At 41.5% G+C, this 138,960-nt stretch overlaps 4 protein-coding genes across 5 annotated transcripts; 2 read left to right on the top strand and 2 right to left on the bottom strand.

Annotated features, from left to right (window-relative positions):
* The first annotated feature begins 7,742 nt into the window (after window positions 1-7,742).
* Window positions 7,743-23,217, top strand: st7l (suppression of tumorigenicity 7 like). Its single transcript, XM_018703870.2, has 16 exons — window positions 7,743-7,889; window positions 9,157-9,339; window positions 9,771-9,853; window positions 10,569-10,728; window positions 10,813-10,867; window positions 10,969-11,084; window positions 11,301-11,379; window positions 11,501-11,589; window positions 11,938-12,038; window positions 12,150-12,264; window positions 12,347-12,419; window positions 12,574-12,676; window positions 18,403-18,553; window positions 18,871-18,963; window positions 19,087-19,226; window positions 21,224-23,217. Exons 2-16 carry the CDS (start codon window positions 9,171-9,173, stop codon window positions 21,317-21,319), a joined length of 1,623 nt encoding a protein of 540 aa, XP_018559386.1. The 5' UTR covers window positions 7,743-7,889; window positions 9,157-9,170; the 3' UTR covers window positions 21,320-23,217.
* A 4,851-nt stretch (window positions 23,218-28,068) lies between these two features.
* LOC108902118 (protein Wnt-2b-A) lies at window positions 28,069-36,863 on the bottom strand. The gene is made up of 5 exons (XM_018703861.2): window positions 36,158-36,863; window positions 33,251-33,471; window positions 32,140-32,414; window positions 31,586-31,850; window positions 28,069-29,309 (listed from the first exon to the last, which is right to left on the bottom strand). The coding sequence occupies exons 1-5, from the start codon at window positions 36,319-36,321 to the stop codon at window positions 29,080-29,082; spliced, it is 1,155 nt and encodes a 384-aa protein (XP_018559377.1). The 5' UTR covers window positions 36,322-36,863; the 3' UTR covers window positions 28,069-29,079.
* Window positions 36,864-41,356: 4,493 nt separating this feature from the next.
* On the bottom strand, window positions 41,357-53,849 carry cttnbp2nla (CTTNBP2 N-terminal like a). 2 transcript variants are annotated; one of them, XM_051074466.1, is made up of 7 exons: window positions 53,443-53,849; window positions 50,757-50,861; window positions 44,832-45,077; window positions 43,778-43,885; window positions 43,502-43,690; window positions 43,208-43,378; window positions 41,357-43,089 (listed from the first exon to the last, which is right to left on the bottom strand). In XM_051074466.1, the coding sequence occupies exons 1-7, from the start codon at window positions 53,479-53,481 to the stop codon at window positions 42,148-42,150; spliced, it is 1,800 nt and encodes a 599-aa protein (XP_050930423.1). In that variant the 5' UTR covers window positions 53,482-53,849; the 3' UTR covers window positions 41,357-42,147. The 2 variants fall into 2 exon arrangements, with proteins under 2 accessions (XP_050930423.1, XP_018559376.1); XM_018703860.2 differs by having other exon boundaries at window positions 44,844-45,077.
* A 14,604-nt stretch (window positions 53,850-68,453) lies between these two features.
* On the top strand, window positions 68,454-135,510 carry LOC108902116 (potassium voltage-gated channel subfamily D member 3). The gene is made up of 7 exons (XM_018703859.2): window positions 68,454-68,896; window positions 69,821-70,992; window positions 118,586-118,748; window positions 126,334-126,435; window positions 130,784-130,876; window positions 131,562-131,821; window positions 132,539-135,510. Exons 2-7 carry the CDS (start codon window positions 69,890-69,892, stop codon window positions 132,774-132,776), a joined length of 1,959 nt encoding a protein of 652 aa, XP_018559375.1. The 5' UTR covers window positions 68,454-68,896; window positions 69,821-69,889; the 3' UTR covers window positions 132,777-135,510.
* Window positions 135,511-138,960: the final 3,450 nt, after the last annotated feature.

The following is a 138,960-nucleotide window of genomic DNA, read 5'->3' as shown; positions in this document are numbered from 1 at the left end:
TGTCAGATCAGAAATTCCTGAAAAGTTGATCAGAAAAGGAAAGAGACCTGCATGAGGAAACATTTGATCAATATACATCTATTATAAACTACAGCAGGAGACCTTTGAAAATCTCTGTATATACAATCTGTGTGTGTGTGTGTGTGTGTGTGTGTGTGTTAGAGAACAGCCTCTCTTATTGTAAATCTCCAGGACATTGCACAGATCTCTTAGGCAGCCAAAGCCAGTCATCTTCATTCACTTGCAATATACATCTGCCTTTGGTCTGAATATGGCTGTCAGTCCTGTAAAGACCATCACAATAGAACACACTCATTAGTATTGTGTTGCACTGTGCTTCAGCATCAAGCGCCTACCACCCTTGACTAATTTTCTGTTTGTATCAAGAAACAAAAGCTCTCTAAATCCCCCTGTGGGCTGCGGAGTGGCTTTACTGCACATCAAACTATGCTAATTACCTTTTGCATGATTAATTGGACCAATTAGAATTAGTAGAGGAAGAAAATGATTCTTGGCAAGGTGCGAAACATTAATTAGTCATAAAAAACGTTTATTAGTGTTCAAATTTAATCTCACAGAACACAATGGGATTAAGAGGAAAAGACAGTTAATATGTGGCGTGTTCAATCACTCTCAGCTGCAGATGGAATAATGAGTGTCACCGCTTACACTGTGCTCCGTCACACACACACACACACACACACACAGCCTCACCCCCCCATACACACACCAGTTACTGTACTGTTAGAAAACACCCATCTTCATCCATCATACAAAGTGGCAGTTGTAACACAAACATTCCAGCTCTGATTGATGAGTTAAGACCATACAAACGACTTATACACAGTAATCCCGTCTAAGATTTATGGCCTGAAGGCGATGCATCACAAATTTGCAATAACAAAATCAACAACAGCAGCAGCAGCAGCAGCAGCAGCTAATGGCGATTTAGCTGCGGCAGCATTTATAATAGTATGGTATGGCGTCTGTAATAACAACGTTGCATTACACCAGTTTATACAGTGAATCTGCAGCATGGAAAAATGACAGCCGCAGGGCAGCTGCTTATGATGGTGAAAAACCAGAAAGGTACCGTATGGGCAGTGAGGAGCGTGTGGGTGTTTTCTCACATTTTGCGCATATCATGCAATAAAATAACACAGGGAGTGGCTTCACATCACACTGAACAGAACCCTGTAAAACAGAACTGTGCACACGTGTTACATAAACGTGGCTGGTCTGAGGACATCACAGCACCATGTCACAGTGTTACAGGTGAAGTGTGTGTCAGTAAATGACACTTTTCTTTTCTTGATGTTTAACAAAGTCTGATCACAATGTGTTGTAATCCCCTCTCTCTCTCTCTCTATGTCTCTCTCTCTCTCTCTCTATGTCTCTCTCTCTCTCTCTCTGTCTCTCTCTCTTTCTCGGGTGAAGCAGCAAACAAGTAATAAAAAACTGAAACTTAGAGGTGAAATATGAAACTTTAAAAAAATCACACTTCAGTGTCTTTCCACATTCTAAACACAATCTCACAAAGCAGCTGCTTCAGTAATGAGAGCGTCTGCTGCTTAGAACCATAATATGTTTATCAGAAGAGTTTCAGTGTGGCTTTGTCACTTTTTGACTGAATCACAGAGAGAAAATGTCCCTGTATTGATGAGGTTACTGTGTTTTGGCAGTTATATGTGTATGTGTGTGTGTGTGTGTGTGTGTGTGTTGTACATGTGCAACTGAAAACACTACAAATGTATGAACCTACAAACCAGTTTGTTTTAATGTGGACACTGCTGACTCTGCTGGTTTGGGGACGACGCACTGTAAAATATTTATCAGTGTCCATGCATCTTTTATGATTGGTTTAATGTAAACATATTGGTTTTAGTAATTCCTTCTTAAGTTAACTAAAAGATTCAAATTTTCATTTTCAGATTTATTTAGGAACCTGATTTGAAACCTGATTTCTTCTTCTGTAAAGTCGTGTGACTTCAAATGTAAAACTGAGTGGAGTTAACGTCACCAAGCTCATTAAATGCAGTTTCTAAAAGAAAGATGATGAGCCTGCATGGTTGGAGGGTCAGACCTCACTGAAGACCTTCTCTCTTTTAATCTAAAGAGGTGACTGAAGAAATGATAATGATTGTTTGGTCTGATGCTAACTGAGATGGAGTTTGTACTCGACACACAGAAACCTCATGTTTCGTTGTATCAGCTCTGCTGCAAGTGAGTGCAAAGTAAATAGCTGTTTCTCTACGTAAATAACCTGCTGTTTTGAATCAGTGTGACAGAGCCAGTGGTGTAATTAACACAAGCCCAGTTCAGAGTTTTCAGAGCAACAGACCCGACTGGTCAAATGTTACTCGGAAAGAAGAAATCACAGGTGTAGTTTCCAGCAAATCAGCCCTAAAATCTCACTCCTTCCTCTGTTTTATGTGACTTTTATGAAAATCTTTTGAGCAGAAGTGATATAGAAGAGCAATAATGTCCAGCACTAATTTAATACCTTATTACCATAAGCCTGGTGCAATGCATGCATAATAAATTGTTGTATCTTTTACACGGCTCAGGCATATGGTTGCGAGACCGGATTCTCTTCAAACTGCACCAAATTTGCATGATAGGATGTGAGAGTTGGATGGATTTGGGGATTATATGAAACACAGCTTCCATTTCCAGTTCATTGTACTAAGGAGAGGTATCACATTTACACAGATGGGGAGGAATTTGGAAATGCACAGCTTCTGTGAATCTCAGAATGTGTAGAGAAGAAAAATCACTTCAAAGACAGAATCTATACTGGGCTTTTTATTCTTTACTCCAAAACATAGGAAATGTTTTTTTATTCAGCAGTGTGCTGAAATGGGCTGCAGCTTTCTGCAGCTCAGAGGGAGCTGATCAATGTTGTTAGTAGTCTTTAAGCCACATGGTCACAGTCTCACAATGTGTTTCATGGGAGGTTCTAGAGACCCTGCCAGGACAATCATTAGTCTGTTGTATGGTTAGATCATTCTGGAGGTCAGAGCAGGGAACGTATTACTGCACGGTTGACTGGCTCCAGCCTGACAGTCCATCTAACTGTAGCCTGACACTGCAGTGGGCACTTTATGCACTGCATACGAACAGATGGCAGATAAAACTTCATCTCTCTCAGGAAGTCAGATGTTCCAGTTCTTTGTGTCGAAACATTTGAATGCAATTTAACTTCATTGTATTTCTACTTTGTCTTCTTCAATCACCTTTTCCAATTATATAACTGTATTATTTGACTGTTTACTCAGGTTAGGTTGCATAATATATTCTGCTTTCATGCTGTCAGTCATCTGCCTTGAAGAAGTCTGAAGCACTGATTACCTTCTTCTTGGATTAAAAAAGCAGCCTGATTGTCAGTCATCGTTGTCTGTGCTTTCAGACGACAATGTGGAATATTTTTATTGCACCAAGACTCAATTAACTCACAGACACTTCACACAGATATTATCGTTGTACTAGAAGAGCGTGATCTTTACTTTGCCCCAGTTTTTAGTTTCATGTAAAAAAGACTCCCACGAATATCAAAGGTAAGCTCTCTCCCTCCTGCTGTCAGCTCGAATCTGTTCGTCCCTGATGTCTGATTCAGTATTCAACCACAAATACCAGTGGCCAGGTAACGATGATTCGTAGTGACGTCAGGGACAGCAGAGTCTCCGTGTTAATCAGCAGCGTTTTCTCCAGGTGACACTAACGTGTCTCGTTTCGCTGTAAAAGGTCAGGCACACAGCAGTGGAACTAGCTGTGGTTCAATTTCGGTGTTTTGTTTTCAGTCAGTGTCCAACGGCCTTTTTCTGATACAGTCTGCTGTGCTGACAGTGGAGGGACTGTGTTTTAAATACGACGACTAACTTTATCTCAAAAAATCATCGCTGGTATGAGAATCTGTGGCGTATTATTCTCTGTGTTCTTCTGTCTTTGTTATGTTGTTTTTGTCTATGGAAGCCTACAGAACACATGAGGTTTCAACGAACAATGCCACATTAAGAAAGATCATGATGTCGACATATACAACTGTTCCTTTTAACGACATCTTCAGTCCAAAGTTTATCTCATTCTGGATTCAAACTTGTTACTGTACAACACGTTCACTGGAATAATTGAATCAGTTTAAGTCAAATAGTTTGAGTGATAAATGATTCTTTTGAGTTATTTGACTAGCTGATGTCAGTATCTGGTCAATTATCAATAATATGTAACTCATTATTAGATTATTAACACAGTGAAAACAGGAAATACAGAGATGTATGAGTTAGCTTTGTTTTGTCAGCATTAGACCTGTTCAGCCAAAAAAGTGATTTTCTCTTACGCTGGTTCAGAATGAGCTCATTTTGTTCTGTGGGAAAAAACATTAAAAAAAAAAAATCATGTCAGTTATTTAGTTTTCATTATTGTAGTTTCATTTCTCGTCTCTTTTACTCACCATATGCAGTGGGGGTGGGGGGGTTGGTCTCTTAAATTACTGTTGGTAAAGGCCACACACACCCGCCAAAATCATCAAATTTCAAATTCTACATAGGGTGCTAGGTTTACATAAAGAATGTAGCAGAGCCACTGAGCAGTCAGAAACCATGCAGCAGTGTAAATCATGTCAAGCACATCTAAATATTCAAAACTCACTTGTAAATTCAAGGTTGTTTTCTCCTGCTTTTTTCCATTGAGACTGAACATGCGACTATGGTGCACAGCAGCAGAGTGTGTCTCATTCTCTGTCTGTGTCACTCTGTTTCATGTTTTATAATTGTATACTTCAAGGCCAATCTAAAGCACAAAGCCCTCTAAAATTAGCCTGACTATGAGTCATCTTTGAAAGCGTCCCATAAAGGTTACATGATTCTCAACAGCAGTGACTGCAATCAAGGCCTGTTGACTGTGATGGGGGACTTAAACCACAGAGACCCGAGTGCTGTCTTGTTCTTTCACATGCTTTCAGTCAAACCTCATCAGGTTGTGTGAATGGACTGGGAGGCACGTTGAGTGAAATGTTGATGGTTTAAACTGAAGGTTTGTGAGTCAGTGAATTGTTGTATGGTGTTATTGTTGTGATCATGAGGAAACAGTCATTGTGTTGTTCTGCTTTAATATCTCAGCGGCTGCTGAATGGACATCTGTGACATTTTGTACATTAAAGAGTGAACCCTGCTGACCTCAGTCATCCCAGCTATCACAGCAGTTACAGCAGGAATAACCTCTAATTAAAGAATAATGATAAGGTATACGAGGGAAACATCAACAGTCACAGACTGACAGGGAAAGATTCGAGATGGAAATAATTCATGTTCATTGTGTGTGACATTTGTACAGTAATTCACACATCTGAGGATAAAAATATGTCTGTATCTTGCGCTTGATTTGCTTATTGCTGTTTTGACCATACTTTTGTTTCTGCTCAGATTATGGATTAGGACTTTTCATTATGGACCCACATCTGTCTCCTCAACATTGTCAAGCAAAACAACTATCCTACTGAGTTCAGATAATAGGACGGTTAAAAAAAAAGAAAAAAGAAAACACTGGGAAAGAAAAGAAAGAATGTGAACAAAGTGTCTCAACTTGTGATGACGTCAGACTTGTCCTCTCGCAGCACAAACACAAGCAGCCTTATTAACATTAAAAAGGCCGGATTTGCTCTGTCTGTGGCAGCTCCAGTTTCTGGTGCACAAAGACTTTCATAACTCTTGTTGTTGGCCGTTACACATTATTTAACACCTCTCTAAAAGTACAGTAACACCTTCCAAGCTCCTGCAGCTATTGACACGGCAGCTGTTCACTCACAATACCTGCGGTTTTTGTCTGTGCACCTCACCTTTTATTTTATTGTTATAAAAATGATGTTCTTGCAGCAGAGGGGAGTGGAAAAAAGACCCTGACTGCATGAAGGTAATTCGTATGTATTATTCATCTCTGCCTCTTCCACTTATACTTACAGTTGGCTGCAGTTGTATACAATGAACAAGCCAGTGTACACGCTGGAGGAGAAGCCGCTGCTGTTCATGCTGTTACTCCATGTTTTGTGTTTTCATATATGTTACCAGCATTTACACTGATAACACACAGTTCTGGTGGATTGCATTGCATTCCTTTACATTAAAGTGGATATCTCTGCAGAGGTGATAATGTAGGATGATTAAAAAGGTAAAAAGAGGTGTTATTCTGTAAGAGGAGAACATATCCATCAACAGGCAAATGTAAAGTGTTACATAATATGTATCTTCCTTGCTGCTGTTTGAATGGTGGAGATCCTCTCTCTGCCTCAGCATGGTTTGTAAATTAGTCATTATGGTAGTTATGAAACAACATGTCCATTTGTCCTCATAGATTTTCAGAGAAAAGGGTTGAAATTTTGGTCTCTGGGTCTGTGTGGAGGGAGGAAGTCATTTTTCTGTGGCAACATTGCACATTTTCTGAAAATGAAGTGTTTTGAGAGAAATGAGTTGTTGAGGGAGAGTCCCTTCATGGAGACAAGTAATATAAACTCACTGAGAGAAAGCAGTGTGGGAGACAAGAACCAGTTTCATAAAGTTTTCCATCAGGGCAGGGACCACCAAATGCTGAGCTGACAAACGACCAGTCAGACAGCATGTACATTTTCAGAGCACTACAGTATTCAAAGCACACTTTATTACTCATTAAAATTACATTATAACCAAACTTCTGCTCAGATCAAACTAAAATCTTTCACTGACATCAAGAAGGCACAATTAAAAATTTAATGTGAAGTAATGAAAATGTGTCAATAGCCTGAAATGCCCTAAAATATTCTAACATGTTTTTATATATTTTTAGTCTTATACAGTAAGTCCTCATTTGTTTAAACAGCTGGCTTTGTGAACAATATGATCAACAGAACGCCGGGTATTTTAAACCCTTAAAACGCAGCCTCTTAAGTAATAATGAGAGTGAGAAATGCAGTGCATTTAAGTGAAAACCCTGATTAATTATGTATGATTAGAGGACTCTTAAAAGCTTTGGGGAGAGAAAAAGAAAGAAACTACATAAACAGAACATGAAGTCCAGAACGGCTGGATGGATCCCAGACGTGAAATTGTAAATGAACCTTAAGTGTACAGGTGACTGCAGAATGATGAGTGATATTGCTTCTGCGTGGCTGGACACTGGCTGACCGTTTGTGTACAGGTCATGTCACATTTTGTGCTGAGGTACCATCCATTGTTCCCAATTTTTATATGAGTGTTGTGCTGTATATTCACAGTTTACTGTTGATAAAGGTTAGCTTTTATCTGCAGTGCCAGATAAGATTTTAACAAATGATTTTTAAATGAAGGTGCATTAAAATGCAGAACAGAACATGCAGGAATTCAGCAGATGTCCTTGTCTCTTCATCTATATTTTATTTGACTTCTGTTGATATTTAACCAATATAAGTGGTGCAGTGTGAATGCAGGAAAAGATAACACTGTTATCTTTGTATATTCTTGGAAGGCACATGTATGTTTTATCAACGAATGAGTCACTGAGCAGAGGTCATTTGGAAATATCCTCTCAGCTGGCGATACATTCAGACATACAGGTCAGGGTGTTCACTCCGGATAACTTCTACAAACCTGTCTTGTTCCTCTTCCACTCCTTTTTTATTCCTCTTTCTCCCCCACTCTTCCTCCCTGTCAGCAGCATCATGCATGTTTTCACCTCTAAAGTGATTGTACCTGATTTATATGACAGGCCTTTAACCCTGCGTGTGCTTGTCCATCAGCATCAGGCAGAAAAACACCCAAGGGCATGTGTGAGCAGGACCAAATCTGGCTCTCTGTCATTCAGTGGCTGTAACCTCCAACTAGAACACACTCCAACAAATCACATTTATTCCTGCACTGTTAGGAGATGTGAGTCAGTCACAGAAGGTGAGGAGTGCTGAGGGTGGTGTGCACCCAAAAAATATACTTTCTCCTTATCTGTCAACAGTCTTATTGAATTGTTTATTTTTGAACAAATTATATTCATCTGTGGGTGTGTAGATCATGGTAACAGAAAACTCTGCACATACAATGACTGGCAGTTTGATCAAAGCTAAAGAGTTGGCTCCAGCTCTCAGCCTTAAATAAAGCCTGAGAAAGTTGCTCAGTAATTAATTCAAACTGATGTACATTTACCATCCTGAAAATATAATATAATATATATTATATTATATATATAATAGAATATTGTAATGAATTCTGAGACTAAACACAACTGAACGTTGTCTCCACCTGCAGTCGGTGGATGGAAAAAGAAGTGAATGGTTTTATGGATGTAATGGCGCCACCTACTGGCCATAGATAATACTACATGTTACAACAGGCAGAGAAATGATCTGTTTCTGTCTGCAGGAGATGATGAATGCCCCCAAATATCCCCAACAGCTCACATCTATCCGAGTCTGTAGTTTACTTCAGGTCAATATCTATCATTACTATTATATTAAGTAATGATGAAATAAATTCATAATTTATTAATTGATTGACAGAAATTTAATTGTCAAAAATGGGATAATCAGTTATTTCTTGGTCAGTGAATTAACATCACTGATCCCAGCTTCTCAGATGTGAGGATTTGGCTTTATTCTCTTTTTAAAAAATGTTTTTAATCTGAATATTTTTGGTGCATTTAGACTCAATATAAACACTATAACACTGTAATAGACACTGTAATGGGCATTTTAGTCTAAGATTTTACTAAATAAACCTTCACTTGACAAATCAGAAAGTAACTATCAACAGTGTACTTATTTTCTGGAGCCCTAATGTGGAGCAGAGAGGTGGAGGAAGCACTCATAATTAAGCAATAAGAAAATACAGCTGCTGCTATCATGTTTTTATTTAGTTATTTATTTTCGATTAATCGTGCATAAAGCATCTGTCTTTTCACATGTTCATTTTTTTGTCCTTTAGACTTCTCAGTCCAGTCTAATGCCTCCAAACGTTGATATAAAACCGATTAATTTTAATGTTTATACTTTATTAGATTTATTTCAGGACATAACAACAGTAAAATGAAATGATAATGATTAAAATAGAGATAATAATATTAACAGAAGTCTTGTTATTGTTTTTGTAGCCTCCGGAAATGATTTTTTTGTCGCGATTTCAAAATAGAGGTCTGAACGTGGTCACGTGACTCCTCTGTTTACAGACATCCGGAGAAACATGGAGGACACTACTGGCAGTAATCCTCAGTCTCTTGGATTTACAGAGAAATTAAAGTCTTGGCTGTCTTGGTCATGGACTTACGTGTGCTTCATTTGGTTCGGCATGGTGCTCATCATGATATACGTTCTGTGGAGCCCGCTGAAACTGCAGGAAACTCTTACCTCAGGTGAATTAATGCAGCTGCTAGCTAGCTATTGTTAGCCTCCGGGTATGTAGCTTTAGCTGGCAGCAAGCGGGGCTGTTGGTGGTTTGACAGCTCGTTTTCTGAGTGACTGAGGCGCAGACAGAGGAGACTTTCGGCTTAGATTGAAGTCCAGTATTTAGACACCCAGTGTCAGGGACTAGTTGCATCATTTTCTATCAGTAGCGTTCACCGCTTGTTGTAAAGATGCAGCTTTTTATTGATGTGTTTTAAAGTTTGTTCCTGTGGATGTGAGATACTCTGCTATACACAAACAAAGATCAGTATTTTGTCTGTTCGTGCTGCAGCTGTTGTCAGTCATTTTCTGTTACATGTGTTAGAGCTACAGCAGAAACTTCTGTCAGCTCTGGCTGAACTGATGACACTAACCTGACTGACTGTTTCTCTCCTTTCAGCCTCAGTGTTTTTAAATACACTGACTCCTAAATTCTATGTTGCTCTCACTGGAACCTCCTCTCTCATCTCTGGACTCATCCTCGTGAGTTATGACTTTAATTATTGTATTTTTTCCCCCTTTGGCTACACAGATTTGTCTAACACCGACTGCTGATGTCTCATATTAGCTTTGTAATGTATTTTTACATAGAAGAAGGACTGTGGATTTTCTCCTCCATCACTAACATTGAAATTGATGTGGGAATGAATCTCTTTATGGTCAGCATTAACAGGAGGAATGGCTACAGAAAGCAGTGTTAACAAGGGCACCTGACTCTTGTTGTTATCCATTAATAGACACATCTTTCAGGACAGTGTCCTAAAGTCTGACTCACACTCAGGAATCCAGGTCTAGTTCTAGAGGAGCATTGTTATTAAATGTAAAGCCAGAATGGAAATGTATTGTAGTGTGCCCAGGGACATCAGTACCAGTCCTTTGTCCAGTGCAGTGGGCTTTAGCCTTTACTGGGTGAGAAGAATTTGAATGAATTTGATTCATTCAGGTTCAATAAACAAACAGGAGTGCTCTAATGCTGGCAAGGCCATCAAGATTCAGGCAAGACAGATGAGCTCAGATAACAACATGTATGAGGTGGACTGATTTCTTTCTCTTTATGGCAGTTTCTGGGGTTGCATGGCAGAAAAAACTCAGAAACCACTGGTCTAGTGATTTCACAGTGACTGCCACTAAAGGATAACTGAATAAATGTTGTCTTATTGTGTACGTTTTGTGGTCACCATGTGTGTTCTCACCACAGATATTTGAGTGGTGGTATTTCCGTAAATACGGGACCTCGTTCATTGAACAAGTGTCAGTGAGTCACCTGCGTCCTCTCCTGGGAGGAGTGGAGAGCAGCTCCACAACTGGTCTGTTCTCCTCGGTGAATGGGGAGGCAGAGCCGAGACCCAGTGTCTCAGGTAAACGTGTGAATCATACAAACCATTACAGCAATGTTATTAATAATACTGCTGGCATTAATAACAGTAGCTTCCTTTTTCTAGAGTGTAAGGTCTGGAGGAACCCTCTGAATCTGTTCAGAGGAGCAGAGTACAACAGGTATGATTCAGATATTCAGCTGTTTAGGATGCATATGATCGTACTTACTTGGTGGATGGATTGATTCACAGAATTTTTTTATTTTCCTTGTTTGACTGCAGATACACCTGGGTAACAGGGAAGGAACCTCTAACATACTATGATATGAACCTGTCTGCTCAAGACCATCAGACCTTCTTCACAGGAGACACTCAGCAGTTAAAGCCTGAAGATGCCGGTGAGTTGTAATAAAATGCATGCAACAGAAAACAGAGAGATGTGATGATTACATGATCCACCAGACAAGCAAAAAGCTTTGGTTCTTTTCTTTTGTTCATATCAAACTGATTTGTTTTTTGTTGCAGAGCTTTTGACTTGGGGACATACAGGTGAATATATGTGAGGAGTGTGAGGTCGCATGTATAATAAGCCTGAGTTCATCGTCTCATTACAGTGATGCAGAAAGCCTGGAGAGAGAGAAATCCTCAAGCCAGGATCAGAGCAGCTTACCAGGCCATAGAGATGAACCATGAGTGAGTCCTGCTCTCACACAGTGACACATTATCTCCTGTCTGTAAATGTAAATGTAGCTGTTGTAATGCAGTTTAAATGTGAGTTTTTTTAAGGAAAATATAATGAGGATTTGCTGTACAGATGTGCTGCAGCCTATGTGCTCCTAGCAGAGGAAGAAGCCACAACCATCACAGAAGCTGAACGCCTCTTCAAAAAAGCTCTTAGTATTGGTAAGGATGGACTTGAATATACAGGAAGTACAATTAACAGAAGGTAGTTAACTAGTTTGAGTAACTACACCCAGTTTAAATCCTACTTACACAACGTGCTCTGCCACAACTACACAGTGACTGAAGTGACACTTCACATCACAGGTAAGTGTGGTTATGAGTAGAACAGACCACATACTGTTTATCCACTCCCACCTGTGGTGATTCATGTAATCACAAGTGCAGCATTACATCAGTTCTTTTCCTCCACACAAGATCACAACATGAGGCCTGGTTCTCATTTTATCAGTGTTATTCATGTTTTAACGTGTTTAGTTTTTTTAAATATCTCATGTTTGTTATCCACAGCTGGAAAAGATATCAACTTACTGGTGTACATTAAACGCAGACTGGCGATGTGTGCACGCAAACTGGGACGGATTAAAGAAGCTGTGAAAATGATGAGAGATGTGAGTTTCTATCAAAAATAATCTCACAAAAATACAGCTACTGTATCTAAAATAATGGGAGAACAGTTGCACCCACACAGTGTTACTGTATGATGTTTTATGTGTTTGCAGTTAATGAAGGAGTTCCCACTGCTGGGGATGTTAAATATACATGAAAACCTCTTGGAGGCACTTCTAGAGCTTCAGGCATACGCTGATGTCCAAGCAGTCCTCGCCAAATATGACGGTGAGACTCTGTCATTAAATTTGCCCTGAAAATGGACTGAATGGCTTATGTCACATGACCCCACTTTATTCTGTTACTGCAGACATCAGCTTGCCAAAATCAGCCACTATATGCTACACATCTGCATTGCTGAAAGCACGGGCTGTGTCAGATAAGTACGTTCACCTCTGATTCATAAGGTTTTAAATAGCTGTTAGTTGTGAATTTTGTCGTCTGATTAAACATCTGTATCTCTATGGTGTGTTTGGCTGCAGTAACGGTAGAACTCTGTGAGCAGCTGCAGTCTTTCATATGAGGTGTGTCACACAGGTTCTCCCCAGAGGCAGCATCCAGGCGGGGACTAAGCACAGCAGAGATGAACGCTGTGGAGGCCATACACAGAGCTGTGGAGTTCAACCCACACGTGCCAAAGGTCAGATTAGATTAATGAGTGAGCGTGTAAAACCCACTGATCATTGGGATGTGATGTTATAAACTTAAATAAACCTGACTTTTTTACATGTGGCATTAAAATGAGGATCAGGATTAAATCTCCACGTTATTCACAGAATAATCTCAACACCATTAGACTTTATCCACCACCTGAAATGTTTCACCTGTCCCTCCATGTCCACAAACCAGGCTCACATGACTGCTGTGTGTAAAGGTCACACACAGAGCAGGTAAACAGCTGTGTCAGCAGCTACAGGTGGGCTAATGTTCTCTCTGGACATGCTGTATACTGGCTCACCTGCAGGTGTCAGTGCAGGTTATTATACAGTAGCTCTCAACTCATTTTGTCACACCTGTGTAGATTAGAAATCCTGGTGTGAATGTGCTTTTGCTGATTCTTTGTCTATAGTAGTGATTTGGATCGATTTATATTGTTAGTGATTTTAAATGAAACACAACTTCAGATGTGTATTTGCCCTTATCGTGTGACCACTACAGTATGTTTTGGATCATGTGCATTTCGTGTTTTTACAGGTAGTTTGGTTTTAACTTTTAGATCCTCAGAGTAACTGTTGATATAAAGTAGAACAGATATGTTGGTAGACAGTAATGTGTAGTAGAGTGCAGCTCTATGTTCGTCTGAACCAGGGCACACATGGGACTACAGTGATATCTCTCTGGCCTTTCTCATCAGTTCCCACAGGATTAGATGTCACACACTCACATGCACACACAGAGTCATACACAAGCAGTTGCAGCTTGGTTTTGTCTTAGCTCAGGCTTTGTAGTGTGGTGTTGTTTCATCTGGTGGACTCCAGAGAAAGAGAACCGGTGTGTTTGTGTGTGTGGAGGGGGGCAGACATCAGCCAGCACTTTGATCCAGCCTTTGATTTTAAAGTGAGGGCCCTCATCTTCAGTGTCTTTCCAACTGCTCCCTCCCTATCCTGCCCAGAGGCAGCCGTCCTCTCCCCTCTCATCACGTACCCTCATCCTGTTTCTTATCCTCTCATGTTCCCTCATCCCCTCTCATCCCCTGTTTGCAGCCAGAGCCACTGCCAGCTTCATCAGAATGGAAGTCATTTAGAGCAAATGAACAGTGAATTAACACTGAAACTTACATTTATAACATATTTTTCACCTGTGATTATTGTTAAACTCGAACATCTGATACTCACTCAGGCCTCAAAGCAGAGTTGTGTTGAGTTTTTTTGGATATGAAGATGTACCTCTGTGAGGAAAGAGGAGCCATGTTGCTTTGTGTTGTCTGACATGTCTGAGTGATGAGTGCACCTGTGACTCTGGACTGTTTCTATTAGTTTCACAAATAGTGTAGAGAGTTGAGCATGCTGTGGTAGAGTTTGTTGCATTCATTGAGCAATTATGTGACATAAAAATGTCTAAAACTGTGACAAAATCACATATTGATTTGACCTGAAAGTGATGTCTAGTTTAACTGCACCAGTTTTGAATGTGACCTAATGAGCAGCATAAACATTAGTTATTATGTTCTGTATCTGTATTATCTGGTGGGAGATCAGAGGTGTGTTGCTGTAAATAAGTCATATCAGACAGATAGCAGGAGGAGTAGAGCAGCACCAGTGGCAGTCATGGCCCACAGTTTATAAAAACAGGCTTGTAAACAGAGGTTTGCCAGTTTCATCTCCATATCTGCAGGATGAGGAAAAGTAAAAGAGCAGCGTATGCCACTCCCTCAAGAGTTTCCCTTGAGAAACATATAATTGTGGAGGTTCTGCGCTGAACTCTGAACCACAAACCTGCGAGTGAAGCCAGAGGAAAAGTCAGGGGATTACCAAAGTCAGTGCTGCTTCACCTGGAAAACATAAAGGTCTGCACCACATTTTGTGCCAATTAAAGGCGTTGATATTTGAGACGATATTTCTCAGAACAAATACTAATTTAGATAAAAAGTCAGGATCGTCAAGGTCAGTATGATTCATCCTCTCAGTGCTGTGGATATCTGTGTGGAATGTCAGTCCATCCAGTTGTTGTTGAGATATTTCAGTGGTTGAATTGACTCGACATGTTGACATTGTCGTCCTTAGAGCTGTGCAGCTAGCATGGTTAATAAAAACTACCCACCAGCCCCTGCTCTCCCTGAACAGGTGGATTAATAAAGGAACATTGTTAGGTCAAGCATTAAGTGTGTGGGTGTGTTATCAAGCATGCCAAGGAGCTTATATATGAATATCATGCTAGACTACATCACATGAGCTCATTCAAACTGCTCACACACACACACACACACACACACACACAGGCTTCAGTCCCACAGCTGTTTCAGCACACACCATTCTCCTCCCTCATGACCTCTTTCCCCTTTTTCCTCACCAGCTCTCCGTCTTACCCCTGTTTCCCTCCTTTTCCCGTCTGCTCACTTCTGTTTTCCTCTCCTCCTCATCTTCTTGTCCCTCTCTATTAATCCTCCTCTCCTCCACCTCCACCCTTTTCTCCATCTGTCTGTCCACTCCAATCAGCTTCCATACCAGCCCCTGGTTAAGGAACTTGACAGTTTGCCGGATGCTTGTACAGCTGATCAAGTGTTCCTGCTACCTGAATCAGTTTTACATTTACATTTACCACCACTTTGCTCATTTCAGAGCAGCCGGGGCGACCAGATCCCATCTACCCTGCTAGTTTACTCCACTTTGGAGGGCAGTTTCTCATCTCACCCCATTCTGGTTGACATGGTCTCATCTAGATCGCCTGTCAAGACTCAGGAATGTGGACCTTTTCTTAGTTTACCTCTGAAATTGGCTTTTTGGTTTGTGAATTGAGACAGAGTAGCAGACCTGGGTTTGTTGTGAATTAAGATTGATGAGGTTTGATTCAGAGGAGGTAAAGGGGGTTAGGACAAATGTTGTTTGTTCTCTGCCCCTCTCCTTCCCCTCAGCAGAGGCTGGAGTAGCTGGTAGCAGCGTTTACTGACTGTGAAATTCTTAATCTTTGTTTGTATTCCTTAAGCCCAACACCTGTGTGTCTTTATGCTCTTTCACCATAAAAGTTTGTCCAACCCTCATGGAGCAGCTACAAGGCTGATGTCATTGTTGCCTGTGTGTCCCATTGTGAGAGGCAAAGTGCTGCAGATTAGAATCAGAAGGCAGCTTATGAGTTATGCTCTGGGCTTATGACTGGCCAGGGATAAAAGGAGAACACATGAAACTCAATCCCTTCATCAAAGAGGCGACAGGGAGCAGAGAAACAGACCGGAGAACGAGAGAGGGAGGGAGGCCAGCGCAGAGGACTGAGGTGTCACCGGGTCTAATGCTGTGGCATGTGAGGAAGGACAGCTGAGCGGCCGGTCTCTCTAAATGGTTAATCTTTAAACACAGAGGACCCAGACCTACATGGGTGCCACACTCTGTCCTCTCATTATCAGAGACAGGCTGATATGGAGGTAGAGCTGTGTGTAAAACTAAAACCTTCACATGTATCTGTAAAATCTCCAGGTCCAAACTGGCTCCCTGAATAAATGTTATTTAAGCAGTTACAGTAACTGTTTTGTCTTCTACAACCAAGAAGCTATGGTTTGTTACTGAGCAACACTGGTGCTGAGGAGGAGCAGACGATGGTGAAAGATTTGTGCACAGAAATGGTGAAGAAGATGGAGGCAGACAGTCAGGTGTCTTTGCTGGAGTAGAGAGACGGATTAATTCAGACAGGATAAAAGAGGAAGGCAAACAAGCAGCTTCTGGTTGTCTCTCACTGCCGATCCTTGTAATGACGACGGAGAGTGTTAGGATGGAAAGAGAGGAGGGTAGAAGACGGGACGGTCTGCTGTCATGGTTGACTGAAGAGGAGAAGGCAGGTGAGGTGGAGTTCCTCACCTGTTGCCTGTAGCTGCCAGCAGTTACTCATGAGCGTGAGAGGGAGGCACAGGCGATGGAGCAAATGGATTTAGCATATAGAAACATTAAATACTGTATCTGATGAATACGGCTCTGGTGTTGCAGGAAGGTAAAGCAGAGTCATGGTTTGAGCCTGATGAGGAGGAGATTGTAAACTGTAGTTCAACTTCTTTTCTCACATGATCATATATTGTATTTTTATTTTGTGTTGTGTGTGTGAATGAATTGTCTGAGTGTATTTTGGTTTGCAAAGCCCTTTGAGGGCCGAATGAAGGGACAGGCTGAGCAGTGAAGAGAGAGGCAGAAGATGCTGAGTTATTGCACACTGGTGGTGAAGCAGGTTTGTGTGAGGACAGTGAGAGACAGGTGTGGCAGATACCAGTCCAGGTACTGGGACATTAGATCCAGGCTTGTTGTCCAGTGAGGAGTGTGACGGACAGCTGGGAAACAGGATGAGCCAGGTTGAAGAGCCTGGGCAGGCTGTGATCACGGGGCGAGACTGGAGACAGAGGGTAAGGCAGGGGGAGATGGGTGAAGCAGCATGGTCTGGCTGGATGGATGGATGGATGGATGGCTGAGCCTGTGACCATGGAAGGGATTAGACAGGATTAGCTGTGGGGTAACCTTCCCAAAGTGTCAGTCTGAGATCCAGAGCGCTGTGAAGCCGGCCGCCTGGGAATCCAGCCCAGGGGGCCCCAACCCTGCACATGTTTGTTTAACACAGACTCTGCACACTGGCACACAGACATAAATCACACAGAGTGGCAGGTCATCTCAGTCACTGCGTCATATGACTTATCCACTGACAAAGCAAGGCCTCGTTCAAAAATGCACAACACTGAGAAGCAGCACACAATAACCTGACGGTGATATTTCTGGATGTTTGGTCCGGGTTATGTCAGAGAGCAGACCTGTTCTATAGGCTGTATCTCTGGGATGTGGGCCTTTGTCAGCACAGTGAACCAACTGACTCACTGGGACAAACTTACACAGTAGGGAGGGAGGGGCGTGGTGAGAGGGGGATGTTACACATTCATGGAATGAATGTACTGTACTGTAACAATAACACACACAGAGCTTTGGAAAGCTTTTCCCTCCCACCTTGAACAATTGCAAAATAAGGCTCTCAACAAATACCTCACATGAGGAAAATATGTTTTCAGTCTGCAGGGAGTTAGCCAGAGGGAATTGCACAATAGGATAGAGTAAGTGAAGTACTGACTGAAAAAAACAAGTAGAAAACGTGAATGAAGCTATTAAAGCTGCACGAAGGGATTTGTGACCACAAGGGGGCAGCATCTTTAAAACCAAACTCACATCAGCACAGTTTAGGTTCAGGTCTCAGCAAACAAAGACCTACTTCACACAGATCACAAATAAATCCTCTTTCTTAGCACCTGTCGAACGTCACAATGTAAATACTCATGAGTGTTGTAGTTGTGGTTTGGTTGACGTGCACTGATACACAGCTACAATCTTAAAACAAGTTGCTTGCTAAATGTTTAATTTTAGCACTGTGGGTGATTGTGAGAGTCACTGGGATTTAACAGTTTAGAAATATACTCAACTAAGTAAAATACTTGACAACGAATGATATCTCCATCTGACTGAGCTGATTTCATACATTGTGTGTAAACATTGTGGGTTTATGCACAGATACACAGACCTTGGTTCACTCTCAAAATAGTTGAGCCACTGCTCGTTGTCACAGTTCTGGATAACAGTGTAAAGTGCAGCTATGCCAGGCATCTGTGCTGTGCTGTGCTGTGCCAAGTTGAAAAGGCAAATGAAATCTGGATACTGAGGAGAGTCTTGTGTTTCTTCCTCTTCCTCTCTGCAGTACTTATTAGAGATGAAGAGCCTGATCCTGCCTCCAGAGCACATCTTGAAGAGGGGCGACAGCGAGGCAGTGGCATACGCTTTCTTTCACCTGCAGCACTGGAAGAGGGCAGAGGGAGCCTTAAACTTACTACACTGCACCTGGGAGGGCAGTACGTATCACTTCTGTTGTCCCCCATATAAACTTTCACTTGAACAACCAGTCTAAAAGTATCTTCTTTGTTAGCTGCTCCTCATTTTTTAATTGTTGTGTCATAGGTTTTGTATGGACAACACCCCCACAGATCCTCTATTTCTCCTTAAACAGGGATGAGATCATTCCTCACACAAGAGTGTTAATGTCATTACATTTTATTAGGATGTCCATATCCTGCCATTCTGTGTAATATCAGCTGTTAAACAGATTATTGTACCTGTAGATTAAAATATCAGTCATGTTATTTAAAGTGGTGTTTGTGTTTGTTTACAGCCTTCAGGATAATTCCATACCCACTGGAGAAGGGTCACCTGTTTTACCCTTACCCAGGATGCACAGAAACAGCAGACAGGGAACTACTGCCCTGTGAGTACAGTCACCTTGACTGACTCGTGGTCCAGGATTGTGTCTCTGTCCCTGTTTCAGGGATTTATTTATCTATTGATTCACTTTGTCTCGCTCTCTCTTTCTTTCCCGTCTTCGCTGCAGCTTTCCACGAGGTGTCTGTGTACCCAAAGAAAGAGCTTCCCTTCTTCATCCTCTTCACAGCAGGCCTTTGCTCCTTCACTGCCATACTGGCCATGCTCACACATCAGTTCCCAGAGCTCATGGGTGTCTTTGCCAAAGCAGTAAGTCCACTGAACATCTCAGACGTTGTTATTTTGAATTGTTAGATGTCATTTTTTTTTATCATGAAACCAGTGTAATCAGATGTGAGTGTGGGTTGGCTAACCGCTTATATCTTTGGTGTATCTCTGATTCAGTCTTTTTTCCTAGTTGTGTTTTAAATGCACGTTGTATGTAACCTGAACCTTTTAACCCCTGTGGTAATTGCTGCTTCCATCACTGTCAGTAACACTGGAGGCTCATGGGAGTCGTAGGCCTGTTAAGTCAGTGTTTCCCGCCAAAACAAGCTGTAGTCCAACTTAAACTATCAGTAACCACAGCTGAACAGTGCAACCTTATCACCACAGAAAACACATCAGTGTAACTCACAGCCTTAAAGATTTAGAAACTTAAAATGCATGACTTCCTTTTACTGTTTATTTATTATAGAAGTGTTGTGTTATCTGTTTCAGCCAGTTTGGCAAACTCTTAACTTTGGCTAATCCTTTGTGTATGGTCATCCTGTTTATTAGAGCCTGCCTTTACAGAGACTCAGAGACGCAAAAACAAGAGCACAGAGAACATCTAGTGCTCTTCCCTGTTGTTATGGGAAAGACTGGGAACAGATAGGATTTTTACAGCAGGGCAGAGCCTGGTTTGTGTAACGTTCAGATCGAGAGCGTGAAAACCATCGAGGGAGGAACACAGAGGTCCTCACTCACTGCAGAGGAAAAACACATTTCTCTGAATCTACTGCTGCTCAGAGCAGGACAACACTTTATTTACAGATACCAGACATGTAGGGTATAGTAGGTGAATATGTTTCATATATTAAATGGGATTAGAGAGCACTTGATGTGCACTGGTCTGGCCAGGATGATACGGCCTCTAATGAGACTATTAAAGTGTCAAGTGTATCAAACACACCTCAAGTAGTTTCAGTGAGAAGCTGTATTGTAATATTTCAGAGGACATGTTACTGTTACCAACAAACCTAAATCACTAACATGTGGATTTTAAATGTTCTATTATACACATACCTACTGTAATATATCCTAGATCCTGAGCTTAGATCTGAGTTATTATTTCTGCTGGTAATCATGAAAACTGGAGTGATTCAGTTTAGAGTATAAAGAGAGTTTTTCAGTTCTGTTCTGTTCACAGCAGAAAAAAGGCAAATATTAACAAGTCAACATGAATAATGCCATAGTATGTGGTTAAATGCATTTAGTTCATCTGACTTTCAGTTTGTCAGTGTTTGAATCAGATGTGTAATGGCTGTAAAGTGCAGCTATATGAGAATCATATTTCATTTTTCTTATTATTATTACAGTATATCTACATCCTGCCAGTTTTAAGGGATGATGAGAATTCTGGTTGTGAATTATAGCCTTTTACTCAAACAATAGTTATTTAACTCATTATATTTATTGATTCATTCATTTCTCTGGTCAAAGTACTGTTTCTAAAGTCAAGAATAAACTGTCACACTCAGTAATTGTACAGGTTTATTTACTTTTTATCACTGTTTAGAAACAGAAAGTGAAAGAGGGAGTGTGATTGAGCTGATGTATAAAAGTGTGTTAACACGGAAATCATGAATAATATAAAGTTTATCCCCAAAACTGGATAAATATACTGAGCTGTCAGCAGTGTTTAAAGAATGAAAATATAAGGATGATGCAGCTTTGGCTTTCTCCTCCCGGAAGCTTCCGGATTACATGTAGAAATGTGTTCAGCTGTGAACTGTCCTGCTGCAACTCAGAATGATGCTGCACAGTAAATAATAATTTGCATCTAAACTACGTAACGTATGTATGTAACGACTTTTTTTTCCAGAAAACAACAAAAGGCTGAGGAGTCAAATTTGTCAGAGTTAAAAATTGAAAATAATTGAAAGAAATGTTCATAATTTTAGTAAATAAGGAAATGTTTTACCTGAGGCTTTGAGACAGAGTATAAACTATGACTATAACTTTATGTTCGACTGACGGCTCATTCTGCTTTCTCTCCCTCTCAGTTCTTCAGCACACTCTTTGCACCCCTGGGTTTCTTCGCAGACAAGATGGAAAGCTTCATGCCGTCCAGTTTTTGGCACCAGCTGACTCGGATCTGACCCCATCTCACACACACACACACACACACTCACGACGCACACAGACACACACATATACACACATATACACACCAATACCACTCCAAACCCTCAGACAAAAAGTGTTTGCTCTCCTGTCTTCAGCATTACTGTCCACTTGCTGCACTGTTACTGATTATGTTGGCTGAGGTTGTATCAACACGGCAATACCGCTCTGAAGATGCTCTCCCACACTGCTCCAGCAGCCAGAGTTTTTCCAAGAACACATTCAGAGGGTGCCGTTTGCAACAAATTCACAGGGGCATTCATTTGTCATCATGTTAACATGGGGCAATTAAAAAAGGGTCAGTATCCCACAAAGCCTGGCTTTGAATTTGGTACAAAAATCGAATCAGAAATTTATCCGAGGCACTCGTCTGTTTACTCACAATTATTTATTAAATCATGAATAAGCTAAAACTGAGTGTTTACAGTCTGTGGGGTATTTAGGATGGGAACTATACCAACCCCTCTGCGCCCCGCAGACATCCAGCGGGGCAGATTTAAAAGTCTGTGAGACCTCCTAAAAACAGAGCTGTGATTTACTGCCCTGGAGTGGCTGCAGTGTATACAACACCTCTGCAGTTCAGCAGTTGTTACCATGCCACGACACCTCAGCACTATATCACTGAGGCAACCGCTGCCCCCGCAACATCGAAATGTAAATGGGATCATCGCTGGTCACAGCACAGCCTCTCATGGCATCAGTCATTTCCTCTGATTGCGCTACAGACTGTTATGAGTCAGTGAGTTGGTCAACTGGCAAACAGAAAATTACAGAGGCTCCAGTTACAGCAGACAAACTGAGAACACCACAGTAAGTGTAACAGATAGCTGTAGTACATAGGACTGCAGTAATTCTAAATATTAAACCCTCAGTAGCTCTCGTAATGCACTTTGAATATTCAGTTACAGATATGATGAGCAGCGTTTAGAGATGCTGAGTAAAATGAACAAACATACAAAGTGAGAGTCATTTTACTTCACATGTTCAAAGTCTGTCATGTGTTGACTCTGCTGTAACCTGGCTGATTGGTTCTAATATTTTTACTCTATGGAAGATTTGCTCTTCTCTGTTTTCAAACTAAATAGGCTGAGACACCAGAATCATGTTGTGTGTAAAGTATAATGTAAAAACTGAATCTGATAACAACGTCACTGAAACAAATGTGCTTGTTATGAAACTGTAATAAGACCTGTAAATGTAATTTACTGTGTCCATATACTCCACCACAGAGATAAAGACTGTTAAGAACGTAACATTTAAGGTTTATTTAAAAACAAACATCTATATTGATGTATAGTAATATTGTGATGTCACATTATCCCAACAGTTTATTCCATACATGAACAGGTTTTATTACATTTCTAAACCATTTAACATGTTTGTTTTAGTTTGTCAAGTTCTTTTACTTGATAGTTGTTAGATTCTCAGCAGCTGTAACACAACAGTACAGCTCATGGCTCAGGATGAACTGTGATCATTCTGACATCTCCTCACTCCATGTACGATTACACAAAACAAATGTGCTAATAAAGTGCCTTTTTAGTAACATCCCACTAACTAAACACACCAGTGTGGTATTTACTTTACCCACAGTATTGATTTCTAACACAGTCATTCAGTGTCTGATGTAATGGCACATACAGCACATGTGCAGATTTGGAGTATATTGGTGAAAATACTGATCTGATCTGTTCAGTTTAGTATTTCACTCTGGCCTGTAATATTTGTCTGTTTGAATCACTGACTGTATTTTATGGTATTTAAGGTGAAATGTTTGAGTCCATGCTGAAGACAGGAGAATGTCTGAACAACTGTCAGTACCCCTGGATGAGTTTAAAAGTAAAACTCACAATAAAGTACTCTTTCGGTCTGACTTTTGCTTTTGTTTGGTTCTGGAAGTTCTCAGTTTCATTGTTTTAGAAATGCAACAGGCCAGGACAGGATGAACAGGACTGTAAAACTGGAGCAGTTTCTCCAGGTGTGTGTGGAGAGATAATCACTGAACCTGACTATTTTCAGCATAAGTGAGAGATATAAATACTGTACTTTTGTCATTCCCCTCTTCTTCTAAAATCCCCTCTGTATTGACAGGGAGTCGGTGTCTTGTTCAAGGACAAACTACTCACTCACCCATCGAGCTGCTGCTGCTCCCGGACTATATAAAGCTGAGAGCCATCATGCCCATCATTATGATTACACCACTCCGCCATCAGCAGATGGTTTACTCGGCAGTGAACCATTGGTGCCATAATCATACTCCATACACTCATGCTTAAGTAGCGAACAGCAGTAATGAAAATCGCTGTCGAGTGCTGTTGACGAGTGCTCAAGTGTTTGCTCTCAGTGTCAGAGTGGGGTTCATGCAGCATGTTGAAACTTGTGTTGTTCACCGACCTCCACGACAGAGCGCTTCAAAGTCAGAGTCACAGAGTGAAGAATACAGAAAAGAGAGAGTAAACTCGACAGCAACAGATATGTCAACAAGACATTTATAACATTTATAACCCTAGTCAGTACAGTTAGTAAGAAAAATAAAATGAAGATCCAGGGTTTATTGTGTGGGAAAGTCTCCAAGATGGCAGGTGATGTCCATTGTCCTACAAACCCTCCTCCTGACATTAAATAAGAGTTTTATGTGTTAATATCCTGCTGCCAGCCCAGTAAGCTCACCAGTATGAATAAACTCTTGTGCGTCAAATGTGTCCCTGAAGGTCTCACACAGCTGGAGTTGGACTGAAGTCTCCTGCACATCTGCCTCTGGTTCTAAATGAACACACTGATCACATGGTCAGGTCTGTTATGTCTATCAATGGGTCTGATAAAGAGCTGTGTGGTGTGGTTATGTGGACATGCAGATTATGTGTAATGTAAGATTATATATTTCATTTGTTGTTGGGTTCAGTCCATTCTTATCAGATAAGTTAATAATAACCAGGTGACATTAAACTACAGTGACTGGGCCTTTGTTCTCATTAGCTGTCCATTATACCTGAAACTCAGAGAGAAGCTCATCAAACTGGAGTAATCTGAGATGTTCCAGGGAAAAAGGTGTATTATCTTAATCAAAAATAAATGAATAAGTAAATAAATAAATGTAAATGGGGTGACATTATTTGAAGTGCTAAACTGTCATGTGACATAAGCTCGTGGCTGAAACACATAAAATTCAATTTAAAGGGGCTTTATCGGAAAGGGAAAGAGACATTAAAGGCTAAAAACAGTGTGAAAAAAACCAAAACATAAAAATACATCAAGTGAAAAAAAAACTTAAAATGGAAAAATGTAAACACGAATTTAAAAAATATACATACAAATAAGTGAGAACTATATAACTCCTGCATCAATATATCGTGCTGGTCTTCATGGTGTAGATATTTAACGCACCCTCCGAGGAAAGGCGGGGTATTTAACCCGGTAGTGCCCGGCCCTCTGGTTCGCCCACCTGTTCGCCATGTTAGCTTGTTGCTAGGCAGCAGGTTAGCTGATTTCTGTTTCCCTGCAGCGCGAACCGCCGCTAATGTAACATTTAATGAAGAAGCTAACAGGCTAACAGCCCCAGCCTGCTAACAGGAGAGTGATGCTGAACAGGAAGCTTCATGAACCTGCTCTGATGCCGGAGGACAGGATATTCATCTATCAGCCGTGGGACACGGACGCCATTTCAAACCGGAAGCTGTTTTCCTGCCTTGGTATCAGCCTCGAGGACCAGGTGTTGACTCTTCCCAGAGGTTTGATTCTCCACTGAGACTGCTCCACCCTGACAAGGTGAGTGCTTTACAGCCTTTAATGCTCTCCACTCATGTTTGTGTGTCTGCTGCTGCTGTTGTTGCTGTTAAAGCTGCTGATGTTGCTTCACTGCTGTTTGGCTCATGAACACCGACCTGCTGTTAACCTCTGCTCCAATGTTACCTTCAGGGACCGTCTCTAGTTGTCTGTGGTGTTGTTACTCCCTCTTGGTGAAACACTAACACTCATGCTGAGTGTTCTGGGCTGAAGTGGTTTTGTGGCAGGTTTTGGTTGGTGCTGTAAACAGGGATTCATAGATGAGTGTAAAGTTTCATGTTGGCTTCATGGAGGTTTTTGTGCACGCAGTCTTTTCATATTGTTTCTGTGTAAGTGGTCATACAGCAGCAGACTGGTGCCTGTGACCCTGTACTATAGACCATAATGAATTGGATTAATTTAAGGGTCGTGCATTTGTTCCTTTAACATCCACTGTGCATCACCAGCTGTGTGCTCTGAGAAAGACACTGAGTCTGAGTAAGCTCATTTATTGTATGTCACTTGGGTTATGCTATAAAAATATATAATTTACAGTGTATTATCTTTAGTCAGTGGGAGTCTTTCCCTTTGTCAGTGCTATAGAAACATGCTGTATGTGAGATTTATGTGGATTTGGGAATGATGTCACTTGGCAAGGATGATAAATACGCTGCACTATAGCAGCTATAGTCAAGTCCGATTGCATGTACACATAAAGCTCTTAATTACTGCTGATAGGGTCACGAGGGGCCATCTTCTATTCCAAGAAAAACAGTGAAACCATTGGGGCATTGTGCCAGAGATTTTCAACACTTTTCCTAAATAGTCTTGAGAGCAACAGTTTCACAATGTATACATATCAGCATATTTCCCATATTGCTGTACATCATAGATATTAATCATATGATTGGATGGGGTGCAGTGTTTGGGGCTGGAGGACTAGTCAGATGAGTTTAGGGACAAAACTAAACATGTTTAGTGTGAAACTGACGCAACACTGAATTGTTTTTGACTCATTACAGTTTGTAAGCAGGGATTACAACATTTCTCTCTGGGTTCCCTGAATGTGAAACATCCATGTGGACCACACTGTTAGTCTCTCCCCCTGGGCCAATTTTAGCTCTGACATGTTGTTAAATCGAGATGCCCATTTGATATCACTATGATGGCAGAGAATGCCTGCGATGCCACTCCTGTTATTTTTACAGACTTCAACTGGATCACACATTGTGGGGGGACAAAGCAGCGTGGATACTATGACAGATTTAAAGATCAGCAAAGTATTATGACTCTACCTCGTGTGTACAGCAAGTCATTATGTTCTGCACTGATTTAAATGCACTTTATAGATATTTTATAATGTATTTTTTGTTGCTGTCCAAGCTCAGCATCTGCCAGTTCAGTCAATCGGGGCTAAAGCATAGGAAACATATAAGCCTGAAGAGAACAGAAGACCTCTAATGAAAGTGACAGAGAGTGGATCAACAAGGTTTAATATAGAACGAGGAAGGTATTTTGGGACCTGCATTTCCAAGGTGAAAATACCTCATAGACAGTAACACACACCAGGACACTGTTGTACCAAATACTGACCAACAAAAAGATAGACTGAAGATGTAAAGATGTGGCCTTAGTCTTAATTAAACGGTCACAAGGTTCCTGTAACAGATAAAAATGTTTTTTGTTGGCTGAAATGTAAGTAGAGTACATCTGAAAATTGAAATCTTTTTCACTCTCTCTCAATCAATCCAAATCAATAGTACAGATCACTGCAGGCTCAGTGGTTTCCACTGTGGATTTAGGCTTTAAAGGTTAAATTTCATAATGGACTGAAACCGTCATTGTTGTGCTTTATAACTCAGCAGAACCAAGGAAAACTGAATTTTTGAGGCCCAGGTCGGCCCCCCCGTGTGTGAACAGCTCTCACCTTTCTAATCTCTAAGAAAAACACAGCCACAGACTCTTCATTTACATTCAAAACAGGCTCTTTTGTTTGCAATTAACTTTTGACTTGTGAACGTTTGACATGGTGTGTCATTTGGCCTTGTTCAAAGCACTTTACTTTGGCTCTCCTCCTCATTACGTGGACTTGAAACAATTTGTTGACTTTCAGCATCCACAGCTTGTTGTCAGATTCATTTAGATCTATAAACTCCTCTGAGGGTTCTGTCTCCAATGGCCTAACATGATGTCTGGCTGCATTACCAGATGTTGAAAAGTCAAATTCAGGGTCCGTAGCTACTTCACTGCTCTTTTTGCAACGTCTTGGCCCGGTTTCACAAAATACTTCACTTCTCACAAAGCAGTCAGAGCCAACAAATATGTGCACAAAGGACTGAAAACACAGTTGCATAAGATTGCATTGTAAAAGTGTTCTGTCACAATATGATGACAGAAGAAACCGGCTGTGCTGGCCTTTGTAATGAAGACCCAGCGATGAGAAACGCTTCACTTACAGCCTTAAGATACAGGAGTATAATGACAGATGTGGAAATGGCCACAGGACCTCACAGAGCTCTAATAATCAGAGACGACTTCTACTGTTCACTTCAGTTGGGATGCGTGAAAATGTTTCAGCATACAACTGTTTTGTGATGCTATATTTAAGGATAATCGCTAACAGAACGTTCAGATCAAAAACAGCCCTGCTTTAGAAGAAACTAGGAGTTGTGTTGGGGGAGGTGCTATTTCAGAAAGGCCAGTTTGTCGTGTACGTCTGTGAGTTTGAGGGCTTATCAGGTGCATCACAGGAATTTACAACTTTGGGATATTGTCACGTCAAAAATCATTTTACCCTCGCGTATGACGGTCATTGGGTCAACAGTGAATTGTGGCATTCATGTCACAAAGCCATCTACATCACATACGGTGAACACTGTGTACCACACCTGGACATGGACCTAATGAAAAGGTTATCTTATGTACCATGCATGTATCAGGCACGGTTTGAAAACTACTGTCGTGCAGTTTACTCTTCTTCTCTGTTTATTGGAAGATCGTAAACCCAACTGAGTACATACAGCTTCCTTCTTTATCAGAGTGTTGTCTGTCTGAACAGCTGCTTGAAGGTCTCAGTAAAAATGGAAACAAAGACAAAGAACCAGAGGTAGAAATGAAAGTTTTCCATAAGGCAACACAAGCAGAATGTGTTAAACCAGTTAGACATTCAAATATGTGGGATACTGTGCGAAAACAGAGAAAACAGTCCACAGTCCAGGCAAAGCTTCATTTTTCCTGTTCATGTCCTTTTTCTTCTGACAACCTCCAGAAAAAAGAAAACTCCAGCTCTGCAGCATGTACAGCACGCTGCCACTTTAACTCCGAGTACCTGCTTGTTCTCCTGCTTCTGGTTCCTTTGGCTTCACAGTGTGATTATCTGGCCATAATCAAGAAAGAACTTTTTGTTAGTTTGTTAGACTTGCATTAATTAGAAGCAAACAGTCTTTTGTATTTTAAATGGTTTGTTGCAGTACCATACAATGGTTAAATGATACGGTGTCAGTGTTTGTACAATATCTCAAAGATGTCTCCATCTTTCTCTCTTCTTTCTTATTTCTGTTTCTCTCTATTGTTATGATCATCAGTTTGAGCTGAGCCATGTGCTCACACAGTCTCTACATACTGTAAAACAACCACACATTACCTCATACTGTATCTCTGCCTCAGGGGTGCATTTACACCAGAATAATATAATATTCAGCCATTTTGTATCAAAGATTCAAAATTTGTTTTTAAAAAAGCTCAACAAATTGTTCTTAGAAACACACACATTAAAGCAACACACAATCAGTAACTGGGCCTAATTTCCAGTTTAGCATCATCCAATAAAGGTCTTTGAAGTCTCTGCTTCAGGAAGTGTCAAAGGATCATAAGCCGGAGGTATTACAGTTAAGAGATCCCAGGTATATATCTCCTAATAAAATGCACAGAGGTTAATGAGTCAGCGGTGACTGTGATTGGTCAGATCTCCTCGTTAGGTCACGTCCAGCCAGTCAGGTCGCTTGTGGGGCTTGCAGGTGTGAACATCCACAACGTCCTCGCAGTCTTTGCACTCCACTGCGCAGCACCACTTGAACTTGCACTCACACTTGGTGACGCGTTTGACTCGCATCGTGTCGTAGCCCCGCCCACAGCACATGACCTCACAGCCGTCGGTGCCTCGCGACGACTTGTTGCACACTCTGCCCGCTGTGCCCAAGGAGCCTGTAAGGAGACGAAGAGTCACATGGTGTTAGTTAACAATCCATTTAAAGACTCCACCTGAATCCTTTGATTAAAATGAATGCTAATATATGCTAATGCTAATCTAATTTCTAATCTAATTTCAAAAACATACACTGTCTGTTTGTGTGTTGCTTTAATGTGTGTGTTTCTAAGAACAATTTGTTGAGCTTTTTTAAAAACAAATTTTGAATCTTTAATACAAAATGGCTGAATATTATATTATTTTCCTCAAAACTTAGATTAGAGGTTTGTGTAGGACGTGAAGTGTAGAGAATAAATGAATATAATAATGAAATATTCTGATTTGTTATTATTATTAAAACGTGCTGTCAAATGTTGAGTAAATCGCTAAAAGGCTTTTTTAGCAGCATAGCTCTAGGGATTACAGTGCCAGTCTTTGGGTTCTGACCCCCTTGACATGACACATACAGTAGATATCTGATGTATTGCTAACGTAAGAATATACAGACATGTAACAATCTATAGGAAGAACCTAAAAGATTAGTGGAGAAACAGGAACATCCATATGTCATATGCTATGGCCTACACAGTCACCAGATCTCGACCCAGTTGAACACCTGTGGTGTTCAGTCCTTCCAGTAGAGTTTCAGAGGCTTGTAGAATCAGTGCTACGGTGCATTGAAGCTGTTCTGGTAGTTTGTAGTGTCCAACACTTTACTAAGACCCATTATGTTGGTTTGTCCTTTAATTTGTCACCTGTCTGTATGTCAGCTTTAAAGGAATAAGAGCTCACTATTGTTTTTTAAGTAGGAATGACATGTACCTTCTCTGTTGCAAACACAGTAACTCTATATGCGTGGTTACCTGCTGGTTGTGTGAGTCACATATCAGCTCAACTTAGTTACATTCTGGAAAACCTCCCGTGAAGACATAGCTGTCCAGGACAGCAGATGTTGGCAGCTGACCACTGCCGAACACCAGTGGAGATTTTCATGAAAACTGAAACTAGTGAAATATCTGTTTTCCCACACTCCTCAGCAGGGTTTAGGCTTTCAGACACAGTGACAGAATAGTCTCAGACCCAAACACAAAGGTGTCCATGTACTCAGGTGTAAAATCTGAGCCTAAGATCAGATGCCTCGTCTAATAACAGAGCATCCCTGAACTAAAGAGAAAAGGATAAGAGGAGATATTCCCCTCAGGCTTTAGGGAGTGGAGCTTAATACTGACCAAAGGAGGGATTTGAAAAATAAGCCAGCATGTATCCTTAGGCTATGAATTCCTATACAATGGAGATTAGTGGTGAGGAGGGTCATAAGCTCCTTTTTAAGATCATTTTTTAACAAGGAAGGACAGCCTTTCCTTTTAGCAAACACACCTTCATCAGCCCTCTGCTGTCGACCTGCAGCCAGGCTAACAGCAGGGATGAGTGGGAGAATCTGTTCAAGTTAGTACCATCATGTCTCCTGCACATATCCACTATGATATCTTACCTAACCTATTAACAGTGAGTTAGTGAGCTCCTTCACGCTCTGTTGAAGGGGCAGGGTTGGAGGAGAGAGACAGAGCTTAACAAGGCAAAGCAAACACTAGGTATTAAAGGAGATGTTAAAGGTCAAATCATTGAACTTTAAGCTGTGGAGGAATGCAGGCCTTCAGTGGGTGAGTCTCTGATTCTCTTAGATTTTACAAAACTGACATGATGGGACCCACCATCTGTTTGTCTTGTCCTGTAACAATATGACTCCAAATGAAAACTAGAAATTTGATGATGCTACCTGAATAAAATGTGAGTACATGTCTTACTTCTGAAAAAATTCACATACCATAAAACTGTTTTAATGAAAGCTGTTCATGAGGTTTGAAACCAAGAAATCAGGTTGATAAGATTCTTTTTAAGGGTCACAAACCAATTACTGATTAACTATAATGTATTGAGGAGTCTAGAAAACTCAAAAGTAGAGCCTGAGTGATAAACCACTGGCTGATTACTACACAGTTTGTCCACCAGAGAAGTGTCTTATTCAGTACCTAATGATTCCTTTGTTTGTGTTATAGATTTATGTAGAAAAATTAAAACTAGCTAATATATTTACAAGTTTTTAAGCTCTTAAATATCAAATATCTTGTGTAGTGTGGATAAATACTAAAAGGGTGCACAGGAAATTTTTTTGTGTGGTGAACTGACCCTTTAAGAAAGAATGTGTTCCTCATCATAATGCAGAGTTCCAGCCTCCCATCATTTTTCTGTATTTCATGCCCCTGTGTTTTGTTTATGTGCACTCCTCACTCACCTGCTGCCCGGTCCATGAGGCAGTAATCTGGCGAGTTCTCCACATATACCAACTCATTCTTGGTGCTTCCCTTGAAGTCCCTGTCGGCCACCATGAAGCCCGTCCCGTCCTGGTTCATGGTCACCTCGATGGCTGTGTTGTACTTCTTGCGGAGGTAGTCTCCAGTTCGCCTGAAGTCAGACATAGCCTGCCAACAGGTTCTCAGAGAACAGGAGCCACTGACCCCGTGACACTTGCACTCCAGCTTCATAAAGCGCTTCACTGCCTAGAGCAGAGGTCAAAGGTGACAGGGTGTTAAGCCTATGATGTTGCCCGTGGCACGATGTAGGTGTGATCATACGTGTTTGCATGGCTGTTCGCTAAATATTCTTCACTCCTACTACATTTTACTATTTTACTTTTTCTAAACAACCCAACTCTGAAACGTTGAACCTAAAACTAAATCCATTGACAAAAAGCAAGCAAGCTCATTTAGAAAATAACTGGCGATTGATTTTTAGAAACTTTTAGAGTGGTGCTAAACCTCAGCTGTTAACATCAAAACTCCTGCTCACCATCCGACCACACCGGTTGTTGTGCAGGTTCATCAGCGCTCGAGCGTCTTTCACCATCCCCTCCCGAGCGTCCACGAAGGCCTTGGCGAACCTTATGCCGTATTTGATGTTATCACTGCATCCGCCCCAATCAAAGTTGCCCTTGTTGTCGCTGTCTCGCCCGCGCTTGCTGTCGCAGTTGCAGATATTAAGCTCTCCCTGACTGCAGGCCCTGGTGATGGCGTAGACCACTCCAGCCGAGGAGATGGCGTAGACGAACGCTGCCTCTCGGCTGCCTGGGTGCACAGACGTGAGAAGAGTTTCAGTTATATCAGATAACAGATTGTTGTTGGAAAAAGAAGAGATCTTTACTACTACTTTTATTTGATCCTTTTAATCGGCTGTAAATGCTGTCAAACACCACAACACAACTGGTTTGGTTTCTATTTTGGGTAAGAGTCAAACTGTTCTTTTGTGTTACTGCGCAGTAAAGCAGCCTTTCTCCAATATATTCCAGACAGCAGGAGCACAGAAATCAGTCCATTTATGGAGGATTGTCCAGACAGAGGTAACAACATATCAGCCATAACATCACAGTCCAGCCGACTCTCCTTTCACCTTTTAATTTGCACAGATGGCAGCTTTCTCAGTCACTGGGCTGTGTTTTCATTTCAGACAAGAGGAGATTTTGGGGGTTATTTGGTCTGGCTTTCCCACCCACCTCCTGTCCTCATTCCTGCTCACGCAACGAAGCAGAACACAGGCGATATGTCAGGGAGTAAAGCTTTGTCTGGCTGCCAGAAACATCTACCCAAATATTTACATCTCCTATTACTGTTTATACATCACCAGTGTGGATCTCTCGATCTGCTACTTGTTTTCGGAGAACATCCACTTTCCCAATCTTCCCTCATTCCGGAAAGGTTAAAACAAAAACCACAGCACTTTCTCTTTCTGTATTCTAGGGCAAAGTTAATTTAAAAAGACACCTATTAATTCTGTGCTTATCTGGTACAAGCGGAGACATTTACGAGGATGATTAACTCAAGTGTCATGGACATAAACAACCACAGTCACGCACATACAGAGAGCCACACAGATAGAAATCCCAGTTGCACATGTGCAGACTCACTTCGCAGCATCACCCTGCCAAACACGGTGTGGTCCCGGTCCAGCGTGCTGCAGTTCCAGCGGTGGTGTCTGAACTGGTGCTGGCACTCTCTGATCCACTCCTTGGCTCCCTCCCCGATGGACTGCATCAGGTCTGGGTGCCGCTGGCAGAGCTGCCGCTGCTTGTTCACCAGGCCGGGAATGTTGTCGCAGATCACCCGAGCTCCCAGCGCTCCGATGTACCTGACGACAAAGATTCAACAAACAGTGCTGATCATGATGAGTTAAAGGGGCAGTTTAACAGTGTCTTTCACACTAAAACAACATGTAAAGGTTGTTTGAGTCATTGTCAGGGGCCCACTCTGTAGGTCTGAGAAAATAACCCTTGATGATCTCAGCTTATGTGGCATTCAAATTATGTCAGCACAATGGAAACAATGGGAAACTCCAGCATTAAAGCAGAAGTCATGTGAAATGAACTGGATCAGTTGTATTAGTGTTAATGTTCAGTTTTGTTTAGGGTTCGCTGTCAGCAGTAACGGCTGTGCTGCTGTTTTGCCACTGGTTTGATGGCTCTTCTCTGGTAACGATTCCCGATATCTCTGATTCAACATCATGAGTCAGAGTTTCAGATGCTTGTAATTACGGTCTGAATGATATGACGTGAACGCAGCTTTCAAGAATTTATAACAGAAAGTCTGTTGCAAAGTGGGGAAACTGAGTCTGAAGGATGTGGGTGTTTACCAGGCAGAGATGGTCAAACAGAAGATGTTATAGATTCATTATGATGAGATGCATCATGGGAGTTTGATGCATCCTATCAGTGTATCTCAGCTGGTGCTGCTTCGATTTTATGACCATTATACTGAAAACTGTAATACTAAATCATCAGAGTGCCCTTTCAAAAGGACATTTGGGGCAATATGCTTATTCTAGAGCTTACTGCTTAAAATGCATCAAATAGCCATTTTAGTGTGTTGTGCACCGTTGTGTCTTGGTCGGGGCTGTTTGTCCAGAAACTGTTTGAAACTCCAGATCATCACTGTCCCAGTGATTCATGACTTTAACACCTCGCTTTTTGTTTGGATTAAACCAACATCATGCAGATGAGGGAGCTAATGTTGCTGGCAGGTGGATTTTGTTCCATTTGGACAGAGTCAAACTACTGTCTCCTTCATTTTCCAGTCTTTGTGCTAAGCTACATTAGCTAGCTGTTGGTGGTAGCTTCATATTTTATACAGTTAACACAATAAGCTAATAAGCATTTCTGAGTTGAGTCTAGATTACTGGCTATTGCTCATTTTTCTTTGCGTCCATATCCGTCTTCTACTTGAGACTCGGACATTCAGGATGTAGAGGAGATTATTAAATTCCTCACGTTCAGTGAAAAGCACCTCTTTCCCTGTGACAGACCCTTTGCTTCCTGCTCTATTCAGACATAATCCCTGACTTTGTAGAAACTCTTTAATAGGCGGATCACATGCTGGTCGTATTGTGACCCTGGGGGGCCTCTTATCAGCGGGACACGATGACAGTCATCTACAGTACAAGTGACCACTCAGACTCCCAGCCTCACAGATCAACCATATGATGGTGCAGACCCCTCCCTCCCCCCTCCCTCCCTCTCTAAGCCTGCACGCTCCACTCTCCATCCGGATATCATTATAGTCCCTAATCGCAGCCACATTTGTGTCGCCTGGCCACCGAGACAGAAACAGACGTAGCAGGCAGTTTCCACTCCCGTTATGGCTGTCCCAGTCCCGTTCTAACTGCCACTATCTGCCTGAGCAGTAAAGCAGAGCAGAAGCACTACTCATGTTTATTGTGTGTTGTACACACCAGCTGTGCCAAAAGACCCCTGGCTGTCTCCAAGAGGACACACAGAGACAGAGAGAGAGAGGGAAGCAAGACACATGGCGCTCATCTAAATTATCGCAACAGTTAAAAATAGGCCCTAACATTACAAACCAGGATTAAATAAGTATTAATCATCTGGACACAAAGCTTCCAAGCCTCTCCTGCTCTGAGGCTCTCTTCCTTTCTCTGGAATTTCTCAGCAGTTTAATCAGAGTTTATTCATAATGTATTTGCATAAGACAGCAGAGGGATTACACAATGGCAAATAGGATAACATATGCTTTTGGCTCTCTTGGGAAATTAACATTCATAACATTATTTACAAAGGGTGCGTTTTTAATCTAAATCCATCTGTAAAACAAAGGCTAATTGAATTATGTTGAATTATGGCTCTGCATCCAATAACAGAGATAGGTTCACTGTGGTTGGTTAAATATAAAGTGCTTCAAAGACATTTCTAAGTGTGACCTGACACACAAGAATTATTTCAGGTGGGTGGGATAAAGGGGGGTGTTAACTGTCCCTCCTGAATGTCTCCTTTTTTTGTTTTTTTTACCCTCTGGGCGTTTAAAACCTCAAGAGAAATCATCAAGGGGCATTTATTCATGCACCAGCGCCTGCACCTGCCACTTAACTCTGGGCAAAGATGGATGGATAGGGGAGACCCCCCCCCAGCACCATTAATCTTCATAAACACATGACACACACTGGAGCTGCTGAACATCTCACTTTGCATTGATGTAAAAAAAATAACATCAGCACATCAGAAAGTTCCAGTACACCTGGTGAAGTAAGATGAGACATTTTCTAAACTATGGGTGTGTTAGATGTTGTTTTTCATAAGATCAGCTTCTATCTTTCTACCTGGATAAATGATTCCAATTCAATTTATAGAGTCACGTTGTGGCACAAAAATCATGGCATGTGTAGAAGAGTATACTTGAATAAATGAAACAGAAGGAAACTGATCAGAAGTTTTGCAGGTTGCATCTGAGACTTGACTTTTACTTTATAGATGTTAAGTTCATGCTGACTGCAGTTAAAACAAATGCTCCTCAGATCTCTCACTCACCACCATGATGAATCCACTCTTGGTGTAAAAATGAGCAGGAGCAGAATAAAAACGAAGCAGCTGTTAGAGATGGGTTTGGAGTGATGCTGTGTTTTTGTCCCATGTCTGATCCCCATAGCCCTGCTGCTGTCTGATCCGGCTCGAGATTTCATCAGACAAAACATGTTTTCTTCCTCTCATGTGTTGGCAAAGGCTCCAAAATCAGGTGTGAAAGTCCTTTCCGACTGTCTTCCGTCCATCATTGGGGAACAGAAAAAACTTCCCGATGAGGAAAAGTGGTCTTAAACTCCATCAGTTAGCCGCAGTTAGTTCAATAATACCGTGCAGACTCTGTGTCAGTGCATCCATAATCTTCACTGGATTTAACGAGTGAGCTGAATGAGTCCTCCGTCTCAGTCAAGTATCAGCAGTGGACTGTTGCGCATCAGAGTCACTGCTGCTGCAGGAAGTTGAAATGTACAAAATAAGACAGAGGTGAAAGTTTTAACAGTCGCTTAAATCGGAGGAGTCGGGTGGAACAAGTTTTTCCGCGGATGGGACCGACGCTGCGCGCACCTTTCCCCCTGAAGCCGGAATAAAGATGCGCCCCAGAAACGCGCAGCGCTGCGCTCCGGTGCGTCAGCTGTCTGTGACTCGACCCCCACCTCCCCCTTTGTCAGAAAATTACAGATAGCGGTATGTGGACGTACAGACAGCAGGACAGGAGGTGTATATATTTAGTCTGATGGAAAGTAATCCCTGCCTGTGATGTCTGCCAGTTTCAAATCAACACGTTTTACCGCTTCACAGCAACAGCTACAGTAATGTTCCTTTAACAGTGAGAGGATGAGGGAACGTCTGTCTGCACTTTACTATCATATATTATAGAGCTGTGACAAATAATTGATTAATCCATCAGCAGAAAAACATTTAGCAACTGTTTTGATAATCACTTTATTGTTTTTGTCTTTTTTCTGCAAACGTCAAATATTTGCTGCTTTTCTTGATGGTTGAAGACGTCACTTTGGCCTCTGGCCAATAATATGACATTTTTCACTATTTCCTGGTATTTTAAGAACAGAATAATTCATCAGTTTGATCAAAAAACACCTGGCAGATTAGTCAGTAATGAGCTCTAATACTGTATGTACTGTTTATCTAATAGCTCTGTGCAGTTATGATTCCCAGGGACTTGATGCCTTTGTTATACTTTACAGAAAAATCTCTTTCAGAAACTTTAGAAACATTTTAGGACTGAACCAAAAAGCCCTTCTGCAGCCACTGTGTTCAATAACTCATGTGTTCACAAATACTGTTAATGTATTAATCTGAATGAAAACACTTTACATGATGTTCCTCTTTATTTATCAGCATTACTGGACCACACAAAATAAAAAGTGGGCAGGTAGGTCACGGCTGTTGTTCGTCTGTGTCAGAGAGTTTTGCTCGGGAAACTCCAGTTATGAAGTGGTCAAGCTTTGGTGCTTGGACATATAATTAAACAGGAGCCTGGTGTCTCCATAGAGATGGTTTAATCCTTTCCAGGGGGCATTTCAGACATTGTTTCATACATCTGCTGCTTCAGTGTGATTGGTCTCAGTCCAGTGCCTCTGCAGAACGAAACCCAGGAAACATCATGAAACGCTCATAACAGCTGATTTATATGAGTTTAACTGATTATGATTCAGTTTCATGATGACAAACACAAACTAGTTTCATCAAGTATCTGTCTCATCTGAGCAGTCAAGTTTATTTATATGGACCAAAACCACAAAGCTGTCTGAAAGGGCTTTACACCCTCCATCCTCAGACCCTCAGTTTAGATAAGAAAAACCTGTTCAAAGAGCAGACCGTCCAGGACAAACAGTCACATTAACAAAGAGGATAGAAGCAACAGCAGTAAAATGACAGAATGGCAGTATTAGGTAAATAAATGTTGAGCAGACACTAAAACAGGTGGAACCTGGGCCACTATTCACAGAGGCAGACGTTAGGCTGAATATCAAAGATTTCTGTTCTCAGGAACATTTTTCCACTGGAAAATGATTAATATGTTTTGAAAAAGTTGCCTTTATGCCCAGTGACTCTGGGTGGGAGAGTAAATATCTCGCTCCCAGCTCCAAGCACTTGAACCTCTCCTGTCTTGCTGCTGGAGTGCATGTTTGTAGTTCAGCTCGTATCAACAGACCCGATCCAGAAACAGGTTTGTCTCATCGAGCCAATGTGGAAACATCTGACCCACCGCAAGGACATCTCTGGCTCGTGTCCCTGCGACTTGAGCGAGTCACCCGGCGCTGCTCTTGTCCAGCAGGTAGAGAGAGACGCTGGTGCAGGAGAGAGTGAGAGGTCATTTTAATCAGTGTAAATCCAGGGGTGTTAGTTAGAGACCTAAGTAAAGGTCAGTAACAATGCAGCTGCCTGGAAATACCACAGTGCAGACAGTGAGTGTGGTAGCGTGTGTGTGAATGTAAACTGTTTGACATCTGGGAGTTTAGAGGCTTTTTCCAAATTGCACATTGTCTTATCAGGAAATAGTTGGTTTCTGTCCGTTTGTCTTCAGTGTTATGTATAAATGAGTGCACGTGTGTACTTTTAGATTAAAATGCTTTAGGCTTCAAACCTGTATCTTTACCCCTCCTACACTCAGCCCAGCTGTTTGTCCTTCAGTTATGTCATATCTGGATTTGGAGCGACACTCGGATCCTCATTACATGTGACCCTGTCTTTCTTTACCCTGGGACAAGCTATGGATTTTACAGTGACAACTCTATAACAAATTGCTTTACAGGGAGCAGGTGATGGCGGCGATAACACTCGTCGTCCGGCCCTCCCTCTCCTGCTGTCTCGCTTTGAGCCAGCTCCAGCTGTGGTCTTTAAGAGGCTCAGTGTGGGGGTCTGAGCTCCTATTCCAGGCCTGTCTCATGGCCTGGGCTAAATTTGGACAGAGAAAAGAGGACAAGAGGGAAGAAAAGAAAGAGAGAGCAGCAGTATAAGAAGGAGACTGGGCCTCTACACACGAGAGCTGAGATGTGTGTGATTGCTGGTTGCTGTGGGACCGGTGCACTGATGGCAGGTGTCACTGATACAGGCAGAAAATGGAGGGCTGGACAAACAGGTCGTAAATTTGTGGTTTGACTTATGACAGGCTACGTGCTCCCTCCTTGACCTCAGTCTTGCCATCTCATTCACACAACATGACACTGCAGCCATGAGACCACGTGTCTTATTGTATTTCTGCCATTGTGCGCCGCGCAGTCATAAAGTACAGCACTTACCAGGTCCGCCCAGGAGGGACATGTGGCCGCAGCAGTTCTTTCTCAAGTTCAAGTTCAAGTTCATTTATTTATACAGCGCTTTATCACAAGCTTGTCTCACAGGACCTCACAGAGGAAGGATCCAACAAATCTGCATCAGCCTCAGAACAAACTGCAACATCAGATTTTTACATCCACTCCAGGAAAGAAACAGGATTCGCCAACTTTCTGAGGTTGGGCACTTAAAAAGAAACGTAACCTACTGCTCTGAGATTTATTCTCATGAAAAAAAAGTTAATTATTACCCCTCTTGTCATGTGGAATCCTAACAGAAGACAAGCCAAGATCCATTCTGGGGTCGTGACCGATAGCCGGAATAAAAGTTTTTAAAAGGCATCATTTTTTATCCAAGTCATGCAGCTCGAAGCCTGAAATCAGAGTTTGAATATTAAGACAGTGTTTGAATGTTAATGGTTCCAGAGACATTTCAAGTCAATGCAGATATGTAAGACAAGCTCTTAAAGTGAGACATATGTTCTATTCAAACAAAGCCAAAAGAGAAAGCTGAAAAACAATCTGAGTTGTGTAGACGCCATCACTGACATTTCTGTTGGCTGGTTTTAGGATCGAACAACAGTAATTCCAGGTTTTAGAGTATAGATGTTTATGTGTGAGTGTTGTGGAGTGTGTCCCTGCAGGGAGCAGCAGTACAGTACAGTACAGTACAGTACAGTACAGTACAGTATAGTACAGTACAGTATAGTACAGTACAGTACAGTGAGCAGCCATGTTTGCAGTGGCAGCAGTGAGGACGTGGCCCCTCACAGCTCATCAACCTGAGCCTGTGTTTATGGAGGCAGAGAGAGACGGGGCTTTGCTGAGGACCAGGCGTGCCTGTGCTGGATTTGGGATGTGGCTCCGCTGTCCTACACTGGAATGTTAATTAGGTGAGCTGAGCAGAGGAGAGGTGACCCGTCCCGTTAACCAGCCAACCCTTCGCCAACAACCAGGTGGGGGGTTTAGTGTGAGGGAGAGTGTGAGTGTGTGCTCTGCATGTATCTCTGCTGTGGGTGTCAGGGCTCATTGACTGACTGTGGCACCACAGTACGTGCTGAAGAGAGCTGTTGAGCAGTCACCTGTATTCTCTGTCCAGCTTCACCACCGCCGCCCACTGTCTCTCTCTGTTTATAGTTGAAGCAACACAAAAGAACAAACTGTTCAGTGCACTTAAAGGTTTCATAACTTCTTTTTAAGTAATGAGTAGGAAGATTAATAAACAGATATGAAACATTCACCCGTAAAATACACAGTACATACGTGTGTCACTGAATATCTGTTCACAGCAGAGTACTAACTCAGTCTCTGACCTTTAGATACCGTATGAAGTCTTTGTAATCTTTGTAGTATCTTTACTGCAATTTCACACATTTTAAAAACTACCAGGAGTCAGCTGATGAATCTTTGTGTTTCCCAGTCTGCTGGAAGCTGCTCCGTACAGTTATGAAATACTGACCCCTAGAGGACTCCCTGAGGCTGTACAGTACTAAAAATTACTGCAGGATATTAAATTAGAACATCAGATAATGAGCATTTCCACGGCCTTGTAACTTTTTTTATTCTTAAAAGATTCATTTCCAACAGCTCCACTTTCCTCTCTCAGCAGAAAACTTCAAAATCCATGAAGAAAACTTTGAAAATGTGTTTACAGAACAAATGGGATTTTATGATGATATAATATGTATATATATATATATATATATATATATGATATCAGATTTTAGAACATTAGTATTTACTAATGTTTCCAGTCTTTACTGTCTCAGTATAATATTAGAAAATACAGATTTCTATGTGTTGTACAAACTCTTCTCCTCATTTCATCATTCAGACTGTTGGGATTAATACTTCATCACTGTCTAATCGCAGAGTCTAGATACATTCTGTAGATGATGATGAAGACATGACAATCTTTGGGATTAATTTATTAAATCTGTCACAGCACATACAACACTGTAAAGGACGAAGAGAGAACAAACACAGCAGGTGTGTTATGATATAAATCGACTATAAGCAGTGTTTTCTAATGTTTTCTTGGTAACAAAGACAATTCATCAGAATCACCAATCTTAGACAACATGTTGTACAATGGTGACTGTGTGTAATCTGAGCCTATATGATCTCTATCATAGTTACGCAACATTAAAGAAATACATGAACAATGTGCAGTACAACACTGATTAGATGATCTGTCGTATAAAACTATGATACATTAATAACTAAGAAACATTAATAAAATAAACTATACATTTTATAAACCTGACAGCTACATGTGACTGTACAGTGAGACTGTGTAGCAGACACTGGTCCAAGATGACTTATCACATTTGGTCTATGCATACATACTGAGACACAGGAGAAAAATAGCTCAGTTAATAATTGGTTTATTTTCTTTGGAAATATAACACCTTAGAAAAGACTTGATGTACTGTAACAGTATGATGTGCCCAACATACAGTATCGGCACATTTTAAACTAAAAGAGTTGTAACTGCTCATTAGTACCAGCCCCGTAATCGCTACCTAAAATAGTGCCTCAACACATATTACAAAAAAAATCTAATAAATACAAAGAGCATAACAGTGTTTGAGGGGACCTCTGTTCAAATAATCACAGGTAGAAATCCTGTCATGTACAAGACAAAATCTGATTAAACTGATGTCGGAGCAGAGCAGCAGCTGGCCAGTTCATCCTGATCACTTAATTAGATGAAACCACCACGTCCAGTTCTTTGACTCCCTCCTGGCCGGAGGTGAGGCCACAGCTGCCTGAGAGGGGGCTGTCGGAGAAGTGGCCGGCAGACCTGGGCACCGCAGCCGGGGAGGGAGGGGCCTGGGCCAGGCCGGGCTTCTTAGGGGGGATGGGTGGAGGATTGCCCCTGTCTGCCCGGGCGATGGTGGGTGATCTGATCCCCTGCGGGAGCGCTCCTGCAGCCCTTCCGATGACGGGAGACAACGGCGCTGCCAGGCTGCGGTAGTCTGTGCCAAAGGGTGAATTGTTTGGCGCCGCGAGCTTCGGTGCAGCGCTCTGCTGGACGGTGGTGAAGCGGGACAGGACCTGAGTGACCGTGCTCCGGGCCATCTGCTTCACCGGGCTGGACTCGGGGGAGGCGGCGCTGGTCACAGGGGAGACGTCCTTTGGCGAGAGGGGGAGAGCAGGCTGCGTGGCCTGGGACTGAGGCTCAGGGTCAGCGGTACCCTGGAACTTATGACGAGCGGCGTGGAAGCGCTGGTTGATCCCGGCCTGGTAGGGAGACTGGTAGCTACCAGGACTCGGGCTGCCTGGTGGGCGTTTGGCAAGAACAGGCGAGGCACAGGGGGAGGAGGGAGGGAGAGGGGCGGCGGCAGCGCTGCAGGAGGAGAACAACATCTGGGTCTGATGAACTGGAGGATTTTCATTCCCATTCTGTAGGCATGTCTTCTCTGAGAGGGCGCTGTTTGGACCGTGGTGCCCGTTGGTCTCCATTGGACAGTGGTGACCGTTGACCTTTGGTTGTGCAGGTGGCTGGTTTCTGTCTTCCTCAATGTCCTCGACCTTAATCGTGTCTACTGTTGTCTTTCCTGGAGGAACTTTTGTGGCCCACTCCTTTCCTGTATTTCTCATCATATTCACCTCCTCCAGGTTCCTCTTCAGCTCTTCCACCTGATCAGAAAATGAAGAAAAAGATCAATAAGTCTCTTTAACATCAGATGAAATAACCTGAGGTGGTTATAGCATGCTAACTGCAGCAGAGTGACGAGCGTATCAGAAGTGTTCATACCTGCTGTTGTAGCTGACAACAGTGAGCTTCCTCCTTCTTCAGACGTGAGCGGAGTTGCTCTCGCTCTGTGTCAAACTCAGCCAGCTGCTCCTCCACCCTCGCCTCCATCCTGAGGGCTCTCCTCCTCTCATCCTCCAGCTCCTTCCTCAGGGCCTGACAGGCCTCCTTTTCCTGAATGAGAAAGAGTTTTTGTCAACAAAGTACAAAATCTGACGAAGTCTAAAACAGCAGGAAAGTATGCTGAGGGTAAGAAAATGACATGAACTGCCAGACTTGGCTTTAAAATGTTAATACCTTGTCCAGTTTACGGCTCAGCTCAGTCAGCCGGTGACCCTCCTCCAGAGCTCTGGCGCTCGCCCACTTGCACTCTTTGGCCAGAGCGCAGGAGAGCTGTTTGTGTTGGGCCCGTTCTTCTTCTAGCTGGTCAGTGATCCGCCGCTGTTCTTTTTCCAACCGCCGGACCTGGCTGCGCTCAAACTCCAGCTAAAAAGTAAACACACTTTGTCAAGAGGCAGGTTAAAACTCGACCAGTCTCCTGTTAGATTCATACGACACACTGAAGATAAACACCTGCTGTTGTAAACGCTCCCTCTCCTTCTCCAGGATGTAGGTGACATCGTCTCCCTCTGCTGTGTCCTCAGCATGCCTCCTCTTCTCCTCCTCCAGATCTGCAATGACCTGAAGCAAACACAGCGGGGAGACAGAGAGTCAGGAATGAAATGACCTCTCTCCAGTGCGGTCTGTTTGGTTTTAAGGCCAATAACAGTTACTGTGAAGCTATGTGATAACTACAGAGTAAACAAAGATGCTGGTGGCACCTTGGCTAAGTGTCTGCATAGTTCTTCTCTCTGTGGTTTTACAGTGACGGGGAACTTTGTCTTTGCTCAGTTCTAAAAGATGCAACAGATTTTCTTTCAATACCAGAACCATAAAAGGCCTAAGAGTCTTTTGGTAAGAGACAGTTATGTTTACCCTCTACTGACATTTTTATCAGTATGACATGTGTTGTGTCATACATATGATTCATAATGAAATCAGGAGACTATGACATGGTGAGTTTCATCACCGTCTATAAATAATGTGGTGTTCTCACACTCATCTCGTGCTCATGAGAAACAAAGGAGTAACTGGAAATATGACATCAATATGCAGGTATTCCTTTGTTTTCTCTTCTCTTTGTTCTAGTTTTTTACCCAGCACCTGTGAAGTACTTTTGTGTGTGTGTGTGTGTGTGTGTGAGAGTAGGTGTGTGTGTGTGTGTGTGTGCCTCTTGGAAACAGTTCATACTGAAAACAATGCTGCTCTTAATGTTGTTTCTGCTGTTAATGAAAAACATTTTGAAAACAAAAGGTTTTAATGGAGAGAGACTGGTTTCATCTGATTAATTCTGTGCTGCAGGATTTTGTTTCCAGCAGCGTTGGATTTTTAATTTTCATATATTTTTAGAAAAAATGTCCATAAAGCAGTAGCAGCATTGCACTTCACTGGCCGACTCCTCCACAGATGTTTACTGTTATATTCTCCACCACTGAGGCCAGCTTGTATTTTCATGTTTCCCATGATTTTAAAAGAAGCTGCATAAGGCAGCAGCTCATTTGTGCCCCCACCTTGTTAAGAAACTCACATCCAGACTCACCCTTCTGTGCCTGCTCTCTGCTGCAGCCAGTTGGGCCAGCATCTTCTCTTGCATCCTCCTGCAGTGGCTCACCACCAGTTTGAGAACCACCAGAGGGTTGGAGGCTGAGGAGGAACAGCCTGGGTCCTTGTTCTGGGCCCCCACGGCCTCGCTGTCTCTCTGCAGGGCCAGGAAGGGGTCGCTGAGGTTGTACCTGCCGTAGCGCTCCTGGATAAACAGCTCTTTACGCTGGGCCTGAGGACATGAGAGCAGAGTGAGATGGTACAGGGCAGGGATCAGTTAGCTGTGTGGTAGGAAGTGATGATGAGTGCAACAGCCTGGCTATTTATGCTTTCACATTAATGACCTTTTTCACAAAAGGTCTGTAACGACTGTGGGATGTGACTCTGGCTTCTCAGACGTCACAGCCATTACTTGATACCAATTCTTGTATTTTCAAAGATGCATTTTTAGCCATGTTCCTGGTGAGACAACTACTGAATGGATGGTCATGGTCATTTGGTGCAGTTATTCGTGTTCCCCCGAGGATGAACTGTGTTAGAATTGAGCTTAAAGCCTGTCTGTGCCCAGGTACAGCCTCTGAGAAGCTACATTTTAGTCTTGTTTTCTGATTAGTCTGCTTCGATGTGTAAACCAGGAATCACACCAGTGCTAAGATTCTGTGTGTGATTGGTCAAATTTAATCTTGCTGCGATTTAAATGAGGATATCCTAAACCCCAGGCAGTTATGATCTTAGTTAAAACATGGCTGAAACATTCAAACAGGAAGTTGAATTCTGCATTCACCAAACCATGATCAACATCTCTAATGACAGTCATAAATAAGTAGTAGATACAGGAAGAGGACAAGAGAGAGAGGAAATGCATTTTTTAAAAAATACAAGAGAGAAATCTAGCAGGAGGAAGGAGCAACAGATGGTGTGTGTCTGTCTATCTTTAGCAGGACAGCTGCTCTGCACTGGGCTTTGGCCAAGGCAGACCTGTTCTCTGTTTAACTCGTGACAAAGGAGGGATAATAGCAGCAAGACATTTGAGGTTCAGCAGATACCTTAGAGCCTGCTGAGAGAGAGAGACAGACAGAGAGGGGGGCTGAAGCAGAGCTGGCAATGCGTCTTAGTGAGGTTTCAACAAAAGAGGATCAAGAGATTAGAGAGAACAGTATCCTCTCTGGCAGAGTGAGGACAGAACTCTTGACGACTGATACCAAGATTACTTTAGAAGTTTAAGGTGCAGTGGTTGTGGACGGGCCTGTAGAGCTACATTTAGCCATTTCACCGCACTGAGCGCTCAACTGCTCAGTGTGTAGGTGAGTCTGAAACGTGTCTATGCTGGAGCAGAACTAGGATGAGTTTAACTGGAAGAGCACTGATCCACACTTCCAGTACCAGTTCTGATTAGCAGTACTTTGTTCACCCAGATTTAGATGATGTGTATCTTACTGTGTGACTTTATTTACGGTAACATGAGGCCTGGGATTACTGTGCATTAACAACTGTGTTGGCAACTAGCTGTGACTGGACTCAGAAAACATAACTGTATAATGACACAGTCAAAACAACTTGATTTAATGTGGATCAGCCAGGTCACGGCTAATACCTGGTGCTTTTAATAAGGTAAGGAATCTGATCAGTGCAACCCCAATTTCATAGAGACAAATAATTCAATTTCTTAGAGCTGCATATAACTGATTTAAAAGTCTGATATTTGAGCAGTAATCCAGACATCCTGATGTGACTGACATGCTTCATATATTTAAGAATACCAAAATCTATAAACTGAACAGGCCTCATCAAAACAAACCAAAACTGTTTTTACAAAATCAATGGAACTGGTCCAAACCAAAAAATACAATGGATGACTTCAGATAGAGAACCAGAGTTCAAACAGTATTCCACGATAGTTCACAGACTTCATTTTTCTACATCGTCAGTATTAGCTCATCTGGCACAAAGAGAGGTGGGCAAGGCTGCGGGGCTTTGCTGCTGTTATTTGATCCAGTCCGCTGAGGACGATGTGAAGGCGGATCAAACAGCATGAAGGGGCGAAACAGGAAAACACAGGCTGCCCAGGAGAATTCAAAAATGCCTCTCGAATGTGGGCGCTGTATCTAAAGCCCAGTCACCACTCAACACCTCAACAACAGCTCTGTGTGCGACTCAGAGTGTCCTGTGATTGTGGCATATAGTCCTTGAAACACAGGTTTCACATCTGACAGACAAAGACACCACATTTGTCTACACAGATCTTTTTGAATGCATACTTGTGATTTATGTAAATACTAAAAATAGAAAACCTTAAGCAAGATTATACACTGTCCATCGCTTTGTTAGGATTGCTCTGATTTTTTTAGATACCTTATTTTGAAGAGGAATCTTCAAAGTCTTGCCAGTGTGTGCAGACTACAGCCTGTTCCTGTTCCCATCACTGACTGTCTGCTCTGATGTGTCACTTTACAGTCAGAGATTAAATAAGCTTAGATCAGGGTTTCCATTCCTAACACTTACGTTGCTCAAGGATATACACTCAGCCTGAGTCTCACTGCTGAATGCTAATTTGTAAGCAATTGTTCATACAGGAGGAATGTGTAAAGAAAAAAAGTTAAAAAATGTAGATTTTCTTTTTTACTCCAGAAGGACTGTAAATTGTTTTCCTTATTTTCTATTTTTTTCAGTCTGCACATATTTCCATAACTAGATAATTGCCCTTTAAATTGTCAGGTTTTTTTTCTCCAATTCACAGGACCCCTATTACACAAGTTCACTCGTAAACACAGAATCTGCCTTTCTTTCCCTCCCCAGCCCCTCAATGCACAGACAGACGTCCACAACACAAAGAGAGGCTGTTTTCCTCTGCATCAGTCCTCCACTGCTGCACAGAGGGTGGAGGAAGTGAAAAGACGGATTAAAGGAAACACATTTTTAATGTTACTTAACGCCCAAATCTACCAGAGCTTATTCATTACGTCATACTTTACATGTACAATACCCATAAGCATTCAGTGCATGGTTGTTAGGCATAACAGTCTACCTCCATTATTCATGCTTTTGTCTGTTGGCTACAGTTCTTGGCAACCTGCATGCTTTAGCTTGGGAAGCCGTCATTGTGCCATTGCTGCACTGGTTCCAATCCAGCTTATCATTTGCTGACACAGGCCTGGACCGTTTCAGTTCGTGCAATGTTGGCAACAAGATCTGTATAATACTCAGCAAGGTGATATATGAACTTCTCACCCCAGAGTCCTATATATTTCAGAGCTGCTTATGCACATTGCTGAATAGTCTGAGATGCTCATGTATGTAATTTAAACTGATCTACAAAAGACACGGCTCTCTGAAAAATGCTGTCCATCAAAGTAACATGTCTGTGGGAGAAGTACAATGAACACTACAGTAACTGACAGTGAGTACAATCAGTTGATGCATCTAGAAGCCAGAAACAAAGTTATTTTTGGTATTTCAGTGCTGCCCCATTACCAAAGAACACACAAGGTAAACCTGTTTGATGCTGGTCCATTTGGAAGCACACTATGTGAACTCCACAGTTAATTAAAGGCTCATTTCCATATTCGAGTCCCCTTTGAACTTAAAGTAAAGACTCATATTCTTTTCCCAAAGCAAAGGGACTACTGGATCACTGCAGGTCTTTGTGTGCCAAACACGAGCGCTGCCAGAGACTAACTTCCTTTTGAAAGCCACAGCGTGAGCAGCTGCAGGAGTGAGTCACAAGGGGAAAAATGCAGCGGATAGTTAGAATGCCATTGATAGTTCTGCATAATTAAATATAGAGGACCATAGAAAAACCACATCATTAACCTCACATCCTGTGCTTGCACTATATCCTGTAGAAAACCACTGATAAGAATGTTATATTTTTAAAAACAGAGAGAAATGAGATGACAAATGAAGTATTGTATAGACGTGATCATTTAATCAGATTATTAAAGATGTGTTATGTATGGTGTTATTACCATGGTGACTAAACACTTATCGCATGACACTCAGTTTAGCGTTGACACCAACAGTTGAGACCAACATGAGCAACATGACTGGTCCTACTTCTCTAATTACTGTAGGTCTGGTGCAGTCTGTACTTTAACAGTGCTTGGAGCAAAATGCTAACATCAGCATTTCAACATGCTCATAATGACAGAGCTAAGATGCTGAGGTGTAGCAGGTATGGTGTTGACTGTGGTCATCTTCACCTGCAGTCACCTGAGGCTGATGGAAATGTCAGCAGTTTTACAGCCATTTGGTCGTAAACCAAAATACTGGAGAAATCAAAAATCTGACCTGATGATGGCGCTATTTACTAAAATTCATGCTAATTGGAAACAAGAGTGCATCCGACTGTTGGAGAGAAGTTTCTCTCAAAACCACAGATGTGAACTTTGTGGTGATGGTAATTAAACGTCAGGAGATCCCCAGAGTCAGAGGGATTTATCCTCTGGGGACTATGAATGTCTGTTTAAAATACGGCAACCATCCAATAGTTGAGATATTTCAGTCAGGTCCACAGTAACACATCAGCTGATTGCAACTAGCATGGCTAAAAACAAAGGAATCACAGGGTGATGTTTTACTAACAGTCTACATCCATGTGAAGGTGAGAGAGCAAATTCACTAATTCCTTCACAGCAGAGGCAGCCTCCTGCTGAGAGGAGATCAGTTTCCATTCACTCTCTGCAGTTCATTTCCTATGGGTCAGTGATTATACCCTCAATTAAAGCACTGTAAGAGTTCACTCTGCAGCACTGATCCAGTCCTGGTCCTGAATGAGTTAACAGTTCGTCCCAGTGGAGCCATGAAAGAAGCACAGCCATATTCCCCTCAAGCTCCAGTTAAGGCCAATGTTTATTTGTTCACTCCTACTCTCGCTCACATTGAGTCATCAGGCACCCAGCGTGCTGTAACTCTTCTTGCCTTAGATGGCCAGATCCCAGGAGAGATGTAGGAATGTGGTCTAGACACAACACATGAACATTCAGCAGTGGGCTCTCTCAGACGTCTGCTCTCCACTTTACTCTTTCAATGGTGCATTTTACACCAGGAGAGCGAAAAGCATCGTAACGGCTGTAAAGCTCAAACCTTAATAGTTGGAATAAAGTCTGCAGTGTTTGCTTACTCACCGCTTATCTGAAGTTTGTAGTTTATTAACAATATTACTGAACTAAGTTTTCAGCTCTTTTATTGAACAAAACATTCTGCAAACAGTCACTGAATGTAGGCCTGCAGGACACAGCAAAGGACAGAGTGGGAAAATAGCATGACAATCCTTTAATTGAAATGCAGCATTAATCCTGCTGAAGTAAGACAACCTGAGGTCGGAGGAGGCTGCTGGGTGTCAAACTGTGTGTGTGCTCTGCATTGTGGCTTTTTCTAATTGGGTTTAAGTTCAGGTTGTTGTGAGACAGTGTCTTGAAAGATTCACCATTGTCCAGAGGCACAGGCAGTAGGTTGGGGAGATCTAGAGGAACATTAGCTTCACAGTCACAGATGGATGTTTTTGGATGATTAAATGATTGCCATCCACAGGGCAGGGTTACTTAGATTAATGCCCTCTTGTTTTTGCCACTTCTTTCTGTACTTTAGGTTCAATAACAACCAAACTAACATCCATAGAGCTCTACATCCAGAATCAACATATCCTGACTGACTCCTGTAGTCTTGAAAAGTGCCCGTTCAAAGTTGTAGTTTGTCCCTGTGGACACGTTGATACGTTTACTCTGCTGTGAGAACATGAAGTTCACTGTAACTGACATTAATTCAGCCTGACTGCTGCTGCTGTTCTCTGTGACGCAACTACAGCCTCTTCTGAAGCCCAGAGGGTGGTGAGTGTTTTATATTAACGTGACAGATTTTGCACAAAGAGTCAGTTAAACCTTATTATTATGTTACCAGCTCCATTGATCAGTACCTTTAGGGCATCAATGACCAGGTCCCGTGCCTCCAGCTCTCCCTCCAGAATGCTGAAAAGCATCAGCAGCTCTGGTTTGGTCAGACTCTCCATGTTCAGCTTGGACTGTGAGAACAGAAGATGAAAGAAAAGGAAACTGGATTTAGACTGAGCATGTGAGGCAGTTTATATTGTCATTGTTCATGAAAATACTTGACCTGTACTTAATTTATTCTGCCACATTTTTAAAACTTCAAAAGCTGAAACACTGAGTAACTACTAATCACTGCCTCTTGTGCTTTCCCATAGTTTCTCAGTTATTTCATTTCATCTTGAAACTAAGCTGCGTTTTCCAGTCGTCCCAAAATCAGACACCCAGACAGACATCTGATCTATCTCATCTAGCCCACTGATTTATGAGCTTTGTGTGGATTTGTGGTTATTATCTTGAGGGGGAGTAATTTTGCAGAACAACTGAGGAGCCTGAACTGGAGACTCTCTGTCAGGATCTCTCAGGATATAGAAGAAAAAATACAACTACTGTAACAATAACTTCATATTTTGCAACAGTTACAATGAGATGTGAGGGCTGCATTTTCCATTAAAGCTGCTCATTTCATTTTCCTTGTAGGCTTTGGGTATTTCAGTGTGGTGACACAAACATGGCAACAATACAAGATGACATGTTCATCAGGCGCAGAGGGATCACATATCAAATCAGAGACCGTCAGCTTCCAGCGTAAACACTGAAAACTGACTAACTTCACTTTGAAATGTTCGATGTAATATGACTTTGTTTTGTTTTTCCTCTCTGTGTTCCGTCCATAATGGCTGCCGTGACAGTAGCTTTGTGTTGGAGATGTGATGTGGTCTCTTTGTATTGCCTCTGCAGCTGTGCTGGTTCTACTGACAGGCCCTGCGGTCTCCACACCTCAAACATCCAGCCGCACTCTGACCAAGCTGAACGTATGCGGGCCCCCCTTTGAAACCTGATCCAAGCTGTTGATGTTTTTACACTAAGCATCCTTTTCAGATGTGAATCATCATTTAGGATGCGTAAGGTCGATGAACATCGCACCGGCTGACTATTTAATATCAGAACTTTACTCTGAAATATTCTTCTTGATATGTGGCTGAAAAATGTTCCTCTGCTGTTTACTGTGATCCACACCTGAGTGAGCATTCATTCAGCAGGCTGTGCTCTGAGCAGCCTGTGGTCACCACAACTTTCCACATCATGAAGTCATCAGGAGGGGGCGGGCTGCTCTCTCACAGCACTGGTTGCATAATGAGAGACAGGAGCCACCGGCCTCTCATACTTGAGCCTACAGTATTTCCCAGGCATCTACAGTAACGTCGGTGACAAAGGAAACCTGAAGATTAAGAGTGTCGTGGCAAACTGTGGCGCAGTTTGCAGAAATGAAAAGAGGAATGAGCTGTGACCCTGGAGAACTGCATCTCCAGCCGAATCCCTACAGCAGCGTGCTCTCACAAAGAAGGCACACAGCGTTTCAGTTCTGCCCTCACCAGCACTCATGGTCTGTGGCTTAACCACAGGGGTAAAATGCTAATTAAACTACAGCATACACACCTCCCTTGGTTTTTGGTTTACAGGCTCGCTCGCTAATTTCACAGGCCTCCGTAATCACTGTGAGAAGAGTGAGCGCTGTGTTATGAGAAATGTCTGGCCCAGCAGGAGCCTACATGTGTCATCAGGCCTGTTTAGATCCTCATCATTTTAATATTATTTCACCTAATCCCCCCGAGTCAGAGCTGGTAATCATGACGGTATACAAACACAGAGAGAAAGCATGGGAAATACAAATATTCCCACACGTCCTCAAAGTATCCACTTCCGATGACAAAAGCCCTGTGCCCTTAATCCTTTTTATCCATGTTTGTTTTAAGCCCAGTCAGCCATGTGCCTCCTCTGCAACACTGTAAACTCATTAAAAACACACAGAGGCTTCTACTGCAAAAACATATGCTTTGCTCCAGTGCAGAGACCTGAGCTGCTGACAGGAGATAAATTACAGGTCAACACTCACAGCAAAAGTTACACTACCAACATCCACAGTTACAGATTGTGACCTCAGTTATTACTACATTATAATATTACAAGTAACATTGAGAAAGTTTTTCCAAAACTCTCATCACATCTTCAGCCTGAGATAAACAGAATACAGCAGCTTTAAGATGCGGGTCAGCTGAGGAGAAGTTCAGCTCAGAGGTCTGCTGAGTTTCCGAGTGGTGTTAATCAGGATGGCTGACCAGATGCAGCATGTCTGGATACTAAAGTGGATTTGGTAGCCAACCTATTTTTCTTTTCTTTAGTGTGTAGGTCTGTCAGCGTCCTGACACAGCCCAGACTGATAGAAATGAACATTATGAACAAATAAAGTCGCGGTGAAACACTGCCGATGACCCTGCACACTGATAAGCGGCATTAGTTTACGGACAGTAACACTGGAGCGGCTGTGAAGTGATTCAATCAGCGCAGAGGAGGTGACATGTCACTGTCGGAGGAAATCTTCAGTCTAACTGTATTTCTGTATCTACTGTGGAGGAGATGCGGTCCAAACGGTTCGGCCTGCAGCTCACTACATCTTTTTTTCTTCTTGAGTCTTCAGAGACGGTGAAACGCTGCAGATATTCGTCTCTAACTTTTCACCGCCGACATTAAACCGTTCTCCGGAGCTCTTCTTACCTTCATGTGGCCCTCTGGGATCTTTGAAAACTCCAGCATCAACTTTTCTCCTGTCAGAAGATTTTGTTTCACTTGATTTGCGTCCTCTGATCCCGACGCAGCGGAACCCTGAACGGGCCAAGCAGCACCTCTGACTGACGGCTACGACAGCCAATAGGCGAGGGAGAGCTCAGAGCGCTGACCAATGAGAGACGAGCTTGTGAGAAAAGGGGCAGGGACAGTGTCGGCCCGCCTCTTGGATTTTGGTTGGATTTCTTTGTTTAGGATTTCTTGAGAGCCTGCCTCTTCTTAAAGAGTCTCTCTCAGGAACGTAAAGACTCTCAGGGAGATATTTTAACAGCTGGACAAGAATTCTACCGGAGGAAATGACAAAACGTGACTTATACTCTGTGTTCACACTGTCCTTCTAGAAAGCATAGACGGAGATAAAAACACAGATCAGCCTGAGAGGTTAGAAAAAGATTCACTAAAACAGAGTGGACTGATGTATTAAAACAGACTGGAGTTAGAAATGGTCAGTGAACAGGAAGTAGAATTTAAACTGTATGAAGAGGAAGGAGACAGTGAGGTGTGATTACACAGTGGCTTTAATTACAGTCATTACAAACATTCAGCATAGTTTTGTACAACATTGAATGGCTGCTACCAGAGTGTTGTATTATTGTATAACTATCAGAATATTATTGGAATATTATTGATGCATTATTATCATTTACCAATCAACATAGGAGATCATCAGCTTTATAGAGACCTGCTGCTGGGGAGTTAAAGCTATAGCAGTACATCAGATTTTAGAATTTGATCTGAAAAATCACTTGTCACAGCTGTTGATGAATGTAGCAGATGAAAAAGAGTCAAAGTATGAAGTTGTGTATGTAAGGACAGTAATTAACTCAAGGTACTTAGTTACTTTCTCCGATTGTTGGATGAACATTTAATATAAACAATGTAAATATAAATCCAGTCCAAATATGTACCAATAAATAAATAGTATAAAGTATTTTATATATATATATATATATATATATATATATATATATATATATATATATACTTACTCTCTTACTACTTACAAAAACATTAATACTCCATAGATCCATAGTTCATTTTATCTCAGGTGTGATGACAGATGTATTCAATTTTCTAAATGTCAGCACATCAATGATCTGTCGACCATTTCTATGAATTATTCCATCAGTATTGATTATTCCAGCAGAAGCATCCCTCGCATTGATTGCTGGATTTGTGGGATTACAACATTATTGACTGCCATCTGGTGGCACTGCCACTGTAGGAGTGTGCAGAGCTGCATGAGGCTGAGGGCTTCTTTAGGAGGAAGTGGTAGAAATGTCAGTGAGTTTCTGAGTTCATCTGGGAAATGAAAATACTTTGCAGAGTGGAGATGACTGAAACATAAAGCTCACACAGCGGGATCAGTTGGAGTTATTTTTCTGTGATTTCAGATAGAGACTTCTGGGGGGGGGGGTTACAGCTGTGTTGTTGTTGTTGTTGTTGTTGTTGTCGGCTGTGAGGCACAGAGCTCCAGATGCTGTGCGACAGAAATCAGATGAGGTACTCACTGTGCTTTAGACCTGAACATTCGAGGCTGAAACACAAGCTGGAGCCTCTCCTGTAATACATCATAGCTGCCAGTAGAGCGCAATGCTCACACAACTCAAACAGTTAACAGTCGTCTCCTCATACAGGGACACATAATACTGATAACACAGGGGACAGTCCAACGCTGGTTTTATCTACCACTGACGGAGCGATGATGAATCTCCTCAGATTATCGGCCGAGTACTCAGCTGTGATTGAAAACAACACTGAAATCCTGCTGCTGGGACAGAGAAGAACTCTTTGTTCATTTGCCTTCATTACACAGTAATTTGGCTTCAAGTTACAAAACATACAACATGTGTCAGCACTGAACTGAATCAACACAAACCATCGAGCCTCTTTGTGCTATTTAATTGTGTCCCTTTTTTCCCTCTCTCTCTTATCTATCTTGAGGGTATACAGAGAGCAAAGTCAGAGAATCGTCGCTCCTGATAGGCTGCCTCTTCAGCCCTAATAGAGAGTCTCTATTTCAGGCTCTTCAATTAAGCCGCTCAGTTCAGCCTGCTGACTGGCTGCTGCTGTGGAGAATCAGTGTCCTCAGAGTCTTTGTCCTGTGTCCTCGTCTCCCTTTTCCCAAACAATTTACACTGCAAAGTTTTCCTTTGCTTTAGTCCTTAAATAAAAAAGAGGTGAGACAGTCGAGATGAATTTTCTCAGTGTTGGCCTCTAAGTCCAGAGAGTTTGTATTTGTACTTCATTTAAGTGTTTCTACCCACTCCAGGAGGGAGAGATTAAACTTTTTACTCCACAGCCTTTATTTGACTGCTAAATGTTATCGTCCAGATTTTACATAAAAACATATGATCATCTCAAAAAACAACAGGAAAAAGCTAAGTGCACATTGTAGTGTTATTGTGCTCAAATACTTTTACTCAAGTGAGATTTTCAAAGCAGGACCATTACGTCCCGTATTACTGCTTTTCCATTAGTAAGGTATCTGCATAGTCTGTCCACCGCTGGACAAATATCACCCTGTTCTTCTTCCCTTTTCTCATTGTTTGTTTATTTCTCACATTAACATATTAATGCTGAAACCCTTAAAGTCCCACAAGTTCTCTCCAGAAGAAAGCCCTACAGGTCAAAATGTTGTTGTGTCAGCACAACTCTTTTTCTTCTTCCTCTCTACATTTTCACTCTAATCTTCCCTCACATTGTCTCTCTTATCTGTCCTGACATAATCGCTGACTGGGGTGTTTTTGTCGAGTCTGTAGCTCATTTTTCCAAAGGTGTCCTCCCTTTCAATAAGTTTCTGAAGCCAAGTCTAAACAGAACATTGACATTTAGCTCAGCACAGAAGGAACATCATGAAAAAAGTACACTTTGACTTCCCAAAACGCTGCTTGAATGATAAAGAACATTTTCACTAAAGGTTATGGTGTGCTCAGATGAGGTCTGTTCAGCTGTGTGGAAGCTGTTCCAGGTTCCATCAGGAGAAAATGTTTTAAAAGTTCCCTCCAAACTGCAAAAATCATATTTAACCCCCAACATCTGTGGCCCCAATCAAGCTTGAATGGATATACTACAAAACTTCAATCTCCCTCTCGTATCATTCCCTGCTTAAGTGAAAGTTCTGGTATTCAAAATGAATATTTCATCTCCATTTCACACCTGGCGCTCCATTGTAGATGCCAGACATAATGCGGAGATGACACACCATGGTGGCACAGACACGATGGGAGATCAGAGGAGGGCTGGAGAGAGGAGCGGTAAATATAGCATCAGAGTCTTGGCGGGAGCCGACGACAATCTAGGACCTAATCTGTAGCAGTTATCAGCATCTGTTGCCTGGCACCCAGTTCTGTGGGGGTTTTAGTTATTCATCTATTGCTCCATATCTGTCACTTTTTTTTGCATCTGATTCCCCGTACAGACGATGCGTTCAAGAGTGTGGGAGGATGTAGCCTCTCAATACCCCCCGGTGACTCAGTCTGTCAGTAATGCACACATGTATTTTCACTTTTTTTTGCTCAGCTCACCTGATTGCATGTGCAGCACTGGAAGAGGTTAAGGTTGGGAAATTGATTTGTTTTGCCGCTGGCCATGTTAAATGTAAATTGTGAGAGTGCCTGACCTTGAAGCAGTCCTGATTAATCATTTGCATATCTCCAGAGTGGTAATGTGTCTTCAAGCAGTAGACTGTGTCACTGTTAACCGATGTATTTGTTTCCTAATTGTGTGGCAGCAGCTGGATGTAAAATTTAATATCTAACCACTGCTTTGTTATGCATGTATTCACTGTATGTGCAGGGACGTGTCTTACTCACAATGCTGTGATGGAGAGCGTTGACTGAGCTCTGAAAAGTGTGCAAATCTAAACAAGTATTCCTTGTTATCTCTGTTATTTAAGTGTGTGTTGACTTCAGTCACTAAAAGATGAACATGATCTCTGGAAGGATTAACTGAAAAAGACACAACCAATTGAATTTATGACTGAGACAAAAGAAGTCTCAGAGCTTAGACAAACTACAGCCCACTTGGGTAGGAGCTGACAGAAATGGAGACTATCACAAATCACAGGCTTACAAGAGAGCAGAGAGAAATGGAGGTTTGGTGTGTTTAGGTGTGATTTAAGACAAAAGTCTTTTCTCCCCAACGAGAAAAGCTGAGCTCATCAATTTGGACGTCCACTGCGGCCTCTGTTATCGAGGCATGTGAGTTATAAACCAAGAGTATGTTGATCAGCATGGGGCTTGGAAAGTTTTATGAGCCTGTCTGTGCTGAGTACACCTCAGCTCATTTTCCTGAAGGTGAGCTGTTTTTGTAAACTACGTGGGGAGAAATTTGTCGACTGAGTGACGGCAGCGAGGCACCGCGGGGCCGACGAAGTTTGATTTAATGTGTCATTACAACGAGAAATGATTGCCATCTTAAACTCAAATACTCCTCAACCTGAGTAGCTTTGAAACCTTGAAATGTGACTTATTGAGTGCTTTGTGTTGTATACAAAAACCTGAAAGCAGTATTTCTTTCTCTGAGCTAAAACAGGTTCAGTATTTCACTTCAATACTTGACCCAGTCTCCTTCACTCAAAGAGAGGATCAGATCTTAGTGGCATTAAAAGAAGAATATTTTCTTTTCTGTAGCTGGAAATTTAATAGCACATGTAAAATACTGTCAGTTATCTATAAGCCATGAACATAAAAGGGCAATGTGACAGTCTGGAGATATCATGTCTCTTTCCTGCTCCCTCATGATACTCAAAGTACTGTCTAAAAAGCGCTATTTGAATAAATAATGGAACAATACAGAACGCACATATCTCTGCTGGAAGAAGCGGCCTGTTTATCCAGGCAACCATCCAGGCTAAAAGCACCAGATAGCAAAATTATGAATGGTAATTTAATCACATAATGGCTCCTACACTCTCCAAAAGTCTAATTCCTTGTGTCTGCTCCTCTGTAACAAGTATGCAGTGTGAATTTTAATGACGGGCATTGAGGACAATTGTTTTATTCCATTTTAGTCGACTCTGTTCGTGACTGATGGAAAATGATCTTCGACAGATTCAATATAATAACTCAAAGGAGAGCGCATGGATATGCATGCCTGATATGAACACTGTTATAAAATTGAGTTAGACTGAGTTAGATTATCTACTTCATAAGAAATATCTAAGCTATAAGAGCTCAAGAATGGCTCTTTATCTTTTCTTCTCTCACCTTCCAGTGAACACTGAAGTATTTATCTGCAGTGATGGAGTATTTGAAGATTTGCATATTAAGTGCTATCAAGCCTTTTAAAATGAATGACGAGTTGCACCAGAAGTGACATTTTAAACGTGTTATTGTTGGTGTTCCATGAATCTGTGTGTATTTGTTGTTGATTTAAAGCCTAATAAGAATTAAGTCCATCTGTGAGACTAATAATTCAGCAGCTGTCTGCACAGAAATGCAAAGTGAAGCTTCTTATTCAGTCTCCATCTCCAGGCATCAACGTTAATATTGTACAATTCTACAAAATCCAGTTTTATACAGTGCCAACATTTCAGAATCTCCCTCTCTGAACATGGCAGCTACAGCGTGGTTCAGTACAAAAGATAATTGTCTATAATGGAAGATGAACTCTGGACACAGACCTTACTTTTAGCCTCATTACATACAGTGTACACCACCTGACTGTTTGTGAAGCCCTGTCTCCTTTAGTTCCTGTTTCCTGTCAGGTGTTTTTCTCACACAGCACTGTGCAGTTTATAATGACAGGAAATTTACCATAAAAATTCTTGGTGTTTTTGAAACATCTGGTCCTTGAATAAAGAGTGAAATGGCTTCTCATTTCCAGCCTGTGACCATCGATTTGTGGGCTGAAATAACAGCTGTTCCTGGCAGATTCTATCAGCTCTTCAGCTTTCTAATGTTTTCAGCTCACTCATTTTAAAATGAGAAACCTGTAAAGCCAATAATATTGTGCTAAAGGGCTGAGACTAAAGCTGCATGTCCCAGACAAAAGTCAGCATCCTCACAGTCTGATGATCCACGCAGGAGACATAAAAAGAAACAACACTGTTCTTGTTGTGAGTGTACAGCTAGTTAGTCCTGGTAGTATTGTAAGGATGCTTAGATCAGACTCTAACTGACAGACTCAGGCCTGTCTCACTTTTTGTATTTTCAAACAATGTTTCTCTTTTGAACATTACCAGAGAAAAGGCGTCATTAATGAGGACAAACTGATGTATTTGGTGAATCTAACAGTATCTTGGGGAACATTGGCTGAGGCTGGTGGAGTGTAAACATCCCTTAATCCAATAAGGAACAGAGCCACCAGTGTCTGCCTCAACTTTGGAAGCTTCCAGGATCGGCTTCACACAGTGAGACAAAGCTGTATATGTTGGTCATGAGCAGGGCTTTTTAAAAGGAAACTGTAACCATACAAAGTAATGTAGTTACTGAATGATGTGCTCTGTATTATGTCCAATATGCACATCATTTCTGGGCTATTTACTGCACCATGTAGTCGACATTGTAATATAATATAGTTTCTATAACACCTGTATCAGTAGATACTGGTTTTGGTTTGGTTCAGTTTGTGCATGACAAACAGTTAGCAGGACAAACTCTACAATGAGAACAAGTTAGACTCAAAAAGTGTGTTGGTTTAATCAGTCACTTTTTAAACAGGATGTTCTCTTGAATGCTTCTGCTCATCATGAAATACATGCAGTTCTTCTATTTGCTCTCCCTCTCACAGATTTTGGCTGTAACTAATCAATAATCAAAGGATGGGTAGCTTTTTGAGCAGGTGGAAGTATCCCACAGGACAAAGCATGGCGGGGTGTTATTCAGCTGGTGCGGTTCTGAAAGCCAGGCTCCTTTTACTTTTATGTTGAAATGGTGGCACTATCGATTCAGAGGTACAAATGGCGAGAGCTTTCAAAGCATCTCTCTACCCCCCTCTGTATCAAAGATCTGTTTGAGGGGATTTGTGGGTGTATTCCTGTAAGAGAAAATCTGAGCAAATACTCCAAGAAACCATTGAATGATGTGAACAATTTGTTGTTTTTTTCCAGATAGCACACACAGTCTGAATAGACTGACAATGATTTTATGAGACGGAACAATGTCAGTTTGTCCAAAAACTAAGTTTGTTACTTTTACATGGCTTTCATGGTGAGATCTGTTGAGCTCATCAAAGTCTGTGCGTTAAACACACAGACACAATCACGATGATCTGCGGCTGCTCGCAGGTAAACAACGTTTGTCTTTGTAGGTGAGTAAAGTAATTCTCTCTCTGATGTGAAATCGCAGGCTGTGACTGCTCATATAGTGCCGTGTTTACCTCCAGCTTTGTCATTATCACTCAGCAGACGGATTGATTTAAAGGCCCAATCAGGCCAGTTGAAGTAGATTGTTTGTTTATATGTCTCTCTTGGTTTGGGTATTATTTGTGCGGCGTCCTCTTTCAGTCTCTGAAATAGGCCGCAATTTCTCACTATGGTGAAGATCCTGAGAGCAGACGCCTTATTCTGTCATTTTCATCAGTAAAAAAGAACATTGAAAACTCTGAGATGACAAATTGTAGAGTGAAGCATTAGGAGCAGTCACTGAGAGAAACTCAAAGAGGAGGAAGGAAAGTTTTTTTTTTTTAACAGATTTGAACAGAGTTAAAATGAATTCAGAGGAGGAGGTAAGATGGAGCAAAAACCAATCTGAAACAGAAACGGACGTAGGTATTTAGGTATTTAGATAAGGTGTTTCCCTCATATCACACTCATACCATCCCAGGGAGGAAACTGGGCACAGCCAAAAATGTCTGAATTCCACTGCCCAAAAATTTTAAGTACTCAGTCATACTTCACTCTAATCTAATTGAGTTGGAAATTAAAGCCCCAGAATAAGGTAAGTGACAGAGCTTTTATAAATGAGGTATAATAATAGCCAAAGAAAATTGGATATCATCAAGTCAGTTTTAGGATTACCGAGTGGTGTGGGAGGTAGAATACCCCTGGACAGAGGAACGTTAGTGTTCTTTATGACGAATGACAGATCATATGGGTTCCACTGTGTGTTTGAGCCACGTGTGCATTCACTTAAATGTGAAAGAATTTACTGCCTTTAAAGAGTAAATGTCAGAACAGTGATCTTCTTCACCATTAATGTGCTGACAGAATACGTCCTCTGCAGATGAATACATGATTCCATTAATGACAGGGATGTAACTCCTCTGTCTGAAACCCACACCGCCTTCATCAAAGTAACAGATTCAAATTGTTTCTGTGTTTGACTTTTACAGCCCGTCGGGTTCAGAGCACACATGTGGCTTTCAAGCTAAAATTAACTTTGTCCATGAAAATACCATCTAAATGTCATCACAACATCATACCTTACATCTCTTTGTGTATGAACAGCTGCTGACCCGTGGCTGATTGGCTGCAGTGTTCTCACACCGGTACCTACTGTACCTGTGTCTTTTTTATTTTTTTATGTTCTTTCATTTCTTCCCTCTCCTTCCCAGACTTTGTATTTTGAACTCTCAGTAACCCAGACTTTGCAAAAAGAAGTTTGTCTCTCAAAAATCAGAAAGTCTGCTACTTGAAAAAGTCAGTTTGTATGTTTTTCTGCACAATACTTCCAGTGTTACACCTAATATGTTTGTTAATGCATCGAAGCTGATTATTTTGTAGATTCATCAACCAGTAGTTTAATCAGTAAGATGATCAGAAATACTCACACAGCTCCTGCTGTTAACTCAAATATATTGATTTTCAAATGATGATCAAATCAGAACGACTGGATCCAGAGGATGTTGGGCCTTTGTTTTCCAGATTAGGCAGCATTGGTCCTCTGATCAGTTCACTGCTTTTTCCCAGAATCAATATCCTCAACAGTCTCAACAACTGTTGGATAGATTACCATTTGATTGGGTGCAGATGATCACAGTGCCAGCAGGTAAAAGTCACTAAAGCAGTCAAACATCTGAGCATCTGTTTGCTTCAAATGTTTCCAAAGATGAATCCTGACAGCGATGATCTCCTCCTCTTCTCCTGACACCATGACACTGACCCAAAGACTGAACGATAACAACTTTAGTACCATGTGACTCTAAACTGGTGTGATCATTGCCCATTCTGTTCTGCTTGCTTCTAATTCTTCTAAATCACACACACGCTGAATTAAGACAGTGAAGATGAAACATCAGCAGGTTAGCATTAGCACTGTGAGCCAACATGCTGATGTGACTACAGCCTCACAGAGCCGTTAGCTGCCGTTCGCTGTAGATTCCTTATCAAACGACTTATCAACGTTGTTTGCTAATTAATTTTCTGTTGACCAACTTATTGATTAATTGACTTGATTCAGAGCTAAATAATTTATTGGAATATTTTTGTGGATTTCTTCAGACCTTGTTGTTCATCCCTTCTCAGAATGCCAGTGGTTTTCTCTTGTTTGTTTCATGCTTTGATGTCTGAATAACTGTGTTGCACATAATGATGCAAACCATTATACAGTAACTAGGTCAAGACAGGAGAGACCCAGTTGGGTCTCCTCTTGTCACATTTCCATCTATCAACACAGCTTTGTGTGTGAGTGGAGGTGTTGCTTGTTTGCAGGGGCATAAATACGACTGTAAATAATGTGAGGGTTAAAACAGTTTGTCTCGTTTGAACCCACTGAAGCTCCTGATTTGGTCAGCCAGGACTTCTATAATTGAAAATATTCATTACTGTATGTAATTTATTACTTTGTCATAAATCAGCCTCGGCAGTCCTTGGACCATTCACTGCGCTCATTAGAGTTTTAATTAAAGCACTGAATTATGATAATGTTGCTATTTTCTGAAGGACAATGAAATGTAATGGAGAAAAGTTTTGTTATTTTTTCGTGTTGTACAGTGAAAGGTATCACTACATTTCAGACAATGAAGAACGAGAGCACTCAGGAGCCACTTCACTGTGGTGACACATTCTGTTCTGTGCATCTTCACACACTGAATCACACCTTTAGTTTTGCTTTTTTGATCAGTGAACTTTAGACGTGTTCAGACACTGTGTTCACTTGGCATCGAGTCTACAGCTGAAAATACACCAGTAAATTAGTGACTGACTCACATAAAAAACTGAATCATTTAAATCCACATTAAAGCACAGCAGCATCTCTGTTTTAATGTATATTTAACACACCTGCACTCGTGACGTTCAGAATTCTGCCATAAAGTTTTCTCTTCATCTTTTCAGTCAGACTTATGACTGTGTGTATATATGCTAATTTTTCACACTGATTTTGAAGGAGTTTTGTGTGCTGCTGGCTGTTATGAATTTCACATAGGATTTTGTCAGGTGTTGATTTGCTCTGCTGCTTAAAGCTTAAGAGGTTCCCAGAGTCAAAACTACTTCTCTCTAAGTGGTGGGTTTTATTTTACACAGCAGCCTGAATCATTGTGATTTTTCATACTGACAATGATTCAGACTCTACTTTCCTTCTATTAGCTCTTTCCTTTGTTATTTCTCGCAGCCTCTCAGGTCCACTGCCTCTCCTGCCGCTCATGCTCTGTAATTGTTCAGAGGACACCTGTGGCCCATGTCCACCTCATTACCTTTACTTCCTTTTCTTGACCAACACATGTCTGTTTCTTTCTCTTCATCAAGCTTCTATCTTTTGAAGTATTCGCATCACGTTCTCTGAACAATGATGTGACCTCTGCCTGTGTTTCACACTGGATTTCTACTGTATCTACCGTGAGTTTCAGTATTATAACATGTGTAACTGATGAATGGCTGCAGACTGATTCAAACCCCTTTATATATGCAGTATTCCTGTTTGTGATAAATATGCAATAGTCTGGTGCTTTGCATCAAGATTACAGGATACTAAATCATTTGCAATCATTGTGGGTCACAGAGCGAGGGCTGTCTTTAAGTCATGTGATGAGAGATGATGCAGAGTGAATAATGAAACTATAGGATGTTTTTGGTTTTCATCTTGCTGTGAAAAGGGATTTTGAATAATATATTTTAGTGGGACAGTGGTTCAGTGTAATGTTAAAAGCAGCTTCGCAATTACCTCTTTTAGAGGCCACAGTGTTTTTTATTTCTGATTTTATTGACTGAGTAAAGACATGATTGTGAGAAACAAGAAACACTGCTGCTCCAACACAGATGGATGTAAGTAGTCAGTGTTTTAATAATTAAGAATCTTTTAGCAAACAGTTGCCTATTTTCACCTCTGGCAGACATGGACAACATTAGTATTCATTTGGAGTTGTGCTCTTGGCCACCTGATAAATCTAAGGTTAATATTCACTCCTTTCTACCAACGTCTGCTGAGTTTCGCTTGCTAAACATTAGCTTTAAATCCCCATGTCCATCTGCTAACTTTGTCTGCCATTTAAAACTGGATAGGAGCCTTACACTGGGTTTATCGGAGCTTTGTCCCCAGTAAAGAGCGTCCCACTGCTGCTGGAAACAAAGTTGGTGAGACTGAAACTAAACACTGAAGTTGTGTTCCATGGTGTCAACACAAAGAGCTGAAAGCTTCTAAAACACAACACAAACCTTGATAGTTCTCTCTGAGTTCATCATGACACCTTTCACAGTGCAGGAAGTTATTTCATCTGTTAATGCAGCTTTAAACAGCTCCCTTTCTTTTAATTCAAACACACCATCACTCTGCTCTGAGTGTAAACTCCAGCCACAGAATAATGTTACTAACCGCTGATCAGAAAATGCCAGATGTTCATTAAAGGTGGTTATTCAGAGCTATAACACGGTACTGTAGCATGCAGCATGAAGGTGATAATTTGCTGAGCTGTGAGCACAATTACTGTGAATTCAAGGTACTTTCTTATACATTTGTTCTTTTCAATATAAATCATCTCTATATGTTCTTCAGGCTTTGCAGATATTGTGTGTTCATAGGACCATGAAAATCATGAAGCTCAGGAGAGTGAACAGAGAAATAACAGTTTCTGACATAATGATGATCAAACATCTAGATATGAGATCTGATTGCAGTCGTCTAATCTAATTCAAATGCCTCAATCAAACGGAGAGAGGGCTCAGACAGATGGTAGCAGATGAAGGCCGTATCAGGTTCTGCACTCTCACTGAGTTAGTTTGTGTGTTGGGGACTATAATTCATAAAATCTGGCTTTTGTCCAATCAGCAAGCAGTGGCTCCAGGTGCAGGACAGCCAGATGAAAAACACCTTCCGATCTCAGCTGTTGCTTTAGCTCTGGGCAACAGAACGGTGAACCATTACAGAAGTAAGATGTAAGATTTGAATATGTGATACATGAACAGTGAGTGATTATACCTGCATTTCTAAATGCCAAGGCACAGCAAAGATTAAACTGAGCCTTATTAGTGCATATTTGGATGATGTATGCTAAACCACTAGACCTTCTTTATTTCATTTACTCAGATTTTTATCAGTGGAAATTGGAGCACAGTAAGTGTCAACAAGAATTTATTGTAAATGAGCATCAACAAACATCCTGTATTTCCCTAACACTTGAGGAAATATAGCTTGAGATAAAGTTAGAGACCTACAGTGGAAAAGCCCTGATGGAGTAGTCAGGATTCAAGAAAACAGCTGCAATAAACAAAAGTGAATTACCTCTAAAGACGCTGCATTTGAAAAACGGTTGACATAATTATTTGGTTGCCTATGAGTTTCCCTCTCTGGAAAGGAGTTTGAAGTTGTTTCTTTTTTTTCTTAAGATTTACTTCTTTCTTGAATATCTGAAAGCCTCTACTGTCTCCATCTCATGAGAGGTATTGTGAAAAATTGCATTTAAGTGTTCCTCTCTAAAGTTCAGCTGCCACCCCAGAGGTTTGAACATGTCACAGCAAAGGAGTATGAGAGGAGGGAAATGATCCACAGCACAGACAGGGTGATATTGGCATTTGGCAGATTGAGGTGATATGTTAAAAAAAATCACAAAATAAAAGAATAAATCTGCTGAAGACAATGATGATGACGTCCAAAATTCAAATGGTTTCATCTTTTTTAAGCTATTTGCACCAATATTTCTCTCAAATGTGTGTATATGGAAAGGCAGTGATGTAACTTAAGAGGTCTGTATAGTATGAATCTCTCCACTCTGACTTCTTCTTCACTGATATGATGTCTGAGTGGGTCTATGCATCAAGTGTATTCAGTGCTCACTGAAAAAGAAGTGGTTTCACTTCAGAGAAAAGACAAAAAAAAAAGGAGAAAACACATGTAAAAATATTTTCATTCTTAGACTCCACAGCTCTACAAGACCACAGATAAAACAAAAGCACGCCTCTCTGTGAGAGAAACCCTGCAACTTAAAAAATGTTCAAAGACTCAATTCATGAATATTTCACACTATGTGCCAGAACTTGATCTGAGCATCTGAATGTACTGGAGTCCATCAATAGCTTATCTGTCTCAACACCCAGGCCACACAGCGTCTCCCTCCCTCTCTCCCCCTTTTTCTTTCTCCCCCTCTGCCCCCCCCCCCCCCCCCCTTAGCGGCCACACACAAGGCCATCCATTCAAAGACCTTCCTCCAGCCTCAGCGGTCCCCTGAGGTGTCTATGTACACACCATGCTGCCTGGGATTGAAGTGTGGGATAGTGAGGGAGAGCCAGCGGGGGCTTGTTGCTTCTTCCTCTGATGATGAGGCTCTATAGGGCTTCCTTTGACACCCACTCTCTGAGCTCCATGATGAAGGCTTGTTGGAGAAAAATGATGGTGGATGGAGTTTTAGTGCTAATGTTTAACACATCTATAAGACACTTTGTGGCACTTGTTCCTACAAAGAAGTTGTAAAAGTGGTGCTCACTAATTGCAGTGCTGCTTGAAACTCTAGAAAAGACTGGTGTGCTCCTGAGGTAATTCATTATTCTGCATGAAAATACAGTCAAACAAAAAGCTCATCGCTTCTTATAGGAAATGTGATTCATAATGAGGCATAAACGAAGCATGGCTATACATAACATAGCTATTCTTCCACATGCTGGCTGTAGACTGTTTATTCTGTACTATACTATACTATAGCACTAAAGGTTAAAACCAGTGGATTTCCAGTCGGGCAAAGCAGAGAACTGCCCCGAGGCTGCAGAACTCCTGGGGCCCTGAAAGCTGCACTGCATGTCAGCTGTTTGTGTTGCTTATATGCACCACTAAAGCACAATAAATGTTCTGTTAATCTTTGACAGGACTTCACTGTGTGTGTTTTTAGCACAGACTCTAGTTTTCTGCATGTTATATATATATATATATACACACACACACATAATATTTGAGGACATTTCTGTTTTCACAGCTGCCCATTGGGGCTTTTACATTCAGAGAGTGTTGCATTATTAATTGTTTGTGCAGCCACAGTGTTTCTTCATGTTTAAGACTTACTCATTGTGTCCATGTTGCACAGTTCTGCATCTCATTTGTTTACATCCAATGCCACCGTTCAGTGTCAGCACAGGAAGTAGTGTGTCCTGTATGTGGAGAGGTGTGGAGGCTCGGGATGTGTGTGTGATGTGTGTAGTATTCCTGGGAAACTTTCCCAAACAGGATCAGTCTGATCAAGTGTGTATTACACTTAAAAAGTCATTTTCCAGAAGCAGGTGTTGGAAACTAATGACCTAATGGAAACAGCCTTCAGTACACGCTGCACAGACCGGGAGGACTGCGGCTTTAATGGGGGTTTCAGTCCTGTCATGTTATAACCCCATATGAGAAATGTGAGAAATGTTTGTGGGATAATGCATCATAAAGTAACAAAACAAAAACTAAATTAAAACCGTCTCTGCCACTAACGCAGACGGTCCTGTGACCCTGGACTGAGTTTCCTGCACTGCAGTGACTCTATCACTGATATCCACTGTTACCATGAGACATTTTCTGCTTAAGTAAGCGGTGCAGCAGCGCAGTATTGGATGTGATGACAGGGCGAGTGAGTCTCGTATGATGTTAAAGTGAGGCAGAGGAAGGAGGGCTGGTGACACAGGACTGGCACAGTGAGAGAGACGCACATTGGACTTTGTGCTGGAGGAGAAGGACGCGCGCTGCTCCTGTCCTTCACTCCGCACTTTCCAAACACTGTGGGGAAAACAAAGAAGCCAGGATGTAGAATCAGTTCAGAGGACGTCTTCACATCCTGCTGCTACACACCGTCTCTCCTGAGTCCCGTGGAGCCAGAGGTTGGTTCATTCTGCTCCATCGCCCGCGTTTTTGGCGCTCTGCTCCGGTGCCGGAGTCTGACGAGCGAGCGACCGACCGAGGAGGAGGAGAGGTGCTGCTCGCTGCTTCATCCCGCTGGATGGATCCGAGCTCTGCTCCTCTCACATCTCACTGAGGACTCGCTTCTTCAAACTCTCCCGTTTCTGTTTGGCTGAGCTGGGATTGTTTTCCCTCCTCCACTTATATCGGTGAGTGTTTTCTCTCCATCTCACTGAATTTCTTTTTGTCTTAGAAAATGTTGAGATGCGTTTCAGAATTGGCATGTGTCAGTTGGGCGAGTGCATTTCTAGCAGAAGTTAGATTTTGTCGACTGCGTGCACAGTGTTACAGTGCGCTGAACGTTCCCACCTTTGTCACGTTTATTCATTGCAGACTGTTCACTTCTAAAGGCAGATGAACTGACCAGGTGGTGCAGGTTATTTCTTTTAAAAAATCAGGTCATTTATATGTTTACATTTTGAATTAAACCACCAAAGACTTGTGTAGCAATATTTCCAGAGATAAATCTGGAGCAGTTACCTCTTTAATCCGATTCAACAGGTCTGTTTCAGTCTCTGGCTCTCTGCGCTTCTCCCTGTTCAGTCTGCTCTGCACAGAAAGGTTGTGTCTTTACTGATGCTACTTGCCTTGAAGTTTAACTGACTGCACTGTGTTCACCATACATCCAGGTCATTCAGATCTGTAGTAAACATACAGAAGTCATTTGGTTCACAGTGCAGATCAAACTGGCATCAGTTACAGTGTGAAGTGTTGCAGGCTTTAGATTTCAGTAGAAAGATTTTACACATAAACTCCACATGAAGGTAGCAGCCTGACTTCACCTTTACCTGTGGGCTGCCTGTCTGCTTGCATTTGTGCTTCAGTTGCTGCCATGGCCCATATCAGCTCTCTCCACGAAATTGGATGACATTTTGGGCAGGTTGTGGTGGATTTGGACAGAGCAGGGGAGAGTGACTGGAAATTTAATAGAGGGGTAAACTCAATTAGGACTCAAAATGTCACAAGTTTCCTGCTGTTCCTGTTACATTGGTAAACACTGGTAACTCGGTTGATTGTCTCATGCTGCTGTTTTCAGCCGTGTTTCCTCTTTTTTGTTGCCGTTCATCTCTCAGATGCCAGTTGTTTTTGAGGAGAGTCGAGTGTGAAGGTGAGGAGGACTGTTTAGAAGACTCTGCTTCACAATGGCGACAGGAGTAGCAGCGTGGCTCCCTTTTGCCAGGGCAGCAGCCATTGGCTGGATGCCTGTTGCCAACTGCCCCATGCCTGTTGCCCCGAGAGACAATAGTAAGAGACAGGACGAGCTGATCATCCTCAATGTCAGCGGCCGTCGTTTTCAGACCTGGAGAACCACTCTGGACCGTTACCCAGACACCCTGCTGGGCAGCTCTGAGAAAGACTTCTTTTACAACGAAGAAACCAAGGAGTACTTCTTCGACCGGGACCCGGACGCCTTCAGAAGCATCCTCAACTTCTACCGGACGGGAAAGCTCCACTACCCCCGCCACGAGTGCATCTCAGCCTACGATGAGGAGCTCACCTTCTTCGGCATCATCCCAGAGATCATCGGTGACTGTTGCTACGAAGAGTACAAGGACAGGAAGAGGGAGAATTTAGAGAGGCTGCAGGATGATCAGGAGGAGAACAAAGACATGAAGATGCCCAACATGAACTTCAGGGAGACCATGTGGCGAGCCTTTGAGAACCCCCACACCTCCACCATGGCCCTAGTCTTCTACTACGTCACCGGTTTCTTCATCGCCATCTCAGTCATCACTAATGTGGTGGAGACGGTGCCATGTGGTTCCACCGCCAACCAGAAAGACATGCCGTGCGGTGAACGCTACACCGTGGCGTTCTTTTGCATGGACACCGCCTGCGTCATGATATTCACGGTGGAGTACCTGATGCGCTTGTTCGCGGCGCCTAGCCGTTACCGGTTCATGCGCTCGGTGATGAGCATCATCGACGTGGTGGCCATCTTGCCGTACTACATCGGCCTGGTGATGACCAACAACGAAGACGTGAGCGGCGCCTTCGTGACGCTGAGGGTGTTTCGAGTGTTTCGCATCTTCAAGTTCTCCCGTCACTCGCAGGGCCTTCGGATCCTGGGTTATACGCTGAAGAGCTGCGCCTCGGAGCTCGGCTTCCTGCTCTTCTCTCTCACCATGGCCATCATCATCTTCGCCACGGTCATGTTCTACGCAGAGAAGGGCTCCAGCTCCAGCAAGTTCACCAGCATCCCAGCTTCTTTCTGGTACACCATTGTCACCATGACGACGCTGGGGTGAGTAACAGACAATATGCACACCCACGTACACAGACACACACACACACACACACACAGGTGAATACATGTGTGCACATTGTAAGAACTGTTTATCTCTCGGTCACTGTGCTCTACCTGTACTTGTATTTGTTACAGAGCTTTAACAATCGTTCAGGATGCTAATAAATGCACTAAATGCAGCTTCTTGTGTATTTTTATATAAATGTAATAATTTATGAAAACCACTTTGAATTTCAAATGAGCATTAAGACAGCCTGCCCCCATACTTCAGTACACTACAGCTTATTTGAAGCTGCCAGTGTGAGTAATGGTGGGCAGTGTAGCATTTATCTACCAGCACAAACACTCGTGGCATTTTGTTTGCCTCACTTAGAGCTCGCCAAATATGGACACAGTGGTTGAATGCATACAATACATCGATGTGTTGAACTGATGCCCACATTCTACACAGGTTTCTCTGGCCATCAAGGTCTCAGTTGATGTAGAGATGTATTTAGTGTTTTCCATTTTATTTAATGATGTACAACATGTAGCCTGACCTGAGACACAGAGCAGGACTGAATCATTGTGATTAAAATGATGATGATGTTGGAAACAAACAGTCACGATTGGTTAGCCAGCGCATAATTATCCAATAAACACATAACACATGGTTTTTCCACCTTTGCATCCTTGTGACATTTAAATGACATGACTCCTTATTGCCTTCAGACGAACAGTGGTTCAGTTTGATTCATTTACAGAAGAAAAAAAAACATTTTTTTGTACTGTATCTCTCACAGATTTCTTTTCTTCTAATTGGTGCCACACCAGAAGCTCCATATTTATGGTGCTAGACATTCAGTTTAAAATGCCTTGTGAGGAATAATTGAACTGCATTATAAAGTCAGATCTCTCTGCTGTGTGCCTGGAGGCAAGGTGTCCCACGAGAGATCCTCTGTCACCTTTATTATGATTCCACTCTGCTCCTAATCTTTCACATAAGCTCGCTGAGATTCAGTGCCATGAATGGCAGGGTGAACTTGAAAGTGTTCCCAAAGTTTGGCTGAGTGAAGTACTCTATTATGAAGGCACAGTGGAAGAATAATTGAGTTCCTAAAAATCATTTTCTCACTTTGTAGGTAGTCTCAAAGTAGGTAATGCTGTTGATATTAATGCAAAACTGCCTTTTGGGATAAAATGGTGCATGAACTAATTCAGTATGGGACGTGTATTTCTGAAGACACGGTAGGACAAGCATTAAAGGATAAGTTCACTTTGTCTTAAAACAACACCCACATGTACATTGAAAGGGTTTCAGGTCGGTCCTCCTCCTGGCTCAGAGGAGATTCCTCCCTAACGTTATTTCAGTGTAAGTGATGGGGAGTAAAATCCACAGTCCTCATTTTAGGTAAAAATGCATTCAGAGTTTATCTCCAGCTACCATGAAGCTTCAGCAGTCTGAGTTAGAGAAATTAAATGGATACCTCCCAAATTCACAGTCAAGGGTTGTAATGTATTTTCAAACACAGAGAAGCAGTAGATCCTCACATTTGAAGCTGAACCAGTTAATGTCTGGTTTTTTCCACTGATTGACTACTTAAAGGATTAATCAGTTAGCAAAATATTAGTTGATTCATTTCTGGATAGATTTTTAGTGCAAATGTTTCTCCTTGTTTTCCCACTATTGCAGCTCAAAGACACACAGTCTGTGTTCAACAAAGAGGGAAGTTTGTATTATAGACACTGTGGGAGATACCTGCTTGGTTTGTCTAACTCAGACTGATAAAGCTTCATATTAGCTTCAGCTGAACGTAGGAGGGAATCTCTTCACAGCCACCATGGACAGAGGGAACAGTAAAGACAGCCAATATCTCAGTGTACATCAGCTGTTTATATACTGTTCATGTTTCCAGTTTTTTCTGCAGTAGCCATTCAGTCTGTGTGTGTTTATAGTCTATGATTACCTCTCATTATCAGTGGCGGGGTCCGCCATTCCCACACTGGATTTAAATTACTAACCAGGACTGAAATCCATAATTCTATAACTAACTTCAAGATGGACAAAGAAACAAACGTAAACGTGTCTTTTAACTATTAATGAGGATCTAGCATGCCTCCTCAGACTGAGGGCTTTAAAACCTGTGTTTCCTTCAGTGTTCATTACTGAGAGCGATCTGCTCAGTATATATGAATTCTCCACACAGGAGAATGTGTGGGTGGTGATGCTGCACCTCACTTGACCCCTTACTAAGGTGCATGTGACCATGTGGCTTTTCCTTTTGGTCTCTGTAACAAAGTTAGTCTAATTTCTGTATCGAGGAGCGACGTGTTTGGCTCGCAGAGCTGAAACTTTCTGTCCATTTAAGGTGCTCATACAGTTGTTATTTCAGAACTGTGAACGGTTATTTTTTCTTCAGGTTGAGATCAGTGTGTCAGGGTTTTGTCTTTTCACACAGAAAGAAATGGAAACTACATGAAAAGACAAGCATGGCTCTTCACATCAGAATAGCTCTATTAGTATCTCTAATGACAGAGGGCTGAAAAGGCTGCCCGACCTTACCTGTGGTACAGTATTTGTGTACGTGTGTGTGTGTGTTATAAGAGTCTTTTGTATCGTACATACAAAAAGGATCGAAATGCCAAGGTGAAAACGTTATGTAAATTGTGAACCCTGAACAATGAGTTTGAGTGTGGAGCCATTATGTCCGATGCACAATAAGCAGCAGCTCTGAGAGTCTATCCACAGCACGAACAAACAGCTCATCGCTCACCAAGGACAGTCATTTACAATCAGGGAAACTATCCATTGATGCATGTTCAGGGCTCACAAAATGATCTTGGGAGTGTTCATATTCAGAATGCTTTCTCTATAAAGCCAATATCCAATATGTAAAATTCAAAACAAGGGAATACTGTATGTTCAGAGTTTCTGCGCTCCTCTGGGAGGAAATATAGAATATACTCATGTTTTATCATCTGAAGCCAGGCTGTGTCTGTTCTGCTGAACATAAATCTGAATATGATCTGCACAATATTCAGCTCTTTGTTGCTGCTGCTCTGCACCTTCTTTGATCAAAACCACCAAAACATGGGATTTTTTCCCCCTTGAATTTAGAATGAATGTGTAAAAGAAAAAATCACTCCCAGGTAGAGTGCAGTCTTTGTTTTGAAGTACTCCAACCCATAATTACAAAACAAAAGGAAGTAGGTGAAAATTGCTCAAACAGAGATGCTGGTACAGTATGTGCCTCCTGACTCCCTCCCCTCCAGTTTCTTTAATGTGCCGGAGGAGAGGCTAATCTCTGCATAAATGCAACTGTGCGTGAACGGCCAGTAGCCTTTCATGAAGCGCAGCGTAGCCTCCTGCCTGTCGAGCCGTTCACCTGCTGAAAGGACGTATGCTCAGGTGATCAGGTCACAGATTACTCATTTGTCAAAGAAAGTAAAAAGCCACAAGGTGAAAAAAATCTTAATCTCCATCAAAACTACAAAAGATTAAATGATGCAGAAAAAACACTTGTGCTCTTTCTAGTCTCTTGAGCTCTAATTGAGCTTTTCTAGTCAATTTCCGTAAAGTGATTTCTCCTCATCATGATCAGCATTCTCCTCTGTTTTTATCTGCAGGCTGGGCTGCATGTGTCCACGTCGCCTGTGTGAGTGTGTAATGACTTTTAAGATTTAACTGACATAAAACAAATTGCAATCTTCACCACAAAATCACTTTCAGTTTTCATTTCCATTTCACAAAAAGCTGCAAACTTTCATCATCAGATAATAAACAAGATTTTGGCTTTCCATACTCTGTGGTTTTTATTTTCAACACACGTACACATACTTGCACCCCCGTTTATGGTAGAACATTCTGAATCGTCAGATTGCCTTCACACATACAGAGTACATACACATACAACAGTACTGTTTATAACTGTATCTGATTAATATTACTTTGTCTCCGTGGCCAGTCATCAAAAATACATTTTCAAAACAAGATGGTGAAGTATTGCAGAGATTCATGGAACAAGACACAGACAGGCTGAACACACACACAGCTCTGCAGCAAAGTAGTTAGACAAGCTGTCCCCACTGAACATGTATTTAGTCCATAGTGTGTCCAAATGTGGCCTTTGGCAGAATACACACACACACACACACACACACACACATTAACCAGCAAACGAACACAGTGACAGTTTGTGAAACATAAAAAGACTTTAGAAGACATTTTACAACAAAGTGAAAGGTGACGTCGACAGCTTCTGATCAGATTCCCAAAGAACACATACACACTTTCATATGCTGATTCATTCACACACACACACACACACACACTTATTGCCTTTGATCTTGTCTCGCCGTTATGACCTGCCTCTCTGCGTCCTCTCCGTGTCTGCATGAGCCCAGACAGCGCAGCGCAGCAGTTCTGGGTAATGGGCTGGAGCTGAGGGAGATGAGGGGGGAAAGGGACTGGCTGGCTGTATAATCAGCTGCTTTCACTGTCCAGGAACAGGGGTGTTAAATCAACCTCAGGTGGCTGATAAAAGGATCTGGATTGAATCTCAGCGAGGTCTGCTCCCTGCGGCTGCCCGCTGGCGCTGCCGCTGCCGGAGTGGCCGGATACACACTCATTGGCATCAGTGGGACAGAATCCAAAAGATTGATGAGGAAGGAAAAAGCCCTCTCTCCCTCTCTCCCTCTCTCTTTCTCTGCCTAACTATCTCCCCCCCTTCCTCCCCTCATTCCCCATGAGTCTCCCGGGGGAACGGCTATTTTGAGAACTCAGGCTCTGTGTGTGAAAGGGAGTTATCTGTTTCAACTATAATCTGATACACGATGCAGGCACAATGGATGAGAGTGGTGGTTTTTACCTGCGTGACAGGTTCACTGGCACGCCACCAGCTCTCCCAAGTCTCCCACGCCTCTAAAACCATTATTAACCCAATAATGAGAGAAATATTAATGAGGTGTGCATTGAAATCTGACTCTGGTTTTATAATTAGAGTGATTCTCCCAGTTGTAGAGTCCTGGTCCTGGACGAAGGCTCGTTCTGTAGCAGAAAGTGAGAGAAAATGTTGTTATGCATGTAGGTCATGTTCCCATCTCTGCCTTAATCAGTGGCTATATATAATCTGCTTCTTTCTTCAGAGAGACTTTTAGCTCGCTCCCCTCTGTGTTCTCTGCTCAACATCTCTATTAGACAAAGTGGACTGGGCCTAGGGGCCAAAGGCAGAGAGAGAGGTCAGACGAATCGTGCTTCAGGTTCACAAAAACTCTGCGGTGCAGGTTTGGGCGAAATGAGAAGGAAGTGGCTGAGAAAGGCAAACTAAACTAAACCACGCTGTCCTGCATGTGCTTATGTATGTACTGGAACTAATGATTGTTTTCAACATTGAATCCATAAAGTTTAAATAAAACTTTATCTCTGTGTAGCCATGAGGGTGCACATAATGTACGTACAGTCTTTTTGTCTGACAGACACCCAGCGCAGGGTACTGTGACACTGTTACTGACAGAGGAGGTTTGGGTGGATGGTTAGGTCATGGTAAACAGTTGTTTACTTCCCTTCCCTGTGACCATCATTGTTCCCTAACCTTAGCCAAGTCAAACCACGACGTTTCCCAAACTCTAACCTCGTCATTTGTGGGCCTGAACCCACAAGGAAACTGTGACCATAGCAATGTTGGATAAAAAGCTTTTATTTTTGCAGAAGTGATTTGTAACAGTTTGCAAGACACTAAGATATGATGTTGTCAAACTGACAGAGATGAGATGAGAAATGTTTCTATGTGTTGCTCTGGAGCAGTTAGAAAGAAGTGTTGTCATGTAACTTGGAGGACTTGTTAAACACAACCCAGTCCAAGTCAACTATGGAGCAATGTGGCCCCTTAATCATTTAATTAACATTCATCAAAATGTGCAATGAGTTCCCAGAGTCTAAGGTTTTATCATGAACTCGCTCTTATTCTCCAACCAACAAAACCAAAACTATTCCATTTGCTGCAATATGAAGCAAAAGAGTAGAAACGTTTGTGAAGCTGGAGCTGGTTGATGTTGATGCATTTGGCTTGATATTTAACTAATCAGTTATCAAACCTATTGTTAGTTATTTTTATTTATTTATCGTTTGACAGATAAATAAATGGGCTCATGGTTTGAGCAGCGTACATGCACTCACGAGCATCCAGACGTATTCCTTCATGGAGACAACTGAAGTGTACTTTCTGAGACTTTCATCTTGTGCATCAACACTGCTGCTGTTCAGCTTGATCTTGTGGAAACTGGCATCCTTTCAACAACTGATGAACTGCATTTGTCTGTGCTTCTTGAAGTCTTTTAGTCTGTGTTCCTTATGAATATTTTAGAACATGTGAACAAGGTTAATTGTCTGACTCTAACTACAGTAGGCGAGCAGTGGGTTTGGTCACAGGAAAGAAAAGCAATAATCTCAGGTCTGCTTTTGATGAAAGGAATTCTTAACTGCATTCTTAGCTTGGCACCCAGCTCTGTGTAAAGGCATTAATTAACACTGGGTAGAACAAAGCCCTCTCATGTTGGCAGTCAGTTAATAGTCTGTTTGAGTATTTAAGTTTAGGCACCATGTGTGTAATAGCTAAATATATATATAAGTAAAAGTCTCACTGAGATTAACATTGTTTTCAAAAGTGACTTGACCAAGAGAGCGGAATAAACATCATTACAACAATAAACACACACAATACAAACTTAATATGTAATACAGGGTCGAGGACAAATATACAGTTACGATGCATAAACAGGTATAATTTTCTATATATATCACACTGACCAACCATAGTATTTTTTAATCCTTTAAAATTGACTTCAAATCCTCCATAGTAATGAGTTCTGACAGTTTCAGCTCCCTGTGTACATTAATCCAGGAGAGGCAGCAGCATATTTAAAAGCTTTATTCTGTTCTAACTCTGGGGAACAAGATTTGTAGAATATTGTGTGCAGGGCGTATTGATGTTGGTTTTTACACATACATGTATAGAGATCAGAAGAAAACCAGCCCAAGAGGAGAAAAGCTAATAAGATGCAAAAGTCTGTGGATATACAGAGACTCAGCTGCAGAGTTCAGTGATGTATGAGATTTCTCCAGCCAGTAATAAAACATAAAGCACAATGATTTGCAGTATTCAACTTGTTGACACTGACCAGGTGAACCAGAGCAGATCACTATAATCCAATAAAGGTAAAGTAGTTGACAGGAATTAAAGGGTTTTTACTACTGAAGGGGCTAAGCTGTAGATAACTGTATCATCTGCATAAAAAATGAATACAGCATTCGACCGATTATCACTAAGATTATTTACATGGAGAACAGCAGTGGTTCTAGTATGGATCCCTCTCCCTCTTCATACGGAGAGGATGGAAGAGGAAGACCCAGCTCACTAGATACACTGTGTTCGAGCTGACAAGTAATTTGAAAACCAACATGTCCAGATAAGCTCATTTTACAGACGGTCTCAAAAGCCTCAGAAAAAAATCAATAAAAATGAGCTGCACTTTTTTTTTCATTCACCACTTTAATAACAGCAGTTGTTGAGTTTGTTACTAAAGCCTGACGGATGTTGTGGTAGAAAACCATTTGTGTCTAAAAATTCTTTGAGTTGTTCACTTACTAACTTTTCAAGGCTAAAACATATAATGTGGAGATCAGCCTGTGGTTCTTAACAGCCGAGGGATCGCTGGGAAGGAAATCTGCTGTAAAGTCGTTATCGATGGACTCGTCAGGACCTGTCATTTTGTTAAGATCAAGTTGTTGAGTAGTAAAGTCACAGTGTGGTATCTGTGTGTGAGGAGACATTGGACAGGAGCTTGGTTTTTTGCCTTTTAATTTTGCTTGCTACATAAACAAATCTATTTATATTTTTGTGCTGGAGACATTATGTTTCCAGTTAGTAATGGATAATTGCTTACAGTAGTGGGGAGTTTGGATGGCATTGGAGAAAGAAAGAAATGCCAATTAAGTCTGGAATGACATTGTTTTGTTAATAATTCAGGATCTCTGCGCCAAGCTGAAACAGAACTGGGAGGTAGGGCTGCATGGTTTATAAGTGGGAATGTTCTTTCACACAAATCATCAGAGGTTACTATTGTGATGTTTTTCTGTGGCAGCCTGCTTTCAGATAGAATTAATGGGCTATTTTGCTGCCTTGCTGAACCCCTGGGGTCAAAACGAGCGCAGCTTGTAGGAAATTAGAAATATTCCTGCCTTTATCGGGCCAAGAAGCTCTTGGAGCCAATTTCCCAACACAAGGCTCTTTAATAGAAACCTTTCTAACGATAGCTGTGGAATTTAATTTAGCTCCAACATGGGTTCATTTAACACCTAAACTCATTTAAAAAGAATTAAACTTGCAAAGGATAGTGGTGTCTGGAAAGCTTAACGACCTCTGCTCTCTCTCGCTATTTCTCTTACTGGTGTAGTAAAATGACCAGAGTCCTTATCCCTCTGTACCATGTGCTCAACACACACACACATTCATCCTGAATTTAACCTGCATCAGTGTCAGCAGCTGCACATGTACAGAAATCACTGATCAGACCATCCAGTCATTTTGTTTTTGCACTAATCATGATGTAGGCAGCCACACTGATGAACCTCAGGAGTAACCCTCGGTCTGAACTTCTCTTTCAAGCTCTTTTCATTTGTTACACAATTATTTCTGTTGCTCTTCATGTCAACACTATATATGCCCTCCTAGAGAGACTGTCTGAACATGTGCACCATCATCTCCATAGTTAAACAGTTATCATGTCTCCCCACTCTCTGTTAGCAGACTTTACACTCCTCCTTTCACTACAGACAGGTACAGTAGATGTCATTATGATGGAGCCACATTTAGTTGTTATGGTAAACATGTCAGCCAACTGTTGGTCATTTACACATCCAGCAGACACACAACAACATTATCATCCCACTGAAGTTGTGTTTTTGGCCACCAGGCAAATTAAAGTCCAATATTCTTCCTTTAGATGTTTGTGTAGCCTGAAGGGAACATCTGGCTCTTTGGCTGCCAAATGATCCACTATATGTTCACCTGCTGCTGTTTGGTGCTGGGCTCATAACACACTGAGTTTATCAGAGTTTTTTCTGCTGCAGCTGGAAACTACAGTGAGAATCCAACAGTAACATTAAGGACAGGAGAGGATGACAGTGACAGTTCATTCTAATGGGTTTGTTATTACTTTAAACACCTTAAACATAACACATGGTCACATAATCTATTCTTAATAGAGTATTATTAGTGCAGGTTTAAAACAGCATCTTATGTAAATAATTGAAATGAAACTGAAAAATAATTCATTTAAGTGTAGCACTGACTGGTTTTCTTCTCTTTCTAAAGCAGCTTTTGTTTCATACCATCAGAGTAATAACTGTTTTTAATTCACTTAGTCAGCTCTTTTATGTCCCCGTTTATCTGAAATCAAGCAATTTTGGCATCACTGAACAATCCTTCATCCATCTTCAGGGCGATGCAGCTTGAAAAGGCCGAGCTGTTCGCTCTCGGTTTCTGCTGTCATCAGACTCCAGGTTTTTCTCTCTTTCATCTTTTTGTCTTTCATCTCTTTTTCTCCGTCTGGCCCTAATTGTTCAGGACTCTTCTTTTGCCAGTTAGGTAGAATGATTGTTTTTCATACTTGTCTCTCAATAACAAAGCACTGAGCACGCTACAGACTGTACAGTAAACACCTGAGACTGTAGCAGCACCACAGCATGCACGAATGTTCTCCTCACATAGTCTGAACACAGCAGTGAACATGAGAGGCTTCAGACATCAGGACCTGGGCTTTGTTGTATAAAAAAAGCTTATTATAAACCTGTTAAAGTATCTTCTCTTTTGTTCCTGACAAATCACTCACTGGTCCGTTAATTGAGATTAACAAAACCAGTGGTGAGGTGGCAGCCTCTACATTTTTTTGCAGCTGGGTTGGATTTTGTTTCATGTCGGCTTTCTTCAGCAGAGAGTCTTTTCTGCTTAATCAAGGGCTGTTAGCGACTGATCTTTCTTCTCAGTCTCCACATCAAACTCAGAGAAAGCACTGCCGGTGTGAGCGTGTTTGGAGGTGCCAGATTTGTAAGAAGAAGCAACAGTGAGTTCTGTTTTTAAACAGCATTCTTGGAGTCTTTGTCTGTAACATAAAGTAATAAATGTTTGGTCGTCTTTTTTCCAAATTTGTGAAATTGTTGGCGACATGTTTCTGAGGCCTCTTGTATGACGTCACCCTCAGAGAGGATGGTGGCGGGCTGTTGCACTGGGTTAGCAGAGCGGTGGAGAGTATGTGTGTGAGTGTTTGCAGACGATGTGAAATGGAGGGAAAGTCAAAAAGTAGAAAAGTGTAGAAGAGGAGTGTAAAAATGTTTTAATTTGGCTAAAAACATCTTGATGTGACACCGGAAGGAAATGAGAAGAGATAAGAGACGAGGTAAGAACAAGGATGAGAAAGTGAGTAGTAGGAGGAAGGCTAAAAGGAAAAGGAAGTGAACGTTAAATTAAAAAGAAAAGGGAGGAAGGCAGTGAGGAAGAGCAGAAGAAGATGTGACGCTATCTAGTACAGTTTCCACCATGCTATCTCAAGATGTTTGTATCGGGGCACAAAGGAGAACCTTGAATGACACGGCGTGCTCTGTACCTCGAATGAGTGGGTTATTTTTAGATACTTGGCCCTTATCTCACTACACAGCTGCTGAGGGTTTGGCTCAGAGAAAAGGTAAAGAAAATGTACTAATAACCTTCAGTGTGCCGTGAAGGATGATAATAGACAGAATGTGTGGTGGTGCAGTTATAGTTACTGTTTCTGAGAGGAGCATCAAGGTTATTTGAGCTCACAGTAAAAATAAGATGAGCTGCATAAAACAGACAGAAACAAAGAAACTTTTGATTGAAAATAGGTGAAAATAACATGTACAGTAAGTGTGTGTTTCACTGCCTGTGAATGTGACGTCTACGTTAGCCCGGGGTGCATTCACTTACCTGCCCTTATCAATAATACCAGCATGTTTATTTATGTTTTCCATTACAGTCTCAAATGCAGCTCCAGGACACTGTCTCATGCCTCACCTTTAAATATCAATTTATATGCAGCCAGAGTTCAGCAGATGTTTAAAAAGTCGGTCTCTTACACTTATTTGAATCAAGTATTCATTTGTTTTTCTCCACTGTCAGAGCTGAGAGTGATGATGAGGCTGCGTTTCATTCATGGAGAAAGATATGAGATACATTAACCACAATGAGCTTTCTGATTGGACAGCAGAGGCAATCAGTGTCTGTGGGTCGGTTGTAATGAAGGTGCACAGCACATTCATATTCAACGGGATGTCACAGTTATATTGTGTCACCCTTAGAGAATGACACACAACAGAGAGGTTACTGCGGTTGTTTATTGAACCTGAGCAGCAGTGATAACAGTTATTAGTCTTAATCATGCATTAGACATCATCAAACACAACATCTTGAAATGATCATAATCAGACTCTAATAATCTTTGGCTGCACTAGTTTTGATTTTCCAGCTGTTGCAGTTATTTTCATGTGGTGTCAAAACTTTATTCAGAGTTCGTGTTATGACTTTTGGCCTTTATCTGTGTGGTTAGCTTCCTTTTCTTTGCACTCTTACTTCATGCACATGTAGTTCCTTCCTGAAATAATCAGATGTTGAACTTTGCAAAAGCCAAGAAAACTAAAGTGGCTGAATAAACTCAGATTTCATCAGCAGAAAATCAACACTGTAGCAGAGGTTTGTAACATGTTTGGAGTTGGTGAGACACTCTTAGCCAGCAATGAGTTACAAATCAAGATTTCTGAAAATAAATGATGGAGAGAAAATGATGTGACCGTGTTAAAGTTGTACGTCTATAACATACATGTAGATGTGCTTTTATTCAGACCTGTAGCTCAGCACAGTGAATGCTGGTCTAGTTGCCTGGACAGTGAGAGAATTATGTGTGAATGTTGACATATGGTCGTGCAGTGGTATAATGATCGTCCCTGGTGCTGAAATGTGACAGCTTCTGTCCAATAAAACAAGCACATTGGACCATCATTCTGAGAAGGCATGTAAACTCCTGAAAATATCCAGTAATGGAAATGAAACTGTCCGTGGGGCTGAGCTGATGTAACAATTAACATCATAAACAAGGACACACAAGCTGTGCTCATTTACAGCTGCCATAAAAAGTGTGTAAGATGAGTGTGACCTGGATTTGCTGTTTGATGCCCACAGCTGTGTTTTAAACAAGAAAAGTGGAGTGAGTGATGACGCTGTGTTTTCACTGTGAGAAGCTCTGAAAAGTCAGAGACAGAGAAGAATGAAAAAGACGAGTGTCTCAGGTCGCTGCTGGACGTGATGGTTGCAGTTAGTCGAGATTAATTGGACTGTGATATTAGACCAGTGAATAAATTGAATCACAGCTTGTTTGATGAAATTCAAAGAGGAAGTTGGTATAGAACAAGGACCAGGATGTGGATTGGGTTTTAACAAACACCATCTGCAGCCTTTTCATTTTATTCATTTGTCTCTTCTGAAAAGTGAAATCCTATCTGCTGAAAAAGAAAAAATGAAATTAATTACATTTGATTGAAAAACCTAAAAACAATAAGCTTCAGGTTCGTTAGGTTTGGTAAAAGAACTGCTGCATATATCGCTTTATTACCAGTAGCCCTCATATAAATACAATTTATTTATCTTTCTCATTCTCAGTAAGAACCACAGCCCATGATGGTGTCTGCACTGACAAAGTTCTGGTGACAGTGTCACCCAGTGTGTTTGCTGTCAGTGCAGAAACACCACGGCAATAACAAAAATTCAAAGCAAAAATTAACATGTCACTGACTGTTCTACCCGATCCTTCATGAAAGGCTCCATTCAAAATCGTTATCCTCCATCAAACGGGAACGCAGCTCCGTTCTCGGCCACGTCAACATGTCTCTTGAAGTGAATCAGCAGCTTTGGATGCCAATTACGTTGACACCTCGAGGCTCTGATGACCTCTCTGTGTCCTCGCAGGATAAGAAGCCTCTCGAAGGCTCGTTATTCTCACACGAGCACCGTTACTTTCTTCACCACGGCTGTTTTAACTTCAGATGGTGGTGACGTTCACAACCATCATTACTGAACAGGGAACACTGAGAGGAACTGTCTCTCTCCATTCACGTCTCTGTTTAGCTTCCATTTAGACTTTGTTTGTATTCCTCTCTGCATTTCATTTACCATGAAGATGTAGACTTTAAACACCCTGATGCAGTGACACAGTCCTTTCACTGGGCTTTTATGTAAATTGCTCATGTGCAATCACTTTGTGGGAATATTTCTGGATTTATGCTGCTGTTAATGCAGTTTTTGAAGCTGGAGGTGTTTTAGTTTTCAGCCTGGTCAAAGCAGCTCAGATGGAGTGGAGAAATGGATGAAAGCTCAGACACAAAGCTGACCTTTCTCACCAGTTACAGCAGGTTTCCACGTATTTATTCACTGCATGTCTCTTTATCCTGGATGTACTGTTGGGTGTTACAGTTATAGATTAGATTAGATTATAAATAGATTATATAAACATACTGCATTTAGTTTTCAAGTCAGAGTAGTTCATGTGTTTACAGTGACAGGTGTTCAGTGGTGTTTGTGCCCTGTATTTGTATCCTCACAGAGAGTAATGCCAGGACTGCTCATCAGATTCTTGCTGGATTATAAAATAGAAGCACTGATAAAGGATCCACTGATGCAGTTTGAGTTATGTTTTTGTCAGTATCCTCCACAGACAGACAGAGCCACACGAGGTTTTCCAAGAGTGGTGAACACTGACATGGCACGTGTGATTGTAGGTCTCTGTCACTCGTCTGATGTCAGCAGATGACTTGAGTTTGTTGTCAGCCAGACATTAGGACTAATTAATAGAGCTTCTCAGGATGGGATGGACAGCAGTGCCCAGATGCTTTTAATTCCTCTGACGATCAAACGTTTGACAAGTATTGAATTCAGCCTGGCAGCTTTATTGAATTCATTTAGGTAGTTTAACATGTCGAGCTGGATGGCTGCCAAACAAAAAAAGGACATAAACCCTCCCTCAGGCAGCCAGAGTCCTGCTCCAGCACAGACCGCAGATGAAACCAAATGGCACATCTTCACAGCAGCACCGAGCGCTTCGGTTTTCAGCAGCGCACATTAGGAAAGTGTGTTTTATCGTCTGTGCTGAATTCCCTCACTGGGCTGGGCTGAGCTCTGAGAACTCAGATGGAGAGCAGATATAACGGGGTGTTTTTAGGCAATATCTGTGTGTTTTGTTTCACAGCACTGTTGAACTGTCAAACCTGTCAATAAGATTCAGCTCCAGATTCAGTGGATTTCTATAAATACCATCCCATAACACTTCACTTCCACATTCTCACGTGTTTAAGCCTTTCTGCTGTTTCTGCTGCTGTTGAACCACAGCAGAGATTTTTTTTTTTACCCAAGTGAAACTCAGCTTCACAAATTTGATGCAGGTTGTTTCTGTCAAAGAAACATTGTTTGTGTCTCTGTCGGCCTGATGTTCTCCATCACTATCACATTATATAAAATACATCTGGGGGGAAAAAGGGAAATTAAGAAATTAAGACAACCTTTCCAAAGCCATTAAAACAGAACTGAGCGGTCAACAGGAGATAATGAAAAGTCAACTGTAGGAGTAAATTGACTGAGTGAATTGCCTAGCAACTTCAGATTTCAAAGGGCTCCCTCCATTTCTGAGCTGTCTGTAATAAACAGCAGCTTGAGCCGGCAGATTGGTTCTCTCCTATGAGTAACAGACTCATCATGCCATGACTGTCCAGCACATTCATTTGAATATCAGAAGCCAACAATAAAATACAGCAGGTTTTCACACATCACATGACACTGATGGACTTCTGTTTGGCTGCAGAGCTGGATCCTGATGAATCTGAACAGAATGTGTGAAACGTTGCAGGATAGTTATCAATTATTACTGTTACTGTCTGAAATACTTTATACGACTGAAAGTGACTCCTCTTTGACAGTGAATATGTTCTGCTGTTCTACTTTTGCTTAACTGAACTTTTTTTGACACCGACGATGATGATGCCGGGTCAGCTGCTCATCCTCCTCTCTGTTTGTTTTCTGATCTGATCTCCTCACGTCTCAGCTGTAGAGTAACTTTAGGTTTCATCTATGGCTCTTTCTTCTCCAGCCTACACTTCAAACAGATTTTTGTCTTTGCTGTTCAAATGAGTCTAAAGATCAGCAGTAAAAATAGACATACAGTGCAGAGGTCACAGATTCACTGGGGGAAGGAGACTGTGTCAGATTTAAGAGTGAACCCACCGATCTGCCTCTTCTCTCAAATAAAACTCACTGTCTAACTACAGCCTTACCACATCTTCACACTCATGTCTCTTCAAAATGGAGAAGTTCAGCACTGAACTGGAATTTTAGTGGAGAGACAATATGACTTTTACATTAGTCTCAGGCTTTTGCTCTCCAGGGCCATTAAATTTACTATTGCTCTCATTATATTATAGCGTATTCTTGATTTGCTTGTTTGGACACCACTGTGGTTTCTGAATTTTTCTAAGTGGCCTATAATGAGGCACCAATGTCAGTTGCACTTTTGGCTTAATTTAATGGCACTTCTTAGTGGCAAAGGGTCAAATATAAAGAGCGCACACACAGCGTCCTGCTGCTGCTCACCACAGTGTGTGTGCGCCAAACAAAGCCATTTTTCTCCCACTTATTCTGCACATTCAAAATGCTGTTTGTCAGTTCTTTAGAAAACTCTTGAGGAGATTGCATAGATGAGTTTTCCCCATCAGCTGTCGCCTCACATCTAACAGTGATTGCCACTATTGATTTCTAGTGGTTCCAGCCTCAGGAGGGCTCATCTCTTGTTGTATCTGAACCTTTTTTGTTTTAATAATTCAAGACAGGAGTTCGAAGATGGAGCTGAGGTTTACTGACGAGTAATAATGGTGGTCTCTGGTGGATGTCGCTCTGTTATATGAAACGGCATCGGATAAGTTTTATAAAAAGTTAGATTGTCTTGGTTTGTGAGTTTTACTATTACTGAGGAAGCAGAAAGAAGTGTTTGACGTGCATCAAGAGAAAGTCTGTTCAGCTCTGATTCAGAGAGGCTTCTATCAATTAGATGAAATGAAAAGTATGTTCATGCATTGTTTCCTGTGTGAAGGTTATTTGAAAAGCACCAGGAATGATGAACACCACTATATACAGAGGCAGTTACACAGTACATTGAATGGCTGTTATAACTGCAAACCTTCTCCAGACACAAGTTCATTACCACCACAGTCAGAGTCAAACCCATTCTCCTGTTAGGAGGCCCTGTTGTGTTTAATCTGATTAAACACCACACCAAATATGTTTCATGTGAGCACCGAGCCTCAGAAGCTGCTCAGACTGAGGCCTGTTGTAGGTGATTATTTACTTTCACATTTCTTAGGAAAGGTGCCACTGAATCCTGAGGGCTTGAGCCTTTCGGGCGTTCAGGACACATCTATTTCTACTACTGAGGCATGAATGGATGGGCTGAGGTCAACAGTAACAAACTCAGCTTCACTGTCGCACAACAGGCTCACATAAATATAACTTCACAAACCTGTGCTTGCTTTTCTCAGGTGCAGAAAGCTGAAATTAACATGTTAACTCTGGTAAATCAAGTGGAATGTGTAATTAACTGCACTGAGGATTATCCACTACTGTTATCTGTACAACCTTCATCTTCTTTATACATATGCATAAAGAAGATCAGTGCTCTTCAGCTGATGCCTCAGGTGTCTGTCTGATAAATAACACACACACAGGGAGCAGAGCATCAGCATGTGAATAATGTAAAACTACACTCTGAGAGTATATGATGATAATCATGAGCACAGCTACAGACGGCTGACGACCAACACTGGGATGTTTTAAAGTCCAGGAAGTGAACACATGCTTTGTAATTTTAGGGGAAAAAGACTGAGGATTAACTTTCACACAGGACAGGCCTATTTATCTCATACGTCACGACATGCATCACTGAACCTTCCCACCTGTTGAAACTGTTACAGGTGACATTTTCTTCTTCTCCTTTCTGGAAATATCTCTCTCTCTCCTCCTTGCCCTCTTCTCCTCAGCGGCTTTGCTCCTTCATCCTGGAAAACCTTGACATCCTTTTTATGAGGTTACATGAGAGCTTCACTCACCTCTATATTTAGCTGATGCTACAATGACGAATCTGTTCGGCTTTCAGAATTCAATTACACAAACAGAGGGTTTTCAGAAGCGTCATAATGTCCAGAGTGATTTCTCCAGCTGTGGGGACATAAACTCTTACTACTGATCAACAGACACTCTGAGTATTGAGAGTTTGCTGTGCCAACACTCTTCAGGGTCTATTTAAAGGATCATATGACCCTCATTAACTAGTTAGTCCTTTTCTTGAAGCAGCCTCAACTGACGTACCTGTAATTTGCTGCCACATGTAAACCTCTCTCCAAAGTCCTATTTTTACTCTTGATGCTCACAAATCTCTTAATCCAGGTTCTAGTAAAATCTCAAGTTCAGATCAAGTCTCAGATGGTTGAGGGGTAAGACTGGGTCATTATAAGACTTAGAAAGCTGATGTTGTCTTAAGATAATCTGTGTCAAGTGTTGGTCGACCAAAATGCCTGAAGTGACTTAGAACCAAAAGCCACTAACATAGTAAACAATTTAATTTAATTCCTTGTAAGAGACTGAAGACCAAGAGCACTGGCGACAGTAGTACTGGCAGATGGTTAGTGAGCATGAATACTGTAGGGATCATGAGTACTGGAACCAAATTTCAAGGTAATACAGACAGTGTATGTATGACTGTTTCAGTAAACAGTCACTGAGACATTTCACAGGACGACCAGCGTCGTCAGGCTTTATCCTCTGTGCAATGAAAGAGTGAAAGAGGCAATAACAGAAGAACCAAGCACACATGGTCACTGGGCTGTCATTGTACACACAATAGGCAGGGATAGTAAAGGTGGTCACAGGATGAAGCTGTAAATGTGTGGTAGCCTCTTCCTCACAGTCACACTGTCCTTGTAGGCTGTGGCTGACTCTCTTTGTCTCTCACATCATATCAGTGAACCGTTTCTTCCACTGGGCAATGTGTCTCTGAGGGCACGGTAACAAGGTAACCAGAGGTGTTATTTCCTCCCACAGTCATTTTATTAATGCTGTGGTCCAGGCAGCAGAAAGACCTGCTGCACAAGGACGTCAGTTCCTGTTCCCACCATGTGTGCGTACACAAAGCTTCTATAAATCCTGCCACATCTCATAATGCCCTGCTGTTGAGTCATGAAAAGAGCACAATGAAAATTCTGCATCTTTTAAAGAGTCTTTGTCCTCGTCAGTTGCTATGACAAACTGTATGGCAGCTGATGGTGCTGTGTTTGTCAGAACTGCCATAATCATGGAGAAAAAATGTCACTTCAAACTTTCAAAGAATTCAGTAACTGCATTCCTTTATCTCTCATGTTTCTATTCTAGAGCCGAGGTCAATCTGAATCTCTGTGCAGTTTGAAGAGCACATACCTCCTGTGTAGATTGTTATTGTCATTCTCCTTCTACTACTCCTGACAGCAAAGACAGCACCTGCACTGCCATTTCTGTAACAGTATGTACACATCTGAGAGGAAACTCACTCTCACACAAAACTAATCCCTCCCTGTGTCTTTTAATATGTTAGACACCAAACACAGTTTATTGTGAATGCAGTCGATGTCACTGTGAGCTGCAGTACAGGGTTGGTTGTACTGAGTATGACACTAACTGTGGCTGAGAGACAGGAACCCTCCTCTGTCTGCTTTGTCTGAAATCATCATCCAGTTGTTGATCATGTATGTCAAGTGGTAAATCTGTATATATGTATATCTGCAGAGCTGGACTGGAAAGCTTGACAGGCCTAGCAACAGTAACTAAGGAGCTGAGACTGTGAACGGTCAGTTACATGACATGAGGACACCAAACTTTAGGAGCTGCTAAGAAAGATAAATATATATATTATATTTATATAAATACGTCCCACTCCAAAAAGTGCAAAACTGTTTGTGTCCACGAATCTCTGAGGTCTGATGAGATAAGCTGTGGGTGTTTTACCTCGAGTGCCTTAGAGTGTAATTCTTTGAAGAAGAACAGTTTTTGAGTTCCAATAGCTCATGTTGATCCAGTAAGGACCTCATTATTGTGAGTTGTTGTCTATGTTTAGACTTAGTTGGAAATATCTTGTTAGCATCGAGTCAGACTGGAGGAACCAGGGCAGCTCTTCAAAGTGACGAGTCACCATGGAGACGAACCGACTCGGCCTAAATTGTCTCCGGTGGCCTTTTCTCTTCTGTCATTGTCTCTTCAGACGGAGCGGCAGCACAATGCTTCTTTCCCTTGAGCTGTCAACAGTGTGTTCCTCTACTGTCCTCAGCACAATAGACAGGCTGTCTTTTTTGGTGCTCATCCTGGAAAACCTTGTGCCTGTGGGAGCTCTGGCTCAGATACAGTATGACCGCTCCCTTAAGAAACGCTCCTCTAGACATCCATTTTTAACCTAGAAATTGGCAATTACCTGGTAAATCTGACGGCGAGTGATTCATCCAAATTTGTAAAGTCTGTATTTTACCATGTGAACATGGTCGGCTTCATGAATAACGACTGCTGTGATTTCAGGTTTTTTGATCCTGTCCATGTTTGAAGCCAATAACTGTGACAGTATCAACAAGAGTGAGTTCTCTTCTCAGCCGTTCCACCATTGTTTACTCCAAGAGGATACACAGCCTGTTTGTGCAGTTTTCTTGTGTTGATTGCCATCCATAAGAATATTTAGTAACCCTGATGGAAATGACAGTCAGGGGTCTTACTAAGACTACAAATGTAAATGAGCCCTGCAGCAGTTCATCTGTTTTCTGTTACTGAAGTGAAATATTTGTTGAAAAGATGCTTTTTAGTTGTGGAACTGAAAGCATGTATTCATCATATGGGATGAGGGCTGCATGAAAGAAATAGTTAAATAGTCTGAGGTCAGCAGTGATTGAATGAACAGTGAAACTCTGTGTGGGAGATTTTTAGGTAAAAACTTTAAACTGCTTTCATTAGATTATTGCTGAAAACAGCCTCACTAAGTATTACCAGCCAGTTCACTTATATTGCACTGGACCACTGTGAGTCAGTCAGGGAAAACACAGGCTGTGATTATTGTGGTGCTAAACAAAGCAACTTCATAATGCATCTTTTAATTTGCTGCAATATCCTCGTCTGGAAATGTTCCTCTCACTCTGTCTCTCTCCTCTCTGTTTCCCCTGGCTGTGTTTAATTTGCTCTGCTGCACTGGTCAGTGGTCAGCTGACGACAAATCAGAAGCAGCAGCTATTTCCTGTTCCCTCCTGTCGGATAGAAGTCTCACTGCAGTCCTTGAGTAAATGAGGACAGTCGTAGTTTGACTTTTTAGTGCCAGAAGGGATTCTTAGTAAATATCCCCACCATCATTCTGTAGAGGACGAATACTCTGACCTTTACTAAAGTAAAAATAGCAATACCACCGTGTAGAAATATTCTGTTGTTTGTATCAAAATATACTTTAAGTACCAAAACTTAGGTTCAGTAATATGTAATAAATACAGTGTCCTCCAGCTCTGTACTGAGAGAACTTGATTGCTGGGCTCTGCAGCCTCCAGGCTGTTTTCCTCTGTGTTTCTAAACGTGCAAAGTGACAGCAGACAGACCAGAGATGACAAACAGGGCGACTGTATTGTGTTAATGGCTGAGTGGCTGATGATGGCTCGGCCCTTTTTATAAGTGAGACACAAGATGTCCACTCGAGCTCCATGAATGTTCCAGGCTTTCAAATGAACTCATTGAGCCCACCGACTCCAGCTCTCCACACATCTTAGTCTTCTGTCTGTCTCTCTAACTCCCACTCCCTCCACTCCTAATTCTACAGTCAGGCCTAATTTACTCGCATAATGTATTATCTCTTAGAAAAACACATGTAACATGATGAGTCAGACTCCTGTAACAAACAGGTGGAGAGACAAAGCAGCTGAAGCTCAGAAACACAGTGAATCTGACATTTAGCCTTTCATGAAACTACACAGGACCACAACAAGTAAACAACAGTGATGCTAACTGACTCCCGTGGCATCTATGGTCACGGCTGTAGACGAGCGGGATCATCGCAGTGTTCAGTTTGTGGTTCAGGGATCAGGCGGAGAGCCAGCACTCCTCGGAGTTTCTGTAAGTCATGAAATGCAAATGTGATTGTACTTTAAGAAACAGCCGCACTTATCAGTGCCTGATGACATTACATCAAAACAGTTATCCAGAGGAGGGAGACGAGGACCTTAATGATAATGATTCTGTGTGTCAACATCAGTGATGGATGTCCACCCACATCCCAACAGGTGGCATCCTGCAGGCATTTACAGCCTCATCAATAACATGTTTCACTCTAATATTCTGTCTGCATCTCAGGGCGTCTGCAGTACGTTCTGAAAAGGCCTTTCCTGTAGAATGAGATGCATGGACGGGTTGATGCATGTTTACATTCACACAAACCTTATCATAAATCAGCGGCCTTGAGATTGAGGTTCCACCACACGAGTTCACGAGTTCATCTAAACACAAATTAGGAGCAGAGTCAGGCGTCGCCACTTCTGAGAAGCTCATGCCACAAACACTCAGATTGTAAAGAGCATTAGAGGTCATCAACGCCAACATGACAAATTAATTCTGTGACCCCTAGGCAGTTATGTTGTGTCGCATTCAAGGACCTCCTGCATCACGGCTTCATTTGATTCCAGGCTGAATATACTTTGATTAATCTAAGGCTGAAGTTAGGAAGTGAATGAGTTATTTTGAGTATAAAGTGTTTATAGCCTAAGGGTTACATTTCTCTGTAGTCATCACAGGCCACACACAGGCAAGCTGAACACCCATTCAATTGTATTTCACAAAATGAACAAAAACTGTGCAACCTAATGAAAAAAAAGTGCATTTAGAGCCTAAACTAATGAAGTGAAAGCACTGTAACAGCAATTTGAACTAATTCAGGTTCAGGTTTTTAACAGCTCAAGTTAATAGACCTTATAACAGCAATAACAGGGCAAATAAAACAAAGTTTAAACTTTCAAAAAAACAATAAAGAGCAGGAAAAGTTGTTTCCAAACCAGGCTGCATTTCTGTCACTATTAATGAAAACATGGTAATAATGTCCAGGTCATACTGGTGTTCAGCAGTTGTGGGTTAGTTAGCCTCGAACGTGGGGAGGTTTTCATAGTAAGCTTTCTTCTGATCATCACAGTTCACTGACTGTTCACTCTAATGTGAACCCACCAGTCTCACAGTGGTGGTAACAGTAATGGAATTACCATGTAGGACAGGGATATTCACCAGCAGCCAGGATGAGCCGAAATACAAAGTGTTTTTGAGATAAAGTGGAGACGGATGAAGCTTTGTGTTTTTACAGTTTCTGCCTCTGCACAGAGAGAAAGTCGGACGTATTTCAAACCTCACACCGTGTGAACTGTGTCTTTGTGATTAGAGACACTTTGTTATCAGTCTGATTACTCGATACACACTTTAGGATATCTACGGCAGTGCTGAGTGTTTTGAACAGAAAATTGAAACTGTGAGTGGCTGAAGACTGTAGATAAGACTATTGACAGGTAAAAGTGATTGTCTAGTTTATGGTTACTGTTCCACAAAAATACAGTGATTATAATCTAATAAAGGTTTTGGAGGATTGTGTTGGAATTACAGACGAGCAGCTCAGCAGTTCTTTGTTTCTTTCTGATGAATCTATTAAAAGCTAACTGTTTATATAACGTGTGACTGCACAATATAAACTATTTGTTTTAGCTGCAATTTCAGAAACAGTGTGATATTTTCGTGTAAGTCCAGCTGCAGATAACACTGAGGATATTGATGTGTGAACACTGCACTGATCCTCTTCACTCTCAGGTATGCAGCTGTGTCATATGCTAATAATATAACATGGCTGTGCAGTTGTAGCCAATCACAGCTCATCTTGAATCCCATCAGGTCAGAGAGACAGACGATCTCAGGGGACGTGTTAAGCAGATGCAAAGCAAACGTCCATATGACAACAAAACACACAAAGACATAGTTCATGCAGTGAATAAAAGTCAATGGAAACTGAAGCCTCGTTGGTATTAATTAAAGTGCTGCAGCCAAACAGGCCTTCTGTTAATGTGAGCCTAACTGCTGTGGTAGAGTGCACATACGCTGCCGTGGCGTTAGCACAAGGCTTCGCTCCCCGGGGCCACAGGAAGAGGCTGAGCCAGTTGAGGACCTGATCACGCTGCTCAGTGTTCCTCCAGAGACCTCCACGAGCAGCGAGTTCAATGTGGTCTGAGTTTCAATGTGCAGTTGTCCTTGACTGCTTAGAGTGTCTGGACACTTCACAGGCTCCATGTGATTTCCATAAAGCTCACGCCAGATGTGAAATTACCTTTATAATCATATGTCTGCATATTAAAAACAATAAAGGCCAACCAGTCCTGGGGAATGTGTGTGCACACAGACCTGATAAATAATAATACAATAAAAATCTACTGGCTGGTGGAAGTTATGTTCAGCTTTTAAATAATACATTTGCCAGGCTGAACTCCAAAAGTTTAAATCAGTGTTTCTGCCCTGTGTGTGAGCAGAGAGCAGGCTGTACTATAGATCGGCCTGCTGCCTAAATCAGTGTGCAGCTGAAAAGAGTTCAAGTGAAAACTGGCTAATGACTACTGAGCTTAGCCAACTCAGTGAACTGTATTACAGCCCTCTACATGTATTTATTTATGGCGAAAAAACAAAAGCCTGGTTAAAATGCAGCAGCTGAACATTAGCTATGACCAGTGAGTGCTCGCCATCATTCAAACTTCTGTCTTTCTGAACAAGCACCAGAACATCTGATCTGTTGGTTGTGGTAGTGGAGTGGAGGTGGACGTGTTGAGGAACAACAGCACCTGCTGTTCAAGTATAGTTTAGATACTAGAACACACTCAGCTGATGCTCAACCAAGGCGTCAAGTAAGGATATTTTAACGGACTGTTGTCTGGACATGAATATGCAATAATCATCTTTGGTCATTTAAGGTCTTTTTAAAAGCCTCGACGTTGTGGCAATCAGCCAAGTAGCACTTTAAAGAGTGAGCAGCTGTTTAGACAGACAGACAGCGCTGTGCTAAAACAACTTGAGGGGCTGCGTTGATGGAGGTGTGCAGCTTCAGGTGGCGGCGACACATGGAAAATGATCCATGAAGTGCAGTTTAAGTAAGAAGACACACAACTCTGGAAGGCTGTCGCAGTAACAGTCATTCAGCCAGGTTCAACCTGATTTTATACTGAAGAATTCTACCAAAGTACAAATTTTAGTTTTTTATTCTACTTCTCCTGCTATTAATTTAAAGCTTCAGTTACTTTCTGATTAAAATTTTTCAAAAGACAGTGTGATAAAGTTTTAAAATGCTCAGCACCGTGTCTGTGAGTTCAGACATTTCCTGTCTAAACTTCTTCGATTGTTTCGTGTAAATGACTGCTTTTAGTCCAGACAAGTAAAATTACCTGCAAAGATTGGAGAACGTCTGTAGGAAATGATCACAGATTTATTCATCAGAACATTTTCCTATTTTCTTATCCCATTAATCATCTCATGACCCACAGGTGTGATCCCTGTGAAGGGAAAGCACTGAACTAAACTACCTAACATTTATGAAGTAGTTAAAACCAGGATCAGGATCTAAGGATGTAACATATGATAATATTTCAGTCCCAGGAGGCATTTTACTGAATGAGTACTTTGACTTTTAATACTTCAAAACATTTTGCTGATAATATTTCAATGCTGTTACTTAAGAAGGATTTGTATTTATACTTTTACTTCAACCGTCGGAGTACTTCCTCCACCACTGCTCGATGGAGGCCTGGAGTTATTACATGTTCTGTCTGTGCAGCAAACAGACTTCCACTGCAGGTGTGGTCTTAAGCTGCTCAGACTTATGTCAGTGCTGCAGTACATTTCCTTCATACAGGGTTTATTATTTTAAAATGAGAAATAAACAGGGTTTTATCTCTTGGCCTTGTTTTATTATAGGGCAGTCTTCATTCTCAGTATGTAGAATGTAAGGACACGTGGACACACACACACACACACACGGTACACACACTGTAAACACTGGAAAATAGACACTGGAGAGAGAGTGGTTTCTATTGAAAGTTAATCATTTTGACCACCAAATTGCACAGGTACATGTCTTCTATTGAAAGAAAGAACTGAATTGAATTCTGAGAGGAGATAGGCAGGTAAATAAGAAATAAATAAAAAAATGGAAAGATTATTTCCCCTATGACTTCCATCTCCTTTGTACAGTCTGTCACGAGATTAATTTCTGTTTCCCTGGTATGTAATGTAAATAAATAATTTATTATTCATTCCCCTGCTTCTCTGCCAGAGCCTTGCTCTCAGTGTGCCAGGGTTTATACCTGCCTGATGGAGGGAGAGAGAGATGGAGAGAGAGCTAAGTGGCTGGATGGAATTTGTGGAATGTGCAGTGCTTCTGCTCGCTCTGTTTGATTGTGGTAAACAAATGTCTCTTTCAGTCGCTGACAGCTGGACACCACAACGCCCACAGACAGCAAAACAAAGGTGATTTTGTAAATTACAGGGCCTTGTTCCTTGTTCACCTAGTTCTCATGAGTGGAGGCAAAGGTTGACTGAGTTATTTGATTTCAGTGGTAACCGCTCGCCCCTCAACAGAGCGCAGGAGAACAAACTTAAAGTTCAGACACTTTTATTGGATGTCAGTGTCAGTGGTACGAGCCCTTTATAATCTGTCACTATCACTGGCTGAGGTGCTTTTTCTGTTTTCTGAGCATTTAACTGAAAAACTGTTTTCCACTGATGAAAGTTGTTTAAGCTCAGCTAACCACTGGGTCACAGATAATAGTTGCTTTTTTAGAGTAACTGTGTTCTATCGGTCAGACCACCACTTTGTTTTAACTGCTGTATTCCTGTTTAATCAGCTAATATCAGGAGCTAAACTAGGATCTTAAACATGGTAAAAATTAGACCAGAGAGCATTTTGACATGCTAGCATTAATGTTTAGCTCAAAGAGCCACTGTGTCTAACCTCAGAGCTGTTAGCCTGGATTTAACCCTCCACAGCAGTCGAAATGGAAAGTCCACTCTGACTGCAGCAGACCCCTTACTTTCACTGATTGCACTAAAAAAGCTTTTTAGAGAGAGGGGCTTTGGTGAAAAAGGAACTGGGAGCCGGTCTCCCCGTGCTCTGCTGCTGACTGCTAAAGGTCGAGGTCAGTTTGAAAGGCCTGAGGCGAGGCCTCAGAGTCTGGGGGGACTGGGGGGGGAGCTGGGCTGTAGACTCCCCTGCTGAGGACCACGGTGGGTGGAGAGCTCTGAATAGCACGAACATGTTCTCCTCTCTCTCACCAGCCTCCAGCAGATCAAAGCAGGGGGATGATGGAGGAGATGTGGCGTTGGGGTTGGGGGGAGCATGGAGCTTCAGAAGAATCGATAACAGTAAACCTCTGACTGCTGTCTTTTTGACAGTCGGGCGAGGCCGTGCATGTTGGCCGGCCCTGTTTCTGTGTGGATTCCACTCGTCTTCTTCGTGGCGGTCACCTCGTTGTTTGTCTTTTCTATCCTCCGATCTCCTCATGCCTCCGTTTCAGCCCCTCATGAACGATCACCTGCCTTCTAATTCCCACCTTGTCAGAGAGTTAGGACTGTTCACAAGAGACGAGAACGGACACCTTGTTCCCCGTCACACTTCAGAACAGGAGGCTGGCAGGAAAAAGCTTTATTATTTCTCCTCACAAGGACCTCAGAGCTATAGAGCCGGTCTTTAGGTGGTCCTCAAGGGGTTCATCCTGCCCATAGCTGAATGACTGTTGAGCATGTGGGTTTTCACTCTCTGATTCAACCCAAAGGATCATCATCACCTGACTGCTGCTGTGTGGGAACAGAGCTCTGCTGCTCTGCATGAATGTCAGTGTAAGCAGGTGAATGCAGCTGTTTGACACCGTGGTCCATGTAGAAATGAGGATGGTGCAGATGCTCCGAAAGCCTTTCCTTGTTGCCATGGAGATGCCACAGTTGAGACTAAGTTTCAGGTACAAAATTTTACAAGGTTTTTCAAAACTTCTCGGATCATGGTTCAGAAAAGCATCAACTGTTCATCATTATTCACCTGGAGGACTCACATCTGCACAGAATGAGAGGAATGAAAACTGTGTCCCGGTCTCATTTCAATCACTGGACGATAGTAGAGGAGGTTAAAGCAGCGTCTCGTTCAATAGGAGTCAACTGAACTCGGTTACATTCAGCATCATGTTGGAGCAGTGTTTCACTGTGACACGCTGCCCTCTGTTTCCATCATCCTTCTGTTTCCATAACTGTCAGTCTTATAAAGAGGTCATTTGGAGGCAGGACTCAACTTGTTAAAGTTTGTAGCCTCCACGCTGTTATCCAGCTTCGCTCTGTGGAAAATGACACAACTAAAAACTAAAAAGTGCCCTGATTAGACAGAATGAGACTGAGCTCAGGGGCTTCTCGACTCGTCCTCATGCCCTTCATTGATCGTTTTTTTCCCCTCATCCTGTTTGTATCCTCCTCTCCTCACCTGCATTCCTTCAGGTGTCCAGACCTTAACAGCAGCCTGCAAACACATCATGATGTGTGACCTCTACATGATGACATTATTGGATATAATCAGTGTGAGGCTCCGTGAGCGTGACTCACACTCACACCTGTGCACATACACAGACGTGTGTGCGCACAAACACACAGTAAATCCTCTGCAGGCTGATAGGAGCAATTTATTTAACAGCCCCAACTGTGTGTTTTGCTTTATGATTAGAGCTCGTTTATCTCCTGACATGCTCCGAGATGCTGTTTGTCATGCTATATTTTCGTATGTCACAGTAAGTGGTTTGTCTCCTCTGGGGAATTTAGGAGAAAAATGAAAACTGTTTGCACCACACTGTGTTCTGATGTGATCCGTCGTGGAATACCAGTTGTCCAGTACGCTGATGAGTTTGTTTAATTGTAACTGAGCTTGATCTGCATGGACTTTTGTTCTATAGCTTCATGTATTACATAGAATGTAGCATCAATACAGGAAAAACCACTCAGTCATATCAACATTATTTAACATATAAACATATACTTGACCTGTTCTTACCACTTCAGCCAAAAACTGCAGGACCTGGCTGATGGAGGAGCCATGTTGTTGGTTAAATCATCTGTTGTAGCACATTTCAGCCTCAGTTTGTCGACTTCAGCTTTACACCTTTCACCTGTACTCTGTCGGCCTCAGCTGTGCTCAGCACACAGCTCAGCATGAAACAACAGTTACTGTAAATTACAGAGTGTGATCTCTGGTTATCGTCTTTTCAAACTAACGCCTCATATTTACGATTTTCATCAGTCTTCAATAGACTCAGCTCTGTTTTAAGCCATGCTAACATTAGCATGGCAGCCGGCCTCAAATTAACGTGGCTAACATGCATTTCTGATTTTTACAGCACACACACTGAGGTGTAGACCAGAGGCAAGACCTGAACGAGTCACACAGTTCATCTCTAATCCACCTACCTGCCTGTTTAATGCCTATCTATAAACATTTTAGCTATATCATAGCCAGTAAACAGCATAAGCATACTGTATGCCCAAAACATGAACGCTTCTTTAACTGTGAATGCATGTTATATGTATAATAAACAGCAGTAAGCTGTAAAAAATTCTTAATGTTGATTTTTATATATATATATATATATATATATGAAGGAGGCCATCTTTATTCTACACATGAATCTGATCTACATCTTTCCCTGTTATTACCTACTGCTCACAGTACTGCTAGCAGCCAGAGGGACTCACAGGGAGAGAGTGATTGGGAGATGAAAAGACTGAAATGAAACACAAGGTGAGAGATGAAGTCTGGGGATACGGTGAAAATCACAGGGACACTGACAGGAAACCCAGAATCCATCGTATTTATATTTTGTGTTGATTCATTCACAGCTGAGTTATAGGAGAGAGGTGTCGCCTAACGCTGAGCGAAAAAAAAAAGAAATCAACCAGTATGTAAATAACACAGGGAAATAAACAATGTTTTCCGGTGGCACAGAATCCCTGCATTATCACCCTCATGGAAAATGTCAAATATAATTTATTCTGTGACTGCCAGGTAGCTTGGGGAAGCTTTGCTGCCTAATATTTAAAACCTATCGCAGCTGAGCAGATGTTTGCCCAGGGAAACAGCAGAGTAAATACTGTTTGTTTAAAGGCCTAGTACACGGGCGAGACGAGCACAAACAGATGGTAATAGTCTCCGAATTACCTAAACATACGCCGAAAACTGACATCATAACAAAATACTTGTCTGGGGTCTAGTTGTTCTGCCTCACATTAGGCGGCTAATGCCTTTCTGTTACTGATTTAAAATGTCTGCATATCACTGCCAACTAACCTCATCTGACAGCACAGGTTCAGCTGAGGTATTTCACCACCGCTGTAACATGCACAGTGTAATCCAGACTAAAACACCTTCAATCCCTCCACTCTAACAAACGTGTTATTTCATCAATGTATTGACAGGACCTGACGCTGCATTCTTCTCAAAATGAGAAATTGTTTGTCATTGACTAATATTTAAAAAAAAGATTTTAATCTCAGTGAAATATTACACTGCTTAAACTGAGTTACAGTTACAGTTAAACCTTCTCTGATTTATTTCTTAGATCCAGCTTCACACTGTTATTAACAGGTTATCAGATCAGATGACATCAGGGAGACTTCATTACACTATTTACACTGATTACTGTGATAATGATGTGGGTGTGTCTGTGTACACAGTGAACACTGCTCATTCATTTTACTGCTACACAACAAAAACACAACAGAGACGTGTCCTCACACATGTCTAACATCTGATCTCAACAGAAAGTGAACATTATAAACCTCATGAAGGGAGGACTCACTGCAGAGTCGTTAGTTTAGTGTTGGTGATGGACCCTCAGTTGAGTCTGGTGATTTTCTGCCTCTGCTGTCAGACTTTACCCAGACCACCTGTGTTCATGTTCACCTGGTCTGAACCCTGGCCTACAGACCACCTTGATGCTAAAGGGCTGACACTCCTGGGTTTCAAACCACAAGTTCAAACACTAGTTCAAAGGGATAAAATCCTGTGGAGAGTCAACACAACCCACCTCACACAAAGCAGCTGGTCCCCACATTCACTGTCCTCAGTAACGCTGTGTCCCTGACGTAAAGACGGCTGTGTTTCAGCTACACGTCCCAATAATCCAGAATTATTTTAATGTCCTGTGCATTAGCAGTTTACATTTATTCTTCTTTATTCTTCTGCCATGACCTTTTGGAAGCTACAAAATTCAACACTGGATCGAAACACTAAAAGATGCACAAGATCTAAAGAAGCAGCATCTTTTCTCCAACTTTCAGTCCAACAGTTGTGTTTAATGAGTCTCATGGAGCCGTTTGCCCAAACACTGGCTTTTTGTCTTGTTAATTACGGTAGAGGATGTGTTTCAAAGATAAGGTGAGATTTAATTGATGCCCATGGGAGAAATAAAACTGTCGCATCAGTAAAACTGATAAAACAACAGAAAATAATACAAACAACAGACAGACAGAAGGGAACAGCTGATGCAAAAGAATCATTAAATGATTAAAAATAATAATTAAACAGTTGTTAGGATTATATAAGGTTATGTCAACAACAAATTCAACCCTGCAGTGTGAAGTAAGTCCAGTAAATAAGTGATTGTTTTGAGCGTACAGAAGGTTATCAGAGCTTTCTCACTGCACAGCTCCATAAAGCTGCAGAATCATTCAGTAATCCTCTGTAGGTTCATCACTACCACTGATTCCTTCCACACTGTCATTCGACATTAAAAATATGAATTACAGCCTCGTTACTGTCTGTAACATTAAGGCTGTTATACTCTGCATTTAACAGAAACAGTACATTTTATCACAGAGCACAGAGGTTAAACCAGCATCAGGTAACACTCTGCACTCTTTCTCCTCTGTGATCAAAAAATAATGCGATGCAGAGACGCCCTGTGTTGTTTTTTCATCTTGGTATGAATTCAATCAGCCCGGGGGCACGGTTTACTGAACCAACAAGCAAAAACAAAGTGCCTGTAGCTCCGATTCCTTAATTAAGAATATCAGAGGAGAGAGAGTCATCGCTGCTGTGATTGAGCTGTATGGATGCCTGTGTGTGTGTGTGTGTGTGTGTGTGTGTGTTGGGGGGGTATACGTCTTTATTAAGCCACAGTGATGAAACACAGAATTTTGTTCAATACTCAGATGAGATTGTGTTCATATTCTGGCTGATTACAGGAATGTGCTGCCCAGATATCTCATTTTTATTAGAAAGATTCCAACGTCTGAGAATCTCTGAAGCTTATTATGTGTTTGACAAAACATTGATGACAGTATTTATGACTCGCTCTTTGACAGTCCTTTTTTCAGCTGTTCAAAGTGAATCACTTCTCTAATATTAAATGAAAGAGCTCTGAAATACTACATATCTTGGAAAGTATGCTGAAGGTTGACTTTATGATGAAATTTCCAGCAATATTTTTCTTAATGCATTTCTGACCTCTGTGGAGGAAACTCTCTCAGTGATAGTTTTGCATTCATGTCTGATAAAATGATGCTTCCCTCTCCTCACTGTGTTAGTGGATCCATCATCTTTTAAGTTTGTTTCTTTCCAGTTTTGTTAAATTCCTTGGGAACAATGATAAATAAGAATTTCAGAGGTAGGGATGTTTTTTTTTTTTTTTTTATTTAAAGCCACCATTGTTTGTGCTGTTGAAGCGTGTAGCTCTCATTTCTCTCTGTGTGTACATGCAGTTCTTTTCTCTCATTAGTTTTGTCCCTCATGAAAAAACAGCTAAACAAGTTGTACTGTTATCATTTAATTAGATTCTATCTCTGCCTCCAGACTTTAATTAAGATATCTTACGTAAAGGCTTCTTCCCTGTTCTGCTGAATTTTGTTGTGCTGCTTTGTGGAGTGAAGTAGAGGACAATCCTGTTTACAAGTCCAGGCTGTTACCATTTATTTCTTATCTGGACTGATGTGTCTGTCTCTTAAATGTTAACTTGTCTCTGTCTCATTACCTTTTTACAAGAAGATGATTTGTCAAACCTCACCCCTTGTTACACCGTATACACACACACACACACACACACACACACACACACACAGACAGACAGCAGGGAGGAAACCTGCTGTGCAGCTTCTGGACGTCTGACCTGACGGTTTCTGATGGAGGATGTTCTGATGTTACAGCAGCAGTGACTGAACTTCTGTCAGCTGTTTCCAACAAAGCTGATTTACATCGTTTATGTAACGTGTCCTGGTTCCACTTGGATCCTGACATCATGAGACAGATTTTCAGTTTCACTTGATTCAGTGGTAACACACATTATAAATGTCAAGCATCAGCTGCTTCAGTTATTCAACATTAACTGTTACAGTATATAACACTGTACAATCAGTGTCGTACTCAGATGCATACTGTACTCGTCATGGTTACAGTAAGAAACAGATGGTTAAGGTTTAGGAAACGACTGTGGCCATGATTTCAAACTAACTCTGACAAACAAAGAGCAGTCTCCTGTGTTCAAATGTCGTGTTTGTCGCTCTGTAACATCCCGACCTGACTTCCTCCTCAGACCCCGTCATTATCACTACAGCATGAGAAAGCATCAGCATCAGTGGATAAACTTTCCACAGTATTTATAACAGGAGCAGAGGAGGAAGTCAGGTGACACAGGGTGGATGAGGGGTCGACACAGTGGACATGAACAGAGCAGGTGGCTGAGACAGAGACAGAGCTCCTCTAACCAGGAGTCCTAATCCAGGAAGTGCTGCTACAGGTCGCATCTGAGAGTAGGTATGGTTATTTAGAGTGGAAGACTTGTTGGACAAGTCATTAACCTTTAAATGTGAAACTGCTCCAGGAAGCGCAGAGAAACACTGTGAGGTAAACTGTGGAGCTTTAACTTCGTCCAGTCACATGCTGACAGTTTTGTAGCGCGTCAGATTCTCATTTTCTGGAGAAGCTGTTCCACTGAAGCTGAACATCTGATAAGAGACTGCAGAGATCAGGGACAAGATTTACCAAAGCAGATCAACGTCACTGTTTTATCACAAGGCACATAAGACTGTAGTCATACAGGAAACATTTCATTCATTACAATTAAGTTCCTGTAAAATCCCCCTCTTCTAATCAGATAATGAGGAGGCTGCAGTTAAGGCTGTGAATCACTAATGGTGAGTGAAATGACATTTTTCATGCAGTCCTGCTGCATAATAGCGTGCATCTGCTGCCCCACACAGAAATATAATTATCTATTACAAATTGCATGCTTAATTATAATTTAATTAGTGAGGATTATTTCATATTATATAATGAGGAAATGAGATTGGTTGAATCAGCCACAGTAGAAATGAATTGTTGTCATTTTTCATGTTGTCAGATGTTTCTTTATGTTTAAGATACCTGATTTATAAACTCTGGCTTCTTCCTCGTCCGTCCCAGAATTAACCAAGTTAGTGCCAAAATCCAAGAAAAAGAATTAAGAGGGAATAATTATATTTAAATCTGTAGCAGGTGACATGCTGTATATGAGATATTCAACTCCAGATTTTAAAAAACAAGATGAAAGAGGAGCAGAGGAGTCGACTCTCACCCCATTCTGAGTGATCTCTGTGCTCCAGGATACGTTTGAGTCCACTTACCTGCTGCATCACAAATACCACATCTCTCTCCATCCCAGCCTCCATCTCTCTATGTGGACCCCTGAAGTGGGATGCCACTCCTCTTGAGTGATACAACAGTAGCTCCTTGGGTCTCCTGAGCCTCCCTGGCAGCCTACTTTCTCCTGTAACCTACTTAGGAGGCTTTTTAAAAAGATCCCAAAGAAAGCTTTTTCATTTCTGTTCTCATCTCACGCTCTCTAATGGAGCCAGATGGAGAGACAGCTGATTGGAGGTCAGACGTGAGGAGGATATACTCAAGGTGGACACGTGGGAAGGTAGTTAGTGGAAGGATGTGATTGGACAGTAGAGAAGTAAAAAACGCAGCAGCGTCTGTTTGTTAGGAATCTTCTCAGCCAGCTGAAGGTCAAATGAAGTGTGAAATAAACAGTTGTTCTCATTAATAAGAGTAACACTGATTTACACGTCTGCAACGAGCCTTCATCATGTAGAAGAGTCTCACTACTCACTGATCCAGATGTCTCATCCTCTGTAAAAACACTGCCCGCTGCTGAATCTGGGCATTTAACACATATTACCTGTCATCTAAACTTTCTATATTATTTAGGCTAACAGATGAAGAACGCTGCAGCTTTAATCCTCTGTTTGTGTTCAGAGGCAGTCCCTAAACATCCATGGTTCTGATCAGAATCTGTGTTTTGAAGATGAAATATACTTGAGCAGCTGTTTTGAGAGTCTTGTCCAGAAGGGTGGCTGTAATCCAGTAAACCACTCAGCGCACTTCTTACTCGCTAGTGATGAGCTGCGTCTGGTTGACCATCTGTGGAGGATATAGGTCCCTACTCTCCGACTCGCATCATCTCATTTTGTTTCCATCTTTCCTGCCAATACATTCCTGAGTCTTTTAGTCATCTGTGTTGTGTCTGTCTTGTAGTAATGTAGCTACAGCGGCTGCCTGGCAGTGGTCTGATCTTTGAAAGAGAAGCTTGATAATAACCAAAAATGAAATTAGAAAAGTGCTCGAACAAAGTGTTATTTTGAGACCGAAGTACATAATGATGAGATGTTTTTCTGAAAAGCATCAGTCAGTCTAAGAGGATAGTGGAAGGTTGTTGGTTAGAATCTCAGAACTGGCTCAGAACAGAGTGAAGAGAATGAGTAACCCACTTTCTTCTCTGGAGAGGTGAAACTGAATTGGCCTTCAGAAAGACACCACTGCTCTCCTGGAGTTAATCATGGCCCAGACTCCTTCCCTCCAAACAACAAACTCTTATATGCCCAGATAAATAAAACTGAACTGGGGCACCAGCCATGACAAGAGCCATCTGTTGTTGCACTAACACACACCTCAGACTGAATGAAGTTATATTACATGTTGTTTTCCTGTGGAACTGGGAGATGTGGCGAGTGAATGTTGAAGAACCAGACAGTTGTTGTTGTTTTAAACTTTTCTTAAAGGTCAGAAAACTTGACCAGCACTGGAACATTTCACAAATCTGAGGTAGAACATTCAAAACAATAATAATTATAACCAAACTAATCTAAAACCCAACCTGTGATGTTATCAGCAAACAGTCAAAGGTTCATATTGTGTGCATGTGTGGAACATGTCTACGTACCTGCAGTTATAGTTGTAGGCTTCAGTCTTTAACTGACTGATGCTCCCATACACCACCACTGAAAAACAGAGGATGTGTTCTGTTGGACACACGTGAGACGGACGACTGCGCCTCCTCTGTGGACGGGCCGTCTGGCTTTGTTAATGATATAAATGCTGAATTATTTCAGAGACTGAAGCTAAATTTACATCAGGTTTCCAAAGTTATCTGGTCACTGTGAGTTAGAGCCAGAGGAGACCAACAAGTCTGCATCTCTGCAGGGTTTTATTGCCAATTTCCACTCCGCTCCAGCTGGTTCAGGATGACAAATGGCCCATGAGTTGTTTTAGCCTCCTTCCTGCACCAGCACTGAACATTATCACAGGACAGGACCACTGTGAATCTGTTCAGAATAAATGTTTCTGGCTGGAATTAGGTTCCCTCAAAAAGCATTTGCTAAATGCACAATGCTTCCATATCAAAGTAATTTGTAGGACAGTGGGTTGGCATGTTATATCCAGCTGTCCTTTGATATTACGTCAATTCAGTCTGGCTCCTGCACAGTCAGTGCAGAGTTTGTTACTGCGCCAGTGATGGAGCTCAATCACAGAATTACCAGATTGGCACATTAGGGAGGGAATGACAGGACGGCACTTCCTGCTTGTTAATTGCCACATTTTCATTCTTTGCCCCTGATACGACACGGGAGACGAGTTCCCCAGATCCACCGCTAATTGTGCAGCATTCCATCACATCATTGTGGAGGAACTTTGAGTCCCACTGATCAAGAGCTATAGCTCCGGCCACTGGATCCACCCCTGGTGATTAAGTTGAGAAAGAGAAGCTGGACTCATGCAGAGATGAGAAACTAATTGGTTGAGGTTTAGATCGTTGGCTGCGATTATGACTCCTCTTGTCCAACATTAGACTCACCAGATGTCACATTCTCTCTTACTGGAAGCTTCACAGGGAAGGTAGAGTCCATAATAACTCAGAGCTGGGAATATTTCCTAACTTTAGGGACGTGTAAAGGTGGAGAGGTCAAAAAGATGTTCACACTGAAGTCAGATGAACGCCTTTACACTCACAGTATTCTGCTGTGTGAAACCACATGCTTAATATCTATTCTCCAGCTATTGAGCCAAATACGATGGGTAATTCTAATGAGGTGTGTCTTTGAATGGAGTGACATTGCACAAAGGAAGCTGCAACAATGGCTCTGATTCATTAAGCAGTGTGAAGAAGTTTAGTACAGAAAGGATTTGAAGTATTTGCAGTCAAATGCATCAACTCCTGATTAAAAAATGTAAAGTCTTTGCAAACATTCGGACAGATTTTACTGAGTGTTTCATCATTTTCAAACTTCCAAACACACAGAAATGTTAATTATTCAGCCTTGATAAGTCCGTCTGCCTTTCACTGCACTCACATAGTACAACACTAAATCCTGTGTTCAGCATGAGGACGAATGTGGTTTAGAACAAAGCCTTTTGAATGAAGCTGTATTTTATAGCTGTGTTTATCACTGACTCTGGCAATAATCTGTCATTGTCTGCATCCTCTGAAATGCCAGGTTTAGCAGGCTCAGTGTTGTTCATTGTAGTGTTTTTATCACAATAAAAAAAGTCAATACCAATCCTGTTGCCTTGCTCAGCACTGATACATAATTGTTCCTGAATGTTGTGCTGCCCCAGCACTTCTCTGAGCTGCAAACTGCTGCTACATCTCCTCTGCAGCAGAGTGAAACACAAAAGACAAATATGAATTTCCTGTCACATCCTCGGGACACTACGCTTCATTACTTCTGATGATTGTGTAGCTGAAATTGTCAATGAAACCTGTTTGACAGAGAAACTTCACGGAGAAGCCCGGGCAGCCTCGACAAACAAAGAACAGAGCAATGATTCTGGGTTGTAACGTACGAGGGTGGAGAGGAGATTGAAAATACATGCAGCATTTTACTGACACGTCAAGTTTGTCTTCTCATCTTAAATCTCTTCGTTTTCTCTGTGAGACTTGGATGTACAGGTGTTACTACAAACACCTACACAGTCTCAGCTGTGTTTTTCAGTCGTTCGTTCACGTGTATCTAATGGAACTGAAACACTTTTCCTCTCATCAGGAAAGGCGTCTACACTAGCTGTGCAACTGCTTCGACTCAGAGCATATTCTCATATTTCAAGTCTGTTTTGTATTTTTATTTGTTGGCTCCGTTTGTGGGCAGTTTTCATTCATGAGGAATGAAGAGTAAAAACAAAGAAGTCCAGATTAAATCAGAACAAATTCAGCAGCACTGTCAGTCGTCGTGTTAAAGGACTCACAAAGATGAGAAATGTCAGTGGCAGAAATAAAGAAGGAACAGTACAATACAGAAGTTTAATACCAGAATGTCTTAACAAAGCAGTAGATAAGAAATGCAGAATGGGAGGAGGTCAAAGTGATGTGACAGTCAGAGAGAACTTATTTTATGTCCTTACAGTGTCGGGTCAGTCTGGATGATTCCCTGCAGAAAGACCCTGAGGCAGCTGTTATATATAGTAAATGATACTGATGCCACAAAGGTCTGAAAAACAACAACCTAATGTAAGAGAGAACAAAAATAAACCCTCATCAGCGCTAACAGTCTCCATCTCCTCCAGTGTTTTTACCTTTGTCTCTCTGTATATGAAGGGTGAAAGTCATCTACGGGGATTTCTCTGAAGCCAGAACTTGGTGATAGTTTTCTTACAAGCAACCAAGAAAATCTTCAGGAGGTAGACATCACCTTTACATAAACCCAGAGACACGTCAATGTCCTGGACATTAAATGTCCCACATTTTCCCCAAAAGGTTGAATATGTGGACAAAACCAAAATATCTACGCTCCCTGCAGCAAGGGTGCTGGGACCCAGAAAGAACTGAATCAGGCTCTTCCAACAGAAGTCCCTGCAGATCAGTGGGTTGGTGGTGGAACACTGAGTTTTCCAAACACTGTTGGATATATCAGTAAATTACTTCTCAGAAACTTAGGCTGTTAAAGGCCAAATGAAATCAGATTATAGCATTTATAATTCTCACGTCAGACAGCTTCCCTCCGGCAGACTGTGACTCATATGACCAACATTAATTAAGACCAGCAGAAAATACAGTTCCATACAGTCTCCAGAGTCAAATGAAGAATAAACACAACAGATACAAAGCAGGTCAAGAAACAGGCAGAAATTCTGCATTCATCTTTTTAAACTAATCAAAAATGGGCTCTGTAGTTTTGGAATTACAAAAGACTTTGTCAAACTGCTTCTCCTTTGAGCAGTGATCGATGTTAAAATCAAATACCTGTGAATCAGGTTTTGTTAAAGAAGGAAAGATAATTATATTCATACAGCGCCGTTCAGACACAAGGCAACAGAAATACATTAATAAGGCATTAAATCTGCAGTTTGTTTGAGCAGCAGAGAAAAACTGGATGGATGTTACTGGGCAGCTCTGTCGCTGTATGAATATTAAACAGGGAGTTGAAAAGGACGCGTGCTTAGGAAATTATCCCTGGGTAAATAAAGGTGAAGGAAAAGTGTTTTTTTCTCTGTTATTGTGCAGGTGTAGGTCTCATACATCATCCTGTGGTCAACAATGAACCTCAGCTGAACCTTCTCTCCTCCTCAGCCCTCTGTGGCAGCTGACTTTGCCCTTGATGTTAACTCTCCCTGCTGAGATAGACCCTGATTCATACAGGAGCTCACATAGATACAGCAGGTCATGATGGATGGTGCTTTCTCTCCAGTGGCAGCAGGTCACACAAACTAATATCCCGCATCCCTCAAACGCCTCTCTGTGTAATAACAGACATCAGGCTGTTTCTCCTCCTCCTGTTTAATCCCATCCCACCTCCACCTTTTGTTCCTCCCTCTCTCCTCCATTGTTATCGCCTCCTCTCCCGCTTCATTCAGTAGGAAACACAGAGGTGAGATTGTGTGTGAATGTCAGTGCAGCAGGTTGTGTACCCTGGATAGATGGTCAGGTCAGGCATTTCTCACTTTCTTGAGGTTTGGAGGAGCAAATTGGTTTCAGTGTCGGCTCTGCACTGATGAGGGGAAAGAGAGGGTTGTAAACATGTCGTGAAGGGTGAAGGAGCGGTGGTGCTGTGAACGCTGCTTCACCCACAGGGGAGAGCATGAAGTGATTCTACTCAGAGTTAAAATTCACCATGTGACACTGCACTTTGGACGGAGTTGATTGTTGCTGTTAAACACTGAAACGAGAGAGAAATTTTAATGCGTGATGAGCACTTCTCTTACCATCTTAATTACAGCGCCTCGAGATAACTTCTGTTGTGAATTGGCACTATATAAATAAAATGGACTTGACTTGAATAACACTGTTTCATCTTACTATTGGCCTTGTACACTTTTTATAGTGTTACAATAAAAAAAGTGTTTTTCTCTCTGTCAGGATTCCTCGTTTATGACGTATTTAGGTAAAAATCCAGTATCAGTCGTACTGTAGTCACCATCAGCAGATCATTTTAATTAACTACAACTTGGGTCATTCCCACTGGTACTAATGATAAGTTCATCTCTGAATTCTGGGAACCTGGTTTAGATAATCTGCTTCGTCTTTCTCCTCTTGTTTGATCATCTTTATTTCCTGTCCTGTCAGATTTCACTGTAACAATGTCAGTGTGTTCCCAGGTCTCAGCAGACACTAAAGTTCACTATTATCATGACTGAATTACAGGACAGAATTACAAAGTTGTAATTTACTGAAGTTATACTTTGAATTTGTAATCCTTATGATTTCAGTCCTGGTTTCTGGTTCGGTCACCCTCGCTGGCAGAAAGTTCACGTCAAATACATTTTCCCAGAGATGATTTCTGTCATTTCAGGTGCTTCTTGTTTCAGATGCATGTTTATGTTTGTGATGTCATGATTGACAGCTGTGATCGACTCGTGGTGTGTGGACGAGACCTTGATACTGTGACTCCACCACCTGATCACTCCTGCACAGACTCAGGTGTTGCCTCTGCCACATAGCAGCACCTGTCCCTGAAGATGTTTGGCTTCATTTTTGTAAAATGAGAGGAAGTGGAGACGCGTCGTCCATCTTTATATAGAGTAACTGCTGACAGCTGTAGTTACCATGGTAACAGGGAGTGTGGGTTAACACTACAGGTCCCAGAATTAGGCGAACACTTCTAAAGCACCTGCTCAGTGAGAAAAACAACAGAGAAGCAACTGGTGTCTCTGTTTCTACAGTGAAGCCAAATCAGCTCAGAGATGTTCTGATAAAGAAGCCAGTCAATAACTGGACTGCTGCAATATTTAAAACTGATCCACTGTTTAAAGAAAAAGCTTCACAGTGTTTTGCTTTCTCAAGGTGAAGCAGCAGCAGCAGCAGCAGCAGGAGGAGGAGGAGGAGGAGGAGGAGAAGTTTGGTTTGCAGTAGCAGTAAATTTAAAACAGGCTGAACATCAGTGAGAACAGAGATGCTGGTTTACATGGCTGCATCATTTCCTGTGAATCACTTGTGCATGTGAAGGTAATCTGGATCCAGCTAATTCAGTGTGAAGGCATGAAATGGAAATTGCTGAAAAAAAAAAGCTGTAATCCTAAATAGAATCAAAAGTGGTTTCATGAAAACCTGAAGATCTTGGGGAGATTTTAGAAATGCCAGTCTCCTCACCCACTGTTTGATGAAAGACAACAGAGGAGAAGAGGAAAGCTAAAGGAAAGACTTTCCAAATGAGACTTCATGTTAAAAATAGATAAAAACGACTGTGTAGAATTATTTTCCATTGATTCTGACGTCTGATGTGAGTCGTTATCTTTAACAGAGGGTTTTGATTATTTCCAAATTGCCCGTTCATTGTTCCTTTGTTTGGCTGATTGTTTGGAGAATGTCAGTCCACTTTGTCTGGTACTCGTGTTGACAGTGGGATTATCCAGCGCTGATTCCAGCAGGAGCCATTCAGACTCATGGCAGATTATGTAAACGTTAGGCAAAGAGATCTCCTGTTAACCTGCACTGTCACACAGCAAACGTGTGCCTGTGATAAAAAGCAATCAGGACTCAGCAGCTTAGCAAATGTTGAGCAGATTTATATGAATGTGTTACAGTTAATCCTTAAAAGACAAAAGGATCCAACTGTGTTTGTCAAACGGGTATTTTCATGTGCACGTGGCAAAAACAAATTCACCTAACTTTGTCATTACTACCTTTGTTACTTTAATGAGTAAATAATCACTGAAATTAGTTTTTATAGGACCCTGGATCCTTGGTGACTGTGGGGGTGGGGGGGGTCATCATTTTGTTTATTAGCTTCAAATGAATTGCACCAGATGGACACCAGAGGCGTTTGACTATTTACTAAGTGTAATGAAGTTCTTGTTGAAGAGTAATGAACTCAGAGTTAGAGCAGGGCAAACATGAACTTCAGGATTTCGTCCTTGTTCTGCAGCCGCTGCTCAGTCACACTGGGATCAATGTGTCATTTATTCATCTGTTATGATCTCTAAAGGCTCCAATAGTCCATTACCTCAGCTGATGGTCCTCATTCACAACATCTGCTGTGAGTGTTAATGCTGTCACTCTGTTTTTTCAGAGAGGGAAACAGCTCATTGTTTGTTTGTTTTCAGGATCCATCCATAATTAACACACTGCACTGCAAACAAACAAAAACACAGGAATCCCTCTGACCTCTGCTGTCACTCACAGCAACACTTCACTCTGATTGGCTGCCACACACTTTAAGTACCACCTGCCAGGACAAATTAAAACGTGTTCATACAAAGACCAGACAGCTGAATGGTTAGGTTCTGTTTCCTGTCTGTCCTCAGTGGGTTTAAACCTGAAATCCTCCTCTACATTCCCTGTGTGTGTGTGTGTGTGTGTGTGTGTGTGGTGTGTGTGTGGTGTGTGTGTGTGTGTGTTGATTGATGACCTCCACATCCAGTAGCTCTGGTCATTTTATGGGCTTTCAGGTGCTCTCATGCAGGTGATCATTCTTCACAATAAATAAAATGACAAATTACAGTGAGAGCTGTTAACACCTGCAAAGGTAAGAATAACACAGGTCCCTGTGTGATTTAAAAAACTAGTTTTGTCCTGTAGGTGCACTTGTGAAAACTGTTTTTAATTTTCATCTTCGCAGCTGCAACAAAGTCTGACTTGGTTTACGCTGCTGTTTTCAGTCCTGCCTGCTATAAGCAGGAATCATGAAAGCCTTTTTGATGCAGCACATCCAGTCCAATTCTGTTTTACTTGATGCCCATCATAGATCTATTAGGAGCACGCTGTTGCTTCCTCAGCATGTGGAAGCTACAGCAGAGCTTCTTTTAATGAAGAGCAAAACAAGTAAGAGATTGGAAAGGATAAGACACACGACTGAATAAATTCCCTCACAATTGATTTTTCCACCTGCTCAGGTCTCTGTTTTAAACTGTGGCAGAGGGAAAAAGCTAAATAATGAAGAAGATCATTTACCAGAGAAACAGCCCTGCTGCTGTCTGCATCATTGAACTGCTTTTCTTTAGCCTTTCCCTGAACAACTCATCGTTCACCTGATGAATTGATCTTGGAAGCACATGTATGTACGCTGTTATCTTAATGTGAAGAGGCTCATCAGTTGTATTCCTGCATCAAGGTGAATCATATATTCACCATATCTGCTCATGTGGAGACGAGCACCTCTGACCTGCAGAGTTTTGCATCATTTCTCCACAAATATTTCTATTTGTGATTGCTCCTGTCAGTAACTCCCTCATTAATCCTAATTATTTGAAAGAGAGGAGATTTCTAACTCTTGACATTTCACGCTGCAGCTGTCATTGTTTTCCAGTCGACTTCTCCACTGCTGTGTGAAACTGATGCAAATTTATATTATTATATTCTATTTATGCAAAATATGCCCATGGGATTAACTGAAAATGCCACACGTAATAATATAGAATCTTACAAATGAATAATATTGGTGTTGTTTGTGGCCTAGCTGGGCACAACTCGCAAAATTGCAAAGAATTGCGTAAACCACACACAGTTAGAGGGTGTGACACAGCAGACAGACAAAGAACTGTAATGGGAAAGTTGAGGAAATCCATGTTAACACTTTATGTTTTTGGCAGAGTCCATATGGATCCATCCATCACTTACAGTCAGTTTAGACATGAAGATTTACTTTGATTTAAACTGCAGCCTAACTAACCTCAGTCTGTGTCTTAACTTTATTCTGAGATATTTCTTCTGTTTTAGTTTCCATACAAGCTGTTTTCCACAGTTTTCATCTCTTGAACTTTTAAATCAATATAACTGTAGAATGTTTTATTCTACCCACTTCACACTTATTTTGACACTTTTACTGGTTGACAGATGGTGAAGCAGTTTGTAAACATGACAACATATGCAGCAGTAGTAGTATTAACAGTAGTATTAGCAGTAGTAGCAGTAACAGCAGTAATAGCAGGAGTAGTATTAACAGTAGTAGTAGTAACAGCAGTAGTAGCAGGAGTAGCAGGAGTATTTTGGCACATGAGAATATGCGACACATGTTTCAGGCAGTGGCAGATTTTTTTACTTTTTTTTCCGTGTGATTCAAATCATCAGTAATTATTTGGACACAAGTTAAGCAGCAGTAATAATTAAAACTGTTTTAAAGAACTATAAAAAAGCGTCTGGCCTGTTTTGAACGACCTTTTGATTACAAGGTACATTTGAATTTTCTAATGAGAGAAAGTGTTCGGTCACAGCGGGTGATTATCACTGCGAATGAAGAGATGGCTCCAGAATGAAAGAGAGGGCGACCTCCTTTTGTGTCGACATAAAAGTAATCACAACTAACTGTTCATCATGTGGCTGTGTTGGCATCCATCTCCTTTAAATACAACACCCTGTTGTGAACCTACGTAATGCAAAGAGCAAAGTTTTGGATATTCCTCTGTGTCGCAGTCGTAATGATGTTTGACACGTCATAGTGGGTGTGAAGTGTCAAACATTATTACAACAAAGCAGTCAGAGCCGGGAGAATGCCATGTCTCATCAGCTGACAGACAGACAACGGAGCAAACTGTGAAATCATTTGTCTGATTGTCTAAGAGCCCGAAACAGGACTCAACAACAATAACCACGAGCCCTGCGGTCAAATCTCCATCCTTCATAATCCTTCATATGTCTGACTCTGAACCCTGCCATGACTTCTCAAACAACAGAAAAGTTTCACTCCCAGTCTGAGATTGAGTCTGGTGTTTGAAGAGAAACAAGAATAGATTTTCTATCACTGCAAACAAGACTAACCACCACAAATTAGTTACTGTTACTGAAGCTGAACCAGCACAGACACAGTCCACAGTCATATCATATCATATCAGTCGAAAATTTACCGTTCACAATTCTTTTATTTTTCTAAACAGTGGATTCTTGATTTCACGGCGCAGACAACAACAGGCTTCTCATTTCCAGACAGCTACGATCGGTTTTGCAGACTGAGGTGGTGACTGACTGTCACTGGCATATTTTAGCATTTAACTTAGGTGCGAATCCTGAGCAAGGATCTTAAAATCCATTTAATGCCTACATACAGTGTATGCTACCATGCTAAGAGACTGAGGGCTAAAGCTGAAGGCATGGAAATAATAATCATATTGTGAGGCAGACATCAAACCCTCTCCTCAGCCTTGTCAAGCTGTGGGAAATCCAAACTCTGCTCTGTCCAGTTTAAGGTGCTCAGCTTTGTCTGGATGATGGTTGTTTAGCAAATGGTCAGCTGAGAACTGGACTATTATATTTACTTGTGTGTGTAAAGGTCACTTTTGTTGGATCATTTCAGTGTGATCAGTACGTTAAAGTCAATCCTCTGTCATTAAAAAGCAAAGGAAACAGCACATCAGTTTATAATCTGTTCAGCTCATTATCTACATCTCCACTTTGAGAAATACCTTTTCTCTTATTTTCTTTCAAAAGGGTTTTGAACAATATCAAGTTCCTTCTCGCATGTATTTATTCAGGCAGATCACAAGGCTGAGTGAGACAGTAATAATTAGAATGATCTTTACTCATAGAGCACTTTTTTCTAAACCCACATTACAAAGCACTTCACACAAGGCGACAACTTAAAAACAAGCAGATCATAAAAAACAAAAACATAATCCCCGAGCTCTTCAGTCGGTGGGTAGTGAACAGGAGGCAGGTTAAGTCTGGTGATTATTGTGCTTTTCAGCAATCGAGAGTTAGTGGGAGCTTTGGGCCAAAAGGAAAAAAAACAGTCAGTCAGAAAAGTGGAGAGCCAGTACCCACCCACGTCTGGGCAGAAAGCAGCCCTCGAGAGAAACAGTGGTCAACAGTGCATGGGGCCTACCTGTCAAGAGTCTCATTGTGTCGAGAACGCAGTGGAGAGGAAACTCAGAGGAGCCGAAGAGGCCAAACAGCCAGAGAGGAAGAGAAAAAAGGTCTTTTGACAAGTGCGAGTGTTTTAGTAAAACTTTGAGGATCAAAATCAAACCCCTGCGCTCCATCTGTTTTTCTAAAGTGGCCCTTGAGGAAATTGGTCGTATGCAGACGACCCCACCTTCCCACCCCCCTCAGCCCCTTCTCTAAACATTACCTACCGTGCACCAGCAAACACTGTCTCACACCGCTTCACATCACATTACTTAAATTTGATGTCGGCAGCCTCTCAGCGTCTTTTCCCACCCGCTCACAACCTTGTCCCAGTCTGTGTTTTTAAATCAATTTGTTCCACTATACGCCAGCATGGATCACAGCTCTGGCCAGCGAGTCAACCCTTGGTCTCTTCCAGGCCCTGGATCCCGCTGCCGTGGCTTTGTTATGCCCCAACTGAGCTGAATAGATAGCAGCGGTCCTATCTCTCCGCCTCTGTCCACCTGTTACAGCGTCCGTTCACCTGTGTAATCGAATTATCAGAGGCCCAAAGGAATCAGAGAACAACTGGCATTAAAATGAGATTTTCCTCCTGTAAAAAAACAGTGCCATAGGTCGTCTGTGGAAGCAGCTTATTTCAACTCCTGGTTAAGTTTTATTGTTAGGTGACCTCTAGCGGGCAGAGTCATTATGACCGGGAGCTTATAAAGAGCAACTAAGTCTCTGTCAGGGGCAGGTTGGGACCACATGTTTATTATTGTAACCATGATAATGAAGGTCTGGTGCAGTGGTGTGCAGGTGTCGTGTCTCACAACTGGTTCAGATTTATCAAATTAACTGCATGGTGTTGTCGGTTTGTTAGCAAAACACTACACAAAGTAAATATAGTGAAGTAAAGCTGTGAGTGCTTTCAGACACAGCCAGGGTCAGATCAGGGAAGTACTGCTGAGGCCTGCTGGAATAATTCAACCTTGGTGGTCATGTACGGTATTGTAGCAGCAGTAATTATGTTTCCATAAAAACTGTACAATGGTATGTTCGAGCAAATTTCAGAAATTTTGGGCAGAAAAAATCAGTGCATTTTTCCTGTAACTAGCCTTTTAAAGAAACTCTGTAAAATAATTTACTGAGAGGATGTGACATGATGACAGGTCGTTTGTGGACTCTTTTTTTTTAATTAACCACCATTCTCAACATTTTTTAATGATGTGTTTTAGCCTTGAGAATTTGTTGCCACGTTTGTTTTCTATCACAACATCAGTCAGGCTTTAGAAAACAACACAGCACAATAACTATTAACATGGTGAATGACGTTACTGATGCACTGGACTTCAGAACATCTTGTGCAGTTCATTTTATTGATTTGCCCAAGGCTTTTTTGGCACAGTTGACAACGTCACCTTGGCAGATCGACTCTACAGTACAGGCTGATCTGGGCATGCTGTAGCTGGGTGCTAGGTGGTTAGCTGAGTCCTCCCTGGATGAAAAGGTGTGCCCCAGGGATCCATACTAAGACCCATTACATTTTTATGCAGATGATACAGTTCTCTATGTGTCAGCTCCTTCAGTAGTACAAAGTAAACTTAAGTTGTCCCTGTTGTCCCAGTCCTAAGATCTCAACTGCTCCTTCGGGTTGAAAATGAACAGAAATTAATATATATCCTCTTTTTTGATATGCCAGCTCTTTTCTTTCGTTCTTTCTAACCTCATTCAAAGTGCACTATTTTATTTTTTTTTGCTATATTTTTTTATTTCTGGCACTCAGGTTTTTCATGCACAAATTGAAAATGAGCATAAAAACAGCGATGGTGTGTCAGCACCTTGTCTAACTTCTCTCCTCCATGTCACGTCCAGGTACGGAGACATGGTGCCAAAGACGATCGCCGGAAAGATCTTCGGCTCCATCTGCTCCCTGAGCGGCGTGCTGGTGATCGCCCTGCCCGTCCCCGTCATCGTCTCCAACTTCAGCCGCATCTACCACCAGAACCAGAGAGCGGACAAACGCCGCGCTCAAAAGGTAAAAGTCAGTGTCTTCAGACGTCCCATCAAAGATTATGTGTCAGTTAAAAGCGTGTTTGTGCCGCAGTCTGTGTACATTCATATTACCTGAGCATTAGGAGTGCACACTCTTGATTTTCAAAAGGCCTAAGTGGCACAGGATTATTAGATATTATTAAGTTAATGAGAATGGATAGGAGGTTGAAGTGTTGAGTGAAAATGCTAGGTGGGTGGATACTAATGGTTGTGCCTGAAAAACCATTCAAAGGTCTTTTCTTTAATATTCAGATCATTAAAATAATGGCAGTGGGTTAAAAGCTCTCGATGACCAATTAGTTTTTTAATATGTAAAAAGTACAGAGGACTCATTTACAAACTTTAGAAACGTGATGGTGACAAGGATTGACCCCAATTAATGATTGAACTGCACTGAAAATCACTGTCCCTCAATCTGCTCACTTTTTTACCACACACACACACACACACACACACACACACACACAGAGGAAATTTGTTGCCCTTCAGACCCATATTATGCTTCTTCACATGCAGACAAACTCCCCATATCTCTCTTTCTCACACACACAGACACACACTTCAGATCCGAGCGCCAAATGTTAGCTATCCACTCACTACACTCACCCAGTGGGCTTGACCTTTCTACAGGGCGAGATAAGAGTGCTATTAAGTTAGAGAGCAGCTGCTGATAGCTAATTGAGGAGGGAGAAAGTCTGGTTTGAATCCACTGTGATATAAGAAATCCTAGGTGACTGGTTTTCTCATTAATTTATTGCTTTAAATCAGCAGAAGTAAAGTGGATTTTTTCTTTTATCCATTTCAAACACAATGGAGTGAGCTCCCCTTACACCTTCATGTGGTCCAGTTTAGCTCGCTTCGAGCTGAGTCCCGAGTGAAATCCATTTGAACGATAAGCACTGAAGTAGAGGGGGAACAGGATGATTTATCCATTTATCCAGCTGGTTTGGAGATCAAACCAGCAACAGTTTACAGCTTCAGATCAGCTTCTCTAATATTTAACTGCAGCGCTGTTTCAGGGGAAAAATACAGAATAAAAAAGTGAGTGAGTTTAAATGTGTTTACTGTCACAGTCCCATGGTATTATTTGATGAAGCTGTACACATGACACAGGAAAGACTGAAGAACACAGTGTTGAGCTGAAGGGCAGTAAAAGTTTTGCTCCTCTGAAACTGTAATGTTTGGACGTTATTATAGTTTGTGACGCTGCAGTGACTTCCTGTTGACATGGTTCATTGCTCTTGATCCAACAGATGTTTTCTAGCACCTGATCTGGACGTTACTGAAGTCTTTCAGAGCTAAGACGACTCTCATGTTTAATGTAATGATGTTCTGAACAGCCGGTGCAGCCCAGTTCTGCTCAGACTGAATATTGTTTTGATCGCAGTGTGTTTGGACAGCAGCTGCTGACAGCAGGAGAAACCAACACAGCTTTTTTTTGTTATGGTGTCATCTAATAATCTTTTTTGGGTTTGATATTTGAGGGATAGTTTTTTATAATATCAACACAACATTTAGTCATTATACTCGTTAAAAAACCTGAAGCTTATTTTGTGTTCATCTGTTTCTTCAGGACAGATTTGTGTGTGTTTCTCAGAGTATCTGCAGTTTAATTTGCAGTTTAAACTAATTACTCTGCTAATCACTGTAAACTACAATTTGAGCAGGTTAACCCATGACAATTTTAAAGAAAGGCATTTTGCATTTGCAGCACTGTAAGTAGTAGATTATAAGTAGATGTTAACCACAATAATCTGGCAGCATAATTTCTAATTTAGCTAACTGCCCCCAGATGCACTTGAAGCTGGTCATGTGAATCTTTCTGAATGAGATCTCAGGAAACTCTTGATTTTTGTGAGTCATCCTCTACAAAACAATCCAATACACTGAGGATATTATTTACTTGCTGACTGGCTCCAGGAGGCTCGCAGGTGTCGTAACATTCAAATATAGATACAGCATCTCAGGTTGACCTGCTTTATAGCCCAAAAAAACACGACTACCTTGTCCAAGACTGATTGTGTACTCTAAACTACTGGACTCTGAGGCTTTCCCCTGAAGGAAATTTTTAATTTTCCTCATTCTTAGCGGTGGTTGTAAAACATGTTTCAGGCCACGACGGGACGGTAAACCTCCTCAGTAAAACTCATACTAATGAAGTTCTTTTAGCGCTAGCAGCTCCTCAGGGTTTACCCATCCCATTAAATCAGTGATGTGAGGGGAGAAACTTTGGGATACGTAATCCACTATACATGAGGAATTAATTGACAAAAACATTGTTGAACTGTTAAATGAAAATTAAAAAGAAATAACATTTTTATTGCTGCTTTTTGCTCTGGTCTCTCTCACTGGAAACGCATCACGCCAACAGACCAGAATCAACGCTTTATGAGCAACACTGGCCGAATATGTTTTTTGGGAGATTTCTATCATAAATATCTTAACATCCACTTGTCGTGGTTCTGTAGATGATTTAAGGAGTGTACTGAATTCTTCTTGTTGCTGATTAAACTTTGGAAATTTGAACATCGACAGTTGTTATCAAAAGCTCTAGAACAGCTACTAAATGGACTTCAGTTAAGAAATTATACATAAACACGTGACGTTAATGCTTTGTCCAACCAGTGCAGCACATTTTACAGGTGCACAGGGAACCTCAGAGAGCAGGAGCTACCTTACTGAACCGGTCTGTGTAATTTTCTGTTCTTACCATGTATTTATTTAGAAAATAGCCACAAAGTGCAAAAGGTTTCTGACTCACAAAGACATAACCTGTGCACCTGTGAGCTATTTTTATTCATCCATACACACATATATAGCCATATGTGTTCTTTGTTTTTCCCTGTAGTGTGAGCTTAACATACACAAATTAAATAGTGTGAAATTTACAGAACAAGTAGAAGGAAAAGCAGAAAAACAGGGAGATCTGTTTTACATTAACCCTGTTCAACTGTTCTCCCTCTTTCTATTGCTGCATCTCTCCTGGCCTTCCCTTCCTCTCCAGGTCTCATTCATCTTCATTCTTCTCTAACAACAGGCTGCTCCAGGCTCCCATTACAATTATGTAGTCATCTGGGGATCTGACTTTACAAAAAGGTTCCCTCCTGTACCCATTGTAGCTTCACAGTCAGAAAATGGAAACTGGAGAATATAAATTGGATTTAATGATAGTCATGCCTTACTAAATACTGTGTGTGTGTGTGTGTGTGTGTGTCAGTGTAGAGTACAGTGTCACCTCTTCATGTTCAGTCACAACCATCCACAGAAACTACCCCTGATACTAATGTGTCTAATGCCCTGATGAGGCCAAAAGAAAACTTCCCCAGAAGAAGACGACCTGTTTCTTTTCCTTCACAAATCAGCAGTGCAGCGTATTCGCCATCAGGGTGTCGGAGAGTGTCGAGGCAGTAAATGGACTGAGGTCACACTGGTAATGGGACAGCAAAGTCAAGTGGAGCCACACTGAAAGATGGCAGGTTGTCGAGGAAAAAAAAAGACCAGAGACGTGAGGGCAAAACAAGACAACAGGAGCGAGATGAGAGAGAGAGGAGGAGGTCGGACACGAGGGAAAAGAGAGAAAGAGGACACAAAGGAGACAGGCAGAGAGAGAGAGGAGGTCTGCAGGAGAGAGGCTGATGGTCTCTATGTGCAGCAGTTTCAAGGCTCACTTGTCTTAGAGGCGAACACTTGGTGCTGCACGCCGGCTGTCTGACGGTCAGACGGTGGGTGGTAATGTTAGAGCATATAATCTTGATTTGCTCGGTCAAACAGGAAGTAAAGAAACGAGAATCCATCATCTCTGGCCTTTGGACAGAGATGTGTTGAGGAGGCCCATTAGGCCTGACTGTAACTTTAGTTACTGAGTTTACTTCAAAGAAGTTCTCCAGCCATGAAAATACTTTTTACCTTTATTTACCTTTACTGATGGGTGAACTGCACCAGAGCTGGTTGAGATTTTAAACTGGAAATCTGAACTTTTCTCGCTGCTGTTCAGTATCAATTTGAAAGTTATGACAAAAGTATGAAACAGAATTTTATTGTTTCCATCAGACAGGACATACATTTAGTCCACCCAGCATATTTGAATGATAATAAACAAATTCATGTACTGTATATTTGTATCAGTTTCAGAAGTGAGGGCTTGAGTCATAATTTTCTTTAATAGAGAAAAGACTCCAATGTATCAACATAATTACCTGATGCACAACTTAAAGATACTGAAAACATCTATACAATCAATTTATGATTCATAAAACGGATGTTTTTTAATCCTAAAAAGTGCTTTCGTAAAGATTAGAGAACAAATGTTGAAACCATGATCAGTGTCTCCACACTTTTATAATGTTAAACTTTAGATATCAGAAGTGAATGTGGTGAGGATTTAAACTCACTGACAGAAATGTCTTCAAATCAATTTACTGATCACATATATATCATTTTATACGTAACCTTTTACTTTTTATTAGATTTAATGAAATCTTTGTCAGGTGGTTTTAACAGATCGAGTTGATGATCCTCTGATGTGTAGAAATGCGAAGCCACACGGTGAAATAAACAGACTTCTAATAAAGCCTGAAGACAACTCACTGCTGTAGAACTAAGTGATAATCATGAGCTCGCTGTGAAGACCTGAGCAAAACTAAATGTCAGCAGTCTTGTCTGGATAACGCAGTCATGCATGTCAAAAATACTTACTGATGCACCAAAAGCATATTAATCTGTGGTTGAAGATAATTCCCAGTAAATGTAGTATTCACTCCTGTAATGTCGCGCTGTAAGGAAATGATTAAGCTTTGTTTCTTTTGTTAAAGGTGAAACGAGCTCTGTTCCAGTGAGAGAATACAATTAGAATTTAAACTTTTTTTTTCAGGGGTTCTTTGCTGTCCAATTAATTTTGTAAGCATTTATAATACATAACTGTTTAAGTTAGATTATCAGTCAACAAAGGTCAAACAAACATTGTCTCTTTAGAGTTTGAAACATCAGGGTTGGACTGTGGTGTAAAGAGACACTGCAATGCTCAGCTGGAAGATAAGTCATTTTACTGCAGGGAAACTAATATTGATCCTTGATCAGCCATTTGTAGACTTGATTTTAAACCACTGTGACCTAAGACCTGCCTCAGTGCTTCAAACTTACTTTACGTACTTTGAACTTGATCAAACTCGACTTGGTTACACCTCCAGACTTCAAGAGGCCAACATTTCATCAGTTCAGAATGTGGTTATAGAGTAAAGTTTTCCTAGACAAGAGCTGGGCTCAATGGACCATCACAGAAGACAGGATGCTCATCAGAACATCAGTGCAACCAGTTGCAGAGCTCTTGCACTTACAGAAGGATCAGAGTTAGTTATTCTTTCATATTTTTTCCCTCCTTGTGTCAAGTAGAGCCTTTGATCAATAAGAAAAGCAGGCAGCACATGACAGCACTTTCACTTTACAATTCATTCACTCTTTAACTAGAGCTGCGAGGAAAGAAGCAGGTTCTCCTTTTTCTCTCTGTTTCACATCCTGCACACGTACGTACACTATCATTATTATTACATCTGGGTCTCCAGCATTCCTCACACCTTCACAGGTATCTATAGTCTGACGGACAATTTCTGAAGTGCCCAAACTAATTCCATTACTTTTGATTCACGTCGGGGAAGCAGATATTGCTCCGTCTGTCTCCTGTTTCTGAAATGCACTTATGGGAGAGAGAGAAAGCAGCGGGACAAGGTTAAAGAAGTCTCTCACCTTACGTGTCCAGAGGCACTCGAGGCAGCGGCGTATTATAGAGACTCATCCTAATATCCTCTTCATTTTAGGAAATTCCCAACAGGGTTTCTGTCTCATTTCCTGTTTGTCCTTCTCTCCGTCTCCTCCGCTCAGACCTGCTCTCATATTTAACGTTTAAAGGATTTAGAATTTGTCTGTTTGCTTCAGAGAGGAGGACGTCAGCAGTAAAAAGTTGAACCCAAGATTCTTTTTTTTCACACAATAGTGTTGACAAACAGGCTTTGAAATGGAATTCATTTCACATTCAGCAGACGGGTGCATTGTCATAAACTCCTCAGCTCTAATGCAGTAAACCATCCATTAGCTGTGCGTCTCATTCAGCTGACAGACTACATCAGCAGGTGGACCTGGCTTCATATCGTGTTTATACTTTTCCAAGTTTCAGCAGAGTTCTTGTTCATTGTTTTTCTCCTCTGATGATAAATGGTGTTTATTTGATCGTTTACTGTTTCGTCCCATTTTGTCTGAAATGTTTTAGACTGAGGAGTCCCAGCAGCTGGCTTCAAAAAATACAATTTCAAAGAGATTTTCTTCAATATTTATTTGGATCCTCATTAGTTTGAGTTTGCTCATCGTCTTAAAGCCCACATTACTTATGATTAAAGACCAACAGCACTTTAAAATAACACTGTATCAATGGAACAAGATAAGACAGAGCCAACAGAATATTATCATCAGAAAATATTTCAATGAGTTAAAAACTATATCTACTACTATTTAAACTATATCTGAATTCAATGGAGAGAAATGAATAAAGTCTGTTATTGTTTCAGTTGTTGACAAAAATCTCCTTCTGATCCATTCTGTGTCAGAAGTATGTGGACACTGCCGTTCTCATCAGGGCTGCAGCTAATTAACAACTGGTCTCATCATCAGTTAATCAGATGCCTTTTTCTTGATTTATCTGATAGTTGCTTTTTTGATGCAGTATCAGAAAATAGTGAAAAAGTCCTTCACGAGTTCAGCTCTCTGATTGGCTCTCACCTGTCAGGTGCAGACATGGACATGTGAAGGTGGCAGAGGAAGCAGATTTACCTCGTTTTATCAGCAGAGGCCAAGAAGCTGAAAGACTCAGCAAATCAAACAGCTCCTAGGAAAAGGAAAAGCAGCAGGGAAATGAAAACACTAATGAAGAGGAAATTACCCTTTTAAATGCCTGATTAAAATCTGTACTCTGTATTCAATTTGTGAATAGTTCTAAAGTTAACAGTTATTTTCATCTCATTTTGAGCATTTAATCAAACAGATTTTTAAATTCCATTATTTATGTCTGTTTCATGTTGATTTTATAATTGCTCTTTTTATTACCCATTAAAATACAATTTATTCATAGATTACAAATGTATTTATTAATGCATGTATTAAACAAATTTACAAAATTCTTTAATGCACATGTTACTGTACAATTAGTGATGAATGAAATGCTTCATTACTATTCCTGAGGTCACCCTCTGTCCTCTGAAAACGAGGAGGAAACTTCAGAAGAGCAACATTGGGAGGATCTTACCTCCAAGACACACAGACATGTGATAGATTAGTGTGTACAAAATAACAAAATAAGAAAATGACAGTATATCAGACAGAAGAAGCTCTGTATGCTTCCATTCTCATACAGAAAGGAAGGGAACTGTGGGGCTAAAAGCAGCAGAGTAGTAACTGTGAAGATTACTACAGAGTCTGGATGATGTGTTGGCAGATTCTCTCCATTAAATAAGGCATTAGTCATCTTCTGTGACCTCCCGCCCACCCTGTCTGATGCTGTGACCTCTTCTTCTTCCCACGCCCAGAAAGCCAGACTGGCCAGGATAAGAATAGCCAAGTCCGGCAGCGCCAACGCCTTCCTCCAGAGCAAACGCAACGGACTGCTCAACGAACTGCTAGAGCTGACGGTGAGCGCGACCTCTGACCCTCTGAACACTGAGAACCACCAACAGCACAGTGGGCGAGATGATTACTGGGAAGTAATTTCAGATGTGTTCATTAGAAACGACAGGAGCTGTCAGCAGATTGTAATTCAGTACGAGAGATTAATCATATTGTTCCTTGTCAAACACCCATCTACTAATTATTTCAGTTCACTGCAACTCAATAGCTCAGACGCAGCAACTTCACATCTGCAGTAACAACACACACAAACATCTACACACACACAAAATGACAAACAATTACTGCCATAATTAACCAAAGGACAATTTAAAAGTCATTTAGAGGCTATAAAAGAGCAGCAGAAGTTGGAGTCATTACATTCTTGTTGTTATAAAGGGCAGGGATGATAGCAGAGGAGTTAGGCCAATAATCCTCCACGCTGGTGTTATCAGTGTAATCGCACAAAATACTTTACCTCGCTGCCTCTCAGTCCTCGGCTTGATTTAATCCCTGTCTGTGAAAGTGGCGAGCTCAGACAACAGAGGTTGTTTTTACTTTACTTGCTTGCTGAGTAGCTTGTGGTGATAATTAAATGGTTAGTGTTTTAGAAGAGGCTGCAGCAAAAGTCACAACTGCCCCAGTGAACAATGAGGCAGTGGAGGACACTAATATCTGCCCTCACACACACTCCTGATCCTACAAGACGAGATGTTTCCATCTCACCTCGCCTTTCTTTATTACAAACAACTGCAGTGTTGTGTTCACGACTGTACCTTAAACATGTAATAATACCTGTCCACACATCCTGCAGACACAGAGCAACATCAGCATTTACTTAAAGTCATGTAACTCGTGTAAGTCTAATATTTCATTTACTGTCTCTGTCTGTTGTTTGTTATCATTCATATATTAGTCACTTTAAAGAACTTGTTCATTTCATTTCAGGAAATACACTTACTTACAATTGTACCTAAAGTATAGAACCAAAGCCAGGCAGTTAGCTTAGCTTAGCATAAAGACTGTAAACAAGGGGAAACTGTTAGCAGGGCTCTGTACCGAGTTCCAAAATACAGCTACCAGCATCTCTAAGACTCACTGAACTATATCTCATTTCTTTCATTTATACACAAACAACATCATGCTTTTGTAATGTTATTTTTTTCCCATCCAAGGTGGGTAAAGACCCACTCCTCCCTCTGACCCTGGTATTTTCCTCTGATGTCAACCATCACCACTCCCATGCCCAAAGCTAACCAACAAACCCAATCAGAGGTACAATAGGTCGTCTTTAAGAAAGAAGAAGAAATCTGCAGGTTTACAGGCACATACCTCCCATGAAACTATCACTTGACATTTTTTAGATTTCTGTAGATTTCTGTGTGTGAATTAAATGAGATACAACACGTTTCTTAGTGAACGCTACAGATTTATTTGAGGTAGTTTTGAATTTTGGACAGAGCCAGGCCCCTTTTCCTCTGCTTTTTTTATGCTAAGCTAATTACCTCCTGGATCTAGCTCCATACTTTGTGCAGAGAAACTAGTGTTGTCAATCTTTTCATCAAACTTTCAACAAGAAAGCAAATAAGCCTATTTCTCAAAACGTCCAGCTTTTCACTTAAATGACAGGCTCTTCTTCTTGTGTCCACTCGCAGACATCGGCCATCCACCACTCTGTTCTCCTTCACTTTTTACTTATCCTTTTTTTTACTTGTCACCACCGTGGAAAAATGTGTTTGGTAATGCATGAGCAAATTGCCTATATCCTTCCCATCCAGTCCATCACTCTTGCTTTCAGTCACACACTCCCCTCCTTGCAGATGGTTACTAAAATCCATTTGGATCTAATCGAGTCCAGTGTGAAAGCTCATGGGTGTCTGGAAGTGGTTAGAATTATCATATAAATGCCATCTGTGAGTGCTGAGCGACCCCCATCTCTCTGCGTGTCTGTGATGAGGCTGCCAGAGTCCTGGCGCATCAAATTATTGTGGTGTCACTGCTGTCAGTCAGTCAGTCGCACTGCGTGGGTCTGGGGTGGGAGTGAGTGGGGATATATGACAAAATAACTGGTTCTCTCATAGCCTATAGTTAGATTAGAAGTTCACTGCTGGTCTTTCTCAGTTTTCCCTGAAGCCTTTTTTTTTCTTTTTTCCCCTGACAGCTATTTATTTGTTACCCAGATCATAGGCTCTTTATCATGGAGAGTGATTTGTTGATAATCCTGTCAAGCTTTTATGATAACCTTAAAAAAAGGCAGCACAGCTGTTGACTTAATTTTCACTTTCCACTGAAGAGTGACAGGATTTCTTCAGCCTGGTTCCATCGTCACAGATTTTTCTGCCAGTGATTCAAACAGGTCTGGTGTTGTGTTCACTGACAACAGATAACCCAACCAATCAGATGTTTGTAGGGAGAGAGAGGCGGTCACCATCAACAACACGTTCCTGCGCTAACACCAGAAAAATGGCAACAAATTTAAATGAGATCAACACGAGTGAGAAAGTGGATAAAATCCTCTGTCAGCTGATTTTCCAGAAAATGTAAAACTTCATCAAAGTGTTGATCGATAAAAGAGTCAGATGGGAACACGTGTTTCTGACGGTTGACAGATTTATATCGTCTCACAGCAGACTCCCAAATGTCAAACTAATGGAGCGGTGCTGCAATTTAGTAACTTTGATGTAATTAATGAATTAAAATACTATCTCATTACTGTAATGCAGCACTGACCAACACTGATGATGAAATATGTCATGAGGTGATAGAAATTTGACACAGAGCTTATTCTGTGTGAATATATGAAGGTACCGCTCTCACTGTGGGTAATTCTGCAAAGATGAATAGTGACTTTAAATCACAGTGTCGGTATTTCCTGGAAGTCACATTTCATTTAAGTCAGAGGTCTGCCCATAAAGTTTGTTTTGAGAAGGATGTTCACAGTACAAACTCCCTGAATGGAAGGAAATCCTCTTAAAGCCGGGGAAACAAATACGTCAGGCAGCTGTAAAGTAACAAGAAACATGATTTATCACAATAACAAAAGGTGTACTTCATTTAAGTCAATACAAAAAAATCACAATGTACCATAATGTGGTATAAAATAACTCATACTGTGCTAGATTTTACCCATACCACCTATGCTTTATCACAACATAGTTATTCTCCACCAGGAGCTGCATAATCCGATTTATCTCTTATTAAAATACAGAGGTAAAACAAAACGTCCTCAGTGACCACGTCTGTACGACTAGGTTAACTCGATCAGTCACACTACAGATGGACTGATCAGCTTCTCTCTTCCTTGACAATAACTTTGAGTCGTGACATGAGTCTGAGTCTCTAGCTGTACAATATCTTTGATAGCTCCTCTGCCAGAGGGTAAATCCACTCATTGAGACATCAGAGGGCGTACTGTTCCCGTGCCCACATCGCTGTATTGTTCATGTGTCTGGAATCTGAATGAAGAGTCCTTGGGCTGGATCGCCTCCTACCCAAATCCTTTGAGTAACAATGTGCGCTGCGGGGAGAGAATTAATTTGTTTTCAGTTTTCATGTTATTTGGCAGTTATGATTACTTTGAGACTAAGCTATATTGGAGCCTTAGCTTTGAAAACAAGTCCCATTTGGAGAAACGCCAAAAAAAATGGTTCCATAAGTTTCTGTTTCTGTTTTTTTCAACTCTGCTTTTCCTCTTTCTGAAGCTTCATACATCAATAACTGTTGAGCTGCCTGAAGCATCAAATAATGCTCAGTGGTACCTACTTAGATAATTAAGTAAGAGAGCTGGCAGCAGCACAGTTGTAGACTTTATATGTTATTAGCTAAAATAAACTGTGAGGGGAAGTTATCTTTGCAGGCTGCGTGCTAACACAAGGAGCCAAACCAAAGGCAATAACAGTGCTAATGACACAAAAAGATGCACCATAGAGAAAATGAATTATAAACAAACCACTTGCCAAGGCAGGGCCAAGGCTGAGGGATCAATTCACACCGAGCAGAAATGTGGTCCGTTATGTAACTAATTGGCTAGTAAATTATTTGAAAGCCAACAGCAGAGAGAGTGTTGGCTACCTGCTCATGATGGAAATGAGAATGAAATCAGCAAGCATGAGGCAAGATAGTTTAGGAGAGAATTAGGCACATGAAGCGAGACGAAAGCATCACCTCACTGAGCTTTCATTATTTTCATTACACATGACAAAGTTTGTTTTCAGAGAGAAACAGCACGATCACTGTCCAGTGTTACTGAGGGACAGGCACACCAACAACATCCTGAGTAATCTGTCAACACTTACCAACTCTGTGTGTGTGTGTGTGTGTGTGTGTGTGTGTGTGTGTGTGTGTGTGTGTGTGTGTGTGTGTGTGTCTACCCAGGGCACAGAGGAGGATGAGCAGAAGCTGACAAAGTCTACCTCTCTGTTAGAGAGCCAACACCACCACCTGCTGCACTGTCTGGAGAAGACCACTGTGAGAACATTTCTCTCTCTGAGAGACTCCAACACTTGTAGCTGAAATGCTCACTACTTACATCTGTATATACACAATACACATGCCTATAAATTAGCAGTATGAGCCAATCAGTGATGCTTAAAAGATGTATTCACTCTCATCAAAGGATGGGACCATGATAATAACACTACAAGCTTCTAAAGCTGCCTCGTCACGAGCCTGTACCCGACACTCGCTCACCCTGCAGCTCCAGGGAGTTTTATTTCACTTGCACATGTCGATCACTGCAGCAGTGATGTTTTCCCTCTTGTTGAATCTGTTCTTCAAAATCTGTTGGCAAAAACACTTCACAATGTTTACACACCAGTCTGACAGATTTCATTTGACACTGTGTAAACAGAGGTTAATCCCTGCTCTGCACACAGGGAGCTGGGTTTTCTCATGTAAGTGCATAAAAAAGTAAAAATAGTGACACTGAATCTGTGCTCCAGTCAGTCAAGATGCTAAATGGGCCATGTGCATGAGTTTGTAAATGACAGTGTCACTATTAGTTTATTCTAATTAATTGTTTGACTTTGGTGCAGTCTAAAATTTGATATATCACTCCAGGCATTAAGTCTCATGAGTCTGTGTGTTATTTACCTCCTGTTTCCTCCCTCCCTCCCTGTTTTCCCACATCTATCATCCTGTTTCTTCTCTGCAGGCTCATGAGTTTGTGGACGAGCAGATGTACGAGCAGAACTGTTTAGAGACGGCGCTGCAGACCTACCCCTCACGCAGCCCCTCTATATCCAGCCACGACAGCTCAGTGGGAACGTGCTGTGGCCGCAGGGTAAAGAGAAACACTCCTCTGCCCAACGCCAGCACGCCCTCCGCCCATCCCATCCCGACACACCAGGGCCCCCTGCAGGAGCTCAGTGCCATCCACATACAGTGTGGTGACCCACCATCACACAGCACCAGGTGAATCTCAACAGCAGAAACACACAAACAGGTGTGCCAGAGGCTTGCTACACAGGTGTTAGGTGAATAATGAGGGGGAGGAACCAAGCTACCCACAAGATTTAGACTTAAAGGACCAGTTCACCCACATTACAGAGTGATATCAGGACATGTTGAATTTTTCTGTTTTATCTGCAAAGCTTTTAAAATATTCTGTTCTCCTCTGTGCTCCTCAAAGCTAAAAGCTAAAAGTTACATTTAAAAACCCTATTAGCAGTGTGTCTTTTTCAGAAACAACATCTTAACTCTGTATATTCAACAGTTTGTGTTTTGGTATAAAGTTATGTTGAAAGGTTTCAGGAAAAAAAACTGGCTGAGGTGACATCTGTGTTATGGTGAGTTTATTCAGTTAACGTCAGAGGACAATAATATAATATACAATATAGTCGCTAGAGGGAGCTGTAGGAACATTGTACAATATATTTTGTCAAGACTTTAACATAGTCTCTGACTCTCTCTAAATTAAATTACATTTAAAAACAGTCTCCATTTTGACAGTGAAGACGACGTCATTGCTGCTGTGATTCGTTTTCGTTATCTGAAACAGAAATACCACAAAACTTATCAGCTTCAAACTTTCTACAGTGTTGAACTGTGTGTGGCTGTAACAAGAGCTGTTCAACACATCTCCTTCTACCTTGTTGTTCATAGTCTCTCGCTCTTTTTCTTCTCCTCTAGTCGTTCAAACCTCAACCTGAAAACCGACGACAGCGGGAGGATCAACTGCAAAGGTGGCCGAATCACCACAGCAATCATCAGCCTCCCGACGCCCCCCGCTCTGACCCCTGACGGCGATGGCCTCCACGGGCCGCCGCAGAGGAGGCCGCCCCCACCCCCGGGTCACCCCGCAGTCCCGAGCATCCAGACCACAACAAGCTCAGCTGGCACCAACATCGTCAAAGTCTCTGCTCTGTGACTGTCCGGCTGACGGACGTAACTCAGCGTATCAGGGGGAAAGTAAAGGAGGAGGAGGAGGAAGAAGCAGGTTTCACTACAACGTTGGACGCACTGTGTCCTGTCACACAGCACTGTGCTCCAGACGGAGTGACCGGCTGATGTTTGAGAGAAGACAAACGATGAGGAGACGTTACTGAGGTAGAGGATTGTAGATATGTGAACCAAGAATCATGCACTCGTCCTGTTGTGTACGTACTGTAGATACGGACAGAATCGCTGCATTTCTAATAGTTTCTAACAGCAGTACCAATGTTTTACAGCAAGTACTGTGAAAAAGATTGAAAGACATTGTGCAATTAGCATATCTGTACATGAGCAGATGCTGTCAACGTACCACAAATTCACAGTAAATTTAAAGTGAATTCACAGTGAAATAGTGAAAAGGGGTATTTGACTTTAAATGTGTTTGATGAAAGACAAAGAAAAGTGTTGACTGTGTTAACTTGAATTTGATTGGTCTTGTTCGTGCTCTGTGTTGCTTAAGTATTTTTAGGAAGAACTGAAATTGAAAACGGTTTGTTTTCTTCACAGCATCGTTTGAAAAGTCATGTTACCCGATGCTAATATCTCATCACTGAACTGTTTGACGTGTCTGAGTCGAGGAGCGTGTTTTTGTTAATCTGTTTTTTTGTTTGTTTGTTTGGTTGGTTGGTTGGTTGGTTTTTTTGGAAACTGTATCTGTTCATCACGTCAAAGACTCAAACCAAACTGTGCTGTTTAGTTCCTTCAGGTTTAAATTTCTGCCTGGAGCCTGACTGCAGGGAGTGAGGCTGACCTGACACTGTCTTTATGACACTGAAGAGAAACGAGACGGTGGTTCTCAACCTGATGGTCAAAACCCCTGAAATGACCACAACATGACTGTCAAGTGAAGGTTTGATTTTTCATTTAAGGATAAAGCTGACGTTAGTCTATAACGTGTCAGGAGGCTGAGAAGGAAAATGAAATACAGAGATGAAAATGTGTCTTGAACATATGTGGGTGGAGGTAAGGTTGAGCACCACTGTGACATCAAACAGCCATGTGAACCAATACATGTTCAGTTCATGTTTTTGAACCTAAAAAAGAAATTAAACACCTACACTGATTATTTGTAGGGTTTAAAATAGAGGGAAAGTGATTAAATTTCTAAATATGGAAATCGTTTTGAGTTAAAGTCTTGACTGAAAAATCATTTTTTCTCTTTCTTGCCTTTTTACCTTTAGATAAGCTTTAACCAAGCAGTAAAACAAACTGTGCTGTCTGAGCTGTTTCTGAGCTGTTTGAGTTATAATACAGATCCTCTGGTTTTTCCTTTGGTGCCCAAGTTTATTGCCTTTGTGTCTAAAGTTAAACTGATTGTCAATGAAAATATATTTCACCACTGACTGCAGTGGTTGCATGAGGTTTTAAATTTGAAATCATTTTGAGCTTTTTGTATAAATAATTAAATGTATTTCACAACTTTAAAATTACATTTGTAAAGAATTTTGAAAGTGTACACAAGTACCAGTAAAAAAAAAGTTTGACAAAACAATTTCAAATCAAGGTCCACTTACTGCCTTTCTCCAGAGCTTTCAACCACATAACATCAGTTTTGCTTCACATTTGCCACAATTAGCAGCAGGTTTGTAACTTGTAAACCAAGAAGTCCTAAACAATCTGATGATAAACAGCTACTGTCTCCATGACAACTGAGCAAATTCCAAAGAATGAAATGTGTGGCCAATGAGATGAGATTATTTTGTCAAAGTTGTATTTTCTAGGGTTATTAATAAATTGCTCAAGAACAGTCTAATAATAAGAAACTCTATCATGAATATTTCTACTAATAATCTCAGCAATGTTCACTAGATGGCAGCAAAGATTGTGAAAATGAACTGAACCCTGGTCTGGTTTATGGCCTTACTCCTGTGTGAAGATATTATTGAAACGCCTCCTGCTAACACACTGTCGCTCATTTGACGTTGATAGACGCCTGGTGTTTGGAATAGTTTGTGACTACTTGCCAAGTGTGGTATGGTTCTGTGTATCAAATAAACAATGTGTTTATTTGTCCTTTGGTTTTTTGTTAGTTTTGCTTAAGTGAAAGCTCTGATTTTCCTTCCTGTGTTCTTGGATCATGAAAGTGAAGTTGTTTTTTGCTCTATCGGTATACTTTGTGTTGCGTTTCTGTAATTTGTCATGTTTTAAAACCGAGGTGAAAGTATTGTGCCAAAATGGTCATAATTCCATCCTCTGTGAGAACAACAAAGAAGTAGTACTTTCTATGCTGCTATATAAAAAAATGACAAACCCTTTAGATAATTTTTCTTCTCACTGTTATTGCTGAAAATAACGAGCGTCTGCTCAGTCGTGTTGTTCATAACTTGGATCTTGGTTACCACTGAAACAGTATCTACACATTAGGGCTTTGTGCAGTATCATAGATCACCATCATGCTTCAACAGTCTTTTAGAGGAAGCACTTCTCTCACACCGGGACGACTACTGTACGATGATTACTTATCATTAAACGATGGACTAGAGTTCAAAGGCACTGTAGGGGGCCACTTTTTTAAAAAGTCTTGGCATCGCTGTTTGTGTTGTTTCTTATCTTTTTATCCTTTTGAACTGAGCTTTTCTGTCTGTTTGCTGTGTACGCGGTATTCTGTCCAGTTTGTTTGTTTCAACACTATTAAGTGTCAGATGAAAATTAAAATCTGCCACAGAGAATCAAGTGTCATCTTTCCTCTCACTCCTGACACCAACATGGAAACACCAGGGGCAACTGCTCAGTTTGTGGCTTAAAGCGGAAGGAGCAGTGTCTGAGAAAATGGTCCAAAGCAGCATCATCACTGTCAAAATGGCAACCACTGAGCTCTGCCTTCATCTTGGAGAAGAGGCAGTGGTCTGAAGGTGCCAAATCAGGTGATGAGGGTTGATGTTGGACAAGTTCAAATCTAAAAACAGTAGGTGACGGAGGAAAGGCCGATGTCTGTTTTCTCAGACAATGCTAAATTTCAATTAACACAGCATTATACTATGTAAAGGTTTTAGATATTTAGATTCTTATCACATAATACTATTAAGGAGGCATCTGATCTGTCCCTAATTCATTCTGCAGCATGACAACAACCGTAAATACAGAGTCACAATCAACTATCTTCAGTGACAAGAAGAACAAGGAGTCCTACAACAGATGGTCTGCCCCCTGGGATTAAAAGAAGAGGCAGAAGACACTGAGACAGCCTGAATCCACAGGAGAGGTCTCCAAGATGCCTGGAGCAACTGACCTACCCTGTACTGAAGAGAGCTGGTGATGTTTAAAGGTAAAGGTCTCACTATGGTCACACTAAATATCACTTTGGTGTAGTTTTTTTTCTTATTCGCTGTACTTTGTGTGAAGTTAACATATAAAATTATTTTTATGGCCTTTTGGTGGCAGCATTATGTTCTTCATTTGGGGACACCAATGTTACATTCTTCACATCATTAAAGCAAATGCATGAGCCTCACTAGATGGCAATGTAGTTCTTTTTCTTTTTTTTGACTGTGCAGTATAAGGCAATCATTTTTCACACATATTTCCTATATAATGTTATTGAATATTATATCATCACTGCTATTTACTAATACAATATTTACCATACCATCTAAATATGTTTACTAGGCCAGAACTACTTTTTATAAACTGAAAATGTCACTCACTGCATAGTGTCAATACAATGAAACGTTTAAAACTTTAACAGGTAAATAAGAATGCTTATTAATATACAATACAGTTTATGTGTTTTGTCTTAAACTGAATATAGATCACTTGACTCTGACTTTACACCTTGTGACTCAGAACAAAAACCTAATTTTTCATTCTGATCTTCAGTATGAAACAAAATCCAAATTGTAGCCACAAAATGAGGTAGAACGAAGAACCCAACAAAACCAACATCTAAATACTGTAACATGATATGACGCACACAGTCCAAGGCAGGTTATGTTTCTGACACAACTCCTAAACTCGTCTTTCATGTATTAAACCAGGTGTTTCACTGTCAGCTCACTCTCTGCCATAAGTAATTCTGACAATCATTCACCGCTTATTACCCCGTCATTAGTGGTTGTCTGGTTGCTGCCACCACACAGAAGAGCTAGATGACTCAAACACAGTATGACTAACTGTTTGGAGATAAAAAAACCCACACATCCAACTGTTTCACAAACAGCTTCAAAAACCAGCTTCACAATGACTCAAGAATTTCTTTCAAAAGTACATGTTATTTCTGCACAGTGAAGAAATTTTATTGTTGGTTCAGGAGAGCAACATTTACTTGTCTTGGTCAAAAATCTATAGATCAACTCCAGACTACAAAATCCAACTAGAGCCAAGAGACATGACCACATCACACCTGTTTTAGCTATTTTACACTGGCTCTCAGTGTGTTTTAGAATTGATTTTTAAAATCTCATTGATTTTTTTTACTGCTCCTTAAGGCCTTTCTCCCACTTATATTTATGTAACCTAATAGCCAGGTCTTAGACAGAGTCTATGTGATTAAATATTTACTTTAAACGTACTTTGCCAAAACTGCCCCATATTTCCTAGGTTTGACAGAGGCCTGTCCTGAACACATCTACATGCCAGTATTAGAGTAGACCTTTGAAAATTTTTACAAAGATTAAAGCTCCATGGCTTAAAAATGTAAAATACAAAGAGAAATAATTGACTTTCTTTATAGCTGGAGGTGTCCTGTCAACAGTTTAACAGGTGTCCCTTTTACAATGGTGGGCCTATGGGGAAAATGCTTTTTGGACCACAGGGGATTTTTCTGTCACAGTACCGTGAGTGGCCACTGGTAAATAGGATCTGAAAGGACTGAGCGGCAGGATGGTATCCAGTTCTTAAAAACCATCCATGATCCAGACCTTATCGGTATCCTGGATGTATTTTAAGACCAATCAGAGGCAGTGGCTAGGTGGAACAGAATCCACTGGCCAATTGCCATTTTTTCTGGCATTGTTGGCTTGCATGTGTTGTCATTGGCCACGGTATGCGTCATCATCAGTGATGACCTTATGGGAGGAGCGCAGGGGGGTGGAGAAACAAAGCTGATAGATAAAAACCAACGTTGCCTGGAAAACGTAATCACCGAAAAAGCCTGGATGCTAAAACAAACGCTGTAGCTGCTTTTATGTTGAACGCATGTGAGGCTGGTCGATTTACCGACATTTTGCATGTCTTTGTAACTGCGTGTTCATTTTAACTCAGTTTATAGCAGTGTATAATGCTGTTTCCAACGTTTTGTGTTTATTTTCCAGGTCTACTTGTTCCGCTTCAGCTTGGACAGAAACACCAACATCAACTTACAGACCAACAGGTATGTGTCCATAACATTTACCCAGTCTGAAAAATGTATGTTGATAACCTGAGTTATTAATATCAGCAATCATTTTTGGTATCTTTCTTTGGTGTTAACTGGATAAATTCCAGCTCATGGTTAAACTGTTGATGAGGAATAGTTAGTCGTGTATTGATCGTTTTCTAAATGAAAAAATCAAAAAATGTCATAGTAAAGACTTAAAAATTGTCAAAAAATGTCATAGTATAGTAAGCGTCAAAAATGGTCAAAAAATGTCATAGTATAGTAAGGCAGTCAAAAAATGGTCAAAAAATGTCATAGTATAGTAAGGCATCAAAAATGTCAAAAAATGACATACTATAGTAAGGCGTCAAAAATGTCAAAAAATGACATAGTATAGTAAGGCGTCCAAAAATGTAAAAAATTACATACTATAGTAAGGCGTCAAAAATGTCAAAAAATGTCATAGTATAGTAAGGCGTCAAAAATGGTCAAAAAATGTCATAGTATAGTAAGGCGTCAAAAATGTCAAAAAATGTCATAGTATAGTAAGGCGTCAAAAAATGACATACTATAGTAAGGCGTCCAAAAATGTCAAAAAATGACATAGTATAGTAAGCGTCCAAAAATGTCAAAAAATGACATAGTATAATAAGGCGTCAAAAATGGTCAAAAAATGTCATAGTATAGTAAGGCGTCAAAAAATGACATACTATAGTAAGGCGTCCAAAAATGTCAAAAAATGACATACTATAGTAAGGCGTCCAAAAATGTCAAAAAATGTCATAGTATAATAAGGCGTCAAAAATGGTCAAAAAATGTCATAGTA

The sequence above is a fragment of the Lates calcarifer genome, linkage group LG12, assembly GCF_001640805.2.
Source record: "Lates calcarifer isolate ASB-BC8 linkage group LG12, TLL_Latcal_v3, whole genome shotgun sequence".
NCBI lineage: Eukaryota > Metazoa > Chordata > Actinopteri > Centropomidae > Lates > Lates calcarifer.
The sequence above is the reverse complement of the archived record's forward strand: the minus strand, read 5'-3'. Positions and strand labels throughout refer to the sequence as shown.

Bases quoted from the DNA above. Each gene is read 5' to 3' on its own strand.
- st7l (XM_018703870.2), top strand. From the start codon at position 9,171: ATGGAGGACACTACTGGCAGTAATCCTCAGTCTCTTGGATTTACAGAG. The intron at 10,729-10,812 runs GTAAACGTGTGA...TCCTTTTTCTAG, and splicing joins GCCGAGACCCAGTGTCTCAG to AGTGTAAGGTCTGGAGGAAC. The intron at 12,039-12,149 runs GTGAGTTTCTAT...ATGTGTTTGCAG, and splicing joins CTGTGAAAATGATGAGAGAT to TTAATGAAGGAGTTCCCACT.
- cttnbp2nla (XM_051074466.1), bottom strand. From the start codon at position 53,481: ATGCTGGAGTTTTCAAAGATCCCAGAGGGCCACATGAAG. The intron at 43,379-43,501 runs GTATTAACATTT...TTTCTCATTCAG, and splicing joins TGAGCCGTAAACTGGACAAG to GAAAAGGAGGCCTGTCAGGC. The intron at 43,090-43,207 runs GTATGAACACTT...TTTTCTGATCAG, and splicing joins GTTGTCAGCTACAACAGCAG to GTGGAAGAGCTGAAGAGGAA.
- LOC108902118 (XM_018703861.2), bottom strand. From the start codon at position 36,321: ATGTTTTGTCTGATGAAATCTCGAGCCGGATCAGACAGCAGCAGGGCT. The intron at 32,415-33,250 runs GTGAGTCTGCAC...CTGTGCACCCAG, and splicing joins TGGCAGGGTGATGCTGCGAA to GCAGCCGAGAGGCAGCGTTC. The intron at 29,310-31,585 runs GTGAGTGAGGAG...GTCTCCTTACAG, and splicing joins CCTCATGGACCGGGCAGCAG to GCTCCTTGGGCACAGCGGGC.
- LOC108902116 (XM_018703859.2), top strand. From the start codon at position 69,890: ATGGCGACAGGAGTAGCAGCGTGGCTCCCTTTTGCCAGGGCAGCAGCC. The intron at 70,993-118,585 runs GTGAGTAACAGA...TGTCACGTCCAG, and splicing joins GTCACCATGACGACGCTGGG to GTACGGAGACATGGTGCCAA. The intron at 126,436-130,783 runs GTGAGCGCGACC...GTGTCTACCCAG, and splicing joins ACGAACTGCTAGAGCTGACG to GGCACAGAGGAGGATGAGCA.